The 122,849-nt window shown below is 34.6% G+C and overlaps 6 protein-coding genes and 1 non-coding gene across 11 annotated transcripts; 5 read left to right on the top strand and 2 right to left on the bottom strand.

Annotated features, from left to right (window-relative positions):
* The first annotated feature begins 1,600 nt into the window (after nt 1-1,600).
* Nucleotides 1,601-24,250, top strand: LOC140063677 (kinesin-like protein KIF28). The gene is made up of 23 exons (XM_072110132.1): nt 1,601-1,626; nt 5,522-5,754; nt 10,832-10,964; nt 11,269-11,357; nt 11,662-11,779; nt 12,135-12,246; nt 12,627-12,734; nt 13,129-13,262; nt 13,854-13,924; nt 14,128-14,188; nt 14,594-14,764; nt 15,378-15,493; nt 15,772-15,950; nt 16,629-16,757; nt 17,276-17,442; nt 18,104-18,252; nt 18,718-18,855; nt 19,702-19,923; nt 20,628-20,696; nt 21,080-21,202; nt 21,551-21,676; nt 22,480-22,557; nt 22,691-24,250. Exons 2-23 carry the CDS (start codon nt 5,602-5,604, stop codon nt 22,883-22,885), a joined length of 2,841 nt encoding a protein of 946 aa, XP_071966233.1. The 5' UTR covers nt 1,601-1,626; nt 5,522-5,601; the 3' UTR covers nt 22,886-24,250.
* A 2,669-nt stretch (nt 24,251-26,919) lies between these two features.
* Nucleotides 26,920-40,222, top strand: LOC140063673 (polyunsaturated fatty acid 5-lipoxygenase-like). Its single transcript, XM_072110125.1, has 13 exons — nt 26,920-27,546; nt 28,887-29,010; nt 29,453-29,497; nt 29,892-30,020; nt 30,964-31,061; nt 31,876-31,993; nt 32,528-32,632; nt 33,019-33,230; nt 33,966-34,225; nt 34,731-34,822; nt 35,539-35,712; nt 36,010-36,173; nt 38,885-40,222. Exons 1-13 carry the CDS (start codon nt 27,185-27,187, stop codon nt 38,997-38,999), a joined length of 1,998 nt encoding a protein of 665 aa, XP_071966226.1. The 5' UTR covers nt 26,920-27,184; the 3' UTR covers nt 39,000-40,222.
* A 109-nt stretch (nt 40,223-40,331) lies between these two features.
* Trnam-cau (transfer RNA methionine (anticodon CAU)) lies at nt 40,332-40,404 on the bottom strand. The gene has a single exon. It is a non-coding gene; the product is annotated as a tRNA-Met (tRNA).
* A 141-nt stretch (nt 40,405-40,545) lies between these two features.
* On the top strand, nt 40,546-74,584 carry LOC140063671 (uncharacterized). Its single transcript, XM_072110122.1, has 13 exons — nt 40,546-40,670; nt 47,979-48,165; nt 48,757-51,808; nt 51,934-52,088; nt 52,380-52,448; nt 62,921-62,942; nt 67,763-67,861; nt 68,120-68,253; nt 69,414-69,588; nt 70,396-70,444; nt 70,787-71,870; nt 72,107-72,136; nt 72,762-74,584. The coding sequence occupies exons 2-13, from the start codon at nt 47,989-47,991 to the stop codon at nt 72,816-72,818; spliced, it is 5,103 nt and encodes a 1,700-aa protein (XP_071966223.1). The 5' UTR covers nt 40,546-40,670; nt 47,979-47,988; the 3' UTR covers nt 72,819-74,584.
* A 940-nt stretch (nt 74,585-75,524) lies between these two features.
* On the bottom strand, nt 75,525-81,395 carry LOC140063674 (vesicle-trafficking protein SEC22a-like). Of its 3 annotated transcripts, none has more exons than XM_072110127.1 (6): nt 81,320-81,395; nt 80,683-80,877; nt 79,639-79,802; nt 78,952-79,161; nt 78,518-78,645; nt 75,525-77,332 (listed from the first exon to the last, which is right to left on the bottom strand). In XM_072110127.1, exons 2-6 carry the CDS (start codon nt 80,856-80,858, stop codon nt 77,057-77,059), a joined length of 954 nt encoding a protein of 317 aa, XP_071966228.1. In that variant the 5' UTR covers nt 80,859-80,877; nt 81,320-81,395; the 3' UTR covers nt 75,525-77,056. The 3 variants fall into 3 exon arrangements, with proteins under 3 accessions (XP_071966228.1, XP_071966229.1, XP_071966227.1); XM_072110128.1 differs by having other exon boundaries at nt 81,292-81,376; XM_072110126.1 differs by having other exon boundaries at nt 80,683-81,382.
* An 85-nt stretch (nt 81,396-81,480) lies between these two features.
* On the top strand, nt 81,481-101,432 carry LOC140063672 (PAN2-PAN3 deadenylation complex catalytic subunit PAN2-like). Of its 2 annotated transcripts, none has more exons than XM_072110123.1 (26): nt 81,481-81,541; nt 82,407-82,553; nt 83,189-83,316; nt 83,686-83,855; nt 84,341-84,539; nt 84,693-84,811; nt 86,060-86,204; nt 86,599-86,743; nt 87,067-87,143; nt 87,852-87,976; nt 88,155-88,333; nt 88,638-88,801; nt 90,086-90,214; nt 91,315-91,464; nt 91,585-91,786; nt 92,390-92,502; nt 92,712-92,810; nt 93,454-93,584; nt 94,068-94,161; nt 94,491-94,631; nt 97,786-97,936; nt 98,440-98,600; nt 99,502-99,645; nt 99,975-100,154; nt 100,275-100,368; nt 100,564-101,432. In XM_072110123.1, exons 2-26 carry the CDS (start codon nt 82,439-82,441, stop codon nt 100,752-100,754), a joined length of 3,546 nt encoding a protein of 1,181 aa, XP_071966224.1. In that variant the 5' UTR covers nt 81,481-81,541; nt 82,407-82,438; the 3' UTR covers nt 100,755-101,432. The 2 variants fall into 2 exon arrangements, with proteins under 2 accessions (XP_071966224.1, XP_071966225.1); XM_072110124.1 differs by having other exon boundaries at nt 81,486-81,534.
* Nucleotides 101,433-102,259: 827 nt separating this feature from the next.
* On the top strand, nt 102,260-119,891 carry LOC140063676 (cyclic AMP-responsive element-binding protein 1-like). Of its 2 annotated transcripts, none has more exons than XM_072110129.1 (9): nt 102,260-102,326; nt 106,284-106,392; nt 107,008-107,160; nt 111,190-111,287; nt 111,767-111,882; nt 112,470-112,628; nt 115,140-115,293; nt 116,006-116,187; nt 117,152-119,891. In XM_072110129.1, the coding sequence occupies exons 2-8, from the start codon at nt 106,324-106,326 to the stop codon at nt 116,154-116,156; spliced, it is 900 nt and encodes a 299-aa protein (XP_071966230.1). In that variant the 5' UTR covers nt 102,260-102,326; nt 106,284-106,323; the 3' UTR covers nt 116,157-116,187; nt 117,152-119,891. The 2 variants fall into 2 exon arrangements, with proteins under 2 accessions (XP_071966230.1, XP_071966231.1); XM_072110130.1 differs by lacking the exon at nt 115,140-115,293 and adding an exon at nt 114,931-115,075.
* The last annotated feature ends 2,958 nt before the right edge of the window (nt 119,892-122,849 follow it).

Genomic DNA, 122,849 nt, shown 5'->3' with positions numbered 1-122,849 from the left:
TATTTTGGGGTAAAACATCATTTTTTGGTAAAAAATGATTGCTAAATCCTGAAAACCTTCAAAAAAATATAGCAAACCCCACTAAACCAACATAATAACTTTAATAACTAATAATTTTTTGGTAAAAAATGATTGCTAATTTTTAACCAAAATGATGTTTTATCCCAAAATAAGTAGTTAACAGTAGAAATGTAATATTTTATATACCCAGTGGGTCGTACACTCCATGATTCAATCACTTTTATGTTGGTTCGATGGAGTTTGCTATGTTTTTTGGGAGGTTTGCGGGGTTTAGCAATACCATGTTTTTCTCACCAAATTGGACGCCATATTGGATTCTGGCATAATGATGTCATCGTATCGACTTGATTCATCAACTACTATGTGAAGTATAGTAGTAGTAGTACTAATTTTAATCCTTAAAACACAACTGCAAGTAACAAAAACCGTTAATTTATTTTCCCTATTCCCTATATATAGGTATTTGTGTGTGTTAATAGGAATTTGTGTGTGTTATATAGGCCAAAATTTAAAAGTGCCGTAAAAAATTTTCCCCAAGACCCTGGGATAAGGATTTTTTTTTCTGACATTCCATATGGTATACTCTATCAGAAAAAAAAAAAAAAATTGTCCTATACTTTTTCCCGCAAATGTGTATATTAACTGTTCTGCACCCAGGCTACTACTCGACCAAACATGGTCGTGACAAAACACGTTAACACTACCTTATGTCTTTATTTATGCCATAATTAATCTCATGAATTATTCATGATTTCTGCCTTAACCTGATAGGAGAAAAAATGATCCGCGTCGGCCTAATGTATAGGACTAGTAGAATTCATTGCAACTGGTGGTCATTTTTACCGACCCTATTTTGGCCGCCATCTTGGATTGTTATTTTAAACCACGTATGAACGTACAGTAATTTGTTTGCCAAATATTACAATATCATGACAAATCAGTCCAATGGTACAATTTATAATAATATCATATAATAGGCCTATGGCAGGCATATTGGATTCCATTAAAAATAGGGTCGGGAAAAATTGGCCCCCAGTGGCAATGAATTCTACTAGTCCTAAGGATTCCAAAACTGCCAAGAACTCAACTTGAGCATTAAAATCTCACGTATTTGATTTTGGAACATTAGGTTCCCCACTATTTTGACGGTGTTCGCTTTCCATAAGACTTGTTCTTGTGGAATCTAAACATTGAGGGCGACGTATATTAGCAACCGAAACGCGCAACCAAGTTACAGTGAGTACATGCTTTGCTCCTACCCGAACTAAGAAACCGCACAAATAATCATACAAACAATCATTGAAACACTTTTAGTAGTATTTTAGTAGTGATCAAATTCTAAATAAAGAGTTAAACAACCACCAATTATAAGAATAATATTGATCTATTAGTTTCTAGTGTATGTACGGTTTATAACTTTGTTTTGAATGTGAGTGGGGGGTACTGACCAAAAAAAGAATGTCGTAAATAAATCATATACCACACACCTTGCCTACTACCTCTACGCGTTGGGAAATTCCGGCAGAAGGACCGTCGGAAATCTTTAAATATTGTTTCTTTTGATCGAAAATCGTAAAGAAAATGGACGAAAACGTCAAAGTTGCTGTTAGAGTTCGGCCATTCATATCCTTTTAATTGAAAAATACCTAGGCCTAGCTAGCGGGGATAACCTATTACGGCCCTGCTGGGTGGGCCTAGCTAGTAATTAGGCTAGCTAGCTAGCTAGGCCTAGGCCTACTAGGGCCTAGGCTAGTCCTCTACTAGTTAGCCTAGCTAAAGGAAAGTAGTAATATTTAATAATGTAATTGTTTTTAATCTTTCGAGGAAAAAATTCAGTGCACTCATAATTTTTACGCCGTGGTTAGGATTCCGGCACCGGAACTCAACTGCCCAGCGTTAGGGATTCCGACACGCTATTGCGCATGCCCAGAGCGAGGTAATCGGCGACTCTATACTTATCAACAGCGATGGATTATTTCATAGCTGGAAGCTGCGCCACACCACACGGCGAACTAGCCTAGATGCCTTCTAATATGGGATCCACTAATACAGTGGTGGCGCCAGCGGGGGGGCTACGGGGGCTCTAGCCCCCCTCGTCGGGGAGCCTAGCCCCCCCGTCGGGGAACACGGGTACTTTTTGTCGGGGAATATAATATACAGTAAAAAATGTTCGCGTTCACTTCATATAGCTTCAGCGCCTAGAAAACCACGACGTTCCATTGACCGTGAGAGTACGTCAGAGGGCTATTATGCACTTTTATGCATTCATTTATTGCCAGCGATCTAACTTACTACTAAACATTAGCTAGGTACGCACTTGTCTGGCGGTATCCCTTTGTACGAATCGTTCAACGTTGGGTCGACACGCGTGATATCAAGTTCCATCCCGGGACCAAAATGTGTAATGTAGTTATTTTCCAGGCGAAGTTTACCGGCGGTTACCGAAGGGAACACGGGTACTTTTTGTCGGGGAATATAATATACAGTAAAAAGCGTTCGCGTTCACTTCGTAGCTAGCTTCAGCGCCTAGAAAACCGCGACGTTTCATTGACCGTGAGAGTACGTCTCAGAGTGATATTATGCACTTTATATGCATTCATTATTGCCAGCGATCTAACTTACTACTAAACAATAGCTAGGTTCGCACTTGTCTGTCGGTATCTCTTTGTACGAATCGTTCAACGTTGGGTCGAGACGCGTGATATCATGTTCCATCCAGGGACCAAAATGTGTACTGTAGTTATTTTCCAGGCGGAGTTTACTGACGACGGTTACGTCGTGTACTGCGTCGACGTACGCTACACTACAGCAGCAAAAACGAATTATGTTAATTGTTCGTATGTTCACCAATTTTTTAATTTACAAGTAACCTTCTCTGTACCGTGGGGCACCTAAAATAAATTTTTCATCCATTACTAAACAAAAAAACATGCCATTTTCGCTTAGCCAACAACTTATTATAGCTAAGTTATTACATTTTCAATGTCCTGTATGTCATTAATTTCTCACCACTCGGAAGTCCAGATGGTACGCACGCATACACTTGGGAGGAATAAACTTATTTCCCCGACTGAAAAAGGTCTACGCTTGCGTTTTTTAAGCCTCTAGGCCTGATGTTTCCAAAGTATAAAATGCAATTTTTTGAAGACCTGCAGCTCTAGTTTTAAACAGTTTCTTAGCTCAGCCCCAACAATAAAGCTGGTTATATTTCGAAGTACAAGAAGTGCATTTTCCGGGACCTAACATCTCTTAGCTCAGTCACAACCATGATAGGGACTTATATATTTTGTTTCATGTTTTAAAGTATAATAAGTCCAATTTCCGGGACCTCCAACTCTATTTTTCTAAATTTTCTTTGAAATTTTATTTTTTAAATTGAAAAATATGGATTGAAACAGTCATCGCGCATCGTTTTTTTGCACGCAGTATTTTATTTATGCATTATAAAAAATGGAAAAAATGGCTACCCTAAATCTGATTAAAATGACCTCAAATGACGCTAGAACGCGTTGCTTCCGGGGGCTTCGCCCCCTGGACCCCCACCGGGGGCCCTTGGCGGCCCCCCTGGTGATGCTCGCTTCGCTTGCATAGCCCCCTCGTCGGGGAATGTAGCCCCCGTGTCGGCAAGATCCTGGCGCCACCCCTGCACTAATATAATCTAGGCTAGGGCTACCAGTTAGACTACGTGACCAGTGGGCCTATAGTATTTATTTTGTAATTAAAAAGTGCTTGCTTCATTCATATATAAAATTCATATCATATGAATTATATAATTAGCCTACATGACTAGTTTTATGATTTTTCATAACGCATTATAATATACTGTACATACAACATGCAATCACAAGTTGATTTTGTTGACGGCAGCCACCGCGTGGATGTGAAAAAACTGTTCGGGAAGACAGTCAGGGTCGCAACGCTAAAAACTGCATTACGATTCTTAGATAGATAAATACTGATACTTATTAATATCATTATAATTATTTTAACGCGTGGCGTAGTCATATTTTAATTATTAATTCATGTATGGCATTGGCCAAGTTTCATCCATCGCTCTCTCGCTCGCGCAACGACTATCTAGGCTACAGTAAATCCCTATAACACTCCGACTCTCCGTGGTGTGGCACTTTGGTGCAAGCTATAATTCACTTCCCAGAGCTCTGGGCATGCGCAATAGCGTGTCGGATTCCCTAACGGTGGGCAGTTGAGTTCCGGTGCCGGAATCCTAACCACGGCGTAATTTTTATCGCCGCGTGTAGGCCTATTACGTAAAGTCACGTTGTCCTCTCTCAGGACTAATTAATAGAGTATTAACATTCTTCGAATGAGGTTAAATAAATATTATTTTTTATTTACTAATCTTTTAATATCATATTTTATTGAATTTTACAATGTTAATACACAAAATATTTTACTAAAAAACGTGATTTTATGTAATTATTTTACCGAAAAATGGAGTAAGCCTACCTAGTTGTTTACGTCATTTTTGGCTAAAAACGATCACTTTCGGTGATGTTTTATATTTTGGAATCTACAAGCCAGACTTTCATAATTATTTCTTTAATTATAATATTTAATAATATATATACTAAAAACCATGATATATAAACTTTTGAATGTACATCGATCCCTAATATAAATTGAACGAGCACCGGCGAAAGTTAGCATTTGGCGTTCCATAAAAAATAACGTTTTTCTGGTGGCGGCTCAACTTGGCCTAATCCCTAGAGACTAGGCTAGTCCATTATTATTTTATCCTAGGCCTAAACTAGGCCAGGCCTAGCTAGCTTTAAAAAAAGGGCCGTTACTTAGAAGTAGGCCTACTATTCTCGGACCTCTAGTATACTATATAAGTATAAAGTAGGCTAGGCCTAATACTAGTAATCAATAGCCTAACTATACTAGGCCTAGCTAGTACTAGTAGCTGGCCTTGACTATCTAGGCCTAGCCCTGGGCCTAGCCTCTAGGTAGGCCAGACCTTATTAACTTATATTATAATTATTGTCTAGGCCTAGTACTATAGTAGTGGCTAGTTTTTAGTTAGTTAGAAGAATATTATTACAGTATAGGCCTAAAATAAATAGAATTTGAAGACGGCCCTGTAATCTTGTATACTTGCACCATATACTAGCTAAGTTTATTTATTTTGATCAATATTTTATTTGTTTACCTTTGTTTTTATTTTTTCTCATAAATCTTAGGGTATTAAGGTCATTTCGAGTTTTATGTGTTTTCTTTATCATCTCTTTATCGACCTATTTTCTGATTTCTTGAAAATGAAAATATTATTCCATTTTTAATCATTTAAAAACTATATTCATGTCATTTAAAAACTATATTTATTCATCTTGTAAAAGATTCAAGCAAAATTTGAAAAAAAAAAAATATATGACAAAATGATGATTATTTTTTAGTTACGGTAGTGTAGAGGGTATATTGATGGTGTAATAAAGAAAGTTCTTTCAGGGACTGTTATAATACTGCTAAGTCAATTTGTTAGAGTTAAGATGCAATCATTCCTTGACAAAACAAAATCACAATGATCGAGAAAAGAATCGTAAAGCAACATGTATCATCGATATGAACGGCAATTCCACCATGATCAAGGACCCTCACAATCCAACTCAGGAACCAAGACGATTCACCTTTGATTATTCATACTGGTCACATGATGGCTTTAAAACTTTAGAGAATGGCTATTTGGCAGCTGAAGACAAGAAATATGCTGATCAGGTGAGGTTAGGAGAATCTGATTGAGTATATGTCAGTGATATACTAGTAGTAGTAGTATTACAAAATGTAAGCTAAAAAATCCACTTTCAGTGAGCAATTTAAAAACAGCATTTTTCAATATATAATTTAATACAGTATACAGTATAACATTATTTGTATTTATTTTGTCAGTCTCAGGGGTGGCGCCAGGATCTTCCCGACGCGGGGGCTACATTCCCCGACGAGGGGGCTATGCGAGCATCACTAGGCTGGGGGCCAGGGGGCCGCCAAGGGCCCCCGGTGGGGGAAGCAACGCGTTCTAGCGTCATTTGAGGTCATTTTAATCAGATTTAGGGTAGCCATTTTTTCCATTTTTTATAATGCATAAATAAAATACTGCGTGCAAAAAAACGATGCGCGATGACTGTTTCAATCCATATTTTTCAATTTAAAAAATAAAAGTTCAAAGAAAATTTAGAAAAATAGAGTTGGAGGTCCCGGAAATTGGACTTAATATACTTCAAAACATGAAACAAAATAGTCCCTATCATGGTTGTGACTGAGCTAAGAAATTTTTGAAAAATAGAGATGTTAGGTCGCGGAAAATGCACTTCTTGTACTTCGAAATATGACCAGCTTTATTGTTGGGGCTGAGCTAAGAAACTGTTTAAAACTAGAGCTGCAGGTCTTCAAAAAATTGCATTTTATACTTTGGAAACATCAGGCCTAGAGGCTTAAAAAACGCAAGCGTAGAGCTTTTTCAGTCGGGGAAATAAGTTTATTCCTCCCAAGTGTATGCGTGCGTACTATCTGGACTTCCGAGTGGTGAGAAATTCATGACATACAGGACATTGAAAATGTAATAACTTTAGCTATAATATGAAAATGGCATGTTTTTTTGTTTAGTAATGGATGAAAAATTTATTTTAGGTGCCCCACGGTACAGAAGGTTACTTGTAAATTAAAAAATTGGTGAACATACGAACAATTAACATAATTCGTTTTTGCTGTAGTAGTGTAGCGTACGTCGACGCAGTACACGACGTAACCGTCAGTAAACTTCGCCTGGAAAATAACTACAGTACACATTTTGGTCCCTGGATGGAACATGATATTACGCGTCTCGACCCAACGTTGAACGATTCGTACAAAGGGATACCGCCAGACAAGTGCGAACCTAGCTATTGTTTAGTAGTAAGTTAGGTCGCTGGCAATAATGAATGCATATAAAGTGCATAATATCACTCTGACGTACTGTACTCTCACGGTCAATGAAACGTCGCGGTTTTCTAGGCGCTGAAGCTAGCTACGAAGTGAACGCGAACGCTTTTTACTGTATATTATATTCCCCGACAAAAAGTACCCGTGTTCCCTTCGGTAACCGTCGGTAAACTTCGCCTGGAAAATAACTACATTACACATTTTGGTCCCTGTATGGAACTTGATATCACGCGTCTCGACCCAACGTTGAACGATTCGTACAAAGGGATACCGCCAGAAAAAAGTGCGTACCTAGCTAATGTTTAGTAGTAAGTTAGATCGCTGGCAATAAATGAATGCATAAAAGTGCATAATAGCCATCTGACGTACTCTCACGGTCAATGGAACGTCGTGGTTTTCTAGGCGCTGAAGCATGAAGTGAACGCGAACGTTTTTTACTGTATATTATATTCCCCGACAAAAAGTACCCGTGTTCCCCGACGGGGGGGCTAGGCTCCCCGACGAGGGGGCTAGAGCCCCCGTAGCCCCCCCGCTGGCGCCACCACTGGTCAGTCTACTGAGGGGTGTCTAGAAAACTCAGATCTCAGAGACAACCACTGCTGAGTGCTCTGTATTCATGTGTGTGCCTTACTGTGGGTCCTACTAGCCACCACACAGTGCTACATAATACTATAGTACCAAAACTTAAGTGCCATGCTAATGCATTTAATATGCCATAATAATATATATTTCCACAACATAACCCTCCTAATCAACGTTTCTCCTAATAACTGAACCAAACTACTAAAGTGCATTAGTGTGGTACTACAGTAATGTATTTGTGTGGTGCGTTTCTTAGGAGGACTGTATATAGTTTATACTGTGTTTACATTTATAAATTGTGTAGTGCAATTTTAATTGCCCTGCAAATTGCATAAAATCTGAGCAGCCCATATGTTACTGTATACTATTATTAGTTAAATTCACAAATATAAATCTATATCTACTACTTCAATTTGACACTGGACTACCATTTATCAATCTCAATCCGTGCATCTTGGCTGCTCTAAGCTATATTTTAATTGCAATTATTTTCAATGTTGCAATTACTTTTTGAGTTAATGAAGCAATCCCAACTAATTTCATCAATGGAAAGCTTGACTGATGTACATGTCAGAGAAATGTCATTTCGAAATTCTGTTTAGCAATATTGCCAATCAAACTGATTTTTGATTCGAGAAACATAGTTTTGTATTGTATTTTTTGCTACACAAATGTACAAATGTGTTGCAAAAAGGTTGTTTTGTATAGCTTTTTGCTATGCTACACTGGCGAAATTATTCCCTGCATGTGTAACCATGCTTTAATTGAGCTCGTTATTAAATTGGCTAGTCCAAATTATTAGATACTAGAGGGTGAGCTCGCTTCCCTTCCCTCGCTCCCCCTCTAGGAAGTGTAGACGATGTTTCTCGGGATAATAAAAATGTTCTCCTTGTACGTTTTCTGTCGGTTATCATTATTGAAAATGCTTGACATTCGTAAAGTAAACTACTCTGTTTCACAGTGTTTTAGATGATTAATAACATTTTAAAGTATTGTTTGGTAGGGCCCTTTGGGAAGGCGGAGTTCATTTGAGGGAGGTGTTTATTCGAGGGATATATGTTAATTTTTTTAGTTTTAATAATATGGTAACATTTATAATCAAATGAAATCCTCTAATAGATATTAAAAGTGGTAAAAAAGAATAACAAATGCTTGGTAAATTGTAGATAACAGTGCGATGAATTCTACTACAAATAGTATAATGATTATTATTCAAAGTGATGTTTTATTGGAGAGGCGTTTATTCAAATAAATACCATCCTAATAATTATTAATACATTATTTAATTTAAACATCTTTTGAAACTAACTGCCGTGACAGAGTGGGCCCAAGAAAGAAAACATTACGGCTTGCAACATGGGCAGACATCTCGGTCCTAACGGGACACAGATAGCCTACAGTTATTCCTGCCAGCTTACTTTACTCGGGATTTCACTCGATTTTAAACAATATGTCTTATCATCAAATCTCCCTATGTAATTTTATAATACTATTTCCCACAATATATTCCGATTCTTTATGGCGTATATTTAATTTGATCTTTTATTAATTTGCAGTATAATTTTTATTTTTTAACTACTGTACCTTCACACACGCGCGGTCCGTTCCTAAAATAAACAAAAAACTGAAATGGCTATGCAACTTAAGCTCCAGTCCTACTATCGGTTTTTTCTTCCTTCTTCCAAAGGGACACTGTATTGATTGATGGAAAGTGCCTGTTTCCAGTCACCTTTAGGTCAAATCTATTTTTTTAACTGCTCCCTTGTGTATAAAAGAGAGAAAATAGTTGAAACCAGGTTGTTGCAAGGTAAACCCGGAAATTACTTTGACCCGCGAAGAATTGAAATTGAGTTGAAAATCTAATGTTGAAATCATAAATTTTGATAAAAAACTCTTTCTAATATCTTCCTAAGATATAAATATGGAAAAATAGCGTCTACGTTTTGCGGTACATCTGAGATAGATAAGGTAGGCATCCAAGGCGGAGATTTGTACCGAAGTTTTTGCATTGTGCTCGCCTATGTCAGAATTAACCATAATTTATATATAGATTGTCAAACACCATCATTATTAATTGACTAGGAGAATACTTGCTACAGGGCAGGTTTTATTTGTATTTAGTAACTTTCCAGTCAATTCCGGTCTTTTGATATATCATGTGTATGGGTGTATGCAATAGCTGGAACTTAAAACAAAAATACAAATTGCACTCTCTCTCTCAAATCTAAAATACAATACAGTAGAACCCTTTCTTGGGGACACTCCTATTAAGGGGACACCCCTATTAAGGGGACACCCCTATTAAGGGACACCCCTATTAAGGGGACACCCCTATTAAGGGGACACCCCTATTAAGGGGACACCCCCATTCAGGGGACACCCCTATTCAGGGGACACCCCTATTAAGGGGACACCCCTATTAAGGGGACACCCCCATTCAGGGGACACCCCTATTAAGGGGACACCCCTATTAAGGGGACACCCCCATTCAGGGGACACCCCTATTAAGGGGACACCCCTATTAAGGGGACACCCCCATTCAGGGGACACCCCTATTCAGGGGACACCCCTATTCAGGGGACACCCCTATTAAGGGGACACCCCTTTTAAGGGGACACCCCCATTCAGGGGACACCCCTATTAAGGGGACACCCCTATTAAGGGGACACCCCTATTAAGGGGACACCCCCATTCAGGGGACACCCCTATTAAGGGGACACCCCTATCAAGGGGATATACCTATTAATGGACTGGCAGGTCTGATCACCTTAAATTGCCGGTAAACAGAAGCAGTGATATGGGTTCGATTGGTCTCCTTTTTTCTGTTTTTTTTTCTTTTTGCAAAATGTTTTGTTGTTTTTAGTTTCATGGTTGCATTTCTCATGATTTTCACAAACGTCTTGAGCACTTTGTGGATATGTGCGCTCTATAAATCTTATTATTATTATTTTTTTTTTTTAATTTCATTTATTGGACTTGATAATGACCCCATGATGGAGTCGAAACGTCGTTCTTTTTTAAGCGTTATTTTTCTATTATGTATTATTATTATTATTAAGGGGACACTTTCCTGTGAAATGAAGGAGGGGAAATATATATTCAAACTATGGCAAACCACTATTAAGGGAATATCTCTATTAAAGGGACACTTTGTTGGGTCCCAAAGCTGCCTTACCTTGAGAATTAATATCCATCTAATAACCTAATGAAGATGAAGTGTTTGAGAAAACAGGGAGACATCTCACTGGAGAAAGCAAATATATATTATATATAAATATTCTTTCTCATTTCTTAGCAAATTGTGTTTGACAATCTTGGCCAGGGAGTACTTGATAATGCATGGAAGGGTTATAATTGCTGTTTGTTTGCATATGGCCAGACTGGCAGTGGAAAGTCATACTCCATTGTGGGATATGGCGCAAATAAAGGTAATTATAAAAGAAAGCTTGTTTCAGCTAACTAAAATGTCATCTGGTTTGTGGATACAGGCTCAAATTAACACATATGGTTAATGAGGAAACCACTTTGCTGATGAAGATCTGAATGAATTGAATGAAATGAAATACTGTGGACTATTTCCGTTTTATAAAAGCAATAAACAGAATTCCGTTTAATGAAACATTTGTAAATGGTTATATTATAAGATCATTTAAAAGCACACAAAAGGATAATTAAGAAGTAACAACTGTCTCACCTCATATGATTATCTTGTTATCTTTAATTATAATTTAGGAATTGTTCCTATTGTCTGTGAGGAATTATTCAAAGGTATAGAGTCGAAAAAGAAAACAGCTGATAAGTCTAAAGAAGAGGAATATCAGGTAATTTTGTATATATTAAAACATTTTGTATCAATAAGCCCATGCTTCTATACTTTATTATGTGAAAAATACCAGAATAATTTTTAGGTGAGTGACAATTTCCAGAATTAATGAAAATATAATAAGTAATGAAATTAAAAATTCTAGACCTTTAATACTATTCGGGATTGACCACTGCTTGATTGACCAATTGACCAGTGTCCAACCAATTTAATTTGCAATATCAACTTCTTTAATTTAACCTTGATTGTCACAAATCAGAAGCGTTGTTTTCTATGTGTTTAAATAAGCTGTTTTGTTTCAGGTTTCTTTAAGTATGATGGAGATTTACAATGAGCAAGTACGAGATCTGCTGAACGCCAAAGCATTCAAGGTCAAAGGTGGTATAAAAATTAGACAGCATCCAGATAAAGGATTTTATGGTAAAGATACAGTTTATACACTGTCCTCATGCCTTTCTCTCATAGACATATATTCATATCAAACCAGTTTTCTTGAATTGATACTCCATTTTATTTATTGCTGCAGTAGTCTTAATGCAGGTGACAAAGCCTGGTTTAGCACTTTTAAGGGCCTTACAACGCTGGGTAGTTGCATTGGACTGCTCATGCTCTGGGGCCCTTTAAACTCTAGAGCCCTGGGTTTAGCCAGTGAGCAATCATAGCTGTTACGCCACTGTGTTGCAGGCTCTATGAGCTCGCCACTTACCAGACTAGACCATACTGTTGCTTGGCAATCATATTAAATCATTTTTTTTTATCAACCCTCTTCTTCTAGCTGAAGGCCTTCTTAAAGTTCCTGTAAAGAGTTATGAAGATATAAATAGCAGAATCAATGAAGGAACAAGGAATAGAACCATAGCATCTACCAGAATGAATGCCACAAGCAGGTATGTGTTTCTCCAATTTAAACATTTTTTTAAAATATAAGTCAAAAGAAAAGAATTTCCAACCACATTTTTAAATTACTTTATAGTGGAGCAGATCGAGTCATGTTTACAGGGAGAGTTCTTTTTCCAAAATTCGGCAAAAAATCATCATGATCTAGACAAGCCTATTTATCACTACTTCTGCTACTGGTCTTTGGGATTGTTTCCTCCATGTTTATAGTGTAGATCCTTGGATTCCATCCAATCAATTTGCTTGAATGAATAGTGCTCACAATGTTCCCCTGTTATTTGAATAATGGTTTCAACAAAATAATGAATTTGTTAGTATTAAAACAATTTTTTTTTCGTAATTATTATAAAGTTGCTTTTTTCTCTTTTAGTCGAGCTCATACCATTGTGTCCATCAGCTTTGCTCAGAAAGGCTTGAATGATGTTGGAAAAAACATGACAAAAACATCTATCATTAATCTTGTGGATTTAGCTGGCAGGTAAATATCATTCCACTATTTATATTAAATGCTGCCCTGTGGTATAAAACCACAATATAATCCCACCATGGGACAGGCCACACTGTGTTATATGTTCACACTGGAGTTTAAGCTTTTCTGCCATTTAAGGCCACCCTTGTATATAAGGCTGTCATGATATATATTGGCACTTGTGTTATAACCCACAAAAGAGGGGAGGGGAGATATATAAGATTTTAGGCCCACCTGTGTGAAATTTGTTGTAATGATTATGCAAAATTTATCTTTAGGATTTAACTAGAAGGTAGATACCTCCTTAATCACTGCAGTGCTTTACACACACTCAACAAGTTGGTATTTATTGCTTAAGTGTTTATGTATTCATACTGTTTATTTGTATGTGTTTACTTTACAGTGAAAGGGTTGATAGTACTGGTGCAACTGGGGATAGGTTGAAGGAAGGAGCAATGATCAACCAGTCCCTCTCATCACTTGGAAATTGCATCAAGGCATTAGCAGATATGAGCGCCAAGAAGAAAGGAATTATAGGTAACTAACCTTGAGGATATTATCTTTCTATAGTGCTCAGAAAACTACTACATTCGACACTCTTCAAACCCATACAAACTCCTTTATATTGAATACAAAATGTAACACATCTGTTAAGCTTGGTTCTCACGTAAGCAAATGCTCTTCCAATAATTGTGTTTTCCCCCACCTGTGTGAAATCAAACCTGCTTGTTGCGCGTCAACGCTAGCATGCCGTAGACTTTGACCTAGTTCACCTCGCGTACTTTTGAGTATGCGCTGTACTATGTTTCATGTGTTCTTTTGCCTTGCGTTGTTTCCGTGGCGATGTTTGCAGCACTTTTGTGTCATGGTTCCCACTTGTGTTTTCACAATACAGCACTTTGCGTCGATGCGTCTCTGCGTTATGTTGCATTGCGTTCTAGTGGGAACCACACTTAAAGGAAGATTAATCTACCAAACACAATCTATAATTTCCAACCAAACATATCTCAATTTTGATTGACTTCAGTGAAACTCACGCCTACATGATGTCACAAGTGCGTTAGTAAGTCAATGTTAATACAGTACCTTGATTTGCTTATAATGAGACTAATAATTTTTCATTCACAGTTCCGTACAGGGATTCTAAGCTTACAATGCTGTTGAAAAATGCTTTAGGAGGCAACAGTAAAACTATTATGGTAAGTGAACATTCAATAGAAAGAAGAAGTAGAATAGTTATTCTCTTTAATTTAATAACTGAAAATGGTATGTTATTATGTTTTTTATGATTAATTTATTTTTTTCATTTTATGATTCAATTTAATATTTTGTATTATATTGATTGTCTATGTTTTAAGAAATGAGACACACTTTTAACCATTGCTTTGTATTTTTTTAATAGATTGCTGCTATTAGTCCTGCTGACATTAATTTTGAGGAAACCATGTCTACACTGCGTTATGGTATTATAAACAATTCATACTATTTCATGTATTTATTATTTATATTTTAAAAAAATGTTGTGGTTTTTGGGGAGTTTTAGTACAGTAGAAAAACATGCATCCAACAGCGAGTAACTCACCAATTACAGGATGGATAAACTATTTAATAACTTACAGGTATCGTGCTTTTAAACTAAGTCTCATTTGAGGCTTGGGAAGTGGAGTTGAAAGAGTCGTCAGTTACAACCCTGCACTAGGGCAGGATTGAACCCGGGATTTTAGGGATAGGAAAGCAAGCATATTAACCACCAATCTACAGCCCCACTTTTTCCCAATCATCTAAAATTTGCAATATTATATATTTTCTACCAGCTATGTGTAACATTTTTTAAAATAATGTACTAATTAAATTATTTTTTCTAATAGCGGACCGAGCAAAAGCAATTAAAACGAAGGCTATAGTGAATGAAAGCCCTACAGATAAATTGATAAGAGAATTGAAAGAGGAGAATGCCAGATTGATAGAAGCACTTGAAAAGAGCAAGCAAGGCGGAGGGGGTACGACAGAAACAATACAGCAAGGATTCACTGAAGCAGGTATAAGAAAATGTTTATTTTTATTCCTCTCAGTTCTTATTCATTGGTTGTATTTTTATGCACATGATCATTAATAATAATAATAAACTTTTATAAAGCGCTTTTTACTGATGTCTCACAGCGTTGAAAGACCAACAAGAATTATTGAAAAGGATAAGATTTTAGAAGTGACGTAAAAGATATTTACACAGACGGACATAAAGCTCTGTCTACACTATCAAACTAGTTTGACAAAAAAATGTGATGTGTCCAAATATGGTAGTGATATGCCCAAATATAGTAGTGATATCACATCATCATGTCCATATATGGGCACATCACATTTTTTTGTCACATAAAGTTTGATAGTGTAGACAGAGATTAATTTAAATAACGTAAAATGAATGTAGATGATGATAATATGTGGCAACACCAAGGAAGTACATGAACTGGTCATTAAAAAAAAAATTATTGTTTATATCATTATTATTTATGAAATATTTATTGCAAAATCCCCTAAAATCTGTTTTTAAATGAGCATGTTCAATCAGTTTAGCCTAAAATGTTGAAATTTATTGCAGCAATACTAATAAAAATGGTCTAAAAATGTATTCACTTTTATTGCAAATTATAGAGGTTGATCAGATGAAACAGGATCTGTTGATGCAGCTAAAACAGAATGAAGAAGAAATGGAAGTTGCTAAAAAGACATGGGAACAGAGACTCTCAGAAGTAAATGCTGCAAATATGGTAAGTTAAAAAAAATCATAGGAACAGAACATCTTTCAGAAGTCAATGCTGTAAATATGGTAATAAAAAAATCCATAGAAACAGAAATTAGCAGAAGTTAATGCTGTATTTTTTCCTGTGAGATGATTTTGAAAAACAAAGGAATTTTCTCAGAAGTCAATGCTACTGCACTACTGTATATCATATTCTAAAGGCTAATATACACATATTTTATGAGCAAAAAAAACATTATATAGTCGATCATAGAATACTGAATGGCAAGTTGTGTTCAATTGTAGGAAAAACTCCAGCAAGAGCGACAAAAACAAGAAGAGATGAAAGTAATACCACATTTTTGGAACTTGAATGAGGATCCGGCACTTACTGGTATTGTAATACACTTTGCAAAAGAGGGTGTTTCCAAGATTGGCAATGACAAGGCTAAGGCAATGCCTGATATTGTACTCTCTGGGCTTAGGTGAGGAGGATAATATCATAATTGTGAAATGTAATATATGTGAAATCGTTATCTATGTATCATTGTAATTGTGATCATAATCTGTATGTCTGTATCCATTTCTCATCCATAATCAAGCCGTTGTTTCCACATCTACATAAGAATAAGTGTATACAAATACAAAATGCATTATTTTTTTTTAAACACACCTACTTTTTTAAATGTTATCCATCATGAATCATTGACGAATGCTAGGCCGACAAGCTAAGCCAATAAAAAGGCAGTGCTCCAAATTTAGATGCGGAGTAGAGCAACAAAAAGCGTACAACAAGTTATTTCTGAATGCGATCAGTCAACAACGTCAAATGGTTACAGGAACCTGTACATTCGAGCGCTTAATTATCACTTTTAGATATCAGTTTTTTGTTAGATAGGGCTAATTTCAAATGACACGTGATGCGTAATTGAACAATCAAATTGCAATAATACAATCAGGTGTGTTATAAAGGTGATGATCAATGATGGAATCATCCTACATATCAATAGTGTTATTTATATCTGAATTAAACAATATTTATTCAACATTTAACAGTTTTATGGGTTAGATACACAGAAGCCAAAGTGGCTTGTCTTTGTAGTCTAAACATAAAACATAGACGGACGCATTACATAACAAAAAAAATGACATTGCTTATATAGTATCCAGCCAGAACATGCTGTTGTGGTTAATGAGAAGAATTGTGTCAAGCTAAAGGTTCTACCTGCTGCAAAAACACTTGTCAATGGAAAGGATGTTGATGGAGAAATTGAGCTTCACCACAATGATCGGTAATTTATTTTTCATCAAATAAAACGGTAACATGCTTTAAAAAACCATGAAAAGATGACTGTAAATGCACCCTATCATCAAAATTCTGTTTACTTTGATCATCAGCAACAACACAGATATTTCTTGCATCCAAATAGTAGTTTCATCTGAGATTCATAATTTTTTATTTAATAGTAAAGTTACTGATAAACTTCTAAGTATTGGTACTAGCAATGCTGCTTAAAGGGGATTTTTAATGATCAGAATTCAAGCGAGGGCCTGGGCCTCTCTAAATTTCAGAAATTGCAATTTAAAAGATTCATTCTTCATTTCACTTCTTTTAGGCCCTGGTCCCCACCTATTTCAAAATGGGTATTCTTTGATCCGCCACTTATGATACCCTTAGCATACTTTGTGAGGCCACTTCATAATCATTATAACTCTCAAATGTCTTTCGTTTGTTTGCTGTTCATAGGATGCCTTATTATGTAGTTTTGTAAGTAAGAATATATTTATTATATTTTATATGTTTTTACAGTATTATGTTTGGGTCAAAACATCTTTTCATATTCCACCATCCACAAGATCTTGCCAAAAATAAACAAAAACAGGAAGTAATTGCTCCAGTTACATATGATCAGGCTCAGAAAGAAATTGCAGCAAATTCAGGTTTTGACGTGCAACAGGGTCCAGGGAAGTCAAAAGGTATGTAACAAGATTTTATTTGTGCTCCTTCAATTATGAATGAAGATTTCGACTTCTTTATTCAACCCAGCCTTAGTTATTAGTTGAGTTATGATGTTTTGTTCCATCATATTTTAAGCTCTGTCTACACTATCAAAATAGTTTGACAAAAACAAGTATGATGTGCCCAAATATGGTAGTGATATACCCAAATATGGTAGTGATATGACATCATCATATCCATATATAGGCACATCACATTGTTTTGTCACATAGACAAGGCTTACACTTAATATTAATACTAGAAATATACAACTGAGCCAGAAATGAATTTACTACTTAGATCGAAATACTGTAAAATTTGTTAGGTGTAATATAATAAAGTTAATATTGGTGAAAACAGACTCTAAACTAAAGCTCTGTCTACACTATCAAATTTTATGTGACAAAAAAAATGTGATATGCCCATATATAGACATGATGATGTAATATCACTACCATATTTGGGCAAATCACTACCGTATTTGGAAACAACACACTTTTTTTGTCAAACTAGTTTGATAGTGTAGATAGAGCTTTTCACTTTACCTACCTCTTTACAGCACAGATATATTCAAGAGGGTCTTAAAAAAAGAAAAGAAGCCATACAGTAGTTATTATTGAATGAGTTTTTCTTTTTTAGAGGATCTGTTACTCCAGGAAGACTTGATTGAGATGGTGCCAATGGTAAATGAAGTAAATGCCATGAGTGATGAGCTTAAGAAGAATGTAAGATTCCAAATTGCTCTTGTTTCCCCAAAAGCAAGAGGTCTCAAGACTGGTCGTACAGAGGTAACTGTATTCTGTTTTTTTCTTTTCCATATTGGTCATGGCAGAAGATATTTTTACTCAATTTGAAGCAACCTCCCTCCTGACGGACTTCCTATGTCCTGTTTTCTCTTTACCTTCTGTCTGTCTCTGTCATCCTTATTATGTAGCTTTAATCTTTATTCTGTATTTTTGTCTTTTGTCTCATATTAACAGAAATAATGTTTGATCACACCAGATTGTTATTATAGGTTATTATTACACTTAATTAAAAACCATTGTTTTCTATGATATATTAAATTTGATTACAGTACATTTTACAGTACCTTTTATAATCATGACATTGTTCCTAAATCCTGTCAAGTATAATATGAATGAAAATACAAAGTTTTTCTGTAGTTTTCTGTATTAAAGTTGTATTGTAAATCTATCCAGGTAAGTATTTAAATCATGGAATACCAACACCAATGTTACTTGTGTATTTTGTAGGTAATGGTGATTATGAAGAATGTCAAGAATGAAAATGAGTTTTTATGGAACAAAGATAAGTTCTTAAACAGAAGATACCTTATGCAAGAGATGTACCAGTATTTTGTTGAAGGTGACAAAGACTGGGACAGAGAAAAGGTGAGATTTTGTTTGTCTTCCTTAACTTCTCATAGTTGTAGATAACACCACCACCAACATCTCTAGCTGCCTCTTGTCAGTATCATGTCTGTAAAATGGTTTCTTTTTACAACAATAATTCAGAGATTCTTACATGGTATACAGAGACTTTAAACAATTCAATGATACCATAGTTACATATAGTTTAATAATTTGATTATTGTTTGTATTATCTGTGGTTCTTATAGTTGTCATTACTTCTTCTTCTTAGAATTTTGCCAATTTATAGTACTTGCTTTTTTTGATTGTTAGCACAATCTTCCTGAATATTTTGGTGTTAAATTAGTATATCCTTACAGAACATGCCTATTTATTTTGAGGAAAATTGATATATTGGTCACATCACAAAAGCTTATTAAAAATTAAAATCTGACTTACAGGTTTTTTGATACGAGTAGTTTTAAAAATTCACACGTTTGTTTTTGGCATTGCTGTTCTATTGTTTCAACTGAAACTATTGTTAGTTGAAAGGCTGGTTATATATAACCATTACACCAAACTTGCATACACGAGGTTGTAGTGAATTAGCCCAATCACACACATCATTAAGACACAAACATTGGGGGTTTTTTTTCGGAGAAATCTTATATAGAAGAATTTTAGAGTAGGCGGAGAGGAGTGCCGTTTTTGTTTTTATTGTCATTTTGTATTGTTATATTATTAACTTCTTATCACCATATTGCTCTTTAAAGGTCTCGGCTTAGAAGCTTTGTTTATTTTTAGTTCCCTTTTCCATAAAAGTTTTGATGTGCATATCTTTAGTTTTATGGAATAAATTGATTTTGATTGATCTATGTTATCCTACAGGAAAATGACCCATTCTGGGAACCAGCAGACACAGAGATCATTGTAGGAAATGCTCACATCTACCTGCAGCCTCTGGCCTATCAGATTGAATTGGAAGAGACTGTCTGGATAACAGACTACAGGGGAAATGAGCAAGGTCATCTAAGGGTCGAGGTAAACCCTTGTAAAGAAGATGGTTCCGACCTGCCTGATGAAGAATTTGTGGATGATCCAAAAGATTTGGTAATCATCAATGGTGTTAGGAGTTTATTTTGGTTTTTTCCACTTTATTTAGCGAGGGTAACCCTTCCAGCTGGGCCCTCTTTAAAATAATATAATATAAACACTCCTTAAAATATAAAATACAATATTAACCCTTTGAAGAATTTACTGTCCCAGGCTGCGAGGCCCGTGTATGTACACAGGGCCACTAAATTGCACTTTTTGGGCATTTGATCGTTGACCTTTGACCTAGTTAAAAAATAAAATGCAATTTTTCGGAAGGCCAAAACATTTCATATAACAATAAAACAATTGCAGAAAGTTACAGTCATAAAAATGTATTTTGCATTTTTCCTAAACCTATTAAAAATACCTTATTTAGCCTCAGTCACTTGGGATAGAAGGGTTAAAATACCTTATTTAGCCTCAGTCACTAGAAATAAATAAATACTACATTACTTTTTACAAACTATGATAGAATAAGGTTTTTAAACTTTAATTTAAATGAATTAATAGTGAAAGTCATTAGAGGCATGTCCAGAATATGCTCATCATAAAATTAATTTCTCTAAATTGTCCGTTTAGTTTATATAGATGATTATTGATGGTTTGTTAATGTCATGACAACCTTATCAATGGTAGCAGGTGTTGAAGTTTGTATTGACTTTTTCTAAAATTGTTTTCTTTCAATGCTTGCATTTTTAAATATTTTTCTCTTTCATTAGATTGGAAAATCAGCTCATTACAAGTTTCAAATTCTGTATGGAAGAGGATTACCGACTCGGATTGCCAAGGTACGTTAGCTCCTCCTTTCTAGATCATTTGAAACATAATATTGCAAAACGCTTTTTTAAAATGATGATGTGAGGATACTTTGCTTTGACATACAAAATTGAACCTTAATTTCAAATTGGTAGAATTAAGCCCTTACATTTAAAAAAAAATGTTTTCCTTAAAAGTAATAGCAAATTTTAAACAAGTGAAAACAAAATTAATAAATGGAAAACTGAATTAACAGGTTATCGTAACAAAACCAAAGACAAAGAAAATACAAGAAGGAGCAATAAATACTGTCCCTACATGTGGACTTTAGTTGGAGGGCCACCTGTATTTTAAGTCATAATCAGAAATTAGCGCACGGTTTTAATAACAACTAATGATAATTTTCTCATTTTAGAGTTGTTGTAAATTTCAATTTTATGTTGAAAAAAACGCATCAATAACAAAGGAAATTGGTGGTACACGAAATCCAGAATACTGCTATGAACGTATATTACATTTCAGTCCAGTCACTAAAAATGTAAGTTTCCATTTGTCATCTGAATTAATGTCATAGAGATATTATTAAACTACTAAAGAGTACTCCTACACAACCACAGCTCAAATAGCATTCCACCATGGAGAGGGACCATCAAATATAGCTTCATCATATCAGCCAATCAGGTTCGCTGAATACTCCATCACTCACTCACCACCATAATGGATATGAATGGATATGAATGGATATGGATATGCCGATATTTAGATGCTTACAATACAACGTGTTGAGCATATCATAGCATATTCTTATACTTAAACAGTATTTATTTTATTGCTATTAACTACTAACTTTCACATCCTAACACGATATTTCATTTTATGTCAACAGCTATTAGATTATTTATCAGAGGAAATGTTAGTGATAAACATTATGGGGCGACAAAAAGAAGGCGGTACACCTCAACGAGTTTCACGTGGAAAGCAGTCGTCAGCAGTGAGCCGCAGTTTTTCTCAAGTATGGATTGCAAAATTGTACTAATCTCTTTAAATTTAAGGCTATATTCAACTTACAGATTAAGATCTTACAGATTAAAGAAAATGTGATGTGCCCATATATGGACACGATGACATTATATCACTACCATATTTGGGCACATCACACTTTTTTTGCCAAACTAGTTTGATAGTGTAGACAGAGCTTAAGGCAGTTACAAAAAATGGAAACTGGTTGTTTTTACAGGTTAGATCTGGGAATATATACTGTATCTGGTTATTTTCATGTTATTTGCTGTTTGTTGTCTTTGTGTTATATTTTGCCAAAATAAAAGACACCTTGAATGTAGAGTTTATTAAAAGCAAGCAGTAGAGGCTAGATTCACCATAGCTTAACAAACATACACGACCGCTATCAGTGATTGCAAATGCTTGATACATCAGTGATTTCAACAACAGCCAATTAACAATTTTAGGTGACCAACTTGATCGAGCTCTACTCTTGGTCTTCCTTTTGTTGACTTTGTCCCTCCTTATACTGAAATTGTTAATTCTAATGAAATGAAATATGACCATAATCAGTGAACATCTTTTAAGCTCTGTCTACACTATCAAACTTTATGTGATGTGCCTGGCACATATGGAAATAATGATGTCATATCACTACCATATTTAAGCATATCACTACCATATTTGGGCACATCACATTTTTTTTGTCAAACTATTGCGATAGTGTAGAGCTTTACTCTTGTTAAATTGAATTCTTAACATACACAGTATCTGTGAGGTTTTTTTATCGTTTACCATGTTATCTACTACGCTCAGGTTGATGAAGAAAAATATAAATTAATGGTGGATTTAAATACAGAGAAAAAGAAAGTAGAAAAGTTACAACAAAGAATGGTGAGTATAAAGATACAGTCTTTTTATTAACTTGATCCTGTGCCAATTGTATGGAAATGGTTTTACGGCGCCCCAGCCTTAACCGCCAATGCAACAAATAGGTTTTTCATAAGACTTTGGTTTTCTTTTGCAGCAAAAACTTCACAATGTTGTACAGACAGCTAAACAACAGAAACGAGATACATTAACACTAGAAGAAGTTGAGAACACCTTATACTATGGTGAACTGGCTAAATTCCGTTCAGTGGGGAGGATTGTGGGAATGAGTGAAGTCGCCAAGAAAAATAATGATGGTAAAACGACAAGTGCGGCATGCCTAATGCAATGATACTGTTTTATTTCATTTTTTTCATTTATTGTGTGATTTTATCATTTTATAGCATTTTATATAGATGTAGTTATAATTATCCAGAGAGACTAAAATGTTCTACTTTTACTTTCAAAAATTAAAATCTTTACATTCTCGGTGTATCTAGATTTATCCAGGTTTTATATGTAGATATACACACCACCCAGCCCATCACCCCCCGCCCCTGGAGCCGTGCCTATGTGATTACTCCGTTGTACTAGTTCACACCGAGGCTATCTGACCGGACACTGACCTCACCTTTCCAAGATAGGAACTCGTAACAGTCCTTTGATCTTATGTCTGGCTGCGACAAATACCTACAGTACTATATATACATATTCTTCGTGGTGAGCGGTGTCTGTTAAGGGGCATGCAACTGATCGTGTTGCAGCCACATGTAAACCCTTTGATCTCCGGAGCTCAGCATTCTGTTGTTATATTGCCTTGTAGTGGATACAAAATAGGTCCCGTTAGGCTGCCATGGGCATGTTATTGAAAAGTTTTGACTTTCTTGCCAGTGTTCATCTGTGCCATATAGGGCTAAAGGTGAACAATTTTATATTAAGAACTATATGTCACATCTTCAAGTTCAATCAATCATTTGTTGTTTTAGCAATGCAACCCAGGTAGATTGTTTCCACATATAAATAATTCAATGTGTATTTATTACCACTAAGTGGAGTGGAGTTGTGGCTTGGTGGTTATGATGCTTGGCTACCACTCCCAGGGTCCTGGGTTTAAGTCCCCTCACATGTCAGGATTTTTTCTAAGGACCAAATTACTCCACTCCCAAAGACTTGTAATAAGAATTTGTTTATGTAGAGCATCTTGTGTATATGTTTGTCTTGTGAACCTCTGAGGGTCCCTAATGATCAGCAATAGCTGGATGGATCACCCTCATTAAATATGGTTTTAAAAAAACACAAAAAAAAACTATGACTCGGATGTCATTGTCAAGTCATGGCTTTAAAAATGAAATGTTGTGGTAGGCCTATCCATGTTTTGGGAGTTTCTTTCTGGTTGCAAGAGAAGATCCAAGATTTCTGAAACGGGGATTTTGGATGTACTAATACAAAAACTTGATCGATCAATCTAAAGCTCTGTCTACACTAGTGGGATGTGTCCAAATATGATGACATCATCGTGTCCATATATGGGCACATCCAATTTTTTTTTAATGGGGGTTTTGGATGTGCTAATAAAAAAACTTGATCATTTTAAAGCTCTGTTTTCACTAGTGTGATGTATCCAAATATGATGACATCATCATGTCCATGGGCACATCACATTTTTTTTTAATGGGGGGTTTTGGATGTGCTAATAAAAAAACTTGATCATTTTAAAGCTCTGTTTACACTAGTATGATGTGTACAAATATGATGACATCATCATGTCCATGGGCACATCACATTTTTTTTAATGGGGGTTTTGGATGTGCTAATAAAAAAACTTGATCAATCAATCTAAAGCTCTGTCTACACTAGTGGCATGTGTCCAAATATGATGACATCATCGTGTCCATATATAGGCACATCGCATTATTTTTGGCACATAGTTTGGTAGTGTAAACAGAGCTTAAGGCCCGATGCTTTTCTGTTCTTGAACTTGACTGCCAACAGTGGAACGCGCGGCGTTGGCACTCTCTCTCTGGTTCTTAAAAAACGTGTACGCTATATGGCTACTGCTTGCAATGTAAATACTGAAAAAAATCTTGATTAATTGTACAAAAAAAGACTATAAAATATTTAATAAATGTAATAGTCTTAAAGAGTAGAATGTAATAGATTATTTAAAATAATTTAGCCTGTTAGATGTAGATAGGGCGTTTTCGATGATGTCAAAGTTTACGAGCATCTGCTTCTAAAGCGAGTATAGCATTGTAATGGTCCGTGACTCGGCCAATTTATGAATTTCGTCGGTCACGGGTGCTATCACAACATTTATTGGTGTGTAAGCATGACTCCAAACATTAATCACGAATAAACAACGCCCATCATGTAATAAAAAAGAAGCAATATTTACTTCCGTCTACCAGCTTGAATAAACAATGTGATATTTAAAATTAGTTATTAAGTATGTCAAACATTCATATCAGCAATTATACCTCTTATTTATTTTTTTGTTTGTAATTAGTCTTTCATTTCTTAATAAGTAAAACTTAGTCGATTTTAAAATGTAATAATGATGTGTAAGCATAATTTTTACAAACCACGCTCAAAACGCCCATATAGGCCTAAACGGCCATACTGCGTTGAAACACCGGTTCTCGTCAGATCACCGAAGTTAAGCAACGTTGGGCCCGGTTGCGTTCTGGATGGGAGACCGTCTAGAAATCGCGGCGGGTGCTGTATATACTGGAGAGTGATGGGGTAATGGTAATATCGGACTAGCATGTGATAGGCATGGGTTCGAGGTTATCTGTACCATACTAATTGCATCCTTAGGCAAGATGCTTTACTCTCATTGCCTAATCTGGTAGGCGCTGCACTGCTGGCTGCCGTGGGTCCGTTGAGGGCCTAATCCGAATTACCTCACTGAGGACAAATATTAATACAAAATACAAAATACAAAAAAAAAAAATAAATAAACAATATTTACTTTGGTCTACCACCTTGAATTACCGTAAGTCATGTGATATTTAAAATTATTTATAAAGTATGTCAAACATTCATATAAGCAATTTTATAACTCTCATTTGTAATTAGTCTTTCATTTATTAATAAGTAAAACTTACATTTGTTTGAATGTAAGTTTTGAATGTAATGGTGTGTAAACATAATGTTCACAATTCACGCTCAAAACGCCCATCATGTAATCGAAAGTCAATAAACAATATCTACTTTTGTCTACCACCTTGAATAAAATAATGCGATATTTAAAATTATTAAGTATTATTTGTTTGTAATAGTCTGTGATCATTATTAAGTAAGTGGATTTTTAAATTTAATAATATAAATTAAATAAATTAGTAAATATAAATTCAGGCGTACTTGAAGAAATGATTATTTCTTCTTAAATAGCCGAGGGGAAGTTTTTTTTAATGAAAATAGAATAGCTATATAATAATATTTTATATTATAAAACACTAAAATCACCTTTGTATTCATAACCGTCCAAAGCCCGCAATAGTATTTTCATTCAATAAATATTTTTTTATCAAGAAGCACTGAATATGTATTAATAATATATTCAATATAGACATCTTCAGTGGATAAAATTACGTATTGTTGATATACAATAACTTATATAAAATGGTTCTAAAATGAAATATTAAAATGATTATTTATCGTTATGGAACTCGTTATAAATGTGTTTACCGACAACATAAATATAATTGTATATTATTATCAATGTGTATGTGTTTTGTTAGTACCTAAAAAGAAATGTAATTATTGTTAAAAGTATAAACGAATGACAATAAATAAGTTGCTATAGTAAGTATTCAAGTTCAATATTTTACAATTAGGCCCTTATACGTTAATGTCAATCAATGTTATTTGTACTAATCAAGTCACAATACTAGCCAAGATGCCCCTAGACCGTACTATACTTTTTGGCATAAAGGTGCAAACATCAGAGTGAAGGGGTAGTTACATTTACATTCATTATACTGTATTATATTTTTACTGTGTGCGCAATAAAATAAAGTTTATACCCTAATACGTACACTAAAAATGTCTATATCATAATTGTTCCTGTTGTGGTCTTGTTTTTAATTAGTTATTTTTATTGGTCCATAATGTGTGTTTATTTAACAGTATCTGTTCTATTAGTTTCATTTATATTTTCTGTTGATAACCGTTATAACATTGAATACAATGTTAGGCCTACTGGAGTGACTTGAACGTCACCAAGGGGGATTTATATTGTATCGTGTACAGTTACACTTGAATAATAACGTTTATTTATGGTTTCGTTTCGCATTATATAATTTGCATATGAACGACATTGACCCTTTTTTCAAAACACCGTTATTCATGGTCTATTGCCCTAAAATCACAATCAACACCTATCGTAAAGGAAAGTTAGGCGAGTCTTCTTGTCCATTGGAATTGCCTTTATGTTAACCCTCTGTTGCCATGGGTTTCCGATAGGAATGACCTCATTTTAAGAGCCTGGTATTTGTACTCATTGCGAGTAACATTTCAGGAAGTAAATCGCGTCCGGTCGATACGACGTTCACCACCAATTTATAATTGTTGTCTCTTTTATGTTGTTCCTGCTAGCTACTGTTAATAACCAGATTAGAATTGCTCTTGGCGGTCAAGTGGTACAGACATGGGAAACTCTTCGTCAAACACTACAGAAAACTACGAGGTCATTGTCAAAACATCTGATCGCAAAGGAGCCGGTACAGACGGGAATATTTTCATAGCGTTTTTGAACAATACTGGTAAACGATCCAAAGATTACAAACTCGACGTTCGGTTTAGAGATGATTTTGAACCAGGCCATAATGATCGATTCCCGATTAAGAATCTCCGTGACTTTGGTGAAATCGTGAAGATTGAACTTTGGCGAGACAGGTGGCTGTTTTGGGATAACTGGCTCGTCGAGTTCATTATCGTTACGGATCATGTAAACGGAAAATTTTATGAATTCCCCATCAACAGGTGGATTAAAGGCGGAACTAAAACAAGGTGAGAATTCAGTAGGCCTAACGTATATAGTACAGTCAAGGTTTACGCTACTGTTCTGTGGTAGATAAGCAAGTAAACCGCACCCGTGTCTGCTACGGTAATACAATACAATAACAGACGGTAATAAAACGTCAGAGACCAATTATACAATAGAGTAGGAATCTTACGATACGTTAGGAATGTATGTCGATCCTTTGTCAAATGTAAACATCCCTGTTTTATAGTAAAAGTTCATAAACTGTTATTATTTGATAACTTAAACAAACAATAACCACCATATAATGGATTATATAATAGTCTAATAAGGCACAGTGGGAAAAATAAGTACGGCGACCCATTTTTCAACTCTACAAAGTTTGATTAGCACTCCAGGCAACGCGTACTTGGCCCACTTTGGAACGTGCTCCCTCTTCTAAATTACAGATTTTATCTAAACATTTACTAAAAGATCACAAAGACTGACATTTTTAACCAATTGTATTCAAGTTTTAAAATACTAGTAATCATTTTGTTTATAACAAAAACAGTCAATTCTGGCTTATGAGTGAACAAATATATTATATAGCAATTAAAATAAACACAGATAAAAACATCAAACAAAACACGTTTTAATAGTCTTACAATATTTCAAATTTTTCTTTTTTTTTTGTCGTATTTTTGTTGATTTTTTTTGTAATATCACGAACTTGTGTAAAAACAATCAATATTGATTAAACAAGTTGTACTCCACATCAGTCTCGTGAATACAATTTATATATATACAGTATATACAACACCAAATAAATAACGATTAAACAAGCAATATGTCTTAATTAGCTCTTGTACCGGTATATTATAGTCTTACTTTCACTAGGCATATTCTTTCTTTCTTCTTTTTTTTGGAGACACCTTGCAAAAGGTAAAGCTACAACATATCCTAATACTTTCACAATAAAGTTAGTTCATTTAGTCGTAAGAATTGAATTGAACATTAATTAAACTATCTGGAGAGGCTTACTTCATAAAAGTTGCAACATAGAAATCGGTATGGAAAAATACAATTCTAAAATTTGACCTTGAATCAATGAACATTTATAATTTCCTTGGTAACATGTTTTTTTTTTCTGAAAAATGCAGTGATCTTCAATTTACCTCCGGTCTCTTTTATTCATTATAATTTTTATTCTTTTCACGCCGCTCCTTCTTTAGGCAGTTATATACAAGAGAACAGAATCATTAGGAAACAGTTACCGTACGGTAGCTTACTGTTTACTACGGCTGAAAAATGGGTATTTAGAAACTCGGACTATGCATGCTCAAACACCATAGCGTTATTATTATTATCTGTGATTATTTTTCAGATGGAGTCGATATGACTGTCAATTACCTCAGCTTGACTCCGAGCATAGACAGCGTAAAGAGGAACTCTTGGGAAAACGAAACGTTTACAAATATTGGCAGAAGATTCCTGGTTTACCTGTACAGGTAGGCCTATATGAACATATACATTCTGTATCGATCTTGTCTCCATGGTAATGAAATTTCCGATAATCGGTAATCAGTAAAATTTATTGATTTCGGAAATTGAGAAAATCTGTTTAGAATATTAAAAATGTAATAATTAAAACATTAAAAGCGTTACCTATTTAAAAACATAACATTCAAATGAATAATTGTACACATGCATGTACATGTATTTAAAAATAGCAAAAAGTATTATTATTCATTGACGTAATTAAACATTTAAATAAATACTTTTACTTTATAATGTTATGTATAGGCCTAATTTACCGATACTCCAACAAGTAATGAAATAATTAATTAAGTAATTATTATGCATTTAATTTAGATTAATTTGCATTTGCAATTGATGCGGATTAGTGGCTAATTCAATTGAATTGAATTAGTAATGTAAATTATTTTTCAGGTACGAACACTTCCCAGTGACGAAAAGTTTCGGTCGGATCAACTGGTAAATATTTATAATTCTTGAAAATGTATCCCCTTTCAGAAACTGTTTTTATAGAGCATTATACATAATATGTAGACCAAAAAAAGAAACCCATCAATTTGGTTTGCAAAAGTAATCTTTAAAAAATGTAATATTGAAATCAATTTAAGATAAAGAAGCCCACCAAAGAGTCCTATTTAGAAGAACGCCTCAATTGAAACCAATTAAAGCCTTAATTAATCTTATCTGTCAATTCAGTGAATTTAGGATTTCATTAAATTTTTAACCAGACAACATCAGGATGTTGATATGTTGATTTAAAGTTCGCGGTACACTACCTTACTTCTGAAAAGAACTGTTGAGTATCTCTTGTATATCAAATTAAATAGTGTGTGTATTTGTTTGTTTCTGTTAGAAATCGTTTACATCAACCGCCCGTAAACTTCGAATCAACTCTGAATTAATCGCAATAGCTACTGCTAGAAACTTCAAATCTCTTGCTGACTTTGAAACAATTTATAAGTACACTTTTCATCGGCCATCGGTAAGTTGTATGTCTCCCGTTCCTTTTTGTCAGAAACGTATTAGTATATACCAAAATCACCATCAAGAGCAGTCGTCAGAATATCTAGCTTCTCTTTGTATGTTTCGTATAATCACCAACAATCCTACATAATGTTTTTCTTTTTGGAGAGCTCTGCGCACTTTTTCGGACAGAATACGTTTTTTACCAAGGTTTTCAATTAAGAACGAATTGTCTTATTTAGATCAAAAGAGAATGAAATTAGGCCTACTGGTTTTTTACATACTTTATTGTCAAAATGTAAAATAATAATAATAGTTACATTTATTTACTTATTTGACAAGAAGACCAACTAAAATCTTTGTCTTGTTTGGATTTGCATTGTAAATGAAATATAAGGTAACGACCATCTTGTTATTAATTTGTTCTATCATTCCTGTCCTTTCTTGTTATGATGTGCACTGCATCTATATAAAAAAATTCTAAAACAATGTTGTTAAAATGGATAAGCCTATATATTGATCGCCAAAGATTATTTCTAATTTCATGATTGTACAAATTGATTGCAGTCATTTATATTTTGATATTTATTTATCTGGTAAAAAAAATGTTATTTTATGAAATAAATTACTCCCTGATTGCCATGTATATTGTATTGTAATTGCTTGTAAATATTTTGAATCGTTAAATATTACATATAGCCTACTGACATGTTGTGTTTGCCAGTGTCATCGATTGAAAGGTGAATGGTGCAGCTAGATAAATAAATATGCCTAGCCTTGGTGTTATTCGGTATAAACAACAGGAATAAAGTAAATGAACCAAATCTAGAGTATACAATATGGACTGTATGGTGATTATTCAGTGGCACTAATTTGTGGTCAATCTAGTTTATATTCTTTTTGGAATTTTCGTGAACGAAGAGGCCAAGATTGTTATATACAATGTTATGTTATTTCAACAGTCTATCGACACGTGGGACAGCGATGAAGTATTTGGAAACAATGCCCTCAATGGATGTAACCCAACTCAAATTAAACTCTGTGAAAAATTACCAGAAGGGTATGTACATTTTATGATATTGCTTCATAATAGCTTGTCACATTTGATGTATTAATCTACACTAGTTAGTTTTCACGTTCTCTCTATTTCTTACGATTTGTTATTTATTTTTAGTCGCGTGTAACGCGAGTCCACAGTCCACAGTCACTATGTCGGTCGGTTGGTTGGTAAACACTAACTCAAATTTGCGCACGCGACTGCGCTGCAGCCATGTATATGGCCTTGTTAACTATGTAAACGCATACAGGATTGCAATTGATCACTGTCTTAATACAACGTACTAACAAATAACGTAATTGGTCAAATATTGATGATGCCCTACCCTGACGTAATTTGTACTTTATAACAAGTACATACTTCTCAATGACCATCCTGACGCAAAGTTCAAACATTTACAACAAATAACGTAACAAAATGATGGTCAAATATCACCGTTTTTAGTTTGTCGAAAATTTGGGCCTAGTTAATATTAAAGCTTCTTTAAAAAACATGTCAAATCCTGAACGTGAACGTTTTTGTTTGAGATTAGCGGCATTAATTGTAGATTTATCTTTTAAAAAATAGATTTCGAGTGGTTCGTTAGTAAACAAATTCTACTTACACGGCTTTTAAGAAATTGTTTCAGTAGCAGTTAACTTAATCCGAAGCTTATATGCCCAGTTGAAATTAAAAAGCTGGTTAATATTTCATAAGTTTGTATGCGTAACTTTTGTCAATACGTTAATCCATGGATAAATAAGCGAACAATTCTAATATTATACACCATACAATCATTCCTTGATCTTAGTCCTTTCTTTTGTTATGTTTTTTGCAGGTTTTACGTCACAGAAGATATGGTTGAGCCGTTTCTTGAAGGGTTAAAATTTGAAGAAGCTTTAACAAAAAAACGTATTTTTGTTATAGACTATCACGTGATGGTTGATATTAAATATGTGAGTAAATACATGTTTTTTTAGATCTAGTAAATTACACTCTGCATTCATTCACATATAATTCTAATACAACAATAAAACCTCTGTACTGCTGTAGCGGATCTCCATGTACAATAGGAATATATACAAAGCCATATGTTCCAACTAAATTATAAGAATTATTTTGAGGTTAGATTAAGGTTTGGGTAAAAATAATCTCGTACATAATAATGTGCTTAGCTACACTAGAATAATTTAGCTACTGTGTATAAAGTCTAATTAAAGCTCTGTTTACACTACCAAACTTGTATGTAACAAATATATATATATATATATATATATATATATGGACACGATGACGTCATATCACTATACTATAATAGTATTACTAGATGAGAGTGTAAGCAGAGCTTAAGGTTTAGGTAAAAACAAGGTCACATTTATCATAAATGTGCCTAGATACACAGAATTTAGCTACTGTGTATAAAGTCTAATTTACATCTACCATAAAAATAGACAATACTGTACCAGCATTTTGAATTTATTATCTTTCAGTTACCATGTCCGTTTGCATTATATTTCCTTGGAGGCGATAAAAAACTTCGACCAATCGCAATTCAACTAACGAGGGCGCCTCCGCATGCTGCTGTTAAACCTCCGGTACATTTCAACATTTTGGTTTTGGTAGTGTTTAAGAAAATAACTTTATTCGTCCACAACTATGGAAATTATAATTAGTCTAGTGAAACAAAATGTAATATTTTCCACAGGAAGATAAAGACAATTATGATCAAAACGTGAAATATAGGAAGAAATTCTAACATTTCTAACTATTTGTCATACCACAGTAATTCACCAGACTGGTTTTCCATTGTTTTCAATTTCAGAAACTTAGATAAAAATAGAAAAAAAGTCCGGGAAATTTTACAAAATAAAGCGAAAAGAAATGAAAAAAAATTTGTTAGTCAAACTATTTTGGTTATAAAAAATAAAAAATAGTAACAAAATAAATAGAATATTAATACATTATTCTATCGAATTGACAGGTTTTCTTGCCGAATGACCCGGAATACACATGGAAGTTAGCCAAGATGTGGTTCAATTTAGCAGACGTTTCTTACCACCAGTCTTCGACTTACTGCTTTATCTACTTCATCTTGGAGTCAGTGGCTGTTACGATGCACAGACATCTTTCTCTTTCTCATCCTCTCCACAGGTTGCTTGCTCCTCATTTACAGGATGTAATGGCTACCAATAGGTATGTAGGCCTACGGGTGTTTGATACAAACATCTTACTGGTGTTTGACACAAACATCTTTTTTGTTATTGTTATAAAATTGACAGCCAAGAAAGACGAACGAGATGGTGTATTTTCTCATACGAAAGATATCTTGTCCTTATAATGGAAACTTTCTTCTTGCCGCGGCGCTAAATAAATAACACAATAGACAATATTGTTCATCTATTGTCTTTTAAAAGAGGTTTTATTTTGACATGGGAACTAAAGTTGATTTCTGAATTCGTGTGGCTCTACAGTGCTGACAAGAAAAAGTGAAGTTAAATCACTCTTTCATGGTGTTATCCGCTCATTATTTAAGCCACAATTTGGAAAACACGTACTTTAAGAATCTAATGTTGCATGATGAGCAATGTTATAATATTAAATCCGGGTTTGCGGTACACACACATACTGTGACTTCCTTTTTGAAAAGAGTGTACTGCAAATTTGGCTTTATGGCCTAGGCCTACTAGTTATTTATTTTACATGTCGTATAACCATTCGTAAAGCCAGGTTTGCGGTATACCATGTGTGTGCCTTTACTCTTCGTGGTTATGTAATTAATATCAACGGAAACGTCGAAACATTCCAAACTTCCTTTTGGAAACACATGGTGTGAACCTATACACCGCAAACCTGACTTTATAGTTTTTACTCAAAAGATAAGTTCCTGTAACAAATTGTTTGAGATTTATTTTGTATCTTTACATTCAGCCAAGTTATTAACAAACTGATTGGAAGTAATGGTACATTCGATTCCTTCTTCAAGATGGGCTGCGAAGGCTCCTTCAAAATTGTCCGAAACGATTGTAAAACTCGAACAGTTCAAACCACAGAAGTACTCCCTACAAACTTGAAAGCACGCGGAGTGTTTGATGAGGACGTCCTGCCAAATTTTCACTACAGGGACGACGGTCTACTCATATGGAACGCCATTAAGAAATATGTAGCGACTGTTGTCAACGCGTATTACAGTAAGCCTTGATTTAGTCCACCTCTATTAGTAGGCTATATCATGACCGGCCGTTCACACTATTCTTGAGCGTAGCTGTTTTTTATATCTGGCAAAACGTAAAGGCCAATAGTAATTGACAACCTTAAGCCTGTTTTCCACTGGCAATTTATTCGCGCAAATCGACAGCATTGGTTTGTGCGTATTCTTATAGTATTTCCATTGTTTGGTAATTCAATTAATTTTAAATATGTTTAAAAGCCTATATACCATTAACATTTGGGAGTGATAAACATTGTACCGGTAGCTTAAAGGAAAAGAAAAGAATGTCGTTAGAGTTTTAAAAGTTCTTTAGGTTTTATTTAAGGATTTCTTACTTACATTTTCTTCTTGAAAAGTTGTTCAAAACAGTTTCGTGCACGTTGAGAACAATTTCGTAAAACTTGTTTTTCAAATATGTTTTTGATCATCAAAAAGTAATTCTTAACGAATATTAAGCCTATATACGTGATTTTATCATATTTTAGAGACAGACGATCAGGTTGAAAATGACTTTGAATTGCATGGCTTTCGAAGCACTCTGTCGAAGAACGTAGATGCTGGTGGATGTGCGATACCGGTAAAGAAAATAATGTTATTGTAGGCCTAAATGATATATTCCTTTATAAATCTGAATGGTTTGTTGCTTCTAAAGCTTGGTTTCCATTAGAACGTAACGCAAAGACGTAAACGCAACGCAAGCGTTTTAACCAATGACAAGCGAAGTTATAGACAGTTAGCTATCGCAAGCGAATAAGCCATCGCTTGTGATTGGTCAATTCACTTGCGTTGCGTTACGTCTTTGTGTTGCGTCGCTAGTGGGAACCACACTTTACTAAATACAGTATTTGTTATTTATTATACACGGGACAATGCGTAAACATGGGTACGTATGTCAGACGTGCGAACCCGGAGAATATGGTGCCAACTTATTCACTTATGAAACCTGGGCAAGTGTACAAGCGTAATTTTACTCTTCTCTGATTAAACAATGCATGAATTGATTATAAATATCTTAGGGACTGATACGTGTATTCTGTTTCTCTATCTAGAGTACAGTAGTTACAATTATAATCTGAAGTTTTGTTTTATTTTTTATTTTTCCATTGGGAGAATCTGAATTTTAGCGGTAGAGCGTGAGATGACTCTCCTCGAACAATCTGACTTTTTTCTATTATCGGGAGGGTTGAGAGGTGGTCCTCATCAATGGTATTAACCCGTTCAAGCTAGATGACGAGGATATCGTTTTGTAGTAAATTCACTCATTGTACTAAAACGGTAATATTTTCTTAACAGGGTTTACCAGGAAATGATGGGTTCGAATCTCGTGAACAGGTTATTGAAATGTTCACAGTGATAATCTACATAGCTAGTGCTGGATATGCATCATCACAACATAACATTTACGAATCATACGCCTATCCACCAGCCTACCCAACCCTGCTGAGGGGAGATCCGCCTATGGACAAGGTAGGCTTACTGTATAAATATCCTTGTTTTGAAGTTATAAAATGGATGATGACGAGTAGGCCTAGACGTCACAAAGAGAGATTTATTTCAAACATCCAAATTTCAATGTTCAATTGTAACCGTTTTTAGATCTAAAATGGTAAAAGCTGTTTGGTGTCAACAGTTTTGTACAGGGTAGGCTTACTCTCTGCCTGTCGGAAGTTGTTTGTATATCTTGGCTGTGTATTGAATAAAATAAAATAGGCCTACGTCTGCCGACGATTCACTCAAATAAATAATTATTATTTTCATCTATAGTCTGAACGGACAGAATCTGATTTAATGGCGGCATTACCAGAAAAGAACAAGATGCTTGGAATGCTTGCTGTTGTCAAACTATGGAGTTTAATAAGTAAAAGTAAACTTGGTGAATTTGAAAGCACGTGGTTATACAGTGAAGAATGTTGCGAAGCTTTACAACAGTAAGAACAGCAATTTAATTCATCCTAAACATTTATCTAAATAACAACATTACTAATATTTCTGGTTTCTATTCTAATTTTCTTGCAATAAAAACTGAAGAATAAATAAGCCTAAGCTAAGAAAAAAATGCTTATAAAGCTAAATTCATACTTGATCCGTTTCATGGAACGGCGGAAGACGGCGCTGTATAAAATAGAACATCAAAGAATTGAACGGTACCATCTTTCGTCTGTAAAACAAATAAAATGAATGTAGCTTTATGCTTGATTCCGCCGCTTTGACTCAACGAAGGGACGTCGTAGGCACACACATACGTAATTTGACCATTGACAGTAATCCATCGCTTGTGATTGGTCAACAAATCACTTGCGTTGCGCTTACGCAATGTGTTAACGTTGAGCAGGTCTACAATGAGGGCTCATTATACCATTTTATAGTGAATCGAGCAGTGGTGGCGCCAGCGGGGGGGCTACGGGGGCTCTAGCCCCCTCGTCGGGGAGCCTAGCCCCCCCGTCGGGGAACACGGGTACTTTTTGTCGGGGAATATAACATACAGTAAAAAACGTTCGCGTTCACTTCATATAGCTTCAGCGCCTAGAAAACCACGACGTTCCATTGACCGTGAGAGTACGTCAGAGGGAACTTTTATGCATTCATTATTGCCAGAGATCTAACTACTAAACAATAGCTAGTACGCACTTGTTTGGCGGTATCCCTTTGTACGAATCGTTCACCGTTGGGTCGAGACGCGTGATATCATGTTCCATCCAGGGACCAAAATGTGTAATGTAGTTATTTTCCAGGCGAAGTTTACCGACGGTTACCGAAGGGAACACGGGTACTTTTTGTCGGGGAATATAATATACAGTAAAAAACGTTCGCGTTCACTTGGTAGCTTCAGCGCCTAGAAAACCGCGACGTCTCATTGACCGTGAGAGTACGTCAGAGTGCTATTATGCAATTTATATGCATTCATTATTGCCAGCGATCTAACTTACTACTAAACATTAGCTAGGTACGCACTTGTCTGGCGGTATCCCTTTGTACGAATCGTTCAACGTTGGGTCGAGACGCGTGATATCAAGTTCCATCCAGGGACCAAAATGTGTAATGTAGTTATTTTCCAGGCGAAGTTTACCGACGGTTCGGGTACTTTTTGTCGGGGAATATAATTCGTTCGCGTTCACTTCGTAGCTTTCAGCGCCTAGAAAACCTCGACGTTTCATTGACCGTGAGAGTACGTCAGAGTGATATTATGAACTTTATATGCATTCATTATTGCCAGCGATCTAACTTACTACTAAACAATAGCTATAGGTACGCACTTGTCTGGCGGTATCCCTTTGTACGAATCGTTCAACGTTGGGTCGTGATATCAGGGAGTTGTTATTAGAACAACTCCCTGGTGATATCATGTTCCATCCAGGGACCAAAATGTGTACTGTAGTTATTTTCCAGGCGAAGTTTACCGACGGTTACGTCGTGTACTGTGTCGACGTATACACTACTACAGCAATAAACGAATTATGTTAATTGTTCGTATGTTCACCAATTTTTTAATTTACAAGTAACCTTCTGTACCGTGGGGCACCTAGAATAAATATTTCATCCATTACTAAACAAAAAAACATAACATTTTCGCTTAGCCAACATCTTATTATAGCTAAGTTATTAAATTTTCAATGTGCTGTATGTCATGAATTTCTCACCACTCGGAAGTCCAGATGGTACGCAGGCATACACTTGGGAGGAATACACTTATTTCCCCGACTGAAAAAGGTCTACGCTTGCGTTTTTTTAAGCCTCTGGGCCTGATGTTTCCAAAGTATAAAATGCAATTTTTTGAAGACCTGCAGCTCTAGTTTTAAACATTTTCTTAGCTCAGCCCCAACAATAAAGCTGGTCATATTTCGAAGTACAAGAAGTGCATTTTCCGGGACCTAACATCTCTATTTTTCAAACATTTCTTAGCTCAGTCACAACCATGATAGGGACTTATATATTTTGTTTCATGTTTTGAAGTATAATAAGTCCAATTTCCAGGACCTCCAACTCTATTTTTCTAAATTTTCTTTGAACTTTTATTTTTTAAATTGAAAAAATATGGATTGAAACAGTCATCGCGCATCGTTTTTTTGCACGCAGTATTTTATTTATGCATTATAAAAAATGGAAAAAATGGCTACACTAAATCTGGTTAAAATGACCTCAAATGACGCTAGAACGCGTTGCTCCCGGGGCTTCTCCCCCTGGACCCCCACCGGGGGCCCTTGGCGGCCCCCTGTCCCCCAGCCTTGTGATGCTCGCTTCGCTCGCATAGCCCCCTCGTCGGGGAATGTAGCCCCCGCGTCGGGAAGATCCTGGCGCCACCCCTGGAATCGAGCTCATGTACGCTATCTTTACTCAACAATCAAAGCCCATACACTTTAAACAAAAATGTTTCAGCTCTCCATACTATAACCTCAATTCCGTGCGTAATAAAATAGTCTTGAATGGAACCATTTCTGTTTTCTTAGATTCAGGCTTCGATTGCATGGCGTGTGATATCAAATGTGAGGGCATACTTAAAAGAGAAATGATCGTTCCCCACTTCTAAAGTAGCGAAACCTATCACAATTTCGATTGGTAATTACCCATGCGTGAGCAATGTTCTTGCCATGGTGCCATGTCGAAAAGTTTCCATAATGGTAAACACCTTTTGTTCTTTTAGATTCCGAAGGGACCTCAGAAGTGCAGCAACTACGATTGATAAAAGAAATGCTACCAGAGAATTTCCCTACAACAATCTCCATCCCGATAACATACCAAATGGAATTTCAATATAAGGAAGTAGGCATAGAACCGACGGTGCATACATCTGTATTGGTCTGTCTCACGCTGCAAAGACTTAATTTTGCTTCAGTGTATTTTTAACTATTGAATAAGAGAACGGAAATCGCACCGGCAAACAAGGCGAAAAGTATTTAAAAAGTCAACACGCAGACATTATTATATACATGAAAGGGCAAACCTCTCAACCAATTTATAACCCGACAACGATAGAATAAGAGGCCTGTTATACGATGATTTATATAGACCTATTCTAGTCTAATAATAGCCAATTCATATGGAATATTAATTTTATCTTATTGTATAATTGATAGTATATTTACTAAAATATATATTGTTTAATATAAACGATCATCTTGTGTAGGTGTCCCGAAAAAAACAAGCCACTACTTTTAAGGCCAAAGTATGTTAACTGCTAATTATTTAGCCCCGTGACAGAAAAGTAAAACAAATAAACATTAGAAGTAGTAATTTAGTTTTGTCACGTCAATTTGCTATTTGTTTGTCAAAAGAAATTATGCACGTCACATTTACTTACTAAAAAATATCGGCAAGTCCGTGGGGTGGGGAAGCAATCTCAGATGATCAGATCAAATCAAAAACAAAAACCACATATCGGTATGTGGAATATAGTATAATAACCATCTCAATAACGGCGAGTACATACAATTGCGTCACTAGTTTTTGTATTATTAAAAACAAATTATTTTTTTTTAATGGTAAAGGAGATTTCGTCATCAAAAACTAACCTATCCAAGTGGAAGCATTTTTAGTCTCTCTCTAACTCAAGTTTTAACTTTTTTATCCAGCGTCCCTTCTGTCCTCGTGTTGCCATGTCCTTTATGTATTTATTCATTATTATTTATTTTGTTGACTACTCTTGAAATTATTCAAATAATTTTTTCCTTTGGATGATCCAAAAGAAAAAAATATTTGAATACTATACAGAGATCCAGATGAACCTTTTTACTAATACTCTTTAAATATTTTGTTTTTTTTTTTCTGGTGGAACTACTAGCCTTATCGCCATGCCAGTAGTGTGATAGTGAAAAATGTCACGTTATCACACTCCAAGCATACTAGAAAAACCCCAGTTGATTCTATTGGTTACGCAACATTGCATCGCAACAATCTTTATTTTGTCGTTTTATGAGTGAAAACATTGTTGTTTTCTTTGGATGGAAGTGGTCATTAACAATAAAAAGGCTGACTTCATTTATCTTCATGTTTTTTTATGGACAATACATCTTTATTATAAAAAAGAGTAAATTATTATTAATATTATTTAATTATTAAAACACATGAAAGTTTAAAAAAAAAAAAAATGGTGCCCCCTGTGAGGCTCGAACTCACGACCTTCAGATTATGAGACTGACGCGCTGCCGACTGCGCCAAGGAGGCTACCTGAAAGGAGTTGGTTGTAATTACCATTAGTATGATTCACACACAAAAAAATAAACTAGAAGGGAGCCCTCAATGTTTTTCTTAAAATACGCATGCGCGCAGAGAGCAACGATATCCCGGATTTAAACACATGTTATGCATCTTTTGCGATCATCGTCGGCGTCTTTTTTGTATGATTCATAATTATCTTTCTTCAATCAAGAAAACTAACTGTATATTATGTGTAGTCACGATTAGACTTTGGCTTAGTATCTGTGTAACAGGTAAAACACATTTAGTATTATTTAAAACATAAATGCAGAAACAATATAATTGGTGGTGCGCATCGTGTGTGATGAGTCAGAGGATTGTCCTAGCCTGGTGGGTGGATGGAGTAAGATTAGAGAATAAGGCCTAGACTACTACTATCTAGGCCCAGGCTAGCTTACTAGACCTAGAGGAAGAGCGGCCTAGCCGGTCAAGCTACAGGTCTACATAGTCACAGGGAACATTTTCGCCAGTGTAGCATAGCAAAAAGCTATACAAAACAACCTTATTGCTACACATTTTGAAAATTGTGTAGCAAAAAATACTATACAAAACTATGTTTCTCGACTTAAAAATCAGTTTGATTAGCAATATTGCTAAACAAAATGTTTAAATGAAAATTTTCCCTGAGTCACAGTAGAGGCGCCAACAAGGGAAGATTGCTTACTATTAGTACAGGCCTAGCCTCCTCTCTCTACTAGTAGTTAGTAGGGCGCTACTGCAGTTTCGCACCACACTGTTATTATCTTCGATTTCTCACCTAATTTTGTTCACACACCCACATCATACAATTTTGGGCCATTAATTAACATGTTCCCATGATTTAACCACCTTTAAATTACCTTATCACAATAAAAAATGCCTTTCAAAACAGCTCCTTTTCCTCGAATACTTCGATATAACTGTGGCCATTTTAGAATCAGAAAATTGCCAGAAATCAATGTATGTTTTATTTTCTGTTTTTATTTTTAAACTGCAGAGAGTGGTTTTTATAAAGAACCAGCTGTACATATCAAAACGGCGACGATATATGAATCCGTACAAAAAACATTTTATTTTTTAAAAAACAATTCATAGTTTTAAAAATCATAAACCGTATTTCAATTTCAATATGTAAAACACAGTGTACACAGCATGGATTAATCCATGATCATAGCAAATATTGCTATCTCACTATTAAACAAGAAATATTTCTTACAAAAAACGCTGCTCGCTTATTGAAAAATATTTTTTATTTCAACTGTTTTTGAATGTGTCATTTTATTGTCACATAATAGTTATTTTACCTGAAAAAAATGTAATTTAAAGCAACAAACAAATACTTAAAGGGGGTTCCGGGTTTAAAATGAATAGTAAAAAATGTAAAATATATTTGTTTGTCTCTTGAACGGTAAAAGTTTCAATTTATATAAGCGCCCAGTGAAGCAGAACGAAGGCTGTGAAATGAGGCCAGATTACAAGTGCAGCTACGGCGATATGACACTGTGTTACAGAATAGGAAATTCGTGAAATGGTCAATCTTCCGACGACTCGTTATCATTAACCATATCAATTACTTTTGTAAAATTATACTTATCTGATGTAATTTTAGTCGGTCTTCCCATTTATAAAGTAAATGTTCTATGAAAATTCATCAAAACAGTGAAAAATTAGATATGTTTGCACTTTACGTTTGCCGATTTTCGCACTGACTTAGGGAAAGCCTTCAAAATCAATGAAGCGTAACGTATACATTCCTGCTGAGAGAGCGAGGAGAGCGAGACGACGATACACGTGCTCTACCTGCCCATGCCTGGCATCGTCACGTGATAAGCAGATACAGTATACAATACCAAACTGGTCGGGTCGAGTATACCCCGTCTATAATTACAACATGAACGATGTACAGTATTTGATTGAAGGTCGACTCGACCTACCGGAATGGTATAGATAATATAGCTCGAATGAGAGAGTGGAATATTTGTAAACATAAGTATTGCTAATTTTAAGAAGTGTAGCCTAGTAAAAGGCCTGGTAGTATCAATTCGCATAGGGTCTACTACACACTAGCTAGCTCAATTTTTAACTGGGCCGGGTCTCCTTCCTACTACCTGGTCTACTTGCTTGATGCAGTAGTATATCCGCTTTTTTGGAGAGTAAACTAGGCCTATTTTAGGCCTACTTAGACGATCGGGACACCATACGTGCGGACGGCGATATTTACAGCCGATTTTGTAGAATGTTTTAGGTTTAGATTGTTTAGGAGTATGGTTGATAGGATGGGTTTGGAATCCACTGAGTTTTGTTATTTATGGGCCAATCGTTTAGTAGTACGCTAGCTAGGCCCATGATGGGTCCCAATGTTTTAGCGTTTTAATCCCTAGTCAAAATGATTTAGGCTAGGCCTAGCCTAGTACGTGAAGCCGATAATACTAATAATAATAATTTATGACTCCGTAATCTGTACTAAATTTTGTATTTTATTAAATGTCAAATAAATATATGCTGCTACTACTGTTATTATTACGCTTTAGGCCTAGCTTAGAAAATCTACAAATAATGTATTTCACAATGATCGGGTGGTCCTCGTTTGACAGGGAAGATTGAAAGATGTAAATTAGTTGACAAACACAACGTACAGTACATGACGTCGCGAGTTTGGAATCCACTGATGACGTGATTTTGTGAATATCTCATGAATATTAATGAGCTTCCCTAAGCTGCTGAAAAACAGACTTTCCATGAATTTACCCTAAAATGTATATGAAATTTTATTTTTTTAATTTCTCGTTATTATTTCTTCATTCTGACATGTCTATATTGTTATAATATTTTTTATTTAAAGATGTATTGTCCCTTGAAACACAAAAAAATTAAGGTCAAAATATTCTAAATTTAAAGTGGCCATATCAAAGTAATATTAAAGTTATTCACTTTAAGTCGAAATTTGAGCCAAAAACAACAAGTTTACGTAATTAACAGATAAATTAGTTTGATTACATTTCATCTGGAAAATCGTCACGAGCGAAAGTAAACAAAGATTTCAAACCATGAGTACGCATTATGCATATGCTAAATTAGGATTGTTTACAACTCGTCACGGTTAAGAAGGTATTTTCACACAGATCATGAGGAAGTTTTATGATTATGCATACAGAGTAGCCAAACAAGCGCGTTTCATTATGGGATATGTTTTGATTGAAAACTTTGACTGGAAGTCAACGTTATTTTTTTTAACAAAAAAACGTCTGTATTTCACTTAAATGTTTTTTTTTTCGAAAAATTTTTGGTGATAGTTAATAACTATTATGATACTTCAAAATGACCCACCTTTTTTCGAAATCTTTTATTTTTTATTTTTTTGGAATTAGTCAAAGGGACAATACATCTTTAATAAATAAACGATATTTAAAAGCAATTTTAAACCCAGAATCCCCCTTTAAATTGTCTGTCAGACAATGGTTTTTGGGTTTCTTTTCTTTTTTTATATGTGAATAAATATTATTTTTTTGTTACAGAAGTGAATACTCAATTTCTGTCACTTTAGTTAATTTTATTGCTAAGGTCAAATCTGGAGGTCACTTCATCACCCTAGATATTTCAATTGTGAAGTATCCTATTACAAACACAAACTTTAATGGACTGTTTCGATAATAATTCAATGAATATCTGACAGTGAATATACCAGAAATGCTTAGGGATTTGTAATTTTAGCATGGCATGTCCTAATAATATAATAGACTCTTTCCCAGACGTTTTTTGGGTCTACTGTAGCAGCTGGAATCAATAAATCATAGTGGAGTTTCCATTTTCACAAAACTGTCTGTCCTTAGAACTATAACTGCTGCTTGCTTTAGCTTCTGATTGAGTATTTCTAATGGGACGTAGCGGGCTAGAACAGCAGCGTGAAAATAGTTTTAGTGAATGTATTGATTAGTGACCGAGAAAATTTTCTTTGATAGGACCTATTAATATGAATAATACTAATAATGGAATATTAATTTAACCTCTATTTCGCCAGCTGAAAACATTTCTTGCCTTTCAAAACTAAATAGGCCTATATGTGTAATCCGATTTTATAACATTGCCCTCTATAGTTTCTACATTTTTTGGGGAAAATGAAGCATACATTCTGTCAAGTGATAAGTATAAGTGATAAATATAAGATGGCGAACATTTCGCAGTGTGTTGACAGCGAGTTCAGTATCGTTTAAAATGTTTTGAAAAGTATTGTTATTTAAAAAAAATTTCTTCGTAAGTGGTCGAATCGTATAAACATTTTACATAAATATTATGTTGTGAGTGTGAAAAAGGAAACTTTAGGTGAGAAATCAAAGATATAACGGTGTGGTGCGAAACTGCAGCCGCCGCGTTGGCAGGGCTACACTACAGTACTTTTTATACTAAAAAAAGAATACCGAATCTTATCTAGACTAGTAGGCCTCCTAAGTAAGGAAGGTCAAATTTGTTTTTGCAAAAGGTCGCCGATTTGTTTTCACCAAATAAATAGCAAATTAAAAAAAAAAATGAAAATTGCCAAATAGAAGTTAGGTAAATAAATACATGTTAAATGTGTAGGTGGTAGGTTGTTGTCTAATTTGTTGTGCTAATTTGTATGGGGTGCGTTTTGAACCGTTTTAACATTTTTAATTAAAAAGAATCAGGGTAGAAGATGTACCAATTAGCGGTTAATTTATTTATTAATGTAATTTATTATTATTTATATTATTTATTTTTTATGTTAGTAGTAGAGTACCTTTAATTTAATATTTTCTTTCAAAGTTACAATCGTTTATTTTATAGCCATGGCTAAAGATACGGTACGGTAAAATTGCATTACGTCATAATCAGACGTCATCGTATAAGACTTTGAATTTTTTTTCACATCGCGTCTGTAGAGAATGCCTATCGCCAGGCTGCATGGATGTGTGCGCTGGTGATTCTGTAACTCAGCCTCGGGGCTAGACCTAGCAATGTTGAATCGTCGATGCGGTAATAGAGCAAGATCATGTGGTTGGTGGACGTTACATAAAGCGTTTAAAACATGTACTCAATCTCAAATATTATTTCATTATACAACATTATACACTGTAGTAGAAATATGTTGATAGCCAAATTAGAAGTAAAGGAATTATAATTCAATATTAGAAATTGTGTTGCGTCTAGTTCTGAATTTGTCCATACTATGAGGGTTTTATTTCGCTACGGTGATCATTCGAGATCACATGAGATCCTGTTGCGCACGCGCACGTCAGTTCGTTGCATACACACAAAATCAGAAGTCTTCGACATCGAATATCTAAAGAAAAATTGATTATTTTGTAAGAAATACACGTCATAAATTATCTATCAAGCATTGTTTCGTTATGGACAACTTATATTCCAAATGGCCTATTTAGGCATATATTTCTTAATAAACTTTGTTTACAGATGGTGACCATAAACCAAAGCAAATGCGGACAATAAAGGGGCCCTCAAATATTATGATTTAGACAATAGGCCTAGCCCAAGGTCTTAGTCACAGAAATCAGCGCACACATGCAGCTGTCCCCAGCCTGGCAAACAAACTCATATAGGCCTACCGAGACTAGGCTATAGGATATACTGTAGCATGGTTATAGTACGTAGTAGGCCTCTTTTGAAACGGTAAATTTCTGTAATTCTAGAATCAGAATCAACATGTTTTGGCCTATCAATAATAACAGACGTACTGTAGGCCTAAGCTACATTTAGTTTTTGTCACACGACGGGGATAATAGCAATAAATGAAGCATAAAGAAAATGTTAAGCCGCCGGTTGATCACTGTTTTTGCGATATGAAAAAAAATCCCAAGCCCTTATACGATGACGTCACACACGTACCAGCACCCCATTGGCTGATTATGACGTAATGCAATTTTACCGTACCTTTAGCAAGTTAGGATACGGTACCGTATCTTTAGCCACGGCGTTATTTTATAATCCCTAAGCTATTTCATCGCTAGCCATCAAAACAATGAATGACCTCTTGACCCCATGTGGACAATTTCATGTCTTTAGCGCGAACTGAAGAAAGGGGGTACCCTCCACTTACTGTACATGTAGGTAAGTCACATGTGACGTGATATACCTACAAACTGCATTTCACAATAACTCAATAAATAAAATACCCCATGGACTATTCTATTGTACGATTGTCTTACTATTATGGGATGTAGAAGAAAAACCCGCTAATTGGACCAGCCATGTGGCCTAATCCAATTAGTGGTACAGTAGGTTGGTTTTTAATTAATATTTTTTTATTATTATCACATTAAATATGTAAATGCAAAGATATTTTCAATTAATTTTAAACATAATAAACAAGAATTAATATTAAATATGAATTGTTTGCGTTTTATTTATGCTTTTAAACACTACGATCTTGTTTTAAAGTTTAAAAGTTGAACATTCTCAGTCATGTGACCAAACTCTAGCGGCATATCAATTAAAAGCATTACTGCAAATTGGGTACCGCAAACTGGTGCACAGTTACCGCTGTTTGGTACATCAGCCGTCCTTTGTATTTAACGAATTATTATTAATTAAGTGGCCATTGTTTATTTTATGTATTTTAATAAAGGATACATTATTAATAACTGACAATTGTTGTATTCACTTGCAACTATATAACACATTTAACGTAATGATTTGACCTTTACCTAACCTCAAATTGGTATATCTGACCCCATAATGATTTAGTTAATTATAACTTTAATTCCTCTAAATATAGAAATTCAAATAATACAATTTTAATCATTTGTTTAAATCTCAATCGGTATTATTTAAAAATGTATTACATGGTATGAATATTTTTGTCCCATATCATAGGATAATTTGTGTACTAGATTTTTATTCATCCGCGATCGTTTAATAGTGCGTACTATTGCACGCCATGTGACCCACAATCGTCCAATCAAATGACAGGAATTTATTTAGGTGTTATATAATATAAAATAGCAGTAACTTGTGCCCCACATGGCATCTTTGTGCCTTATGTGGGAGGTGGTTATATACTGCATCAGCAAGTATAATGTACAGTACAACCCAAAGTGCATTGCGCATTCTAATTGGATGTAATTATGTATTTAAAACAGGATAACATACCAAGATGTACAATAAAAAAAATAAAAAATTTAATTTGAGCAATTATATATATTCCTTGACCAAATAATAAATATCCACAAGGAAAATAAATAAAATTAAACCTTCATTCATATTTGTATTTTTGTCTGAAAACATGAATGATCAGGCCCAGATAATCAGGCCTTGTATGTAAAGCTTGTTTACAACTTTGTTCAACGGCCAAAATCGTAAAAAAGTTTTATAACCTTTGCAACTGTTTTAAAGCAAATACAATTCTCTTTTTTTCTTACAATAGATCGGTTTATAAAACATACTGTAGTTTCACACTAATATTTATATTACACTAACCATCAGTATTCCTAAGTGATATTACTGTAGGATTAATGATATGTTATTGATATGTTACTAAAGTGTGCATCAAGGTCGGTCTCTAATCTCATTTTATATGTATTTATTTGTAGATTTATCACAATGGATTATGAATCAGAGATACAGAAACTAATGCAGGAGGCTGCACAGTATGCATCAAATAGGAATGAAGCACTGCAATATTCCTACCAAGATTCATACCAGGCTGATTATTATGGAACCTCTTATCAAGGATACAGCCAGTCCAGCTATGATGGGTATCGGGATCCATATAGTCAAGTAAAACCATCTACTGTATATTTATCATGCCATGCCATTAATATTTTTACCAACTACTGAATATCACTGGGCCTTTTTCCCAACATCATGACCTACAATACAATAGGCTAGTTAAACGTCCAAAGTTCTTCTTCCTGCAGTGTTTGCCCGAATGAGTAGCAAAACATCTACTGTAGGTCTGTAGGGCATTGCTATTAATTCCTGGTTCAATGAATTGTAACAGTTAAATTTCAGATCTAGTCTCACTCTCTGACAACAAAATAAATGCAAAATCATCAATATTCCATGCTTTATATTCCTAAGAATACTCAATGGTCAGTTTAATTTGTAATTCTCTCCGGTAGATACTAATCTTTCCAAACCTTGGTTGTTCAGAAAGAACATCATGTTGAGTTGTTTTGAGGTTACAAACTTTAGAACATAGCCCATTTGAAATTTATTATTGATATTGTGATCACCTACAGTACAATACCACCATTCTTCACATGCTGCCAAGAATCCTGTTCTATGATACAGTACTAACAGGATAATTGTTTTGATAATTATTAGTGCAGTTTTTGTAGTTTAAAATCACTTTATTCTATTTAACAGCGGTCTTATTCATCTTATGGACAAAGAGATCAAGGCTCAAACCGGTGGAATTTTGGTGGTCAAGAAAGTTCTTGGGGAAGGCAGGGTAGTAGAGGCAAAGGAGCTCCTCGTGGAAGAGAAAATCAAGGTGGAATTCGAGGCAGAGGCGGAAATCGAGGCAGAGGTGCTGGAAGTTACACCAGTGTTGTAGGCCAAGGTCGTGGGCGAACAATTGGAGACCAAACTTCTGGCACTGTGGCAGAAAGTAACCAATACATGGTTGGTGATGTTGGAGCTGTAGCTGACATTCCACCACCACTTCCTGAAACTGCTGTACCTGAAGCTTCACAGCCCCCACCTCCTCCACCAGATGCAGAAGAGCCTCTTCCACCACCCCTGCCACCATCACCACCTCCAGCACAGCCTCCTTCACTTTTGATGATGGACCCATTTAAAATTAAAAAAGTTGGTCAAAAAGTTAAAAATCTACAGACAGGAAAGAAACCTAACACTAATACGTATGGAGGACAACAGCAACAAACCAAACAGGAAAATAAAACTCAACAGCATAATACTCCACCTGTACCCAAGAATTACCTGCAAGCTCCAACATCACAGCAGCATTACCAACAACCTCCACCAATACAAAACGCTGACCAACAACCTCCACAGCAGAGTTACCAACAACCTCCACAGCAGAGTTACCAACAACCTCCACAGCAGAGTTACCAACAACCTCCACCATCACAACAGAGTTACCAACAACCTCCACCATCACAACAGAGTTACCAACAACCTCCACCAACAACAAAAAATGTTGTTCAACAACCTCCACAGCAGCATTACCAACAACCTCTACTATCTCAACAGAGTTGCCAACAAGCTCCAACATCACAGCAAAGTTATCAACAACCTCCAACGACACAAAAGGTTGTTCAACAACCTCCACAACAGAGTTACCAACACACTCTACAATCACAACAGAGTTACCAACAACCTCCAACATCAAAGCAGAGTTACCAAGAAGCTCCGACATCACAACAGAGTTACCAACAAGCTCCAACATCACAACAGAGTTACCAACAAGCTCCAGGATCACAACATAGTTACCAGCAAGCTCCAACATCACAACATAGTTACCAGCAAGCTCCAACATCACAACCAAGTTACCAACAAACTCCAACATCACAACAGAATTACCAACAAACTCCAACATCTCAACAGAGTTACCAACAGGCTCCAACATCAGAACAAAGTCACCAACAACCTCCAACATCACAACAGAGTTACCAACAACCTCTACCAACAGAAAAGAGTGATCAGCAACCGCCAACATCACAACAGAGTTACCAACAATCTCCACCAACACAAAAGGTTGTTCCACAACAGAGTTACCAACAAACTCCAACATCACAACAGAGTTACCAACAACCTCCAACATCACAACAGAGTTACCAACAACCTCCACCAACACAAAAGGTTGTTCCACAACAGAGTTACCAACAAACTCCAACATCACAACAGAGTTACCAACAAACTCTAACATCACAACAGAGTTACCAACAACCTCCACCAACACAAAAGGTTGTTCAACAACCTCCACAACAGAGTTACCAACAAACTCCAACATCACAACAGAGTTACCAACAACCTCTACCAGCAGAAAAAGTTGTTCAAAAACCTCCACAACAGAGTTACCAACAAACTCCAACACAACAACACAGTTATCAGCAACCTCAAGTATCACAACAGAGGTACCAAACACCTCCATCACACAAACAACCTACGCCATCACAACAATTTAACCAACAATCCCCATTATCACAACAGAGTAACAAACAAACTCCAAAACCGCAACAGAGTTATCAGCAACCTCAAATATCACAACAGAGTTATCAGCAATCTCAAGTACCACAACAGAGGTACCAAACACCTCTATCATCACAGAAACCACCTACGCCATCACAACAATTTAACCAGCAACCTCAAGTACCACAACAGAGGTACCAAACACCTCCATCATCGCAGAAACCACAAACTCCATCACAACAATTTGACCAACAACCTCAATTATCACAACAGAGTAAAAATCAAGCTCCAACACCACAGCAGAGTTACCAACAACCTCAAGTATCACAACAGAGTTATCAGCAAACTCAAGTACCACAACAGAGGTACCAAACACCTCCATCATCAAACAAACAACCTATGCCATCACAAAAATTTAAACAGCAGCCTCAAGTATCACAACAGAGGTATCAAACACCTCCATCATCGAACAAACAACCTACGCCATCACAAAAATTTAATCAACAACCTCAAGTATCACAACAGAGTAAAAAACAAACTCCAACACCACAGCAGAGTTACCAGCAACCTCAAGTATCACAACAGAGGTACCAAACACCTCCATCACACAAACAACCTACACCATCAAAACAATTTAACCAACAACCTCAAGTATCACAACAGAGGTACCAAACACCTCCATCATCAAACAAACAACCTACACCATCACAACAAATTAGCCAACAACCTACACCATCACAACAAATTAACCAACAACATACAATATCACAAAACAAACAATCCTTGCATCAGGAGTCAATTATGGTACAGCAACCAAAGCCTCAGATAACAGACAGAACTCAACAACACAGTGAAACAAAAATACAATCACAGAAATTAAATGATAAGTCAAATGACAAACAACAGCCTACTCCAGCATTTATTGGACCTAAAGTTCCTGAAAAATTGATTGGACCAAAGCTCCCCCAAACAAAGCAGACAGGATCAGAACAGTCAGTTGGACAACAAACCACTTCAAAACAGGAAGCTGTTAAAGAACCAACAACCAAACAAAACCCTAAAGAGAAACCTGAACAAGTTTATTTCTACCAACCTCCATTATCATTACCACAACAACCATTACAGACAGTGCCACAACTTCAAAACAAGAATTTGCAACATGAATTTGATGGAAATGCTTCTCATCAAAGATCTGATAGTAATGCAAATAAACAGCAATCTCCAGCATCTGTTTTGCAACAACCAAAGTCTTCATGGCAAACAGGTAATCATTCAGACCAAATAGATATTACAATGTCTTATTAAAGTACTCATTTCAGGCTGATGCATTATCACAGCAGGAGAAGTCTAACGCAAGAGCACAAGCTCAAAATATTTATAATTTTGCAGATCCTCAAACCTTAGACAACATTTTAAAGAAACCTCCACCTCCTCCACCACCACATCAGATAATGGAGCAACCAAATCCTGTGAAAACGGGGGACCTTGATCAATCAACATCTGAAGAAGTCACAGAAGATGATGTAAAAAATTTTTTCTGTACGGTAGGTTCAATATCAATATTTGTTACCACTGCTACTTCTTTACAGCTATGAAAGAAGCAATAACAATATTTAGAATGTGGTACCTGCTAGCACCCCTGTAATAACCTCTAGCTATCTCAGAAGGGAAATACTCATCTTGTTATTGTTCATGGGCCAATCCAGGCTTAGTTATTTACCCCAAAAAAGGGTTGTAATTGCCTATGAAACTGGGTGTTTAATTTTCATTATCCCAGTATTTCTTCCGTTTACATCTGAGTAAAAAAATTAATGTTTTTATCCTTTGTATTCAAGGATTGCGGCCATTGTCAAAATGCATATTTAAACCCGATGGAGCATGAAATGTCATCAAGACATATAAAGGTAAGAATTCTTTATATTGTGCCTTGGTTATTGAAATTAGTTTTTAAGTGTATAATGTTCCGCTTATGTTTCTATCAGTATCTATGAGATTTGCCTTACTACAGATCTTCATAAGCTTAAGGCGACTTAAGTTTGGTGCTAGAGCTACACATCAAATATTCCTATGATAACCATTTGTAGGATTAATTATATTTAAAGTAATTACTTATTTAAGTAGCAGCAGTGCTGTAACCAACTGGATTAAACTGTATCCAATCGGATTGAACTGCATCCAACTGGATTAAACTACATCTTGCACTTCTATGTCTATTTCTGCATTCAAAAGCGCAATCTTACAAATAATCATTGACTTTTAAATGTGATATTCATTGTTTACAACAGATATCCCTTGTGATGGGTTCCTTTTTTAATCTTTTCTTTGTGCCATTTTGATCGAGACTTTTCTCTAAAATAAATAGTAAAGATTAATTTCATAACTTAGTCATCATGTTATATAGAATGTAAATTTATTTGACGTTGTGCATATGACTTTTGTTAATGACATTAGTGGAGAGTTAGATTTTATGACTTTTTATATTTGATCATAAATAACTACTAGTATAACATATAATATATACTTGATATTTTATGTTATGTTCCGGACTCCAATAATAATGAAAATACACACTTCAAATATGTATAGTGGTTTTGGATGTTTTATTCTCACTCCTTTGTATCTACACATGTGCTCCGTCTTATTTATCTTCCTTTTTCTGCCGCCCTCTATCAGACGTTATGTCTTGTATATTTGGAGGGTTACATTATTCCCCCTCTCACTGAGAAGTGTCCCACTTCTTCAAATGATAAAATAATTATTATTCGGAACATTAAATTAGTATTTAGAAATCCATATTATGAATAGTTTGATATAGGTTATTGTAGCCATTGTATATTAAATAACATCAAGTGGTATTCTCGTCAAAGGATTGGTAATTGGTAAACGTGTTTGGTAGGTGTGGTGATTGGTAACTTGCTAACTTGATTGGTAGGTTACTTTGTAACATCTGATTGGTCTCAATCTAAAATAAAATTCTCCACCAATTCTACATTCTCCAAAAAAAAATCTTTCACTCTCTGCAACAATAGAAATAAAACTCCAATCATATAATATACGAAAAGCGTACATCAGCACCTGTACCTGCAACATATGAACTGCATACGAAACAAAACATTCATTCAAACTCATTCTCTGTCTAAATACCATACGAACAGCGTACCCTATAAACTGACAATCAATAAAACATACACATACATACTGTATGAATAGCATACAGTACAGGCCATCTTCAAACATAATCAATAAAAACACAATAAACAATCTCAAAATATTCTGGAATAATCAGGCTGATGAAAACATATTTTGACTGTAAATGTAGATCGATGACTGAACAGGAACAGGAGGAGGCCCCCAACCACTAACTAAAAACCTGGATAAAACAAATCTATTCTACTTTAACAAACACTTGTGCAAAAAAAAATTATGCGCGCGCACGGCAAAATCATAGCCTCTGCGTATATCTTGTCCTTATCTGTATCCGCGCAAAAAAAAAATGAATAAAGAAATAAAGAAATAAATAAATGAAACTGTAGAGTAACCGTTACTCTAAAAAACGTTTCGGTAATTTAACAACTCTACCACATCTTGTAGATTCAGGAACAGAGCGATGCGTTTGTTTGGTATCCTGTTGAATATTATTAGGTAAATTCTCTTCTTTTGATGTAGCCATTGCTAACAATTAAAAATGCAACGTGTGTCGATGTACAGTATAACTATAAATGAACAGGATCTTACACACGTGGTTATGGCTGGGCAAGTACAAACACGTCAATCGTTTTAATCTTACACAGTACTCGAATAATTAATGTCTGTATGTAACTGCAGTAACAAGATGATCGAAGTATGAATGAAATCATATACTGTACCGTTAATTGTAGACAATCGGAAATAAATAAAATGAAATTCTGACAAGAGTATACCCGTATCGGAACGGCTCCACAGACGGCGAACGTGCGGCGTAGTCCGTGTTGTGTGGTGTGAATGTTTTGAGTCAGGCTACAGCGATTCGATGTAGTCTTGCCGATGTAATACAAGAATCCTGGTTACGGCACCAATATAACATATAATATATACTTGATATTTTATGTTATGTTCCGGACTCCAATAATAATGAAAATACACACTTCAAATATGTATACAGTAGTGGTTTTGGATGTTTTATTCTCACTCCTTTATATCTACACATGTGCTCCGTCTTATTTATTTTCCTTTCTCTGCCGCCCTCTATCGGACGTTATGTCTTGTATATTTGGAGGGTTACACTAGGAACAATTTTCAATGAATACTTAAACAAGTATGCTCCAAGTCAAAGAGAAACTTTTTAGAATAGTTAACAGTTTAGGTGCGCTTCAACATAAAAAATGCTCATCAGGTCATTTTGAGCATTTTCAAAATTGTTGACATTGTTCACGTTGCGAGCATGTTTTTGCAGACAAAGCATGAAGCAAATATATAGGAAAACCGTTTTAAAGGTACTTGATTTTTGTTCTTTATACCTTTTGTGAAAAATTCCATTTAATTTTATAAACTTTAAAGTCCTTTTCTCTGGCAACAAGCCATTTTCATACGGCATCCGTTTCTGCCAACATAAACATTATTAATTGTTTGTTTGCGGATATCTCCTTGCGATTGTCCTGTTTCATCTTCATCATCTTTTTTTTTACCCCATATTATTCTTTCTTCATTTTTGTGTCTTTATCTCATAGTCTAAACCTTGTAATCGAAACATTTCATAACTTTGTCAACATATGGACTTTGTGCACTCCTATTTTTCAATGATGTCAGAGAACTGCACAACATGACTTCATGCGCGATCTCATGAATTTCAATGTTTGATCATAGATTAAAAACTAACAATAATTTGTATTGACACGTAAAAGTTTAATTCAAGAGCAAACATTCTCTGGATTAAAAATGCCGTGTTTCACAAAAAGTTATGTGCGCACTTGCATTTAACATTTGATAATCTACAAAATTAGTTTCTAATTAACTTATCTTCATTTCATAATGGCATAATCGTTTTTTGTGCGCATTTTCTAACCTTGTGTGCATGGTGTTTACTGTGCGGATAGCTAAACAAAAGTGACAAACTCAAAATCTAGTTGCTGCTTGTTTTATACAATCGTAGTACAGTATGAAAGGCTACCAAGCAATAAATAATCTTGTACGTCTACTGTTTACTTTTGTCTATCCATATCTATTTGACAAAATATAGCCTCTTGGTCTATGTTTTTAATGGCTAGGCCAAACCTACCACTACTAGAAGTGATTATTTTATGTGTAATTTTCTTTAAAGACCCATTCCCTACAATTTGACATTTTGTAAAAAGAATACATAATGTACTTTTAAAACATTAAACCAGGTCAATCCTTGTCTTGTACGTTTTATGTTAAATTATGATAAAAAGATAGAAACAATGTACTGCCTATAGCTCGCTGTGAATGTCCTCTAGCTAGGCTTAGTTTTTAGGCCTAGCTGGTAAACATGGGTAACGTACGAACATCGTACTCTAGCTATAGGCCTAGTCTGACGTTGAATAGTTGCTGCATTAATTGTCTTTCTGTTTTTGTCAAAATCTGTTGATACAATTTGAGGGAACTCTGTATTTTCGCCGATAATTTAAGAGTCTTCCATTTGTTTTGGCCGCACGATCGATCAAAAAGTGGGTGAATTACAGAACAAAAACAAAAATGTCAATCTGGTGCAGTCATATTTCTTAGCCCTGCACCCGCATTAGGCTACATTCAGACTCGCTTACACAAGGTGTATGGTTTAAATGTGTCTAGTCACGAATTGTTAAGCTTGGTTCCCACTAGAACGTAACGCAAGGACGTAAACGCAATGCAAGCGAATAAGCCATCGCTTGTGATTGGTCAATTCACTTGCATTGCGTTACGTCCTTGCGTTGCGTCGCTAGTGGGAACCACGCTTTAGTGTTTAGAATGGAAGATTCATCATCACTCATTCCGACACTAAGTACTTGAGTCACCGCCCCACCATGGTTGGGGCTGTGGCAAAGCGATTTTTGGTAATTTACACCCTAGATGGCCGGAAATGGTACTCTCGCACATAACATTTATGTTGAATGACACCTCTGGTTTGGCCGGAAATAACACTTATAGCGTGCTAGCAAACAACAAAACGATCGTAGCCAACTTTTTCCGCCGGTAAACATACGCGAAGAAACATTTTTTGCGTTCATTACGAACGTCAGGGGGAAGCCCCAATGAAAAAATAGGCCTAATCTAAGCCTACTCATCAGTAGGACAACTCTAGTTGGCCGGAAACGAAACTTTATAGCGCACTAGCAAACAGTAAACCATCGTAGCATACTTTTTCCGCCAGTAAACATACGCGATAAAAAAATGTTTTTGCGTTCAATACGAACGTCAAGGGGAATTCACCGATGAAATAAAACTAGGCCTACTCATGAGTAGCAAGTCTGTAGTTGGCCGGAAAGACACTTCATAGCGCGCGCTAGCAAACCGCACGATTGTAGCCTACTTTTTCCGCCGGTAAACATACGCGATAAGAAACATTTTTTGCGTTCATTACGAACGTCAAGGGGAATTCCCCGATGAAATAAAAAATGCCTACTCATCAGTAGGACAACTCTGTAGTTGGCCGGAAAGGACACTTCATAGCGCGCTAGCAAACAGGCCGATTGTAGCCAACTTTCCCGCAGGTAAACATACGCGATAAATGAAAAAAAAAAAATGCCTACTCATCAGTAGGCAACTGTAGTTAGCCGGAAACGACACCTCATAGCGTGTTAGCAAACATTAAAACGATCATAGCCTACTTTTTCCGCCTGCGGGTAAACATATGCGATAAAAAAACATTTTTTTGCGCTCAAATACAAACATTGGGGGGAAAGCCCCGATGAAATAAAACTAGGCCTACTCATTAGTAAGACACCTCTAGTTGCCCAGAAATAAGACTTCATAGCGCACTAGTAAATAGGAAAACGATCGTAGCCTTCTTGAATGTATTATACAATCAAAGCAGCTAGCATTGAATTGCGCCTAGAAAATCAATCGCGCCTTTGTCATTTGATGATGTGCGTATGTTACCGACGAAAGAGTAAATCCCACCGATCCATAGATCCATAACATTTTTACAAGAAAAATAATACAATCAATCATTGTTTTAACTGAAAACTTTATTTACAATATACAAGTTACCACATTTTAGACGATTCAAACAACAGCCAATACTAGAGATCGAAAGAGAGACATGGCAGTAACCAAAACACGTGCTTACATCTCTCGGCGGCGGCCGGTGAAAGCACCATGTGACATACAGTATGCAGTACTGATATCACAATACCATGTGACATCCCTTGTCACTCGACTTTCTCACGAAGTAGGGCCTAAAACATTCTAGCACCGATGTACAATTGTACCTTAAGTTAAGTGAAATAAGACTGTAGCGCACTAGCAAATAGGAAAACGATTGTAGCCTTTTTGAATGTATTATACGATCAAAGCAGCTAGCATTGAATTGCGCCTAGACATCATTTGATGACGTGCGTATGTTACCGACGAAAGAGTAAATCCCACCGATAGAGTCGATTAATTCAGTGTGATATTGAAAATAATAATATCATTGATATTTATTTTTAATAATACCGTACTGACGCGGGTATAAGCCCATACTCGGGTATAAGCCCACCCCCGACTTTTGACTAATTTTCATGAAAAATTAGGCACTCGGGTATAAGCCCACCCATTAATTCGAAGATCTACAGTGTGTGTCGTAATACATTATTTTGTATTTGCCGACGTCCATACACCGAATACACCTACCTTTGATCATAACCAAGCTAGGCTAATATACGCTAGGCCATATGAGGCCTAGCGGTCCTGTTTTGATTACACTCCATCTCGGTCGAAGATCGCTTCACACACGACGCTACAAGTCGCCAAAACGGAAAACCACTATTTGGTATCGGCTGCCATAAACAAGCTTATTAAATTTCTTTGGTACATTTCTATTTAACGAACATTGTATACTTGCTTTTCTGCTTGATAAATTCTTGTTCAATTGATGTTTAAAATAAGATATTCTACGATAAATTACACGAACTATAAGCTTAATTTTCTGACACTCTACACCTCGTGTATTAGAGAGGCAACGTCGTACACGTGAGGGCGCTCGCTCGCATGGTGGAATACACAGTGTACATCATGTGCTGTTTTTGACGATCTGCATTTTTGGATCCTCGGGTATAAGCCCACCCCCCAAACTTGACGTGATTTCATGTTCAAGGGGGGTGGGCTTATACCCGCGTCAGTACGGTAATAAAATAATAATAAAAACAATACAATCAATCATTTACTTTATTTACAATATACAAGTTACCACATTTTAGACAACAGCCAATACTAGAGATCGAAAGAGAGACATGGCAGTAACAAAACACGTGTTTACATCTCTCGGCGGCCGGTGAAAGCGAGTCTCAGTTCTTTAACACTTTGTTACGCAGAAAGTACCGTACCTGCCTGTTAATCTATTTTTAGATTGTTGTGGTTGATATTTTTAAGTGTCACGGATAAGGTTTTAAGCGTCACGGCCGACCGTAAAGCGTCACGGTAGAGAACCCAAGCGTCACGGTTCTGTGACGCTTCAAAGGTCTGGGGAGAACACTGATGTAGTTATAACAACAAGTGGAGTGGAGCTCCAACCAGAACATTTTTCTTTCGCATATTGTACATTTCAACTGTACAGTGTTATTGAAATATTTATTATTACTCCTAATTCATATTTTGATTTTTTTGCATCATGCCTTTTCGTGATCTGTGTGGAGGGATACCTTGTATTTTTGACATTTTAACAAAGCAATTAATTTCAAACATTTAAACATAAATTAGGTGGTTCAAATTTGAAGATGTTTTAACCACTGACCTGCTGACTACTACTATTTTTGTCAGATACAGACAAATATATCTTGCTAGAAATTATATCTGCCCCAGGGCAGGTTTCAAGTTTTTGTAGTTTAAAACAGTACAATTCCGTTCATTTTGATACCTCATTACTCTCAGAAGCCAGTATCTTCCTCATACGCACTTGAAAAAGTCTAAAACCTTCCCAGTACAAATTCCTTAACCTTGATGGGGTTCATTCAAGTATTACCATAACCCACAGCGGTGCAATACTATAAGGTTTGAGCTTGCTGTTGCCTTGACATTTCCCAATCATGACCCCGTACCAGAAGCCTCTGTCCCCAACCTGCATTGTTTCGGCCTAAATGTGAGGGATACGTCTCAGCCGGGTCGATGTATCCCGGACTGAAGCATTATCCTTTATTCATTAACATATTCCTATCAAGTTAATAATTATATTTATTTTGTTGTGGCCTAGGATCTGTAGTTCTAGGCTGCGCATGATAACAGTCAGAATTTAGAAGAACGTTTGAGATTGGTGGAAAAGTGTAAGATTTTAGGTGCCTGGTGTGAGAGCTTGAGGTTGGGTCAAAAAGCGTTAGCCTCACACCAGAAAAAGTAAACACCAAACTCAACTTAACAAAATTGCATTACTTTACAGTTGAGATCTGGTTTTTTTTTTCAGATGCTCAGAGCGCTTATTTACTTGTAATCCCTCATAGTCGTATGAATAGAGGGAAATAGAGGGAAGCATATTGCTTATAGGCCCTGGCTCGCAGTAATATCATGTCATATTGTACAAACGGTGTGAACTTTAATGGATTGTTTAATACCCAAGCCTCCTTTAGCCTATTTTTAAACAAATAGACACAGTTGTCTGCGTTGCATTAAGTTAGCCCACCATGATGTTAATTAACTTGCTGTATGCAATTTTGTTGATGAATTGAAATTGTTAAAATCATAGTACTTGTACAGTATGTATTACTTTGTGAAATATTATACAAATAATGAATGTTTATGAGTGCAATGGTACAAATAATGGCACGAGGTGAATGATGAAAGGTTATATCAACGAGGCAAAGCCGAGTTGATATAACTTTTCATCATTCACCAAGTGCCATTATTTGTACCATTACACGAATACAAAACATTCATTATTTGTTTTATATAACATCTAGACGTTTTTTTTTCGTACACAAAAATGTTTCAAAAAGTACTATTTAACGATCGTTGAATAGTGCGTACTATTGCACGCCATGTGACCCACATTCGTCCAATCAAATGACAGGAATTTATTTAGGTGTTATATAAAAATGATTTCTGTATACCAATACAAACATCAAACGGTAGTATGGTATCATTTTTCCAATATTCATTGAATTATGTATGCAATAATACTAATACAGTAGGACTACTGTATATTTTTAAAATAATATTCTTCTGGGCCACATGTCAATTGTCATTCAATACCTGTACTCTTTAATACTACCTCGTCAAGCCTTAAAATGTTATTTAATCAGTTAAAAACTATTGCAATTCATGTTTCCGAGAATCATATGTGTACAGAGCTAGGGTGAGTCTACAGTGAGTAATTACCTTTTTCCAATATTTAACAGTTATCTAACTAATGGTAGTTAAAAACTAATGTATGACTGAGGACGCCTATTTTAAAATTAGTTGAGTGATTGCCAGTTCATGGCCTCAGTTTCTTTACTTTAGGAGCTGAGGCCGATCCCCATGGACTGGGTAGACACCTGATCATATCCACTGAATCTTGTCTAAGCTACTGTGCACAGTATACCATTACCAATACCACACCATCTAAGTGTATGTATATACATATACCATACATAGCATAAATAGCATTAACTGTAAATTTACATTTAGTATACACACTGATTGTGTATACGATACCAAGGCACTACTGTAGTGTGTGTATTTTGGTTTTTGTTGTCTGCATAGCAGGAAAAAAAATCATAGTGAATGTTATGCAAGTAAATCTTTCTATGACAGAAATTGTAGAAAGCTTCTTCAATGTTTTCAATACATAATCCCTAAACTATGTATTTATTTTTATATGTGGTACATTCTACAGAATCAAGGAAGTACTACTTCACACACTTCGCACACTACACTTGCTCATTCTGTAATTATTGCTACCCCTTCTTCAACTAGTTTTAAGGAACTGCTTTAACACAATTGTTAAGGCACCATTGCTTCATCTAACTGTAGCTTGATATTAGGAGCTTTTATTTGTGACAAACTTTGACCTATCCATATTGTGAATCTACCAAAACTGAATTGAGTGAGGAAGCATTCCTTAAATGCATGCAATGAATTAGTTTAGTATGGCGCTGCAAAACAAAACGGATTCAATTTTATACGTTGGCATTATAAGCTTTCTAGCCACTGTATTATATGGTTACAGTATGATACAGTCTGTTGTGTGGCCACAGATCGTAAAGTAGAAGGCACAATCGGAAATGTCCATCCTTTAATAATCCGGTATTCATTCGTGTTTAGTCGCTTAAAAGTACATACAGCGTTTCCATCGTCAGAGACGCTACACTAACTGGAACTGGCGGCAGAACATTGAAATAACTATGTTCTGTTTATGGCACAGGTTGCTTGGTGGCAATAGAGCATTTTTATTTCAACTGGCCTTTATAGTACAGTAAGTCATATTGGCAAGATGCAGAGTATAGAAAGATTTCTCATTTTTAGGAACTGGTCGACAGAAGTTCCATTTTTTGTTCACTATATACACTATCAAACTAGTTTTACAGAAAAAATGTGATGAGCCTAAATAGGGTAGTGATATGATGTCATCATGTCCATGTATAGGCACATCACATTTTTTGTCACATAAAGTTTGATAGTGTAGACAGAGGTTTAGACAAATACTCCAGTTCCATAGGCACAGTTGGAGGATGCTGATTTTTGTCAGAAAGCTGAGATACTGTAATGTTGTTAATAACTTGTTAGTTGTTAACAATGTATATTACTGTCTTTATTTTATTTTCTTTAAAAAAAAATATTTATAACATTAGTAGTAGTAGAACTTGTTCACACTATCAATGCTAACCACTTTTTTGCACATCGTTGTGAACTGGTAAGCATGCACAATTCATTTTTTCACCCGCATTTTATGTGAGGATAATGCTGTTTAAATAAGCCATTTAATACTAAGTGACAGTGTGCCTAGCAACAATGGACACTTCTAAGAGGACAACACATGGATTTGAACCTAACTGCACGGTCATGCGACCCAGGACATCACTACGTCACTAAATAAATTATTACTTTCATATTTGTATGTAATGTAAGAACCAAATGTAGTAAGTGATAGTGTAGTGAACTAATATATGAAAAAAAAAAAACAGTCTCTAATGTTATTTTAACAATTTTGTTGTTGATAAAAGAGCAAGAAAAAGAAATATTTTATTATTTTGATATTTATAATTTGTGAATTTGGTTTTCTTTTTTGCAGAAACTAGAACACTATCAGAAAAGTAAGTACTGGTTTGGAGAAGATCGTTGTTTTTACAAATCACACTCAACCAAGACATTGACATTGTTTCCAAATATTCAGAAGATGCATTGTTCCATTCCAGAGTATCTGTCTGCCCTCAGAATATTTTAATATTAAGATTAGTATAACAAAAATAAATGTTTATGAGTGTGATGTCGGATAGTATTTTCTTGAGTTGAAAAATGGTGGAGTCTAGTTGGATAGACCAGTACATCTTTCAACAAATGAAAATATTACCTATATTCACAAATATCAAATATTTGTTAATTGTTTTATATTTTATAACACATCTACTGTGAATATCAAAGGCTATAAACATTACAAATTATAGCTCACGGAGTAGAGCAGTTATTGATTGCTAACACTATAGGATGATTGCCTAACAAGCAAATGTCTTGTGTTGCTTAAAATTTATGCACAGCTCTTATGTATCATCCAATCAAATGGCAGAGATAAATGTAGGTGTGTTATATTTTAAAATATAGGTTATAAAAAGCTAGGTTTGAGTAAGTGTTAACTAAATGTTTTTTTTAAATATAAATAATTTCTACAAAAAAATAAATGAATCCCCCAACAGAAATGAAAAAAAAAAAAATCCCATAGAATTTTATACAGTATTTTACTGTAGGTATTTTGATATTTTTGTGCATTGTGTTTATGAGCAATACTTATGTATTGTGTTTATATCCAATCAGAGGCTTTAAAACTTACACCGGTACCAAAGAATATGTAACATACGCGTGTGAATTGTAAATCATTTTTACTGCGACTGCGAGCAAGTCTTAATTGAGGCTTAGGAAGTAGAGTTGAAATAGTCGTGCATTACAACCCTGGCCCTAGGTCAGGATTGAACCCTAGGAAGTTACTGGGTTAAACCTGTCATGAAGCTAAAAACCCATGTCAGGAATTAATGTTGCGAAACTAGCAAGGAGCATGCCTTAAACCTAGTCTACACTACCAAACTTTTGTTTGCTAATGTTTGTCAAGAAGATGCACAACCTAAAGGCCCATTTACACTAGGACAATAATGATGATACCTAGATAAACATGCTTTTTTCTTACAGAAAACAAAAGAGATAAAAGTATTTCTTTCTAAGACTATAAAATAAGCGTTTTTTTTATTATCAAACTACGTCATGATCAGTAGGAGCAATTATATCGCGAAGATACAACAATTCTATTGATTATGAAGTCATTTGATTTGATTTGAAAGACAAAATGGTTATTCTATAATAGTTATAGAATGAAAACTTGTTTGTTTTCTGTAAGAAAAATGCATGTTCATCTATTATCATTATACTCCTAGTGTAAATGATCCTTAAACAAGTTTCCTACAGTTTGCTGGAGTTGATCAAGTGGTCCACAAAATTTAGAAACTCTTCTTTGTTGGGCTAAACTCTGCATTTGCCAACTGAAGTTTCTTAGTGTAGTCTAGGCTTTAAAAATGCGTCATGGCAAACAAAAATGCATTTTTTTGCAGCATATTTTCGCGAAATAATATTGATCATCTGCAGTACATTGTTTTACTGCAGTTTATGCGTATAAGGCTATTTGCACAGTGAACTGTGCAAGTAATGTAATATTTTTCTATCGGCATAGTGAACTCTACGTGGCATTTAGTATTTGCTATCGGTATGAAGACTATCGACACATTGGGACAAGAATTTATCACATTGTTTTCTATCTGCATGGTTAATCATGCATATAGTACCTCTGTACCATGTGTATAGTCTCACAGTAGAATGTGCATGATCAACCGTGCGGATAGAAAGTAGTTACATTATTGGATGTGTCATTAGCAGTACGTGCTAATGTTAGTCTCTTCCATTTTGACTCAAGTCCTGCATTTACTACAGTACAATTTTTTATCTGTATGCATTATTACAACAAATATTTTAAAAAATGAATCGGGTCTGGTGATATCTAGAATGACCTGTTAAATCCTATATGGATTTATTACCAAAGAATATGTATTTTACTGCAGTAACTACATTGTTTACTGTCAGTATGTTATTAATACGGTACTATGATATTTTACTGCAGTATACATAATTGCACATCTATATTTAGATATGCATTACTGCAGTAAACTATTTTCTACTACTGTACAGTATGTAGAAATAAATTTATCTGGTTTCTAAGGATATTTTTTTAGAAACAGACAAATTTTACCAAAGAAAATGCTCTAAAAAATGTACTGTATATAAACTACAGTATTTCTTTAGTGTGTACAAAGTACTATACTATATTGATTTATCTTTTACATCCCAAGCAATAGTTGACTCAAACTGCATGTTTCTATTGAACTCGAAGTTGTATGTGTATTTCTGTAGTAAATCTATTAACTACAAATAATATATGTGCAGGAAACTGCCTGCCCTCCCCCCTCCCCCTCCCCCCTCCCCCTCCCCGATCGAGGATAGAACAATAGTAACATGCAGGTAGATGTCTATAAATTTGTTGTAAATTAATCTTCATTTTCCTTTTTATTACTATATTTATTGTAATCCTTGATTTGATTTGTCAAATCATATGTAAATGATCCAATCATGGTTTTCCCATGATGCCTGTAAGGTTAAATTTAGTTACAGTACACTATAAAACAAGATAGAATATCAACAACTCATGTTGTTTAAAGCCCAATTCAGCCAGTGTCGTCACAAGATGTGTAAGCAAATTGCCAATGCAAATAGTCGTCAGTACTGCTTTGGTGTTTACAAGATCATGATAAAACATTTTACCACCATGACTGTAAGGTTAAAATTTACTTAGAAGGTAGAATATTAGAGAAAATTCAAATGTAACATGCGTTGTTTAAAGCACCATTGCGCAACATTTTTATTTCACCGGATCCAACCTGCGGCCCAACTACCCAGGTAGACTAACATCAAGAAGGTAATGCGAGTCCATCACACCTCAGCCCCACTATGGTTGTGGCTGAACATTTAAAGAATATATGGACTTCAGGTCTTCGGAAATGACATTGTAAGTGCACCACACATGCATAATTACATTTCGGCAATCAAAGAGTCTGTCACCTCGGCCCCATCCATGGTTGGAGCTGGGTAAGACAATTTTAGGAATATGGACATGTAGGTCCATGGACATTGCATTGTATTTTTTGGAGGGTAAAAATTTACCTGATCCACCGAAACAATTCAGCGCAGCAGCCCGGAGTTTCCCCTTTATAACGTACACGATACATGACACTGTTGTGTTGCGTTGTCACAGTTCACAAAAGATTTTCATTACATTGCGATAAAAAAAATCTGCACAACAAACATTTTCATCAATTTTTTTTTAATAAAGCGCTAACAACGCTAGAATATCGTTATTTTTAAAAATCTCTTAGCCACCCTGCAGCATTTAAAAAATGTTCGCATCCTATATTTTGCAGGAAATTCAGCCAGCGACGTCCGTTTGCGGATTGCTACTGAAGTAGTAGCAGGGTGGGGTGTGCGCATGCCTACTTTAATAGTTAAACAATACAAAGTATTAATGTTTGTGTTTATTAGCGTACCAGATGTACCTTCACTGTGACGGTCGCAATAAAAAAGTTGCGTAAAAATATGTTATAAACATTTTTCTGATTGCTAGCGCGCTTAAACTTTAGGTACGTGCGTCGAACGTTATACGAAGGGTATCAAAAAATGGAAGAATCATTCAATTTCTCCAAAATAATTAAGAAAAAAAAAGTTACGTTTTTAATTAAGCCAAATACAGTAATAAGAATTGTTCATCGCAATATATTTTATCACCAAATATGCATGATTAAACATGCTAATAGCTAGGCCTAGTACTAGGCCCAAGGTATTCCGTTTTCTTTGAAATACAAGCGGCGTATGTTTGCGCAGGTTACGAGACAAAATAGTTAAACAAAACAAAGTAATGTTTGCATTTATTACCGTACCTTCGTCAGGGACTTACCCTGACTTTCGCATTGAAAAAGTTGTGTGTGCGACACATGCATTCTGCACATCCGGTTGAAGCGTAAAATCAAAACAAAACAAGTACGTTAACTGTTCGCTGTTAAAGTTAACATTTACCTGCTCCTGCGAAAGCTCCCTACTATGTAATTAAGCGCTGCTGTACGCCATATAACCAACAGCAAAATTTATGGAAGAAATTATTAATGTGTTGCTCTTTTGAATCATTTTAATGCGTCAATTTTGTAAAAACAATGGTTTCCTTATGAAAATGAAAATTAAAACGGGATAGGTTTTAGCTTTACTGGCGTTTAGCAGAAACCCACTGAGAGTTACATTCTTAAATGTTTGGTTGTGACACCAAACTTCACTGTAAGTAAACTTAGGTGTCTTCAAATGGTAGGGTTAACAGGAGCTTTTGATTTGTGACTACCGACAACAAAAGCATTCATGTGTCATCGGTCATTTGAAAAGAGTATGGAAGCATGTCCTGAACTTCCCTGCATGCGTACAATTACTTTTGTTCTAGTTTCAGTTGGTAAAAGATTCCATTCTTTTGTTGCTCTGTATTTGAAGGTTCTTTTATCTTCAAATACATGACCTAGCTAATGTCTAGGTTGTTTGTCTTCACAAATTGAAAGCTCCTCATTGTATTGTTATACTGTATGGTAATTACTGTATATCTTTTTGGTTTCATTCCTTATGTTAACTCGATCATTACTAACTGTTATCCAAAGTTATATCATACTAAAGAGACAGAAACATCTGTGTGTTAAAAATTAAGTTAAGTTAATCCAATTTTAATACTGATAAATGTTTACAATATAACATTTGACCCTTTTTAAATTTGGTTCATTTTTTTCTTCTCTTTTAGACAAAGAATGGATAGCGGATATTACTACAAAAGATGTAGAAACAGATTTGCCGTGTTCTATCCAATATTCCATAGATGAATGTAAACAACCTTTGGTTGGTATGTATGCAAGACATTCCATAAAAATAAAATCATTGTCATTGCTAGCCATTCTGAACGCAGTGCAGGCCTCTCCTAGTCTAGGTTTTCAGAATGCATGTTGACAGCCATTTTGCAAAATAATCTCCTTCCAACGGGAAATTTATGAGAATTGGGGAGATAAACAGTTATCTCTAAATGTACCATATCGCCAATGTACAGTATAGACTGATTTCCTAGATGTATTTTTAACCAATTTTTTTGTGTTCTTTCCACCAGGAATGGAGCATGTGATAGAGAGAAGAATGAATGTACCTGATACACCATTTGTTTGTTTGCTATGTACCATAGTCGTGTCATCAGGTTCAGTGACAGCACATTTACTTGGCAACAGACATCGTTTTATCTATTTAGTAAGTATGAAGCTATTGTTGTTACATGTCATGGCCCACACAGGAGACTTAGAAATAAATGTAAAAGCTATGAACGATGAATGGTTCCAACTTTTCTTTTCACCGTTCTGTTTCTCCTGCATACAACAAACATATCCTTTCAAATCAAATATTCACTAGTTCAGCAATATAAGAATATAATAATAATAAATAATAATAATAAGATTTATAGAGCGCACATATCCACAAAATGCTCAAGGCGCTTGTGAAAACCATGAGAAATGCAACCATGAAACTAAAAACAAAAAGAAGAACAAAAAAAAAAGGGGACCATCGAACCCACCTTACTGTTTCTGTTTACCGGCAATTTAAGGTGCACAGACCTGCCAGTTCATTACTCACAGGTGTTCTCAGTAATGTGGGTATCTGCAAAATATTACTTAAAAAAATCATTCCTCTAAATATAGTGAAAACGTATTGGTCCTATTATTCTATTCTGTACACATGTATTATGTACGTGCATGTAGTGTTTGCGCTTTTAAAATTAAATACAGGTAACATTATCTTAATTCATACATACGGCTATCCTGCGTTGAAACACCGGTTCTCATCAGATCACCGAACTTAAGCAACGTTGGGCCCGGTCGCGTTCTGGATGGGAGACCGCCTAGAAATAGCGGCGGGTGCTGTATATATACCGGAGAGTGATGGTGTATTGATAATATCGGACTAGGCATGATAGGCATGGATTCGAGGTTATCTGTACCATACTAATTGCATCATTAGGCAAGATGCTTTACTCTCATTGCCTGTACCTGAGGGTCCTAAATGATCAACAATTTTGCTGGATGGTATTAAATCATTAAATATGGTTAAAAAAAAACAATTCACAAAGAACACCTATATATATATCGTCAAAATGTCATTACATTCTAGTTTCTAATTCTTTCTGTACTGATGGTGTCCAAGCGTAGCCCATACTAGCAAACTTTAGCTTTCAAACTCAAGTTATATCAAGTTCCTAGTGTAGACTAAGCTGACTAGAATACTTTATCAAACTTTTGTTTGCAAATGTAGGCTAGAGTTTAGAATCACTAACATAAGGGATCTTATCACTAACATAAGTGGTCTCATCTAAATATAAAATACAGTAGTACAGTAATTATTTTATTTCACTACAGACCAAAACTAAGAAGGATTTTTCCAAGAACTTTGTGAAAATGTGCAAAGAAAGTGATCAAAAACCTAAGGAACTGATATCAAATTATCTTACTGAATTGGTCGGAGAAATGGAAAGGCTCCATGGACGAGGAAGGATTAGAGTAATTGTACCAAAGGAACATCGGTTGCAACAAGGTTAGTTTCTAGCTGTCATTGATTATGATAATTAGTGGTTTGTTGAGGAGTGTAAAGCTTTGTCTACACTATCTACTAGTTTGACAAAACAAGTTGGATGTGCCCAAATATGGTAGTGATATGCTTAAATATGGTAGTGATATGACATCATCATGTCCGTATATGATCACATTTTTTGTCATAAAGTATTAGAATATAATTAAGTTTTTGTAGTCTATAGGACTTTTGTAGCATAACAACCAAAAACATTGCAAAATGTTCAAACTTACTTTACTTCCTTTTTGTAAGGCAAACCTGACTTTATCATCATTTCAGCCATTTTCGGACTGCTGCATGGCGAAGGCCTCCCCAAGCTGAACCCATACATTATTTCTGTCCTGTGCAGCTCTCATGGAGGATATGCCAGCAAAAGCTACAATCTTATCTCTCCATTTAATTTTTTTCTTCCTTGGCCTTGTGTGCCTATTCTTGTAGTCCATTCCATGATGAGTTGTCACTTGTACATGTCTTACCTGCAGTATTGATCTCTTATCTGGTTAAGGCAGAAATTTTATTTATAGATTGTTTATTCTGCCTTAACCTGATAGGAGAAAAACATTATGTGCCCTGCCCATCTCTAGTTCTAGATTTTTACTTGTGCATGAAGTTGTAAATCCTGGTTTATTTCCTAAGAATACAATTTTGCAAATCATAGTCAGATACTAAAATATCCAGGCCACATATTGCTACCAATACTAAAGTACTTTATCAATTGTCTGTGGTATGGTAGAAATAATTTACCAAAAAACATCTGTTTGCTTATTTCAGGTATTCAGATGTATAGAAAACCACCCCCAGCACTGATGGATCTTGAAAGGTAGTGTAGAACAAAGCCTTCTTTTATACTCTGTAAACTTCCATTTTACATTTTATAACAATTCTTGTTCAATTCAAAGCATGGCTTCAAACTCATCTCATCATATTAAGGCGGGAGGGAGTTTTCGGCGTAACATCTAAATCTTATGTTAGAATTCAAATAAGCATCAAAGCAAAGGAATCGAGATATTAAAGAATTCATTAAATTTGTGTGGAATCAAGACAGAAAAGCAATGTCATAAAAATTAATAGAATGATTACTTCAGTCATTTAAATTATGGTTTAAAAATTATGAAAATAATTCTCAACAAAGATGTGTTTATTTTCGTTTTTTTTATTTCAGTGAGGATTCTGGAAATATGGGAAACATACCCCAAAGAAGTTTACCATATCCTGAGGCAAGTGAAATAGGTCAAGGTGACGTTAATCCCCCTAGAGGGCATTTCACAGAAGAATTCATACCCAAAGATCAAAGAGATTATTACAGAGAGAGACTAGAATATGAACGAGAAAAAGCGTTATATTACGCTAAGAAAGGTCTCCCCCAGCTACAAAATCCAAAGAGTGATCTTTATGTTAGAGATGACTATCTTCAGCAAGAAGACTTGCTTCATCCATCACATGATTTGGAAGATCCACAAGATTTAAGAGATTATCCACCAGATGTGAGTGATTATCCACCTGATGTAAGAGATTATCCAAGAGATGTAAGAGATTATCCAAGAGATGTAAGAGATTATCCAAGAGATTTTGATGATTATCCATCAGATTTGCCTGATCATCCTATAAATTTGCGTGGTGAACCTAGAGATTTGCATGGTGATCCTAGATATTTGCGTGAATATCCTATGGATTTGCGTGACTATCCTAGAGATTTGCATGACCATCCTAGGGTTTTGCGTGACCGTCCTAGGGAATTACGTGACCATCCTCTGGCTTTTCATGAATATCCTAGCGAATTGCACGAGCGTGGCCGTCCTAGGAACATGCATGAAGATCCAATAGATCCTTACTTGCGTGAGAAGCCAAGGAGTTTGCCTGAACATCCGGAAAATTGGAGAGAATCCCGATATCCTGAACCTCCTCGAGATTTATTGAATGATCGCATCAGAGATCGACATAGTTTATACCGAGATGATCCAAGGGATATACATGAGGATCCTATAGATGCCAGATCAAGATATCGGGATTATCCAGTGAGAGATTCTTATCCAGAAGATTTAATACGAGATAGTCCTCGAACCAGGTACATAGAAGATAGGTACAAAGATCCTGCACTTGATATGTACGAAAGAGACCGCCCTCCTGTGAGAGGCCGATATCCAAGCGATTACAGTCCAGGGAGGCTACCACCTGCCCGTCCTTTGAATGCGAGATCTTTGATAGCACGTCATCGGTATCGTCCAGGGCCTGATGCTTTTGAGCCGGTAAGATTTTTATGAATCCAAAATAATAAGCTGTATTTTTTAAAAATTGCATATAAGGGCTTAGTTATATACCTAGGTAATTGCTGTTATGGACTTAGCTATTATTAAACTTTGGTCAGTAGGAACCATTTTAACTGGGTAAAATATTCATACTCATATACACATGGAATAAATATGAAAAAAAATATTTTTATTTTAATTAACATTATTTTCATTTTGCTTCATTTTTTTTCTAGCCTAGAAAGAGGATCGCTACAAAAGACCCGGTAAGTTGCAATTCACTGCAGTTTGCTCGCCAGAAATTTAAATTTGTTCTAGAATAATGTTATACCGTATTTATTCAATGCTTCTTGTGGGTTTTTTTTAGAAGGGGACGTTTATTCGGTGGAGGCGTTTATTTTTTTGGGTGTAATATGGTAACATGTATAATAAAATAAATACCCCCAAAAGTGAACAAGTACAATTATGTCGAAATGTGATAAAATACAGAAAAAATATGTTAAAATATGTTTGGTAAATTGTTGATCATGGCAGTGAATGAATTCTACTACAATCTATCTACAAAACAAAATTGTGTACGTAATGCACAAAATAAATAAACTCCCCCCCCTCCCCCTCATGTTTAATTGAGGGGGTGGGCGTTTATTCCAACTAATGTTCTGTAGGAAGAGTTTATAAAAGGGGTGCCTTTATTCAATACAGTAATATTATAGAAAGATACGTCAATTCAAATACAAGCGATTGTCTATAAAAACTGGAATTCAAAATATTTCTTAAAAGTGTTTCAGATATTGTTCTTTTACATAAAAAGAACAATATACCTGTGTATCAATTCAAATAGACAAACGATTGTCTAATATATTAAATATTGTTTTTTGTTTGCTTATACAGATAGCGGATGAGGTTTCACATGCCTTAGCACTAGCACTGGCTAAGCGCAAGAGATGAAGACGATGCAGAAAATGTAACGCAGAGAATAAAATAACTGTAATATTTTAATCACTTTTTGTCTTGTATAAGTTGTATCGTATAAGAAAAACTTGGCATTGGATTTTAAAAAGATTTATCAGTGGAAAAGTAAATAATTTGCTTTATTAAGCAGTGTTTATGATGCTTGTGATTTTTTTAATTTTTTGGGAGCTATTAAAAATTTTCTGAACTATCATCTGAAATAAACATTTCAGATAGAATGATTACGGCAGTTGGTCATATAGATACAGTGTTTTGCAATGCGCAGTAGTTATGTCTATATTATACAAAGTTATGTGACAGAAATGACAGATTCTGATTCTGATTCTCACCATTCGCAAATGTATTTGCTATACCTTAGAAAAATGAAAGATGACACAAACTTTCTGCACGATAGTCTAGTATCTACTTGGCTACCATGATTCATCCTAACATGAGTTATATACTGTAAATAAAAATGTTTTGCTTAGATACTTTTTGAAAAGCCCAGAATTGCTTTTTCTCTTGACTGTGTCGAGATTACTTTTGAAAATCATGACATGTTGGCAAATGTTTATATTTAACATTTTTTTTGTTAGGATAGGATTATGATATCTTATGCTCATTTCTACCTACTGCATGTTCAGTTTTCTGTTGGTGCTAGGAAAAAATGGCACTAAACAGATTGAGAAGAATTGAAAATTAGTGTTAACTGTTATGATTAGTTTGGTAATAATATTAAGTAAGATGTGAACAAATTTGATGGTATACATTTTAATTTTTATATATGTTCTACTGATCCATGTATTTTTTAAGTTGATCTTGTTTGTTAAGGACTGTGGCTTTTTCCATTGTCAGGTAAAAATGATTTTACAACAAAAAAAATACAAAAAAAAATTGTAATTCAGTGTTATATTACACAAGCTGATATCCAAATCTTACCCCGATTGTTTCTTATATACATGCACAGAACCTGGTAGACACACCAAGAACCAAGTTGGAGAGACACACCTTACCGGTGACAGCGTTTGTTTAATGCTTTTGTCTTTCCTCGGCCTCGTGTCTTGTTTTTCATATATATATATATATATTTTTATGTTTTTTTTTGTAATTATTATTTTATGTTTATTGCCGAAATGAATAAAATAAAATAAAATAGGTAGACACGACTAGAACCCAATACACGCGCCAGAACCAGGTAGACATGCCCCTTACAAATAGTATGCAAATGGGATGTTTTCCTCACTATTTGACGGCAACACAGAGTTACCTAAAAAATATAAATGGAAATTGGTCCAGAAAATGTCTGGTTATTTTAGCACCCCCAACGTCTTTAATAAACCAATCAAAAATGTTGCTTACATGAAAAATGTTCTTCTAATGTTATTGTTCTAATTTTTATTACCCATATCATGATTTATTAGATTAGTTATGCTTTGCTTTTTAAAATTGCAAGATATTTTAGCAATTAAAACATTTGTTTTCCAATTTTGTTGATCATTTTCTTTTAATTTTAATATACAAGTGATAGGATAGTGTGATAGAAACGTGAATTATCACCAGCATTTGAATTTATCATGCATTACAAAGTATATGGAAAAATGGTGAATTTTAAGCTGGTAGCCAGGATGTTACAGGGGGTTTGTTTTTCCACAAAAGAAGGCAAAAATCATCATGAGCTAGCCTGCGAATATTTATTTTTAAAAGGGAACTTCAAGAAAAGTTCAAACCCTTGTTTCCTTCCCCATCCTTGGCTACAGGCTTGAATCATAGTATGCTACAATAAACTTGTTCTTTCCTGTAAAGGATAATCAAATGTGTCGTACTCCGGCTTGTAAATCGGGTTATATATCAAATATATTAATCATTTAATAATAATAATAATAGTTCATTCTTATGTAGCGCATATTAGCAAGCTCTGAATGCGCTGCACATTATTACCCTGGTCATTTTTTGAATCAAACACTTATGGAAACATACTCCCATATAATAATGCAGCTAGTAATCAGCCCAAAGTTGTCTTGATATAACCGGTACCCATTTTATACACCTGGGTGTATTTGCCTAAGGATACACGCAATGCAACAAGAGTTGGATTTGAACCACAATCAGTAGTCCAATGTCCAACACACTGCGCCACACGCCACTGTTCAGATCTTAATTGAAGTTATTTCAAAAGACAGTAAAGATGTATTCTCTACTTATACTTTTAAACGATAACTTAAAGACATTTGAAAAATTAAAATTTTGTCTGGTCATCTGCACACAAGCGAACATGGCAGTGGTTTATGCATGCAATTATCGTGTACACACTCCCTCTGTGTTACTAACAGCAGCTCATATATTTACATTTGTACGTAATTTATGGTTTGTTTCTTTTCGAATGGAAACTAGCCTGTAGAACACGTAACGTTGCATTTCAATACAATTGTAGTAACCAATCACTAATGGGTAGGTGGTTCTCTGTAGGCAAAGTCTAAACTTACAGGTGCCACATATTATACATATGTGACACTTCTACAGAATGTGCCTATGATACTGGTCACATACAGTAATGCCATATATGGAGACTCAGTACAGTATGGGTACATCTGAGCTTTTTCACACTCATTTGTATATTTCGAATGAGTGTGATTAAGTGTTGCTAAAACTTGCAATGCATTGTTAGGACACAATAGCAATTCCAAGATTTTCTGCCTGGAATATAATTAATTCAAGAAAATCAGACTAGTTATGTTGTGTTTTAACAATTTTATTACCAAAATATAACCTTTTTACCTATGTTGAATGTTATACCATGCTTATGGATGTACTGTAAATACATCCCTCTGTGAAATAATATAATTTAAAGTACCTTACATAAATCCTAATCTAGTTCCTGCACCCAAATAATTAAATGTCCCCAAGTATTGTGTAAATATGTATAGACAGCGTGAAAACAACAACTTGATATGGAAAACTGTGATTTTAACCACAATGTGATATATTTAGTTTACCATAGTGAGACAAAATGAAAAAGGGCGTTTATCATTGTCACTACAGTGTTATCTATTGTATACCTTAATATATTAAGGTATACAATAGATAACACTGTAGTGACAGCTGCATTCAACTTGTACTGTATAATAAAACTGCAATGTAGTGTTTGAAGGTTTGGTGGAAATCAATGTGATTCGCATGCATATTGAGAGAACTTCAAAAGTTCTTTTCAGAACTACATACATGGTACATGGTGTACCGCTAACTTAATATAACTACAATTGTACAGTATGTTTACATACCTCAACAATTTTAAAAAATCTGTAAAATATAAAGATAACAAATATTAAATCTACCAGTTGATATAAATACAATAAATATTCGGCACACTTTAATACAGAAGTGACACTACTGTATATAGATTGCTATGACAACATTTTAACCTTAATCTTAATGCATTGTGTTGTCTAATGCTATTGTTTGTGGGTATATTAATAACATTTAAATTTCATTTATTAACAGTTTTTTGGTCCGTGATAGCACACATTGTTGTTCAGCAACCTGCCTAGAAAGTCTAGGGGTGGGAAATTAATCTAGGTAGAAGACTTTAAAATTAGCCTTATAGCATGATACATCCACATATAAAGAAATAAGCAATTGCATTCTACATAATCAGAAATATTATGGTTGACTGTAATATCACTATGCTACTATTTAGGGTAGGTTGTACTGTATTTCTATTGTAGGCTTAGAAGTTGCATGTTACTTTTACTACTATTATTTAGAAAATGGGCTTTGGTTTATGTTCGTATACAGTACTGAATAACAAAGAAATATTCAGTTAGCACATGTGATATACAATTTGGTATTTAGGTTAAATAAATACAATTTTAGAAGAATAAGTACATTCTATTTAAAAAATAATATTACTGGGCTGTTTGGATTTTCTCTCGTGCCTGACAAATTCAGTATATAAATTTGATATAGGCAAAGAGAAATTCCAATCCGCCTACATTGATATTCTGAACATTATATACAATTGAAAATTATTAAGGGAAAACTAACAAGAAAATTTACAGTGACTACACTGCTGTAAAGCAGTTCTTACTACCATAATATATTAGCATCATGCAATTTGAGCACTTAAATATATGTACAATTTTTTGTATTATCGAATTTGAACTTTGAAAATAATTTTATCAACACTCGGAAAAATATTCTTACAGTATATTGATCATACCATGCAGCATGCTCCATGATCATACTGTATAGTCTGACAGCTTGACCTTTACCCTTCGATTGTAGACCTCAAATGTGCTACAGACTGTAACAAGAATATGAAAAATGATCATCCAAAGTTCTCGCATGTGGTGTACGTACAGGTACATATTGCTACTGCTGAGAATAAAGAAGGCCAGGATGTTCTTGAATCCTCTCCACCTCACAAACCAGATCAACAGTGATGAATGGTAGACGTTGGCAACAGCTGCGAGGCAGAATGTCATTATGTACGGTGCCATGATTCTGGGATCATCCTGGAAAACAGTAGAAAATTATTCATTTAGTGGTGTGGAAAAAGGGTGGGAGAGCTGTACCTAAAGTTTGAAACAAAAATGGTTGTGTGCATAATGTTGCTAATTAGCATACATTGATTTAAATTATTTGAAACACCTGGAGTAATCTTTTGTATGCCGAAGAAAGTAAGGTTTGCAGTACATCATACATTACACATGGCGTACCATGAACCTTAAATTTTCTTCATTAATATATAGATAAATGGGGCTTATAGCCAAACCTCAATGTGCTTAACAAAAGAATTAGATTTCCCCTATATTTTTGATGTAGTTTTTATCAGGAGATTTAAAACTCTCTTTTTATTGTCAATTGTCATTCCCTGTATCTCATGCAGACCCGACTCTGGTATCCAGAGGCTGTATTCACCAATCACACCTAAGTGAGATATTTCCCTTAAATAATAAGTACTGTAGTTCACTTAACTCAATAAATATTTAAGTATTTCCCTTAAATTGTATTCATTTAGATTTGTTTAATTTTAAGGGTGTTTCCCTCAGCCTAAGTGTGAATGGTGAATATATGGCCACTGCCTCCTTCCTTTTTATTATCTCTACCTTCTGTACAGTATATATATTTATTTTATTTTTCTATTATTGTTTCAATAATCTTAAAGGAAGAAAATAAATGAATTGAATATAAAATGTAAAAACAAAAAGAGAGATCCATATTTAGAACCATCATGGAACTCACCCTGTTCAATATCAATTAAATAAAAAAATAAAACATGAACATTTTGTATTGAAATATATAATAGATTTATAAGTCACAATTATTTTTCTTTTGATCATTTTGGATGACCAATTCTTTTTCTTAAATTTGTTCCAAGGTCAATTATAATTGACAATGATAATCAGTTTACAGATAATTGACCTTTAAGGAACAAATGAAGCATGACATCATTAGCACATTCCAGTGTTGAAATCTGATAATTCATGGTAACACAAAAATAAAAAATAGTATTACTTGCTGCCAGCGGTAGATTGGCTTTATTGATTTGTTTCTATGGCCTAAATCAACAGCGCAGTAGGAAATGGGCCCAGATCACATGCCCTCCCCCTCCCCACACTTTATGACTCCTAAAATGTGAATATATTGAAGCGGTAAAAAATTAACATGTCCTGTAGCAAAAAAAAAAGCATACATACATCTAGCATTGTTGGTAAATAGTTGATTAAAGCGACAAGCCGTGCAAAGTTGATCAGAGCACAGAATAAACTTAAGAATATACACAGCATTCCAGTCCACTCCAACTTCATAAGCTGTTTGTTATGGCCTGAAATGATTAACATAAATGTATTTGTCTGAACTAATTGAAATTCAATAATGAGGAAGTCAATAGCTAAGAGGTTAGAGCAGAGACACCATAATCCATAGCTGCTTCGTTGGCACCCAGTACATCTTTTTGGACGAGTACTGTAAAATAATATTCGTTCTTACATAGCACTTTATTGCTCATGCTTCTAAGCGATTCACAAAACATTTTTTTGGATCAAAACGTATAGAAACATCATTCATCAATGAATGTTAAACTAATTGACATTGTTGTTCGCGATAGTTTTGATTTCCCAGAATACACTACCTTGATTTGGTTTGTATGAATCGACTGGAAAATTGTTTTCTTGTGGTGCAAATCCATTACTACTTTTGAGATTGTGAAACCCGAGATCATCTAGGGTCAGTTGAAACGGTGGTCTTAGTTTGACCTCTAGGTTCATCTCCGTCAGATTAATCTTGGCAGATAATGTTCGTGTGTTGTTAAACCTTGTTTTTGTCTTCTGTATAAAATTATCTGCAAATTCAACAGTTCATTTAAATATTATTGACAACACTCTTGTTTGTACAATTAGGCAATCAACGCTCCAATTTTTTTTCATGGAGTAGAACAATTATAGACTGCAAATACTACGGGTAGATTGAATGTTATAAGTTACATCAGCCTAGGCTCTTATCGCATTGTATGGTTACTCACTAATTTAAAAAATGAACGCCCAAGACAATCGCAGTACTTGCATAATGTACTCTCGATGATATAAATGAAGAGTGCAATAGAACATTTAGTTAATATGTGACCCACATATCCTAAAAAAGACAAGCATCTTCTTAGATGTGTTGTTAGATGTCTAACAAAAAATGATTCTCCTAATTCCTTTTTTGTCTTGTTGAATGTCTTAATTGGTTGGTAATGTGATTCATTACTCCATTTCACTATATATTCATCAATTCCTATAAAGTAGCATTTTTAGATTAAAGAAAGTTCAATTCTTACCAAACTCAATTAATGCATAAGGTCGAAGGGCATTCGCAACTCTCTTTCCGTCATAAGTTGTAATGAACTCATTTTGTAACTCTTTGAGAAAACAAAATGCAAGCACCGTAGGATAACTCTCTTCACACATTGTGGTAAAGCAGACACCGAGAGCTGATATGAAACTGTTGAATCAAAAGTACAAACTTATGTGTCAAAATATGGTAGTGATATGGCCAAATATGGTAGTGATATGGCCAAATATGGTAGTGATATGACATCATCAAGTTTGATAGTGTTGACAGAGTTTTAAGAGGGGTTCTACTGCAACATAAAACAAAAACAAACAAAATAGCAGGCCGGTAGGTGTGGAGTGTAATATTGTAAATTACGTTGTTTTTCTGTTTTTGAGTTTTAATATTATTTACATTTTTAGCAGAGATATTACACTTAAAAAAACATGTAAATGTTTTACAGAGTAGAGTATTTTGTATCCAAAGTAAAGCAGATGGCTTATACTGGAAGCTGGTTAATTGATAACGTTTGATTGTTCACATTCAATATTTATAATATGGAGGTATAAATGAATAAGTTATACCACCAACTAATCATAGCTGATGATGTTTTTTTGGGAATTCATTGACGCAAAAGTCTAAAGATAAGGGATTCTATCGACCTCAACATGAATGATAGCCGCCAATGGGCGACTTGTGTTGGGGGTGACTTGACTGGATCCCAATTCACTCACTATCATCTTGATTGGGACGAGTATTAAAATATTTAGTATTTTGAGTGTGGAGTTTAGTACGAAAAACCTTATAGTGTAGTAAATTAACGTTTCTTCAAGAAAAACAATACTCAAAGTTAAAGTCCCAATAATCGAATACGTCAATTAATAATATTTCAATGGAAGTCGCCCTTTGAGTGAAACTCAATAGAAAATTAAGGTTAATTAATATTGCATTATGGTAATATTGTAGGTAATAAAAGGTTTGCAATATGCCTTTATTTGACAAAGTACATGTAACATTATTTTGATTATTGAATGAAATGATTTGCACTTACTGCAACCAGTGGCTTCCCGTAAAGAGGGAGCATCTGTCTGGATATTGTGAAGCTCTTTTAGACAGAATTTTTGCAAATTTTTTGCTCTCTAAAACACTCCTGTTTGGTTCATGATCAGTTGTTGCAGAGAGTGGCAGACCATCACTCAGTCTGGATATCATTGCATATAGAACCATATTTTATTTTACCTGTTTGCTAAGAAATTGTTTCGTTTTAAAATAAAGTCTGAGAAAAGATCCACTTTTGTTATACAGACAGTAACAACATGGTTAGGAATATTATGTCTCAGTGAGCTACGCATACGATTGTGTTTTAAAAGTTCAGTACTACTAGGCCTAGTAGAACTGTTGTTGCATTACAGTAATTAATTGGCGAGTAGTAGTAGTAGTAGTAGTAGTAGTATGAAACGTGGAGATTCATTCCTCTACAAGTTCAATAACCTTGCTTTGCTTCCGCCGTCAAAACAAAATCTCGCTGCTGGGAGGTGTCTCACTCCCCGTCTGCTGCCCTAGCGCTAGCCTAGTCTCTTTAGGCCTGGCCTAGTTACCGTTAACTATGTATATAAATATTGTAAAGGTAAACAAACAACAATAATACATTTAGTAATACCATCGGTATGAATCACGTTACGACGTACCCATTATCGACATCTTAATTATTAAATTAACTCTTGCAACCTGTTTTTTGTTTACATTTTTTCCCCTGGTGGTCTGTTTACAAAGACTAAAAATAATCAATGCTGTTTGAGGGCGTTGTCTAATGTTTTGTTAAATTCTGTTAATGAAAAAAAAATTTTCGGTTCAGCAGAAAAAAAACGAAAACATGTATCTAACCTAGGCCTAGGCTTGACTGGTAATTGGTAAACTATGAATATTGTTACTCTGGAATGTCTTAAATGTAGCACTTAATGCATTAACTTATGTTTCTGTAACTTAGCAGTACACCAAAAATATACCAACTTTAAAAAAGGTAGGCCTAGCCTAGGCTACTACGACGTACCGCGCGCGATGTTTAGGCTTTTTGTGGTGTGGCGATGGGCAGTTTTACCTAGTCGTTTCGTCCGGCTAAATAATATAACTGGGACTACTAATAACTAATCAACCCAAGTGAATTAAATTATAACCAAGCCCTACCGGCCATCTCCCCTCTGCCAGCAGCCAGGTAATAATATAAAGTGTAATTTGTAAATTATACTTTTTAGAGCAATCTTTTTTCTCAAAAAAATGTTGAAAATTTATGTTTTAATAATCGCATCAACATTTGCCGTCATGTATCAACGCAATCATACTACCTAGGCTAGTTGACGTGCATTTATTGACACATTGTGCTGATTGTTTATTTAACATTTTTTTTAAATCCTCAAAAGTATGATTTAGTGATGAAAATGAAATATATAAGTTTCAATACATAAAATTAAACGCTGTGGCTATCCTTATTTTATGAGTCGTAAATGTAACTTTGAAGACTGCTATCCTTATGAGGATTAATATTAATAACACCTGAGATAACGATCTATTGAGGAAGAGCATGCGCTGTTGGTCATCATACTATTGATTGACATAAGGAAATAGCTACTGTATAAATTGTTTTAGAACAAATTTCTTTGCGAATGCCAAATGTTATTTTCAGTAATACTCTACATTTTCCAAACATTATGTCATCTAGGTAAGATGGTAGCCATTCATATTGCACAGGTAAAACTAAGTGTATACTTTTAATCTCAGGTTGATCTGATTGTCATAGAGATTGATCTGAAATGGATTTTAATCATGGAGGATATGGGGTGGAGCAGTATCAGCAACAGTATCTAGCTACTGTCGACGGAACAATTCCAGTGGAATACCCTGGACAAGAAGTTGAATATGTCAATGGTAGGTACAGAAGGCACAATGCTACAGACAGCACTCCACTACCTGAGAACACTCCACTTGCACCTAGCAGATTTTTTGCACCTAGATAAGGTTATCTTATAGAGCATTAGGTTAAGATTCTCACTAATTATCAATAACATGATTCAACCTGACTCTAACTCTAAAGGTAGTAGGCCTAGATTAGCAGTCTTGAAAACTTTGAAAGTGCATTGACACTTATACATATTCCATCCACGAATGATCTTTTCGTATGTAGCAGAAGCAACAAATAAATTATTTTACACGGTTGTAATAAATATTACTCGCAAAAAAGGTTTTTGATCATTTTGGCCGCATATTAGCAAATTTGAGGCAGAATACTACCATGATCTTTTTCATTGCCACACTAAATTTAATTTATTAACTATCTTTAATTTATTAACTATCTTTAGAGAAGATCACCTTTGCAGTTCATTTAAAAAAGGACTGATATTAAGAGATCAATTCAAATAAAATACATATGAAACAATTGAAAAACATGACAAAACAAAATATAAAGAATTACCAAAACTTATATAATAAAAGCATTATTTACAATAGCATCTCTAAATGCTAGGTTTGGTATCTGCTTCACATACAGTATATCTGTTTTGTAGAACCTATTTCAACACATGGGGAATACCATGAGGTGCACAGTGTGCTTGGTGATAGCTGTGAACATTATGGCATATCTACTGTTCATTTTGATATGAAGGAAGAGCTGTTATGGATGGGAACGCATCAGGTATTTTGAGATAACAATCTTCATTTTTCTAAAAAACTTTAAGCTCTGTCTACACTATCAAACTCAAACTAATTTGACAAAAAATGTGTGATGTGCCAAATATAGTAGTGAAATGACATCATCATGTCAATATATGGGGAAATCACATTTTTTATAGTGAAGGCAGAGCTTTACCCCATATTTTATGTTGGACTTTCAGTGTCTATCATACGCATCCTCTCCCAGGTGTTGTATAGTGGGTCATTCAATTGGCAAGTGCATTACCCTTATTAAAAAGTAAATTCATTAAATTTTCAAATTATGTCCATTTAGTAAACTTGTTATTGTTATGCTAATTAAAAAAAGTGTCGATAATGTTTTATTTAATAGGGACATGTGACGTCTTACTATGGGTCACACTTGCAGAAGTACACATCATTCCAAACACATGCTACGCAACCTGTTGTTGCAATGGCTACCTTTGATGGCGGTGTACTTTCTCTTACTGCAGACAGTTTGAGATGCAATTCACGACAGGGAATGCGTATATTTGATTACAAGTAAGAGACAATTTCAACCAACTACAATGTAGAGGTTGGAGAAGAGGAATTGTGGGAAGGGTTGGGGTAGGAGTCGGCTTAAATACCAAAAAACTGTACAGGGTCATGTATCCACATTTTGGTGGGTTGTCTCACCATTGATAATCCTGTCTCTTTTACACTTTCTGGACACACCCTGTGTATTGGGAAACAGCTCTAAGTTCATAGCCATAGAAGGTTCACGAAACGAAAGCCCTGAAGTGCTCTTTTCAAACTAGAAATGAGAAGTCATGGTAAATAGGTTATAACAGCTCAACGATTTTTACCCTTTTGCAAAGAATATCCTGCTAAAAAAAACATGGCTGAAAGTTTAAGAATCATTTTGGGATTGGACCGTTCTAGAGGTGTCTACCACCCGTCTTTTTCTTTTTTGTTTGTACATTTCAGTGAGAATTTGAATAAATAAAATGAAAATCATCATTAGTTTATATTATTTTATTTCTCAGACATGCGACAATGGACAATATGCAGTCAATGTTGCTGTTTGACCCCTTTAGTCTTGTCATGGCTGGACAAAACAAAAAACTAATCAAGTTGGACCTGACAACAGGAGAGAATGAAACAGTGTATGATATTGAGGAAGAAATGGTTTCAGTCTTAAGAACAAGTCAACGTTTCCTATGCTGTGGAGATAGCAGTGGAAAGGTAGGTATACAGTAGAACTGAGTACAGTACACCCCTATTTAGTGAATGTCCCGATTAAGGGGACACTTTCATGCGAGGGACCATACATGAAAAAAACACTGTATCCAGTGTTCTGTTCTGCCTTCATTTATTATATATTTCTGTTTTCTGCAGGTTAACCTCCGTGATCCAGCCACTATGAAGATACAACATTCTCTTGATGCGCAGTCGGGTGGACTCACTGACTTTGATGTCCATGGCAACCAGCTAGTCACATGTGGTTTAACTGACAGGTACACTGCCTATATATTTTCTCATATTCTGTAAAAAAACAGTTATGTGTTTGATAGGGTCACTGTAAAATCATAGAGATATAGTACATTTGTTTCAGTGTTAACTGTAATATCTCTTTGGTGTCACTGTAAATCCATAGAGATATTACAGTTATTTGTTTTATAGTTAACTGTATCTCTGTGGTTTTATGGTCACTGTAAAACCATCTAGATATGACAGTTATTTGTTTTAAGGTTAACTTTATCTCTATGGTTTTATGGTCACTGTAAAACCATCTAGATATGACAGTTATTTGTTTTAGGGTTACATGTAATATCTCTATGGTTTTATGGTCACTGTAAAACCATCTAGATATGACAGTTATTTGTTTTAGGGTTACATGTAATATCTCTATTCATATTATTCATATTCATATTCATTTATTATCCAGAAAAAAAAATATATAAAGCAAAAACAATACAAAAAGCAAAAATTACATAGAACAACAAGAAGCAGAGAAAAAGCGCAGAACACTATCCTGGCGGATTGTCAAAAAGCAAAAAATATCGCTATCAAAGACTCTCCTGATAGCACTGGTGGCAAAATAACATTAACAAGGATAAACATTTAACAACCCGGTAACATAGAATTAACTCTATGGTTTTATGGTCACTGTAAAACCATCTAGATATGACAGTTATTTGTTTTAGGGTTACATGTAATATCTCTATGGTTTTATGGTCACTGTAAAACCATCTAGATATGACAGTTATTTGTTTTAGGGTTACATGTAATGACTCTATGGTTTTATGGTCACTGTAAAACCATCTAGATATGACAGTTATTTGTTTTAGGGTTACATGTAATATCTCTATGGTTTTATGGTCACTGTAAAACCATCTAGATATGACAGTTATTTGTTTTAGGGTTACATGTAATATCTCTATGGTTTTATGGTCACTGTAAAACCATCTAGATATGACAGTTATTTGTTTTAAGGTTAACTTTATCTCTGTGGTTTTATGGTCACTGTAAAACCATCTAGATATGACAGTTATTTGTTTTAGGGTTACATGTAATATCGCTATGGTATACAGTCACTGCAAAACCATAGAGATATTACAGTTATTTGTTTTTAGGTTACTTTAATATCTCTATGTTATTAGGGACTGGTCAATGTAAAATCATATTTATTTGTGTAAGAAAAATGAAATCATAGAGATATTACAGTTACAATATTAAATGAATCACCAATTGAATATTTTCAGACTGGGTACAATGGCGTTGGATCGTCTGCTTATCGTTTACGATCTGCGTGTCATGCGTCCAATCACACCTCTTCAGATTCCAATTGAACCTGTCTTTCTAAGATATGTGCCGACTTATTCAAACAGATTGGCAGTCATTTCACAGGTAAAACTTCTTGTTTATTTAAAAATTAAACTTGTTTTAATCAATTTATCAGGTTATACCATTATTTTGGTGATAATATTTCCAGATTAAATAAAAAATAAAAATTGCAATTAGTACACAAAATAAATAATTAAGATATTATTTGATAATGCTTAAAAAAATGTAATTTCTCATGCCTGAGTGATTTTCCTCTATTTCTATTAATATTTTGGTGCAGTAGTAGTATTAATAGCAAGATTGTTTATTGTCATTTAAACACAAACTATTGTAGATACATTTTTAAAATTTGACGGACTCTGTTTCTCAATTTAGGTCTAATTAAAAACATATGTTTAAAAAATATTAAAATAAAACAATTTTATGGATGCCAAATGTTTTTTTTTTATTGCTTTAGAGTGGTCAATTCCAGTTGCTTGATCCTGGTGGCTTAGTAACAGCTGAGAGCATGTTTCTATATCAAATCAATACTGGAGGTCACATGATCAGTGCAGTTGATGTATCAACCAATTTCCAGGGCATTGCTTTTGGGGAATCAGGAGGTAGGTACTATCACGTCTATATCTTCTGCCTGTCAGAGTCAAATAGGCCCTGTTCAAACTGACGTTTTTAAGCATCATCATCATTTGCTTAGCATCGAAGAAATCGATGATTATTTCTTACATCTGTTCACTATGACGAAGGTATAACTGTTAGGAAGTCATTTTGCTGACTAATATATTCCTGAAACATAATAGTGGACAATGTTTTATCATAAGTAATGCTAATGTAATATACTTTTCAACTGGTTTAATCATTACATTATCATTGTGGTGTGTATAACTGCATCTATACTATACTTTATTTAAATCAATTTTTTTGTCAGGTTATGTCCATTTATGGAGCGAGACTGATGATGTGGTATTTAACGATTATTCTCAAGAAACAGAGTTTGCTCCACAGGTAATTTGTGCTTGGTTGCAACTCTACATTTTATTTTGTATCATTTGTTTACTTTGTATTAAATAATATTTCTTTATGACAGTTCATTTATTATACATTTAAATTATAATACATAAATGTCTTATTATAAGCTAAGCCATGTGGTCACATTTCAATTTTGAATTAGGCATTACCTTTTAGTTTTTCGTTTGTTATGTCCATAGGGTCCTCACAAGAGAAGGCTCCGCCCTATCAACAGTTTATTATGTCCATAGGGTCCTCACAAGAGAAGGCTCCGCCCTATCAACAGTTTATTATGTCCATAGGGTCCTCACAAGAGAAGGCTCCGCCCTATCAACAGTTTATTATGTCCATAGGGTCCTCACAAGAGAAGGCTCCGCCCTATCAACAGTTTATTATGTCCATAGGGTCCTCACAAGAGAAGGCTCCGCCCTATCAACAGTTTATTATGTCCATAGGGTCCTCACAAGAGAAGGCTCCGCCCTATCAACAGTTTATTATGTCCATAGGGTCCTCACAAGAGAAGGCTCCGCCCTATCAACAGTTTGTTATGTCCATAGGATCCTCACAAGAGAAGGCTCCGCCCTATCAACAGTTTATTTATTTTGTTGTTCTGATTAATCAATTTATGTTTAAATTATCTTAAAACTGATGGATAAATGTAGATATGAATGAATGAATAATGGAATTTTTTATTTTGTATACTAGGTGGACCATTTGAACCCTATTGGAATAATGGATGAATTCACTCCTTTATCAACCATACCCACTCCTAATAGTGAATCAACGTTGCTCTCAGACTGGCCAAGTGACTTGTTAACTCCAGTGTCAAGGTGAGAGAAATTTCTAGTACAAGAATATTTTCAAATGCTTCAAATTTTTAAACACATGACATTTTTAAGATTGTCTTTATCGCTATCCTGCCTATTCTTTTCATAGTTGTTTTATCGCATTATATAAATTGTTTAATTAAAAAATGCAAAAACTTTTATAAATATTTTTTGTTTGTAGAAAAGCAGTGCCTGTCGATCCTGATATCTTACGCAGTATGCGTGTCGTGCAGTTCATCGGATACGCCCCCAATACACGCAAACTAAAACGAAATCAGTGTCAGTATAAGGAAGTTGTTTCAAGTATCAAACCGAGTACCGGAAGGAATATGCCGGTACCGGATTCACCGATTGGAAGAGGTACAGTACTGTATTTATAGGCATATCAAAGTCTAATCTGGTTGTAGCTTGATGGATAACGTGTTTTCCTTCTACAGTAATCCCAAGCTCCAGAGTTCAATCCTGACCTAATGCCAGGGTTGTAACTCATGACTCTTTCAACTCCACTCCCTAAGCCTCAAATGAAACTTAGTTTATAAGCCCGATTATTAATATAAATTATAAAATAGTTTATCCATCCTGTTATTGACAAGTTACTCACTGTTTGATTCTTATGGGGAAAAAAACCATTTAATAGGAACATATTTTTGATATTTTTTTTCAGACGTGGATCCTAATATGTTCATGATACCAAAACATTACCGCAAGGTTGAGATTAAATATTCTAAGCTTGGCGTGGAAGATTTTGACTTTCGTCACTACAACAAGACAAACTTTGCTGGCCTGGAAACGCACATTCCAAATGCCTATTGTAATGCTATGCTACAGGTGAGAATTAAAAACTACCTTTAGAATTCTTTAGTAAGTAATAATAATATTATTTTTGTTCAAAAGTAAAGAGACATACATAATAAAAGGAAATAGCAAATGCAAAAAATTGCATTTTGAGAAGCAGAAAATTGGTTTAGGATAGGCCTAGTGTGTGCAAGATGTTAGATTTTGGGCTTGTGCCCAACAGCATGTTGTCTCCATACGTAGTAGTTTAAAAGCAATGGGCTCTTTTTATGAAATGTGTTAGGCAACAATGATTGTAGAGGCATTGTAAACATTTTCCTAATGCTGTTTGTTGTTTTTACTCATTACTTTTTCAAGTTTACAGCATTCAAACACATCGATTGTTTACAATTTTTAGTGAAATCCTCATTGTTCACCATTGTTCTCAATTGTTTTCCATTTTTGCAAGGCAAAACAAGAATTCATTAAAAAAGACACCTTCCCTACAATTTGTGACATTTTTTAAAAATAATACATATATATTACTTTTAAAACATTAAACCAGGTCATTCCTTGTCCTAAATGTACGTTTTATTGTAAATTATGATAAAAATTGAGAAACAATGCACTACCTAAGTAGCTCGCGGCGAGTGACCTCTCTTGGACGGTCTTTAGGCCTAGCCTAGCTAGGCTTAGTTTTGTAGGCCTAGCTGGTAAACATCGGTAACGTACGAACATTGTACGCTAGCTATATACCTAGCCTGATGTTGTATAGTTGCTGCATTAATTGTCTTTCTATTTTTGTCAGACTCCGTTGATACAAATTGGGGAAAACCTGGTATTTTCGCTGAAAAGTTTGGAGTCTTCCATTTGTTTTGGTCTCACGATCGATCAGAACGTGGGTGAATTACAGAAGAAAAACAAAAATAACAATCTGCGCGCAATGCATTTTGGGATTTATGGCGGGCCGCTATAATTATTAGAATCGACTTATTTTTCACATTTTTAACCATTTAAAGACGAAAAAAGTTATCGCAATAGGACCATATAGTATTATTTTTACATTAAATATAGTTTGTGATCTTAAATTAGATCTAAAAACGTAGGGAAGGTGTCTTTAAGCTTAAACTCTGTCTACACTATCAAACTTTATGTGACAAACAAGATGGTATTTGCCCATATATGGACATGATGATGTCATATCGCTACCATATTTGGGTATATCACTACTAAATTTGGGCACACACTTTTTATGTCAAACTAGTTTGATAGTGTAGACAGAGCTTAAGATCACATCAGAAGAATATTAACCAAATATTTTATATTTTTGTTATTCAGGTGTTATATTTCATAGAGCCACTACGCTGTGCAATGGAAAGCCATATCTGTTCCAAGGAGTTCTGTCTTGCTTGTGAGCTGGGCTTCTTGTTTCATATGTTGGACCAGACTAAAGGCAAAACATGTCAGGTACAGTGGAGGGTGTTCACTTTAATTGTACCCCGTCCTACCCTAACTTGGGAAGTAAAAGTGCACAGTGTTAAAATAATATTTACTCCTTTGCTGTGCTTATACTGTTATAAAGCTCTGTCTACACTATCAAAGTAGTTTGAAAAAAATGTGTGATGTGCCCAAATATAGTAGTACTATGCCCAAATATTGTACTGATGTGACATCATCACATAAAGTTTGATAGTGTAGACAGAGCTTTAGAGAATACATTGTAGTTTTGCCTAGAACTTACTCTATTACCCCTTTCACACCAAAACTCCGGAGTGTCTCCGGAGACACCCCGGGGTTTATGACCATTCAAAACGTCGAGAAACTCCGGAGATACCCCTTTCACACCAACCTAGCAACTCCGGGGTTTATAAAATAAAATTGTAAATGTCGCCCTCTATTTTGTTTGTTTACATAGCGACGATCATTAGAATCATTTTAATTAATAATATGTTTAATTTAATAATTACTTTCAAAAGTCTCAGAAGTAATATAATGTTTTATTGATACTACTTATTATTTTTGAACCCGCTATATATGTTGTACAAATATTTAAAGTATTTTGAAATAAAACTAAAGCAATGAGTGATCGTGTGAGGATGACCTTTTGACCCGAAACACTCCGGAGTTTGATGTTGGTACCTTTCACACCAAAACACTGGGGTGTCCCCGCAGTTCGCTCTCCGGAGAATGTTCAGCTGTTCAACCCCGCAGTTTTAAACTCCGGAGTTGCTTGAATTTGCCTTTCACACCAAACAGCGGGACGTCAACTCCGGAGTGTCTCCGGAGTTTTGCTTTTGGTGTGAAAGGGGTATATGAGTGGCTATGCATGTTCCTTTCTTTCCATTTTGGGTCAAATATCCATTATATACTGTCACTGGTCTTGTAGCCGTCTTCTACTCAAGACACATGGCTGTCATTGACGAATACAAAGTATCCATTGACTTTACTGATGGTCTTTATAACATACTATACACTTTTATTTTTATTTTGTTTTTAACTTTCACCAGTTAAATTATTTTGCCCATTGTAAACCTATTAAAAAATAATAATCTGTTTTTGTTTAATAGGCTAGTAATTTCCTGCGTGCCTTCCGTACAATCCCAGAAGCCTCAGCTCTAGGTTTGATAATCGGTGATGCAGAGGAAGCAGCGGGAAGGACGAACCTGCCACGGTTAATTCAAAGTTGGAACCGGTTTGTTTTACCACAATTAATGCAGGTACGCTGTTTTTAGTCTCTGACCCTTTTCATTTCAGGTTACATTAGTCTATAAACTTGAAATTATATAAACTATTATTTAAAAAAATTTATATTAAAACATTGTTTTATTTTGATATAGGATACACAAGAAATTAAGGAAGGGTCCTCAAATTCAGAGGTTGAAGAAAGTTCAGAAGAGGTCGTTGTAACTCCATCGACAGTTCAAAGGTTGTTTGAGTCGGAAATGGATATTGTCAACCGATGCAAGTGCAGTACAGAAACGAAGCGGTTTACGTCAACCATGCTTGTAACACTTACATACCCAGACATGAATCCAACTGGTTAGTTAGACAATTTTATTTTTCTGTATTTTTCCTTTACCATTTCAGGTTCAATTAACTGCATTTGTTTGATATCCTTTCGTAAGCAATCGTGAAGGAAAATGCTTGCCTGTTGTACTGAATTTTAGATCTATGTTTTCTATGACTAAATGTTGCCATTATGAGAAAGAAAGAAACTGTGAAAAATAAATTCCTAAATAGTGAAGGCAGGCAGGAAATTAGCTCAACACTAACTTCGGTCTTGATAACCCTTTTGCAGCTCAAATGAAGCTATACTGGGATTGGTTGCAGATGGACTTAGATAGAAAGAGCTGGACCTTAACAGCTGTAACACGCTTCTCTTCACAAAAGACACCCTAGTCTCCAAAAATCTAAATGAGCAATATGTGTACACCGTACCTCTATTATCCAAAGATAAGGAGAGCCTCAAGCCTTTTTTTTGTATTTTTCAGTACCCCTGCCTTAACCGCTCATGCACTTAACTTGCCTGAGTGGTTAAGGATCTGTAGCCTAGCCCTTGCTTGATTATATCAGTGGCCTTTTGATAGGTTCCAAGTATGTTTATATCTAAAGTTATTATTATTTGATCTTTTATTTGAATAGGTGCTAATCAACCTCCAAAAGTATTTAGCTTTGCTTCAGTTTTACAAAGAAGTTTATCATTGGAGCAGATGACTCAAGCCTGGTGTAAAGAGTGCAAGAAATATCAACCAACAGTAAGTGTGCAAACTTTTATTATAGTAGCTACCCCTGTAAAATAAATGGAACAGTCCAGGCTTATAATGTTGAATAGTCAGTTAGTAAGAGATCTCTGATAAAGATCGAAATGTTTGAGTAAGTACTCTCGGGTTTTTTTTTAATAGACAATGTTATCTTAATTTATAAACATAGAAGCTTCAATCATATTTTAAATATTTTAACACAGGTGCAGACTCGTACAATAAAACGTCTTCCTGACGTGATAGCTATTAATTGTCAACTGGAAACCAACAGTGACATGCAGTTCTGGAAAACACAAGAAGAGGTACTGTATATAACAATTATTATTATAATTTTTTTTGTGTGCAGTAAATGAATAAAAAGCAAAGAAATAAAAGAAATTTATTGAGACATACTCCTGTATTAAGCTCTTATTCTACAAACTCTGAATTTTATATTAAAAAAACATTACCTTACATAATTTGAAATGTATGTCTACCTAACTTATTTCTAATTTGCTTTAATTTGACAATTTTTAATTAAAGAACCAGAAACCTGGGAGCCTATTTTATACAATCTAATTATTTATCTTTCTGAATCTGTCTTTAATATTAATAATAATAATAATAATAAGATTTTTATAGCGCACATACCACTCCAGAGTGCTCAAGGCGCATTTAAAAATAAAAAGAAATAAATCATACAAATTCCTGACAAATAAAATGCAATTTCTTTGGAGGGTCCCCATCCGTTGTCGTTCTGTCGCGGTCCCGGACCCCTACCTAGGTGACCAAACAAAGGAGCAGGATACACATATTAATGTTATTGAATATATATATATATCAATTGGTCACTCTCAAACACCTCACTGTCATCTGCAGTAGTCACACTACGTGTATGGGCCTATAAATAACTGACCATTGTTATAATATTATTTTATTCGTCATTATTTTCTCACTTCCATCCAGATTGCCAAACAAAATGGAGACGAGGTTGCGGATACGATAGTGCCAACAACCAAGATGTGTAGATACGGGAAAGCTTGCACAAGAAAAGATTGCAAGTTCAGGCATTCTGAAGATGAGGAATCAATTAATGTGTTAGTGTATACTCTGTCTACACTATCAAACTAGTTTGACAATAAATGTGTGATGTGCCCAAATATGGTAGTGATATGATGTCATCGTTTCCATATATAGGCACATCACATTTTTTTGTCACACAAAGTGTGGTAGTGTAGACAGCGAGCTTTATATTTTACATGATTTATCCATCATTTATTATACTTTTTAGAAAACAATAAACAGAGATTTTTTTAAATTTATTTATTAAATGTCAAAAAACATAATAGCAGTATTATACAGATATTGCCTGCTTAAAGGTAAAATATTAGATTTGACATCCCCGAGGGAATGATATTTTTCTCAAGGGAATATATATTTCCCGAAGCGCCAGCTGGGTGAAATATGATTCTTGAGAGAATAATATCATTTCCCAAGGGGACATGCAACATAGTACATGCGAGGAATAGATAAGACCTTCTGACCCTGTGAGCTATTTTCTTATATTTTGATTATTCCAGAATTAAGATCAATACCTCTTCATGGGTGCCATGTGGAATTAAGATGCGGTTATCAGAGGAAGGAACCTTAGAAATACATGACATCGATAAAGAGGTGAGAGAAAAACGGAATACAGTCCATGAAAAATTTGCTAGGATTTACAGAATATTCAACCTTACTTTCTTATTGTCATTTCAAATCAAACAAATGAATTCCTGATAATAGCTAGCTTCCATTTCGGGAATGTACACCGTTCTGTTATCTGAATTGTATTTGGTCGATTTACCCTTCGTCCTTCATGTATCATCCTGGTAAAAAAGCTGGCAAATGTCTTCTTGAGAGGCATACACAGACATATACTTATTTTATTTCATAATAGAATATTTCATTTAAATTTCAATTTGCTTTTCAAATGCTATGTTTTATTCTATTTTTGTTTTTAGGAGGAGCTTTTCAAATCCAGTGATGATGGCTTTCAGAAGTACCTTCTACACACATCACTAGCACACATTCGTGATTTGAGATCTGGTGGAAACCTTGTGGCCCACATCAACGTTGGGAAGATGTACCATAAACGAAAAGAGGTACTGTACAAAAATGATATATTGAGAAGAGAATAAAAAAATTCAACAAACGAATAATCACGAAAGTTGATATACCTTTCTCCCTAAACTTCTTAAAAAACCAGGGGCGGATCCAATATTATTAGTGGGGTGGGAGGATAAAAATTTCATAAATGATAAAATGAACCGTCAGGTTGCAGAAAGATAAAAAAATAGTCACTATTTTATTTTTAAAAGACATGGCTGTTAAATGTTAGTGGGGGCTAAAGCCAGTTTAGCCCTGCATTTATCTGCGCCTGAAAACATACTTTAGACATTTCAGTCAGACACAGGGTTATCCAGTTGCAGGGGCGGATCTAGGATATTGAATTAGGGGGGTGTAGCTTTGCGAGCGAAGCGAGCAAACATTGGCTGGGGGCAGGGGTGGCGCCAGGATCTTCCCGACGCGGGGGCTACATTCCCCAACGAGGGGGCTATGCGAGCATCACAAGGCTGGGGGCCAGGGGCCGCCAAGGGGCCCCCGGTGGGGGTCCAGGGGGCGAAGCCCCCGGAAGCAACGCGTTCTAGCGTCATTTGAGGTCATTTTAATCAGATTTAGGGTAGCCATTTTTTTCCATTTTTTATAATGCATAAATAAAATACTGCGTGCAAAAAAACGGTGCGCGATGACTGTTTCAATCCATATTTTTCAATTTAAAAAATAAAAGTTCAAAGAAAATTTAGAAAAATAGAGTTGGAGGTCCTGGAAATTGGACTTATTATACTTCAAAACATGAAACAAAATATATAAGTCCCTATCATGGTTGTGACTGAGCTAAGAACTGTTTGAAAAATAGAGATGTTAGGTCCCGGAAAATGCACTTCTTGTACTTCAAAATATGACCAGCTTTATTGTTGGGGCTGAGCTAAGAAAATGTTTAAAACTAGAGCTGCAGGTCTTCAAAAAATTGCATTTTATGCTTTGGAAACATCAGGCCCAGAGGCTTAAAAAACGCAAGCGTAGACCTTTTCAGTCGGGGAAATAAGTTTATTCCTCCCAAGTGTATGCCTGCGTACCATCTGGACTTCCGAGTGGTGAGAAATTCATGACATACAGGACATTGAAAATTTAATAACTTAGCTATAATAAGATGTTGGCTAAGCGAAAATGGCATGTTTCTTTGTTTAGTAATGGATGAAATATTTATTTTAGGTGCCCCACGGTACAGAAGGTTACTTGTAAATTAAAAATTGGTGAACATACGAACAATTAACATAATTCGTTTTTGCTGTAGTGTAGCGTACGTCGACACAGTACACGACGTAACCGTCGGTAAACTTCGCCTGGAAAATAACTACAGTACACATTTTGGTCCCTGGATGGAACATGATATCACGACCCAACGTTGAACGATTCGTACAAAGGGATACCGCCAGACAAGTGCGTACCTATAGCTATTGTTTAGTAGTAAGTTAGATTGCTGGCAATAATGAATGCATATAAAGTGCATAATATCACTCTGACGTACTCTCACGGTCAATGAAACGTCGAGGTTTTCTAGGCGCTGAAGCTACGAAGTGAACGCGAACGAATTATATTCCCCGACAAAAAGTACCCGAACCGTCGGTAAACTTCGCCTGGAAAATAACTACATTACACATTTTGGTCCCTGGATGGAACTTGATATCACCCGTCTCGACCCAACGTTGAACGATTCTTACAAAGGGATACCGCCAGACAAGTGCGTACCTAGCTAATGTTTAGTAGTAAGTTAGATCGCTGGCAATAATGAATGCATATAAATTGCATAATAGCACTCTGACGTACTCTCACGGTCAATGAGACGTCGCGGTTTTCTAGGCGCTGAAGCTACCAAGTGAACGCGAACGTTTTTTACTGTATATTATATTCCCCGACAAAAAGTACCCGAACCGTCGGTAAACTTCGCCTGGAAAATAACTACATTACACATTTTGGTCCCTGGATGGAACTTGATATCACCCGTCTCGACCCAACGTTGAACGATTCTTACAAAGGGATACCGCCAGACAAGTGCGTACCTAGCTAATGTTTAGTAGTAAGTTAGATCGCTGGCAATAATGAATGCATATAAATTGCATAATAGCACTCTGACGTACTCTCACGGTCAATGAGACGTCGCGGTTTTCTAGGCGCTGAAGCTACCAAGTGAACGCGAACGTTTTTTACTGTATATTATATTCCCCGACAAAAAGTACCCGTGTTCCCTTCGGTAACCGTCGGTAAACTTCGCCTGGAAAATAACTACATTACACATTTTGGTCCCTGGATGGAACATGATATCACGCGTCTCGACCCAACGGTGAACGATTCGTACAAAGGGATACCGCCAAACAAGTGCGTACTAGCTATTGTTTAGTAGTTAGATCTCTGGCAATAATGAATGCATAAAAGTGCATAATAGCCCTCTGACGTACTCTCACGGTCAATGGAACGTCGTGGTTTTCTAGGCGCTGAAGCTATATGAAGTGAACGCGAACGTTTTTTACTGTATATATATTCCCCGACAAAAAGTACCCGTGTTCCCCGACGGGGGGGCTAGGCTCCCCGACGAGGGGGCTAGAGCCCCCGTAGCCCCCCCGCTGGCGCCACCACTGGCTGGGGGGCCAGTGGCACTATACAGTCCTACCCTTTGTTTTTATTGTACTTAATACATGGGCGCGTAGTATAGTAGCACTGACCATGTGATTCATCAACTCTATTCATTGACTGTGTATTGATCGTCAGAGGTACCGCTACTCTGCAATACGGGAGTGATGATCACAAGAGATGCCGACCTTCTTAGTGGAACGCGACCAAGCTCACCACGTGGCTTTTATGAACTTTGTGAACTGTGATTGATCGTTGGTAACGCTAGAGATTGATAGTACACAAAGGATGTCGACGTACATGCTTGGTGGAATGCGAACAAGCTGACGATGTGCTCCGACGTAGTACTATTTTTTCACTATAAAAATGTGCAAACCATCGGTGATGGATGACTGTCGAAACGATACATGTTTTTAAAATCTATTTAATTTTTTAAAAAAATAAAAAAATATTTACAAAATAAGGGCGCGTACGCCCCCCTATGACCCCCACTAGATCCGCCACTGAGTTTTAGTAAAGGCTGCACAGAGAATAAGGAATTTACATCCATTTTTTATATTCTTTTAGGGAGTAACTCATACAAACTGGTATGTGTTTAACGATTTTGCTATTACACCAATTGAGCGATATGAAGCCAGGCAGTTCAATCTGGACTGGAAGATGCCTTGTGTTCTGTATTTCACTCGGACAGATTTATCTGATCGGTACAACACCACTGGTAAGAACGACTATTTATTACCCTGAAACATTTTCCAATTATTGCTAAAAAGTCTGCCAACCTTAGAAAAATTTTGAGTAAGTTTGAAAATAAGTATATTTGGTTGAATACCGTAGTTTGGTAGTAAGCTCTGTCTACAGTATCAAACTTTATGTGACAAAAAGTATATGATGTGCCCATATATGAACATGATGTCATATTACTACCATATTTTGGCACATTACACTTTTTTTTCTAACAAGTTTGATAGTGTAGACAGCTTAAAATATGTTCCTTTAGAAATATGAAGACTGTGAGGTGGATCAAGTCAAGAAATTAATTAATTTCAAAATAGACGATCCAACACTGAGAAATATATAATTTAGGCATCCTTACAAACAAGATAGATATACTGTTATTTCTTTTTATTAATTTACAAACCACATTTTAAAACAGAGCTTTATTTTTCATATGGTTTTTTTTAAATATCTATATATATAAAATATCATTATTTTATTCTTTAGTGCAAAATCCTATAGATGAAAGTGTACTACTACCTAAGGCTTCACTGGCTCAAGGCTCTGAGAACCAGCATAGGACATTCACACCGTTACAGCCTAATGAACTTTCATTTGAGGAAGGATTCCCTGTTGCTATTGATGCTGAGTTTGTATCACTAAACCAGGTAATAATAAGAAAATAATTACATGGTTTTCTCAAAAAGTGATCTCCTGTCCTCCGCTGCAGGCGCAGTTTCTCTTGATTGTTTTTAATATACATTCAAATCATCCTGATTGATTAAAGAAATATCACCCTAAAAATTGGGTTTTTTCAAATCAAAGAATTGCATAAAAAAAAAAATTATTTACTGAAAAACTGTAATTTAAAGCAAATAATAGTCAAGTTGGCTGCCAGCCAATGAGTTTTTCGTTAAATTTAACCGTTTTATTTATCAGTGAAAAAATTATTTTTTCAAGGTTTTTTTTTCTTCAGAAGTGATTCACTTGGTTAAAACTACAAAATGGCATATTCAAAGTCTGATTTTATTAATCTTCATTTTTCATGTTTTTGGGGACAATACATCTTTAACCTTTCAGGCCCTACTACTAGGCTACTTTTGTTTAAATGTATTGCACACACAATGCATATTTTATGCTTGCCTGCCATACCCATTTTTAACTATAGGAAATAGCCCTACCTGGAATATGTACAGTACTATAGTTTAGTTTAAGATTATATAGTTGTTCTGTACAGCAGGCCAGACTATATTTACTTTACACAGAATTATATAGTTGTTCTGTACAGTAGGCCAGACTATATTTACTTTACACAGAATGTTTACTACTTACTGTTGAACAAAAATAATTGATAATAGATCATTATTTCTAAAAAAAAGAACAATAATTAAAACTATTACGTCAAGGGGCGTTTTTTGTGAGAAATATTTCTTCGTTTAATAGTGCCCTTTACGGTTTGGCCATGCTTTTGTAAAGTTTCCCTATATTTCAAAATTGGGATTACTGTGGTCTAAAATATTGACACCAAAGAAAGTAATGTGAATAAAGATTTTTTTTATATTTTTTAAGGAAGAGGCTGAGATACGTAGTGATGGTACAAGAACTACTGTTAAGCCAAGCCAAATGTCAGTTGCTAGGACAACATGTATACGAGGCACTGGACCGATGCAAGGAATACCGTTCATTGATGATTACATCTCAACTCAGGAACAGGTAGAAACTTCATCAAAATGTTTTACTAAACCTATGTTAGTCAGGATAACTTTTACCCCTTTAGGACCAGCTTTCAGATGCCAGGACAAGTTTAGAGGATGTGAAAGAATAAGTTTTCAAAAAGATAATTCGAATTTTCTTGTTTTGCAAATTAGAACCTCTTCTTTAGGACACATCTATTAAGGGGACACTTTCCCATGAAACAAATAATTGGAACTATATGTTTTAACACTATGGCCAACCCCTATTCAAGGAAACTATGTTGGGTCCTGAAGGTGTCCCTTAATAGAGGTTCGACTTATACTAAATGTTAAATCTTTGTTCACTAGGTTGTTGATTACTTAACAAAATTTTCCGGAATCAAGCCAGGTGATCTGGATGTTATGATTTCTTCAAAACATATCACAACTTTAAAAACAACGTACTTGAAACTTAAGTATCTTGTTAATAGAGGAGTGATATTCATTGGTCATGGACTAAAAAAAGATTTCAGAGTCATCAACCTGCAGGTAAAAGGGTTTCTTAAGCTCTGGCTTACACTATCAAACTAGTTTGACAAGAAAGTGTGATGTAACTAAGCTAAGAAGGAAGGACTGATCAATTTATTATTTGAAAATATTGTTTTTCAGGTACCATCAAACCAAATAATGGACACAGCCATATTATTCAGTCTGCCTAAGCAACGTCTTGCTTCACTCAAATTTCTTGCCTGGTACTTTTTAAGTAAGTCAACTGTCAACTAATTTAATTTCAATTCATAGTCTTTCTACGTATATTTGAAATTCTAGACACGCACAAAATAATTAGGATGTTTACACGGACAGCACCAGGACTGGTGTTTGGTAGGCTTTTGCGTGTGAACTAGGCAGTGGCATTGCAAAACTTTTGTTATCCAATATATTCAACTTTTTCTTTCAGAGCTGAACATCCAATCAGAAACTCATGACAGTATAGAGGATGCACGTACTGCGTTGATGCTCTACGAGAAATACCTTGAACTCAGCGACAATGGAAACGACAAAACATTATGGAAATCAACTCTCAAAGAACTTTATGAACAGGGTCGAAAATTGAACTGGAAAATACCCGAAACAGAACCCAACCAATAATTAACTTTAGTCTGTGAAAGAATTGTGAATTATTTATGGTACTGTATATCCATTATGCGTACAGTTTAGTCCTGAAAACCAGACATCTTGGGCTGGCCCACAAAGAAAGTCTGATTTCTTATTAAAATGTATTGTGAAGAATTTAGGGAGTTTATGGGCAATTGTACTTACTGTGAGCTAATTGCATGCACAGAGCACCATGTGACTGCATCTATTGAGTCTAATTGTCATTCTGTGAACACCCATTGTGGGCTGAATGACTTGCGCATAGTTGTGTGGCTATTCCTTATTGCTTTAAACAAAAGCTCTGTTATGTCAGCATTTTCAATCCATATTGCAACACCCTTTTGGTAAAAGATTCTAAATTTTAATACAACTAAAGGTGTGGTTTGAGAGTTTTAAAACTATATAGACTGAACATTTAATTGACAGTGTTAACACAGCTGGTAGCATAATACAGTGATGTATATTTTAACTGCATTCACCTTTGTGTGGGGCAGCATATTGAGCAAGACAATGTTTATGTGCAGTTAACAGTGACATTTCCTCCAAGATGCTCTCACAAACTTTAACGTTTGGTGCTTCAGGAATGACAACAAAGTTTTACATTTTTTAACTTGAAATTAAATCAGCCTATTTTGCTAAATTTGTTTTAAATACAGTATTAACTAATTTCAACTTTGTTATACGTCTTATTTGTTTGCATTTGTCTGACAATGAATATTGAATGCAGATTGAATGTGTGTTTGTTGTCAGTGAACAGCCTGAAGGTGACCGTAGCATCTGAATCTTGCTAATTAAGGCCACAAATATCTATATATTACTACCATTGCCTTCAGACTACCATTGCCTTCAGACTACACTTTATCAACCATACATTACAAAAACATTACATTCATTTGTTGTGCACTACAAGCAAGTGCAACAAATTTATTCCAAATGGCAAAAAAGTTAAACATTTTTGGAAATTATAAGACAATTCTTAATTACAATTTACAGTAATATTTTTCTTATTTTATTTCCTATTATATAATAATTTAGAGGGCGTATTTCAGGATTACGTAGCTCGGCGATTTACTCTCTACACTAGACATTGTGCACTAGCTAAATAGATCTGAAAAGTACCTAATTCCTTGATTTTAGCATTGGATATTGCATACTTAGCCAAGTAATTGAAGTGATATTAAAAGACAATAAATCTAATTTCATAATTATCAGAAATAATCAACAATTATTGGTGGTGTAAATTGAAATAATTTACTATTGAAAATTATCGGTAATATGACGTAGTTCCGGTTAATATTTTTTTATATTGATTAACCAATGGTAGTTGATTTAAATGACGTCACCATTTCAATTTGTACCATGTGACGTTGGCAAACCAAGCAAACTTTGCCCTTTCCATCAACTCTGCCACGTCGGCGGAAGAATTTTAGCAAGAAAGATGATCGCGATAAGGTCGTTGTTGTTTGTAAGCTGTGACGATTTTCGTGTACTTTGACGTTGTGCTACGTAGTAAAGAAGGTGGCCACTCCGATCGCTGAACAGCTGTGACGAGAAAATACGTAACTGGTAAGTTGTTCATCAGCGCATCAAAACATAAATTCGTGATTCTTGTTGTCGTTGAGCCCAGCATGACACATGGGTACACATTGGAGTAGTAAATTCCCGAAGGATTTGTTTATTTATAAGTAATACTGCACCCCTGTACTCATGTTAAGTTAGTGTGCGTATTCGCCATTTGTGTCCCTTCCGCTTTTTCCAGTTTGACCTAAAAAACAGGGAGACCACACGACTGCAGATTTCTTCACACAGCCAGATAGTCTATCCGCTCGCACACCACACACTCTGGGCTGAATGAATGGACTGTCTGTGGGCTTCTTAACCAAAAACCGTCCTTATTTTTCAAGGTTCGGACTAGCCTAGGCTATACTAAGATGCGTAACTTTTACGCATCCAGCCTATGCGAGGCATGTTTATTTTTAATACGCTTTTATTTTTAAATTAATAAAAAATCCACCAACTCTGCTGCCCTGTTTGCACTGTATGAAATAGAAGAGAGAGAAGAACCCCACATAATCCTTTTTTGCTATAAAATAGGCCTAGGTAGGGCCTAACAACAATCAAAACCTTTGTCAGGGTGTTGCGGTCACTTGTCGTGAGAATGAATGTTAGGTAGGCAGATGTGAAATGTGAGAAGAGAGGCGCAGAGAAATCGCAGAGAGGTGTGATAAAATAAATTTACTATACAAATGCACAATTTGAACAATTTTCATGCAATATTTGTCAATGTTTATAAACATGCGTAATAAATTTAAGAGAATAATTAAAATACTATTATGCCTAGGCCTACGTTTTTATTAAATTGAGACTACCAAAGTCGGACAAAAAGCCTACCTCAACTACTCGTAATCCTTTAATGGCCATTCACACTGCGACTACCTTACTTTTTGTGTGCAAGGGGTTTTTATAGAAATTATAGAGGCATCTCAACGCTCCATGGGATCAGGTGCATTGATTGGGGTACATTTACTTCCAAAAGACAAATTTATGTTGCTGAGTTACAGTAAAGTAGTAGGCAAATTGCACAACGGAATCAACATTTAACGAAACAGTAATGAGAAAGATAATCATGTCGAAAGATAAAATAAAAGTCTTCAGTCTATACAAAGGTTGTGTGTAATTATTATTATTTAAGTGTATTTTAATTGTTTTGTTTGTACTGTACATCTTTCTGTATGTTACCTACCAGAGTACTACATCGCTTAAACACAAGAAAAATCATGAATTGAACTCGGGTCCTCTGTTTGAAAAGAATGCGTAACTGTTTACTGCCAGTACAGTATGCCACATTTGTAGTGTTCTTTCTGTAAATATCAATTATCAGTAACATAAATGATGATGCAGCCATCCATACTAATATTATTTGTTTAAAGAATATTATACTATAGTATATTGATTAATTTCAGAATTATCTTGTTAAACAAAAAATGTATATATTTTGAGTCGCATGTATATAAATGGAAAATATTTTATCAAGATTAAAATTCTGTTTTTTAATGTAAATCCGGTAATAATTAATTAACAATTGTCAAGATTTATTAAAATGTGTTGTATGTTTTCTGATCATACTGGCGCCATTTCTTTATTGTTTGACCAGCAGCGTTTCTAATCATTTTACCAACGTCATGCAGTGCCCTTTGACCTTTTGTCTGAGTTAGAAAGTAGTATGTACTGATTCCTTGGGGACTGAAGTTGTAATATGTAAATTGGTTTCTAATTGGTCTCTATAGGCATGTGAGTTGAAATATACTATAGAAAACCAATACCCTCGGTACAGTGATGATTACTAGATCTCAAATCCAAATAAAACAACAGAATATGCTTGTTATTAATTGTCAGTTTTTGTGTATTGAATATATAAGAATTTGACATTTAGTGTAACTAACACTACTGTACATTAGATCATCAGTAAAGCAATAATTGTACATATTTTAGTAAAATATAGATTTGTTATACTCTAAAGTATGTTTGAGTCTTATTTGACTGTTAAGCTTGGTTCCCACTAGAACATAACGCAAGGACGTAAACGCAACGCAAGCGTTTTAACCAATGACAAGCGCAGTTATAGACAGTTAGCAATCACAAGCGAATAAGCCATCGCTTGTGATTGGTCAATTCACTTGCATTGCGTTACGTCCTTGTGTTGCGTCGCTAGTGGGAACCATGCTTTAGGACCTATGTACACTACTGTAGCATCATCACTGGAAGAGAATGAATTCATAGAGTGTTCTACTAGTCGTAGTATATTTATTTGTTCATTTAAAATTAATAGAAATTTTTTTAAAAACTGGCATATCATCAGTAAGTCTACAGTACAGTATGTACACAGTGGCTTGCTGTGTGCTTTTTCAACATTTTATTGGCTGGTTTTGGCATCCAATTTTCAAAACAAACATAGGAAAAAGATAGTGTTAATATAATCAAACATAAGTGACATTGCAGTTTTTTTATTCTTTCTGAAATATTTATCATTGCAATTGAATGAAGAAGTCAGTACAGTGTTTTAACCAGTGTACCATGTACTCTACAACCATCCCATTATTCTATACCTGGCCCACAGAGATAAAATAAATCTGAAAAAACATTAATGTGTTTTGTTGACTGTTTTGTGAATGAACATAGAGCCAGTTATAACACTCTGATCATTTAAATTTATGTCTGTATTAAAAAGGATTTCTAGACAATGAATAATGATCTTGTATAAATTAATAGAGGGTGTGCGCTATCATTATGATGATAGATGCTGTACCAGATGTAATCGAATGGTGCAATGTTCATGGACAAGTAATTTTACAGTTTTTAAAAATGATTGAAATTGAAGAAGTAATTTATTAATTTGATAGCAATTTTTTTTTGCAATACTAAAGTTACAGTTAGTTAGTGTAGCCAGTGGAAAATTGGTTTTTAACTGCGTGTAGCTTGGTAATGCAATGATAGAATTGAAATTGAAAAAATGCATACCAATATTTCATTTAACAATGACTATTTATTCAACTGTAGAACACAGAAATAAATTCATAGAAGGATACAGTACATTGATTTTGACTTCTCGGAAAGAATTTGAATTAAATAGCTTCCTGAGCGATGAAGCGTAGCTGTCGTTTAAGACAGACTTAACACAGTGTACATGCTATAACCATAAATGTCAAGTCACATACTGTACGACATCATCATACAAGCTCATGCTTTTTTACCCTACCTTAGCCTCCCACTCCATGCTCATTTAATCGCTTAAGCGCTTTTTCATAAATCTCAATTTTTGTTTTATTTTGCCGTTAATCACTGATCCTATTTACATAAAAATCAGTTTTTGAGATTTTCAGGATAGGTACGATTTGACCTACTCGGCCGGGATATTTTGTATTACTTTACGCTGAAAAATGATTATTTTTAAGGTGGGGTCATAATTGAGAAATTTCAGTTAAGTTTGCTTGATTGTACAGTACTATGGGAAAATACCCAGTGTTTGGTTAACATAACTATTCTCACTGTTATCTTAGCATAAATTACATCATTCTGTGGGGTAGAAAATTTAAAAATCAATGCAAATCATTATAAAAATCAGCACAGATTCAGGGATCTCCTCAACCATAAGTCGAATAGTACAGTACTTCTATAGGTCTACTCGGATTTCATACATCTGGCTCGTGTGCGATTATTTTAAAAACCCAGTCCATCTTTCGTCAGGTAGCGAGTTACCCGTTTTTTTTATTATCCATCTCAGCCACTGTCTCTATACAGATGAAGTGCCTTTGATGCCAGTGACAGCTTAACACAAAGGGACCCTTGGGGTAGACGAAAGTCCACCTGTAAAGTAAAAGTGCTTTCCCAGTATATCTGAATAGGCCACCCTCATTAAACATAACAAAATACAAATCCATTTTAAAAACAGATCAAATCCAACCTAACATAATTAAAAAATTGGAAAATTAAGTTTTTTTTTTCTGCTTGGTATTTTTTAAACAGGCACGCACTGTAGCTTATTCTCAAAATCTTAATTGTAAATATGGAAGCAAAATCCGAAGCAGAAACGGTTCCAAGGTCCCAAGAAACGGATGCCACTGCTACATTACAGGTTTGTAAACAAACCATTCATATCCATTTATAATTTCTCAAATCTGTTTTAAAAACCAGCGAGTTATGAAATTGATACCCAAAGTATAAGTGTGTAATGCACAAACATCAATTCATTGAGACTAGAGGAAAATTATATCTTGATAATTATTTTCTAACATATTTGATTTATTCTGAAAAGGGTTTTTCCCCTAAATATAATTTAAAATCCCAAAATTTATTTGTTGTTATAACTCTTTCCTTTTGGATTCAGAAATAATTGTCTCGATATTATTTTAATAAACAAGGTCTCGGTTTTAAGTTTTAGAATTGTTAATATTTTAAGCAGTACTGTAGACTAGTAGAATAAATTACAGTAGAACATTGTCATTTTTATTTAGTCTGTATATTCAAACATGTTGATAACTTCTGCAATATGTTTTAGTACTATACAGTAGCTCTTGTGTGGGAGATTATGAATAATATATTATGATTTATTCTGTATCATAGAGAACCCCTTATTTATTTTAAACAAGGATAGTAAAGTTAAGAACATTCTCAAACTATGATTTGCTACAGTTATCATTTATGTCATTATATTCAATGATTAATTTCAATTGATCTCTTATATAATTAGGGTATAACGACCGTGAGCCAACCTGTACCAGTGTCCGTGGTAATGTCGGCTATGCATAATGCTCCCGTTCAGGTTCAATCTGTACAACAGCAACAGCAGGGTAACCAGCCCTCTGTAATCCAAGCAACTCCACTTCCAACAGTTCAAGTACAGGTAACTAAAGAACTGTGTTGACATTATTTGACTGCGGCATTAACATTTATTGAATATTATAGCATTAGTAGATTATTAGTAGTTTGATTTTTTAGATTCAATACTCTAGGAATTTCTATAATGTACTTTTCACCTACCATACAGACCATCTAAACAAACTTAACATGTCAAGCACATTTTCCAATTTGTGAATTACCTCACACAATCATACTAGCCTTCACTTCTCTCTTAACACTTTCACCGCCAGGCATTCAATAAAGGAAGTACCCCTCACCGCCAGCCATTTTAGATACCTGTTTTTCAAAGCTCATAGCAAAGGTGTTTGTAATCAGAATAACATGCAATATACACTCAATGAGATAGAAATAAACTTTCCAATGGTACCAAACACTTTATTGAAATAAAACTGTAATACCACATAATTGTACAAAGAACTTGGCTCACTTTTAGCACTTTAGGCTCAATCGGAGAACAAAGCAGAGATAATGAGGTTTTTAACCTGGCTGCACCGTCTGTCAGTGTCACGATTCTCAACCTATTCTACAAACTAGCCTAGGCCAGACTAGCTAAATTATCTCCAATTATTTATTACATTTTATAAACCAGATTTAGGTACAAATATACCTTCATCATCTGGGGATAATAAATACTCATTTTCAGAGTCAGAGTCGGCAAATATTTCTGCAATTGCTTCGTCCGCAGTAAGCACATTATGTTGTTTACGGATTGGACGTGATGTAGGCCAGCTGGGTCAATGGCACTAGGGGTTAATAAAGTATCAAAATATTTGCGGTCCAGATCGATTTGGATGTTGAAATTTCTACATGCGGTCCATATATACCTGATCTAACAAATTGTGCAATAAAAAGCCAAAGACGAAAACTGGCGCTGGGCATCGAAAGACGGAGATTTCCGTCTTTGGCAGTGAAAGTGTTAAGAAGCTTTGCTTTGCTTTCTACAGTAGCCTCGTCTCTGCCGTCATATTTCTTCTCTTGCAATAACCTTCACTTACACCTCCCATGGCATTTTCTGCCATAGCTTTCTCTTATCTCAAATTATATTTTCTCGCTCCCACAGCCTTCACTTCTGACATCTGTTGACACTATCCATTACTTCTCTCACGTTACATTCTCTTCTACCATTTATTTCGCACCTATTACAAAACTTTTCTCTGCCACACCTCCTCTTCTCTCCCACCACACATCCTCTTCTCTAAAAGTGAAACTAGCCTTCTTTCCAATGACATTATGTTTTCTTCTTCCATCATTCATTTCTTGCTCATGACATTACTATAATTCTATTCCACCTTCTCTCCTACGGCATTCTCTCTTCTGATTCTCATTCTCTTCTTCTTTCTCATGACATTCTCTTCTCTTCCACCTTCTTTCCCATGGTGTTCTGCCACTGCCTTCACTTCTTGTATAATTCTTTATTATATTAATAATAAAAAAAAACACATTCATATGAAAACAAATTAAACTATTATTAAATCCAGTATGTGTACTGTTATTTAATGTCTAGACACTATGATCTTTTAAAACTTCAATAAATTTTACAGATTCTCTAATTACAGCTTCACAAAAATCAATTACGTGTTTGTTCTGGTTTCACCGAATCTATCTAAAAATATGAATTATTTATGGAATCAAAAATTGTAGGAATATATGATTATTGTATAAATTAACTATCAATATTATTTTTATTTTTTTAATTTACTAAATGCAATAATTTATTACTTTCACCTAAGTGGTACATTTTAGTTTATTATATGAATTTGTAAATTGTAATGTGTATTCCTTTGTCTATGAATGGGGAATGCACCCACTGGAATAAAACAAATGTTTGAAGAAAACAAATCTTTCTATTTATTTTGTATTTCAACAAAAAATTCAGCATAAAAAGGCAATTACAGAATAATGATATACCTATAATAAAAGGTGACATCAATGAACTATAAACAATTTATATAATAATGAGATCCATAGTAACATCAAAGCATTTATACTATATTGCAGATCACCCATCCGCATAGAAAATATCTATACCTTATATTGTAGCATGCACAATATAATTAGCTATTTCAACTGGCTTCTTCTCTGGCGATCATACAGTTACATGTAGTGTTACATGGGCATAGTAAAGTTGCTTCATTTAATTGTACTAAATTTTAGATTCAATATTTCAATATTATTTTATTAAATCTTGATAAAATAATCTTGTGGTAAATATAATATATTTAAAGTATCCATGTTGTAGACTTACTAAACACCTGGATATCACTTATTATGGGTTTTTTCTTGCTTGTTGATGTGTGGAAAAAACTATTTCTGTAAAATTGTCTAACATTTTTTTTTCTCGGCATGATTTGGAAAAACCTAATTTAATTTACTAATATTTTAGATTCATATTTTATAATTTTATTTAAATTTATATTTGCAATATTTTGAAAATATAATATCCTACAGTTACAGTAGTATACTAGCACTCAATCAACTAAGTTATTAACCTCTTACATTACTTATGGGTTTTTTCCTGGCCTGTGTCAAAATACTTCAAAATTGTCAATCAATATTTTTTATTTTTTTTTTTTTTTTTTTTTGGTGTGAAAATAGTTTAAATATTACATTTTTTCAGGAAGGAAACTCTGTATTACACAGAAGTATTATCTGTTGAATTTATGAACTATTGTTTGAACACTGTACAGTTCAACACACATTTCTGAACTAAACAATATCTACAACAGTACAGTCATTGTGCAACCTTTGTTTAGCATGAACGTAATTGTACTGGTACAGTCAACTCCTCATAACATCCCTGGGCTACTATTCGGGTTAGCCCATATATGTTGTCTAACCTCACACTAAGGTCAAAATTTGGGAAAGGTCGCCGATTTTTTTTCGCAATATTGTAAATTCTTTAGCAAATTTTAAAACCACGGAAATTGCTTATCGTCAAATACATCAAATGAATATCAATTATTGTTTTTATTTTTTATTTATTCAAAATTTGTGATTAAAATACAAATAAAAACATGTCTACTGCAGCCTCACCGACTTGACGCGATACTAGACGCCATGTCCGAGTCATGTGGCGTCAGGCCTCTATTATCACAAAGATAATGAAATAATAAATAGTTTGTTTGTGTTTTATTTGCTTCTTAATCACTCACATGTTGAATGTTTTGCAAAATCTAAATATTTATGCGCAGTATAAACTTGGGATAATAGGGTGTCACTTGTAGTATTGAAAATAACTTTATGGTAATGTTCACATTATGCTTAAACAAGTCCAGTTATTTAATTATCTTTTTATAGCATTTTATTATAAAAAATTTTGCAAAATCTAAATCTATAAATTTACGTATAAACCTTAGGATGATTAAAACTGAAAAGTGACAATGTTCAACTCTAGAGTTAGTGTACCATATGAGTCACAACCTATTGCATCCAGTCATTTCCTGAACAAGTTATTTTTATAGGCCTAGTTTTGCCACAACTCTCAACATTCATTGTCATTACAAATATTTAAGTACTATTTAAACTTAATGCCAAATCAAAGTTAATTAATTAGTAGCTTGTTAATGAACTTAATTTTTATAAGGAAGCATTATCTTGTAATCCAATTGACGTAACTACTTTATTGTATTGTTTTCAATGAGTTAAGTTAATTGATTCTTCTGGTTTTATTTCTAGAATTTCATTAATATTGATACATTTTTTTACTGCAACTCAAAATGTTACCATAATTCCTAGCTACAGTAGACACAATTTTATACAATTGGGCAACCAAAATGTTATGTAGAGCAATTGAAAATAAAATCTAAAATATTTTGCATTGGAAGTATACTGTCTAGTCCAGTTTCGATCAGATGCAAAAATTAAAATAACAGTATTTGGTTGGATTCAGGTCATTTGATTGCTTAATCATTTGAATACAAGCATATCTATCACCGGTCCTATTCATTAGCTATTCATAATAATACAGAATTAAACATGTTTAAATTATAATATTTTTCTTAATTCTTAATAGGTTACACAAGTTGATGAAGAAAGTGGTCTACCCGCAATACAATCAGAGGTAGAAAGGCGAAAACGACAAGAGATTTTGTCTCGTAGACCCTCATACAGGTAGAATATTTTTAAGCTAAAGTAATGAATTGATTTAAAGTTATTGAAAACAGTTTTAAAACAAAATTATTTCCTTCACTGGTACCAACATACCCTTGAAGGGTGGGCACCTAGAAATCAGTTTTGTGAATACACCCACCTCTTGTCTACACAGCTAGCCCCACACCCGTACAAAAGCCCAATCCTTTGTTTGAATCATGGAACCTCTCCCTATTGTTATTCCATAAATAAAGACAATTTAGTACATGATTTCTACCACTTGACTACACTCTACTTGTTGGATACAGTCTGTGTGCAGGTTACACTCATGGGTTTATGGTAATTATGTGTTGCTAGCAAAAGTAACTAACTTTAAGGTATGTATAATAATGCATGTTTATCACATGTGATGGTACAAATAATTGTATGAACTGAAAAAACAACCTTTTAGCTTTCACGAAATATAATTATTTATTACTTATTATGAAATGTGTTTGCAGGAAAATTCTGAACGATTTGTCATCAGACGCACCAGGTGTTGCAAAGATAGAAGAGGAACCTGAAGACACGGAGGGAACCACACTAACAGCAGCTTCACTACAAAACTTCACAGCTGGTAAATGAAATGCCACTTATAAGCCCAATTAAGCTCTGTCTACACTATCAAACTAGTTTGACAAAAAAATGTGATATACCCAAATATGGTAATAGTATGACATCATCGGTCCATATATAGGCACATCACATTTTTTTGTGTGAAAACGATAAATAAACATATTTTTTTCTTGCATAAAACAACATAAATTGGAAAAGTTTTCATTTTAGAACTATAGAATAAACATTATGCTACCTTTAATGAAAATAATATTTAAAAACGTCCAATCAAATGACTAGGAATAGTAAATATTAATTATGACAATTTTATTGGTCTTTCTTCAAAAATATCAAAGAGAGAATAAATGGTTACCCATAGTTCCAGAATGAACACTTCTAATTTCTTTCTGTATTGATATTCTTGTTTTGTGCCGTTTATTTGCCGATTAATAAACTCAAACATTTTTTGAATTAGTGAAAATATCAGTAGAACTTTCTGTTCCATAATTTTATTTCTGTACCTTAAATTTTTAAAATGTATAAATTGGTTACAATGACGCTCTGTATGGAAAATTTAAATAAATATTTTTGACATGTTCTCTTTTGTAGGGTCTGGTGTCACGACTATACAGATAGCCAACCATCCGGACAACATGCAGGGCTTACAGACATTAACTATGACAAATGCAAATGGCACCCCCGCTGGAACAATAGTACAGTCCATACAAACTCAAGATGGACAACAGTTTTTTGTACCTACAGCTACAGGTATTTTGTTTGTCTACTTTGCAGTTAAATTGCCTATTATCCAGGTGCGGGCAAAAAATTTCTATTGATCATACATTCCAATAATTATCGATCTATAGTTTTCCCTATGTTTCATAATTTTTGGGATTTTATTTGTGTTACACAAGCTTGTTGAAAATCAGCACTTTCTTATCAGTGGGGGGATAGTTCAAATTACACAGTAAAATCTCTATTCTTTGTACACAAATTTTGTAAATAGAGAGACATTTTAAAAGGCTATGAAAAATAAACAGTGTGGTAAAAAATGTTATCAGATGACTAAATATAGGTAATATAATTTGAATATTACATTTCTGGTATTTTTATTCAACTTCAGATTTTTATTTTCATGCTATAGCAAAAATTATCCACCGTATATCCACCATCTTTTTTCACCTTCTAGGGAGTCACCAGACATGTTATTACATTAGGTTAACTACCTAACTACTGAAAAAAGGTCTTCTTGGTTTTTATGGAAGAATTTTGCCAAATTTTGTATTTGACCATATTAAGGGAAATTCATGTTTTTTCGTCATGATTTCTGTTACACATATTTGATTTATGTACAATTAACCAAATATTATATTTAAAATTCATGCCTGTACCTGAGCTTTAAGGAATGATTACGTTTGGCCTATTTCTACAGACACAATTAATTATCACATTCTATTTGTCAGTGTTGCTATTGACAGTCTGTGGGAAATCTGTGTTACTGTGCTTCACTATAACTCAAAATGAGGTCATTGATCTGGATTTGAATGTCAGTCAAATATCAATAACATAATAAACTAAAGCTCTGTCTACACTAAACTTTATGTGACAAAAAAATGTGATGTGCCCATATATGGACATGATGATGCCATAACACTACCATATTTAAGCATATCACTACCATATTCGGGCACATCACATTTTTTTTGTCAAACTATATTTTGATAGTGTAGACAGAGCTTTAATCAACAATTATATAATGCATTATAAACATTTACAGACATTAGGGAAAAAAACTGCCTAGTAAGTAATGAGTATTAATTCATTTGAAATTATGATGAGGAAATCTGTGAGAATGAGAAAAAGTTGCCCAACCAAGATTTGAGGTAGAAACCTTCTGTGTGATATGCAGATGTCCTAACTATTACTATATACCACTGGGGGATTTCATGACAATGTTAAAATTAGGTGACTTTTTAATACCCCAGTGTGTGGTACAGTGAAACAGCACTAGTCCCTCAATTGTACGCACGCTTACCAGAGATCAAATTAATACGCCTTCTTCTTTCAGTATATTAATTCACAAAGCGCGATTTCCGAAAATACACTTTATATATAAACATTTACATGCATTAGAAGACATTCTAAACCATCCGGTAATATATACTGAAAATTAATAAATTTGATACGATAAATGATACGATGAAGATGAGAAAATGTCTCCCCAACCTAGATTGAAACGGGCCTTCTGCTTGATATGCAGATGTCCTAACCTTTATTACACTTGAATGTTGTATAGTAGGTAGATGTGATATTCCTTCATCAGACCTGTGTCACCTGTTCATCTTGAATAATCTAGGGTCATGTGCTAAGCCTCAAAATTCTGAACTAGGCCTAAGTATTTATGGTTGCATTACAGTTAAATTAACAGCTTAGCTTTTGATAGTTGTAGTTAGGTAACAGCGGAAATAATATTGTATTTTTAAATACAATATTAAATCATTAAAATACGCAAGCACACACTGTTTCCACATTTTTATACTAAATTAATTTTGATCCTTAAATTATGCATTGCTTGTGTTGCCTTGAGTAGTACTAGTACGATTGATCTACTATTATGGTAAATATGACCTTAAAAGTTTAACCGGTTTAATAGTAAATATCCTCTATTTCGATTCATATAAAAACATAGTTATGATAAAAAGTTTAGTTCAAGTGTAGTTAAGTGTAAAATGTTTTAATATTAATGATGGTTCTTTTATTTTGTTGGGCAAATTTGCTTACTTAATAATCTAGGGTATTGAAGAAGAGGTGCTCATCTTAAGCTCTGTCTACACTATCAAACTATTTTGACAAATAAAGTGTGATATGCTCAAATATGGAAGTGATATGACATCATCATGTCCATGTATATGAGTACATCACATTTTTAATGTCACATAAAGTTTGATAGTGTAGACAGACCTTTTAATTAATACTCTTTCATCAAAGATCATTGATCTACTTTCATTGTAGAGATGTCATTAGTCTGTTCCAGATTTAACAGATATCAATTTCACCCCTATTCAATTAGGAGACGTCCAAACCTACCAGATCAGACCTGCAACCAGCTTACCCCAAAGTGTTGTAATGGCAACCCAAGGCGGCCTAAATAACTCTCAGCAGACTCTGGTGGAGGAGGCCGGCAGGAAACGAGAGCTGAGGCTTTTCAAAAACAGGTACATGAAACTAAGATCATTTTCGCTTTGAATAATTGAAACTCTTTTCTGTGTTCGTTTCTAGGGGATGTGCAAGCTTACCAAATACGGCCAGCCACTGCTTCTAGCCTGCCTGCGGGAGTAGTAACATGTGTGGCTGGCCAGGGGTCCCTACCAACCCCCCAGCATATTATTGAGGCTGCTTCTAGGAAGAGACAACAAAGGCTTCTCAATAACAGGTACAGAAAGTGCCAGGACCTCATCAAAATTATTCTACTGCAGAGACTGCAGTAATTTGCTTAGTTTGGTAATCTATGCAGTAACGTGCATGTATTGTTACTGCAGTAACGTACAGTAGAATAAATTTGGCATGGTCCCTCAATGTGTTTAAATTGTAGAGCTAGCTTCACAATTATGATTTATACAGTAGACTCCCTCCTTTGAGGCATCTTTATTCAGGGGACACCACTATTAAGGGGACTTTTCTCCATAAAATGAACAAGGGCAATATATTTTATAATATAATGGCCAACATCTATTCACTGGTTACCCCTATTAAAGGGACACTTTGTTGGGTCATGAAGGTGTCCCCTTAATAGGGGTTCGACTGTACCTACCTAGCTACTCAGCTTATCTGCTTTGTGGTGTTAGCATTAGGTCATTACAGTTTCAGGTTGATACGTTGTTGTTAGTTTCTTGAGTTGCCTTTCCTATAATCTGCACAGCTGTAATGTTACATAAATTGTTGGATTCAGAGAACACTTTTCTGTATCCCTATACAGGAACACTATTGTATATGTGGTGACTTGTTAGAAACACACTGACACATTATTGTTGGAAAACCTTCACATTTCAACAATATTAAAGGAGATTTCATTAAAAAATTGTGTATGTTTGTTTTCCTTAATTATTTTGTTGTAAAATGTAACTCTTTGTATTTCTATCTTGCAGAGAGGCAGCAAGGGAGTGTAGGCGGAAAAAGAAAGAGTATATTAAATGTCTGGAAAGTCGTGTTGCTGTTCTTGAAAACCAAAATAAAACATTGATAGAGGAATTGAAATCATTAAAAGAACTTTACTGTCATAAAGCAGATGATGCATAAAATATTACATCTATTGAATGATTTATTGAAGGTTTGTCTTAAGCTATATCTACACTATCAAACTAGTTTGACAAAAAAAGATGTTATGTGCCCAAATATGGTAGTGATATACTAAAAAATTCTAGTGATATGACATCATCATGTCCATATATGATCACATTTTTGTCACATAAAGTTTAATAGTGTAGACAAGGCTTTAGAAACATTTTAAGTGCCACTATTTTAATCCAAATAAGTTTTCAGCATCAACTGGTGGTGTCATTAATCCATCCAGGAATCAGACTAAAGTTGACTTACAGTTAATTATTTAACTTTCCAACCTTTTCCAACTTCACTGGCTTTCCATTTATTTCAAGCATTTCCACAACTATTCCCCTTCCTTTATGCAAGACCTTATATGTACTTTTTAACCTAGCTGTTGTCTCCAGTTATAAGCTCCATTCCAGTGATAATGTATTATCCCTCTAAATACACCCAAATAAAATACCTAAATACATTTGGAAAGGAAGCATCTTTCTACTGAATTCCAAACCCTTTCCAGACCCTTTTTTCTACATGTATGTACTCCAGTCAGAGCTAATTATTTTTACATAAACATTACTATCTCACAGTAGAATCATTATTAACAATGTGTTTTCTTAATTAGGTATTGATAGTAGTTAAAACAATATTGTCGCTTGCTAAATTCACAGAAAAATATCTCCTTAGAAGGCATGTTCCCTTAATGTGTAAAATAACATTGCGTTATCACTGTTTATTTTTAATATCCTTGTTTAGTTTGTTTGAGTACTACAGTAACCTCTATTAAGGGTGTCACCTAAATAGCAGTCGACCATAGTGTTAAAACATATATTTTCCCTCATTCTTTTAACAGAACTTGTGTCCCCTTAATAGGAATAGATGTTTATCTTCCCCTTTGAATGCAGGTTTTTTTTTTTTTTTTTAGATGCATTTTACACTCTATATTTAAAATAAAAACCTTTATGTTTTTATAGATTATTAGAATGCTGCTGGAGATGGCTGAGGTAACAACAGTACATAACCAGAAACAATATATATCAAATGCTTTACAGATGAAACGAAAATGAAAACAACTTCAGAAAGTATCAAGTGAGCAACTAAATGATCTAGTCAGCTTATTCTTGTTTAAAGGGTTGCAGACGAGTTCACATTGTAAATTTCGCGTGAACACTTGGAATTATGTACAAAGCGCAAAGGAAAATTATACAGATTTCTTGTACAGAATATTTTTGTTGGTGGTATCGATGTAAAATACGATTTTCGACTGTAAGCTGCAGAGGTTTTTTATTTGTCTTCAGGTGTAATAAGAATAATGTTGAGGTTTTATTGTTGCCTAAGTTTGTGTGTGAATGTATTTGTTGCTCATACTGCCAGGCATCTTGCGTTAATTTCATATCACTATAAAATTATCATCATATACTCTATTACTTTCATAATACTGTATAGACATAAAATTATAGATGGTTTTTGTCTTTTTCCCCCATTATGTATGACTTATTTTCTTAAATAAACTAGATCGATAAATCAATTGAAAACCGAGAGCCTTCAAAATATCTGTGTATTACTAACTATCCCAAATTAACTAAGGGTGTGTTTACACTTGCAGCGTACGCCTGGCATGGCTTATGTAAGTTGTAAAGCTACTCCAAGAGAAAGAAAGACCAAGATGTTTGTTTTATAATAATTACTGAGCAGGTTAGGTCAAGAGCAGCCCAAGGTCCCTATTTAATGTATGAACCCTGTGTTTCCAATTGTTTTATATTGTCAATTAATTTCATTTTGTAAAAAAAATTTATAATTTAGGATAGTTAAATTAATTTCAACACTGTATTTTAGAATGTTTAATATTTTATTTATTGTCAACTAATGAAGTTGAATGGGGAGAATATTTCAGTGAGTTGGAGCCTTTCAGTAAATGAAATATTTTCTATAATGTAAAAGGCATTAATTATTTAGTTTATTACACACGTACTGTTTAAAGTAAACTTATATTCATTTAATCTGGTACTTCCATATTTAATCAGTGTGAAAGGCCTGGAATCTAAGCCATGTAAAAAGGCAACACTCAGTTAGGGACAGCACACTCTTTAGGTTGATTTTCAAGTCCGGATCAGTCAGCAATCCCTAGAATATTCAAATATGTTTGTAACCAAAAAACTACATTTATTGAACATCATTTATTCTGTTAAATTTCACTTTTCCCTTCAATAGAACTTTACTGAATGGCTAGTGATACGTTGTTAACTAATCAGATGTTGTACTATATTATGTAATTAAGCAATGTAAAGTATCTCAGTAATTGTCAATGTTTGTGTGCTGATTTAAAGTGCCCTTTCACTTTTATTTATATGAGATATTGTTTGTAATTTAAATTAATGGAATCTTGGGTACCAGGGCCAAACTAGTTTCTTATTGGTTGAAAAAGATTAATCATTTTAATGTAGTTAATATTTGATATTAACTAAACTGACAGTTCTTTAGTTTAAGTAAACAATTAGCGCTGGGTTTCAATTTATTGTATCCTCCTGAAGGATACAATATTGTGTACTGTGCTTTGTGTTTGAAGCTAAACAGTGAATCTTTCTGTATATGATGTAAATAATCTAGTTTATTGGACTTGTTTGTCTTAGCGTTGACCAACCATTTTGCCTTCCCATCCAGGATATACTGTAACTGGATACAAGTGCTAACACTAATATAGTTGAACCCCTATTAAGGGGACACCTTTTACCCCACATATTTTGCCCCTAATATATTGCTCATTGGTTTTTTTCATGGGAAGCTGTGGCCATATTTACCTTAAATAATAAGTATTTCCCTTAAATTGTATTAAATAAGATTTTTAAAATTTTAAGGTTTTTTAGCTAAAGTGTGAATATGGCCATTGGTCCCTAACAATGGTCTTAATGTTAATGTATATTCCTCTTGATTCATTTCATGTGTTCCTTTAATAGGAGGTGCCCTTTAATAGGGATTCTACTGTAAAATAATCAAAACCACAATTAAAGCTGATTGATAGTTTGTTTGCACCCAACATTTAATTCTCAAGTGCATTTCAGTTGTTTAATTTTATAAAGCATTTAAAGAAATTAAAATAAAGATATACAATCTTGAATTTATCAATGTAAATATGAATTCAGCATTTGAGATTTGATTAAGCTATACTTAAAAGTTAAGCTGTATGACCGAAGCAAAAGTATAACTCCTTTAAAAAAAAGGGAAAAATAGAAGTTTAAGTGTCCTTAATATATGCGTACACACACTACACACAGCCAGTATAAATGTGTTATGATGTAATACAGTTTACTGTTTTCATTAGTGATGTTTAATGCTACTGTGTTATCAAAGAAAATCACTCTGAAAAGAAAAGATTGGAATGTTTTATGAGTATGATTAACATCTGAACTGGATTAGTGTAGATTGACTAGATTAAACTAACAATACAATACATAACCAGAATATATGGTTAACAACATCTGAACATGTGGAATTGAACTGAACTGGATTAGTGTAGTTTGACTAGATTAAACTAACAATACAATACATAACCAGAATATATGGTTAACAACATCTGAACATGTGCAATGGAACTGAACTGGATTAGTGTAGAGTGATGAGATTAAACCAGGTGACAATGACCAACATTAATCTCAGTAAAATTTATGCTGGTTAGCCAACATATCTGGAATCCATATTAATTGATCCAATTTCTTTTCATTTTAGTTTAATTTACTAATTGTCTGAGCAAGAATTATATTACATTTTCGCAGAAAATTGGGCACATATAGAAACGATATTGCCGCTCTTTTGAATGCAATAAACATTACAGTATGTGGAATCTGTGCATGTCATGAAATAAAAGGGTCGAAATTTGGCCATTTTTGAAAATTTCGCTGTACTGTACAGGCACCTGTTCAAAGAATGGCCAAATATTGACCGTTTAAAAAATGTATTGAGGTAACTTGCGCAGACCACATTATGTGATTCTACACACGCCATTATGTCAAAAAATAAAATGGTCGAAATGTGGCCACTTTTCGAAAATTTTCCTGTACTATAGTACAGGGACTTCTTAAAAAAAAATGGTCAAACATTAACTGTTTAAAAAAATGTATTGAGTTAACATGCGCAAATAACATTATGTGATTCTGCATATCCACTATGTCAAAAAATAAAATATTTAGGAAGTAGAAATAGCAATAATAACATCAATGATGACAACGGCGAACAATAGGCTAATAATACCAATAATAAACCATAACAATAATAATATATATTTTCTTTATTTCAAAATACTGAATAATTTACATATCTTGGTCAAATGGTTATATTGCATGTAATAACATGTCAAAAAATACATTAAAAAGTGTAAGAATAAAAATAGCATTAAAAAGGGAAAAAACAATCAAGCAAAAACACATAAAAAGTTAAAAAATGCCAGTGCATTGTTGGAAGTTGGCATTGAGGATAAAATGGGTAAAATTAAGAATTTAATAATTTGATAAAAAAAGGTATAGGACTAAAAGCAAATCTGATTAATTTTGTAAAGACCCTCAGCGAACTTCCAACAATGCTCTACGCCAATGTTTTAAGTTTTAACAAGCAGGAAGAGTTACCAAAAATAATTTGGCAACCCACTTTTGCACATTTTCAATACAATCAGTTAATCTATTAGTCACGCCAGAATGCCATACTACATCAGCATACTCCATAACTGGCCTGATATACCCACAAAAAGTAATTTTAAGCTCTACAATGTTAAAACCGAATCATTTTAAAAGATTGTAAAAGAAAGAGTTTCCTAGTAGCTTTAGTGATTGTATTATCAATATGGAAATCCCATTTAAGGTTGTCTTGAAATAACCCACCTAGGATCTTGGCTTTATTAACATACTGACATTTTTTAGGATCATATGGATTCCTTTGGTGCACTAATCCAAAAAAGTGTATACAAAAATTTCGCATCGGCCATTGTCTAACATAGGCTAGGCTAGGCTGGATTGGCAGCGGGTTATTCCATTTTATCAAAGGGAAATATAATGAACATAAGTAGGCAATAATTATGTTTCTTCTTAGTAAAGTTAGAATTAATATATCTAAGGGACTATTTAACAGTGATTATACATATATACACACCGTAATAGTATTAATTTGAATGCTCATTATATATCTAGTATTGGCTATATACGTACAAATAAAAAATTAACTATAGGCCTCTTCTATAGTTAAACAAGTATTATTTGGTCTTACTGTAGTAGTGGTTTTTTATTTCATATAGAAATGAATCTCCGACAGAAGAAAACCATCAACTACCTTCGGCTACACGAGGGATCACAAAGTAAATCAACATCTTCTAAATCAACAACAAAAAGGTGGTCTACATCAAAGCTATGGCGATATGAAGTGATCGAAGAAAGTGGTGATCAAGTTAAAGTCCATTGGATAGGCTGGCCAATAAATTCCTATGACCAGTGGATTTCAAATGAAAGTGTTGTGGACGTGCCAGATGCAGTAGAAAATGCTGATGCATTTAGTCATTTTACTAGACAGTTGTACATTCAGGTACTGTAGATACTATTATAATTAAATAATGGAGAATTTATTTTAATAATTGATATTCTACAGACTGTATTATTATTTAATTGCATTCTGTATATTTATTATGAAAAAATAATGGAAATTAAAAAAACGTTCATTAAATTATTGTTCCTCAGATTCAGGAGCAGTTGAGTATTGCAAGAAGAACCGATTCCCAAATCAATTTTGCAATTCCGACACAAAAAGAAGTTTTTGAAGATTTCTGTCACAAAGCTGCATTAGAAGAAACATCATCTTGTTTCCGAATTTCTAACAAAGAGCTCATTACTGAACTTCTCGGCCAAGATTGGAATTTTCGAATTTCAAATGAGGCAGGCGATCATGCCAAAATTAACTTAGAAACTTTAACATTCAGTTTATATGAACGTAACCCCTTAGTTACATACACTAGGTCTTTCAAGAAGCGACTAGTTCACCGGGGTTACAACCTTGTTGTTAAATTTGTTAAAGACTATGGGAACATTTTGGATTTGTAAGTTGTAGCTCTGATTTTTTTTATAATTTAAATTTTTATTTTTATTTTAATTGTATCTCATTCTCCGTTAATTATAACATTCATAATGAATTCTTCTACAAGTTCAGACGACTTGGTTCTTTCCCTTAACAGGACGTGGATTTTGGACCAAATCAGTGAATTGCGGATAAACAAATATACCAGGTGTGGTAAAAGAGGCACTTTCTAAGGCAAATACGCCTATAAACATCACAAATAGTTTCTGCAAGTGTGGAATATTTCCTTTTAACAGAAACACCTACTGATAAATGAACCAGAGGCAGAAGATACACTGAAGAAAATAAGATAGTCCTCTAGGAAATATAATCATTATTATTCAGTTTTAGATTGTTCATACATTGCATTGCATGCTGTTTTAATTATTGATATAGTGATATTGTTTGAAGAGTTTGCAGTACTACACCACATTAAAGCTGATTACTGGAAAAGGCCAACCTACCAAAAGGATATGTTTCCACATTTGTGAGATGAGACATACCAGGATGACTTTTTCACCCAACAACAAAAGTATTGGCAGTGCCCAATTAATTAATGCACTTGCTCATGATTTTGGTTCTTCT

This window comes from Antedon mediterranea, chromosome 1 (assembly GCF_964355755.1).
Source record: "Antedon mediterranea chromosome 1, ecAntMedi1.1, whole genome shotgun sequence".
Classification (NCBI taxonomy): Eukaryota; Metazoa; Echinodermata; class Crinoidea; order Comatulida; family Antedonidae; genus Antedon; species Antedon mediterranea.
The sequence above is the reverse complement of the archived record's forward strand: the minus strand, read 5'-3'. Positions and strand labels throughout refer to the sequence as shown.

Bases quoted from the DNA above. Each gene is read 5' to 3' on its own strand.
- LOC140063674 (XM_072110127.1), bottom strand. From the start codon at position 80,858: ATGGTTCTATATGCAATGATATCCAGACTGAGTGATGGTCTGCCACTC. The intron at 79,162-79,638 runs GTAAGAATTGAA...TTGAATTTGCAG, and splicing joins TTATGCATTAATTGAGTTTG to ATAATTTTATACAGAAGACA. The intron at 77,333-78,517 runs GTATGTATGCTT...ACTGTTTTCCAG, and splicing joins ATTTACCAACAATGCTAGAT to GATGATCCCAGAATCATGGC.
- LOC140063677 (XM_072110132.1), top strand. From the start codon at position 5,602: ATGAACGGCAATTCCACCATGATCAAGGACCCTCACAATCCAACTCAG. The intron at 11,358-11,661 runs GTAATTTTGTAT...GTTTTGTTTCAG, and splicing joins CTAAAGAAGAGGAATATCAG to GTTTCTTTAAGTATGATGGA. The intron at 17,443-18,103 runs GTATGTAACAAG...TTTCTTTTTTAG, and splicing joins GGGTCCAGGGAAGTCAAAAG to AGGATCTGTTACTCCAGGAA.
- LOC140063671 (XM_072110122.1), top strand. From the start codon at position 47,989: ATGGATTATGAATCAGAGATACAGAAACTAATGCAGGAGGCTGCACAG. The intron at 52,449-62,920 runs GTAAGAATTCTT...TCTTTTTTGCAG, and splicing joins TGTCATCAAGACATATAAAG to AAACTAGAACACTATCAGAA. The intron at 72,137-72,761 runs GTAAGTTGCAAT...TTGCTTATACAG, and splicing joins GGATCGCTACAAAAGACCCG to ATAGCGGATGAGGTTTCACA.
- LOC140063672 (XM_072110123.1), top strand. From the start codon at position 82,439: ATGGATTTTAATCATGGAGGATATGGGGTGGAGCAGTATCAGCAACAG. The intron at 82,554-83,188 runs GTAGGTACAGAA...TCTGTTTTGTAG, and splicing joins AGAAGTTGAATATGTCAATG to AACCTATTTCAACACATGGG. The intron at 97,937-98,439 runs GTAAGAACGACT...TTTATTCTTTAG, and splicing joins TGATCGGTACAACACCACTG to TGCAAAATCCTATAGATGAA.
- LOC140063676 (XM_072110129.1), top strand. From the start codon at position 106,324: ATGGAAGCAAAATCCGAAGCAGAAACGGTTCCAAGGTCCCAAGAAACG. The intron at 111,883-112,469 runs GTAAATGAAATG...TCTCTTTTGTAG, and splicing joins ACTACAAAACTTCACAGCTG to GGTCTGGTGTCACGACTATA. The intron at 115,294-116,005 runs GTACAGAAAGTG...TCTATCTTGCAG, and splicing joins CAAAGGCTTCTCAATAACAG to AGAGGCAGCAAGGGAGTGTA.
- LOC140063673 (XM_072110125.1), top strand. From the start codon at position 27,185: ATGGGAAACTCTTCGTCAAACACTACAGAAAACTACGAGGTCATTGTC. The intron at 29,498-29,891 runs GTAAATATTTAT...TGTTTCTGTTAG, and splicing joins AGTTTCGGTCGGATCAACTG to AAATCGTTTACATCAACCGC. The intron at 34,226-34,730 runs GTAAGCCTTGAT...ATCATATTTTAG, and splicing joins TGTTGTCAACGCGTATTACA to AGACAGACGATCAGGTTGAA.